Raw genomic sequence first — 143,524 nt, forward strand, 5'->3', positions numbered from 1 at the left:
ACAAACTAAACAACTACAAAATGACTTCACCTTTAAGTTCTATCTCCCCCTCATTAAGTTTGTTAATTGCCACAAATTTTAAGTATATTTGTTAAGCCATTTACACTAACACTACATCAATTAATTTCTTAAGCCATTTACACTAACACACTAAAAGTGCTTAATTCAATGTCGACGAGTGTTCTTGGCGAGTGCATGTGAGGTCTGAGCAAACAACCAATCAAGCATATATCTAGATACCGTTTTCTACATTTCGTAATTATTGTTTTTTGTTCAATTCATTAGTCTTTCTTCAAATTTTGAGAATAAAACATTTTATATAACTTTAGTTTCTTAGATTCATAATTCTATTCAACTTTCATTCAACAAAAGCATCCGTGCCGTAGGCATGGGTCATACCTAGTATATATATATATACACATATACATTCTACAAGCTAACAAATATAATAAAACTATCAATTGTGTCATAGTTTCGTCTGACTTTGCTCCATTATAGACCGATCGCATAAATCTTACCCTAAAACAACGTGACCTAAACCACGTTAAAATAGGAGTGCAAATATAAAATGCATAGATCATAAAGCATGGATGGAAAAACATAATATGACAAGCTAATATCAACAATATTCTGTTGAAAAACGGGACTTCACACGGTTACCTCGATAACATCAATGCCTATGAAAATAAGCATATTAAAAAGATAGGCGAAAAGTACATTCATGATGCATGTCTACAACTTTAGTTGTGACACCATGTAAATCATTTCACAAGTACCTTTGCTGGACATAAACCTTACAACTGATCTTAGTGAAATGCAATCCAAACTAGGTTTACTTCAATCATAAGGACCTCTGAGCCTCCTCGGTTTATCACAAAAAGCCAAGGAAGAAGAAACTTCTACCTTCCAACTTGAAATGACCTGGATGTGCATCACTTATTCACTTTCCTTATTACAGTTGATTAGCCAGGACAGACAAGACCTAAGACACTTGTGACTAAGGTGAACATAATTTCCACAAAGAACAACCTTGTCAAGAACTTCACTAATATATGCAGTTCAAGAATTAATTACCTCAATTGGTATAGAATTTAACCGTAGGACCAATTGCCATGAGGAGTGAGAGAGTCATGAACTTATCAAGAGAAAAGTAAAGGATGATTAGTGGGCATAACTAATAGAAAAATACATGATGGTTTCAAAGAGCTGTATATTTACTTTTTTTCGATGAGATATATTACGATAAAAACCAATATTTTTACAACAAAAACTAATTAAGAGCAGAAAAAAACGAAGGTGCTACATTCCAAACATTTTTCTGAATATTATTTCTACCCCATTTTGCGAGAGCGTCGGCTTTGGTGTTGCATTCCCTGGGGACGTGTGTGAAGATGATGTTTGTGAACTGATTCTTGAGATCTAGCACCTCCAAGATGATTTGTTTGGATTGCCAATGTATACCGTCACTCTGACCATTGATGAAATTGATTAAATTGAGATTGTCGCTTTCGATACGAACTTGATTGATTCGAAGTTGGATTGCCCATCTGATGTCGTAGTGTATCGCTAAACTTTCACATTCTTCTGCATTTTGTCCTCTGACTATGTCTGCTACCCCTACGATAAAATTTGATTCATCATCATGAATGATACATCCTATTCCAACTGGTTTTGTGAGTTGCGTAAAAGAGGCATCTATGTATAGCTTAAGGAATGGTGTCGATGGAGGTCTCCATTGTTGTTTCCGTGGTTTTTTCCTGTCTTTGTTTGTTTGTTTGGTCTCAATTTTGAGTGGTTTGGTAGACGTATTTTTGATCCGCTTAATCATCTGAATAGGGTTTTGTTTAGGAGAGTCGAAACAATTCTCGCACCTAGCTTTCCAAATAATCCATAGAATTTTAGCATATAAAATAGTAATGTCCTCATCCAATAGTTTCCATTGATGTATCCATTGTCTAACTGTGGTTAATTATTCAGATCTTACCTGAAAATGAAACCATATTGCTCTGGCATAGTTACAATGTAACATAACATGGTCTAAAGTTTCATTTTCATCGCAGTTTATAGAAGTGTAAAGGTTACCAATATACCTACCAATTTTGTCTCGAACTGGTAGACTAATCGTACAACATTTCCAAAGAAATAGTTTGATGCGAGGTATCATGTTCATATTCCAAACAAAAAACTAATCTGTGTCGTCGTGCGTTGGTCGATTACTACTAGTTCTCAAATAATTATACATTGATTTAATAGAGAAGTTTCCTGACTTGGTGAGTGCCCATTTTGCTGCATCTTCCTTATCAACCTGCAAATTAATACTTAAAATAGCGTTGCAAGTGTCAGTATCAAAGCAATTATTAATCAAATTAGTATTCCAATTGTTATTTATTATGAGTTGGGCAACCCATTGGAGATTAGAGTTACTCTGATTAGTGATCAGTGGGGGTGATTAAGAATCCAGAAGTCGTGCCAAATGTTGATTTGGGTGCCTTTGTTGATATCCCAAAAGACTAAGGCATGTACCTGATTGAACTGTTTACTGATAGCTTTCCATGGCCAAGAATGGTTAGCCTTAGGGGGAGTGGATTTCGGTGACTTAAGGAAATATTTGGCTTTGAGAACTTGGATCCAAATGGAGTGGGGATTATTGAGAAGACGCCAATTGAGTTTGTTGAGGAAAACTTGATTATCAAGGAGGGGAAGTCGAAAGCCTAGTCCACCGAGTTTGCGAGGCTTGCAAATGGCTGCCCAGTTTATGGTATGAAAGGTTTTGGATTTTCCCCACCAGAAAGTCTTTTGTAGGGACTCAATACTATGACATATGCCTTTTGGGATGGCAAAGCACTGCATTTGGTATCGGAGAACAATCACTGCAATAGTTGAAATAACTATTGAGCGACCAGCTTGCGAGAGAAGATTTGTTTGCCACTTGGAGAGTTTTTTTTTATTTGGTTAACCATCGATCTGAAAGCTTGATTTTTATTTCTATCAATGAAGAGGCTAGTGCCAAGGTATTTATCGCCTGTTGTCGATTGATGACCTTTGAGATTGGGAATGATTATCCTTTTGAATTTGGGGTGCATATTTTTTGAGAAGAAGATGTTGGATTTAACATAGTTTATCATTTGACCGGAGGCTGCGCTGAATTCTTTCAAGATTTGTTTGAGATTCTGCATATTTTCAAGAGTATTTTGGCCAAAAATGCAATCATCAGCGAATAGAAGATGCTTGATGGTGAAATTGGAGTTGGGGATAGGGAAACCGACGAAGGGTATCTGGTTGTTGTTGTGTTCTAGCATACGACTGAGACCTTCCATGGCTATAGCGAATAAAAAAGGGGATAGGGGGTCGCCCTTGTCTTATGCCTCGGCAGACCTCGAAGGCACATCCAGGTAGACCGTTTATGAGCACTGCCATGGTGCTGGAGTTAAGACATGCTCTGATCAAATTGATCCAGTGAGAAGAGAAACCCATGAGAGCCATAATTTTCTCCAAATAGCTCCATTCAATACGGTCAAAAGCTTTAGACATGTCAAGTTTGAGAGCGAAATCACTTTTAGACCCTTAGAGCTTCTTGAAGGAATGTATGAGTTCTTGGCTGATGAGATTGTTGTAAGTGATTTGTCTACCAGGGACATAAGCTGCCTGAAAAGGAGATATGAGATCTGGCAGGACATTTTTAAGTCGATTAGCCATAATTTTAGTAATAATTTTATAAGTAGTATTGAGCAAGCTAATCGGCCTAAAGTCCGCCGACGATTGGGGGGTTTTGGTTTTAGGGAGAAGACAGATGTGGGTATGGTTAGACTGGAGAGGGAAGGAAGCCGTACTGAAGAACTGAATGACCATATCATTGATGTCCGCCTTCACTGTTTCTCAGTTGGATTGGTATAAGAAAAGAGGGTAGCCATCCGGGTCAGGAGCTGCCTTGGGCTTGAGGGAGAAAGTAGCCTTCCTAATCTCCTCAATGAGAGGGGTAGAGATGAGGGTTTCATTTTGGAGCGAATTTATTTGGTGAGAGAAGCATTCAAGAAGATTGGTGGAGGAACTAGAACCAACTGAGGTAGATATGTTAAGAATATGATTGGAAAAGATGGTAGATGTTTCCGCTTCGTTGTTGGTCCAAGAGTTGTCGTCTTTTTTCATTGAATTAATTTGGTTTTTACGATTGTGAGTGATTGCTTTGGCATGGAAGTATTTTGTGTTTCTGTCACCCAATTTGATATTAGCAATCCTAGATTTTTCTTTCCAAAAACTCTCTTGTTGAAGGAGAAGAGTTTCGATTTGGGTGAAAGTTTCTTTAAAGATCACCGGGTCTAGAATGTTCTGAATTTTGTTGGTGAGCTGCTTTATGTTATTGTCAAGATGACCGAAGACCTCTTTGTTCCACTTGGACAGACGGATGGCCAAAGAGTTGAGTTTGGATTGGATTTGATTGGGGAGAGAATTCTAATTAGCTCTGATGAGTTGAGCACAGTTCGGATAGGCCATCCAGATTCGGATGAACTTAAACGGTTTACGACCCAAAGAGGTAGGAGGTTTGGTAGTCAGAATGATGGGGTTATGGCCAGAGCCTAGGGTAGGTAAATGGGTTAGTTTGGAATGAGGAAAGGTGGAGAGCCAATTATGATTGACCAGAGCTCGATCTAATCGCTCCTGAATGAGATGCCCGAAAATTGTTTGTTGGTCCACGTGAAGGGGTGGCCCGAGTATCCTATGTCATGGAGGCCTATGTTATTAATGGCATGCTTGTATTTAATCATGTTAGAGCATTGGGCCTCTTTCCCTCCTTACTTATCTGAGGGGTGCAGGATGCAGTTAAGGTCACCTATCACAATTCAGGGTGCCCCATTGTCCAGAATGTGGCTAGCTAAAGTCTCCCATGGTCTCATTTTGTTGTTGCTATAAGGGCACCCATAAAAGCCCGTAAGGTAAAAATGATTGTTGATATCCATTTGGGTGCCTTTAGCGTGTATCATGTTGTGGTATGTGTATAAGATATCAAGTGTGAAGCTAGGAGACCAATATATAGCCAACCTTCCGGCTTTGTTTATAGGGTTCACCGCGCGGTGCTTGTAAATGTTACCCAGATTTAGAATTTTGTCCAAATTGACGTTAATGCGTTTGGTTTCGGACAAAAAAAATGAAATCTGGATTATGCTCTTTCATGAGGTGCGACATATGTTTACGGTTCGTAAAGTTGCCACAACCCCTTACATTTCAGGCCAGAATGGCTAGGTCAGTAGGGTTAGGATTGTTTGTGGGGGCTTTTCTATCCATTGATCCACGAGAGAAAAAAAAAATAAAAGGCCGAAAGCAAGTAAACACGAAAAAAGAACTAACAGCACCTCCCGATAGAAGCCCAGCTGGCTGGATTGCACTTGCACAACACACTGACTAGGGCCCACCAAATTAGTGATATTGACAGCTAGTAACACAAGGCCCCAACCCAGAGCAATGATCTACAGTTGAAAAGTCTAGCTGTATATAGGCACACCCCAGCGGAGAGACGAGACAAAAAGCTAGCTGAGAGGACAATTGAGGAAACCAACCAAATAGTAATACACTAAGAAAACTAAAATTTACTAGTCAATTTAAACCCAAAATTAAAGCAGTACTAAGCAGATAACAGTAATTAAACAGTAAAGCAAATAAAACAGAGATTATCACGATAAAACTAAAAGTTAAGTGAACACATAGTAGAGACAATAAAACAGAGATGAGACTCTCCAGAAAAGCAATTAAAGCGGATATAACTATACAAGGAACCACACTTGCAAACCTAGAAGCCAATCAAAAATCTAGTCACCAATCCGTAATGAAAAACCATAAGATAAATATGCATCACGTAAAAAGGACAAGAAACCAACTAGAACGATAATACTAACATATCCCTAAGTTAAGACGAGGTCAAAGAAGTACGAAAGAGAAACAAAATAATAGATTACTACTAAAACCCAACAGGACTACTAAACCCCATTATTAATTCCTACGAACAACTGAAACAAAAGAACACACGCTATAGATGGTACTACAAACAAAGAGAAATCACAAAAACCAAAATAGCAAATCCAAGACAAACATGCATTAAATAAAAACCAGTAAACTAAAATCAAGCTACCAAAGTAGATGAACTACCTATCAAGAAGTAAATAGAATAAAACTAGGTAAACTATAAAAATATAGCTGGATGGAATAAAAGATAGGGCGGCTGAGAAAACTGCCCTGAAGCCTGATCTTCCTTTAGGTCTTCACTACTCAGAAAAGCTCCCCTTGTTTTGCTCTTTGTCGCCCATTAAAGTATTTCAGCCATCTTCTAAGAGTGGTGAAGCATTTGATTTGCAGTCCCTCCTCTCCATACCTAGGCTTCTCCTTCTAACGAGAATTGTGGGGTTTAGAAATGGGTACACGTAAAAATTAGTACATAATTGAATTAATGAGATGTAGATACAACAAGGCCATGATTGTTGATGTCAAAAATTGGCTTATGGTTAGATCAACATGAAAAAGGGAGTTGATGCATGACAACCTCCGTTATGATGGAATATTCTATTATGAGAGGAGAAATTCCTCTGTCCAGCTCTGCTTCTCTGTTCCAGCTCTTTGCTCCAACTCTTTGCTCCTTGCTCCTGTTCGCCTATTCCCTAGGGGGGAAACCTGCAAAGGGTTCGAAAACCGCTCAGACGGTCAAGACAGTCTGGGTGTTCTTTGCAGTAAAAGAATGAATATTAATCGATCCTTTTGGGGGGCGAGTTGTGAGAACTCTGAGTATGAGGTGATCTTTTCTCCGGTGAAGAGATCGTGTCCTGTGAAGGACGATGTGGAGGGCCTTTTATAGGCGAAGGTAGGACGACTGTGATTAATGGCGGTGGCCGTCAAACCGTAAGGGAAGTTACCTCTTTTACGTATCTAGGGTTTCTCTTTGAGTCTATCTCGGATCTTTGATAAGTGAAAGTTCCTAAGTTCAAGGATACTTTGTAGATATCGTGCCGGAGTGATAGACTTTAAAGGAGAAGTTTCCTCCATTAGATACATGGAGTTCAATCGGGCTTAAACACTTCAAGATGTGTGGCCGACTGAGACCTTTCTAGAAAGTTCGGGATTAAGTCATTAGGTCGCGCAGCGTTGATATCTCCCCAGTTCTTGGTGTAAGATATGGGCCGAACCTGTGGAGACCCCCTTATTCCTTTGGAGATCCTAGGGCTGATCTGTCCATGTCAAGGGCGTTTTGTGCAGAGCTGGTTTTCTTCTGGCCGACCTCCCTGTTAGGGGAACCTATGGTGGACCATCAAGTGTTTTAGCTGTCCTGCTACCTTAAGCCGAATTGATCCAAGAGACTTTGGGCCTGATCTTGACTCTTCAGACGTTAGTCAACGTCTGGACATTTTATGCACCATCATGAGTCCCGCCACTCCTTATTTGAAAGTAAAGAGACTAAGGAGTAGAAGTAACTCATGTGTTTTTACTTTATTTGAAGGTCTGAAGTCGAGAGTATTACATGTCTCAGAGCCGTCTCGTGAAACTCTTTGTGTCTTACCTGGACCGGGGCTGGTCTTGTGAAGTTCAGTCTTTCTGTTGATATTCCAGAGCTGGTTGGTATCTGCTAAACGGAGGTTTTTTTCTGACTAAGTGTTGTCTTCGCCAGAGCCAACCCAGCTGTGTTTTTATTTTGACGTGTGGTTTGTACTCCCGAGACACGTTTCGTCTTCTGCGTGAGTAGTTAATCTTTTCCGTGCGTGATTTTGTGAAGTCATAGATTTGATCCTCTGATCACGCGTTTTCGGCGCTGATCTTTTGGGCTACTGCCCACGATAACTTGCTTCATCATGCGCGCGTGGAGCGTTGCGAATGGTGGATGAAACACGTCTCCTCGAAACCCGCTGAGGTTTCATTGGTAACTGCTGCTCTTGAGCCGTTCACATCTCCCACTCATTATTCTGCTGAATGTTTTCGAGGTGTGTCTGGTCTTCGCCTTAATGACCCTTCAAGTCTTCTGGAATTCGAATGTCGATTATCGTCGTCTAGAGCACTGATCAGAAGATACTAAAAATGAAAGAGAGAAGAGTGTTCTGTAGTTTTCTAGTCGGTATCTGATGCCTTTCGGAGTTTGAGTCTCCTTCTATTTATAGACAAATGACAGACTCGTGGAGTGTATCAGATCCGAAATGTTTGGTGTCGAGGGTGACCCCGAACCCTATGGAAGACTCGTTCTTGGTCGTCGATCTGTCGCCTAGAGTAACTTGATCGTACGATTACGTCATCTCGACTGTAGACCCTTCGTAGTCAGAGATGACTTCGAGATATTTGAGGTGACATGGGGTCTTTGATTGACCTAGTCAAGTGGCACGTGGCGAGATCTTCTGAGTTGAGGTTGAATCGACAACTTGCAGGCTCGATTGAGGGCGACCAAGGGGTGCTTGGAGCATTATTACTTTTGATGGGTTATTGTTCTTCTAGATGGACGTTCACATGGGCTTGGAGCCTTCAGACTTCTAATGTGTCGAATTCCCAGTTGGAGAGTGTCCAACCAGTTGGTGAGTGGGCTGGGCCCGAGTGACATTTATTCGGAGTAGGCTAACTCTAGGCGACATTTAGGCGAATTAGGCCTAGTACGATTTTTGGCCACTACAGTTTGTCCCCCACTCTCTAAGTTAGCGAGTGGCTCACTTGGAGAGTAGATTTTTGTATTGTAGATGAGATGTCGGTGCTTAGCGTCGTACTGGAAGTATCTTGATACTCTGAACGTTCGTGAGGCTCTGATGGGTCATGAAAATGCCCCATCTGAGTCGTTTAATTTAGCCAAGTTAGTCGGTTTCGAGTCTTTATTATAATAAAATGGTTGGTTTTCCTGATTAAGTGTCTTTTGCAGAGTTAGGTGTGAAAAACGGTTAAAAACGAGGAAAAGATGCATGAAGGGTATTTTGGTCATTTTGAGTCAAGGACATTCTGGTAATTTGGTCAAGGTCAGTGCGTGGTTGAGAAGTAGAGGTCGAGACGAGTTCGTAGGAGAAAACGGAAGTCAAATCGGAGTCCGGATGGAGGAATAAATCAAGGTCAAAGTTGGGTCAAATACTGTTGACCAGGTGGGATAGATTCGGTGGAAATTCGGGCACGCGGGATACAAGAAGACACGTGGCGCAATATAGAGGTCGGCGTATCCAATTCCCGCGTTTCCGCTTAGCAACGAAATGGACCCTATGAGCATGATCCGGTATATCGCAAGGCAATTTAATCCGGTAGTCCCGTGGCCACGTTTTAATCTCGACCGTCTCCTTCCGCGTTTTCGAGATCTAACGGCTGCTGAGCGTTTGACCCATTTTCTCATGTTTGTTTGTAACCCGAGACATCTTATTAAGGTGCTCCCGGACACGTGGCCTCCTCTTAACCACCCAGATCCGTGCGCGTGAAAATCCAAGGGCTGCTGCTCTGTCTCACCCTATTAACTTATAACCGGCTTCACCTTAACACCCGAATTCCACCCACCAAACCCTAGCCGCCCAGACTTGTCCTTTCTTCATATTTAACCCATTAATTCCCAAAATGACCCTATCTTTTAAATCTTTTTACCATTTAACCCAACCAAAACCCTATATAAATAAGTCCCTTCCTCCATTAAAACCTAGACTTGCAAACCCTCTCAAGATCCCTCTTCTCTATTCCCCTATCCCTCTTCTTGATGTGACACGAAAATGTCACATTTGAGGCGCCTAACTTAGACTAACTAGTCATTTTCGAGTGTTATGAATAATATTTTATGTGTTTTTCTTGTTTAGGTACCATATTTGGAGCTAAACATGGAATTCGGAATAAAGGGAGCGAATTATCGCTATCATTTCATGTGCCCAAAATGAGAGAAAAGGACTTCAAGCAAATCATATGAGAAGAGGAGTCAAAGACGAGTCCAACGGTGAAAACGGAAGTCAATTCCGAGTTCGGACGGGGAAGTTGTGAAAGAAAGAAGTCGAGGTTCGGTCTTAAAACAAAGATTTTATGAAGGCACCCCCCTTGATTCCTATGTGAGAAGCAAAGCCCAAACCCAAGCCCAAAGTCAAGAATACTCAAAGATGAAGGAAGGTGTAGAGATTCTAGGAGCACTCACTTGGGCCCAAGTCAACAAAGTCTAAATGAATTGACTAAGTCAAGAGAAACCTAGGGTTTTTAGTAGTGTAAACTATTCATCATCTTCTCCATTAAGAAAATACACAAGTTGGGAGGAGGAGAGAGAAGGTGGCTAGGGTTTCTTCACCAAATCATCAACTTTTTAGGGTTCTTAGGGTTTGGTTTAGTAGTTGAGCTAGAGAGGGAAAAAGAGAGAAGAAGGAGGGGTCGGCCAAGCTTTGGCCGGCCATCACTAAGGCCGGCCAAAGCTTGGCCGACAAAGTCAATGGAGCAGCTCGGGTAGTGCACGGGACGGCTAGGGACATGGTGCTTTGGCCCGGATCTAAGTTTATTTGGCCGGATTTCATGGTTGGCCGGAATTTGTGTTTCTTTGACCGGATTTTTCATGGTGTTCCGGCAACTTTCTTGGTCTAAAACCATAGGGCTTTTACTCCCCATGTCTTGATCTATCTTTCCATGTAATTTGATTTGATTTTGGGTTAGAAATTTCTAGAGAGAGAAAGCTAGGGTTAGCTTTAATGGAGGTTGTGTTCTAAATGGAGAAGATGATGGTGGTCGCTATGGGGAACCCAGAAAATTGCTAAGGGGAGATCGGCTGCAACTAAAAACTCATATTTTCCGACGATCTTAGCCTCGAACCACATCGAAAAAGGGGGATTCTCTCATCATTTTCTTTCCATTTCTTATTCAATCACCATGTTTAGCTAACTTTAGTGTATCGATTATATGAGATGAAATGTGATGAATTCGTGATTATGTTTATTATGATTTGATGTTTTGATTATGAATTGATGTTCATTTAATTCGATTATCGTTTTGATCGTATTTTCATGTGTCTTGTCAAGCACTTCGCATAGTTAATAGACGAAACGAAGTATTCGATATCGATCGTAGTCTAAGTCATATTTTCATGTGTCTTGTCATGCACTTCACATAGTTAGGCGACTAGACGACACTTTCGATGACTCGGGATTAACCGATTTAGACGTTTGTTTGACTAAGTATGATCTCCGGATATACGTAGTACTTAGAGACATCTACTTTAGGAGTCGAATATCGATTGTACCTCGACACATTAAATCGGACTACACATAGTCGTAGGTTTATCATTATGGATTCCCGGACTTTGACACCTCTCTCACTTATTTGTTGCCCGAATCGAGTCTTACCGCCTCCCGACTCTTGTTCCTCCGACACTTCTCTCGAATCTCTCTCGCCCGTTTACTTTTATTGTTTAGTTTAGTTATTTTACTTGTTTGCTTAATTCTCTTATCACCTTATTCGATCAAACCCCCATTTGTCTTTGTTCCTTTTCCTTTTAGTCTAAGATAGTGAGTGACTCGTAGACCGTGGGCTAGACTCTCCCGATACCCGGACTACCTTCCTATCCTTGGATCGATCCCGGCTTTGTCGGATTACTACTTGATACCTCCGCTTGGGTGTGCAACCTTTTCGGGTGCATCAAGTTTTTGGCGCCGCTGCCGGGGATAGGTTTAGTAGTTAGGATAGCGTTTGTTGTTTTGTTCATTAGTCTTGTGTTAGTTGCTTTCTCAGACGTTTTCTCTTTATTTATTTTTGTAGTTTTTTATCTTCTTTTTAGGTACCGTTTTCGAGAAAAGAGCCAAAAGTGACATAAAGGCGAAGGAAAAGGAAGGAATCGAGAAGCCAAGGAAAAGGCGAACGAAAGGAGAGGAGCACTCGATAGTATCACATTCTATCTCTTTTTTTTTTTACTTGTGTGTGATTGTTTAGTTCTTTAAGTGTTAGCTCCCATTTTGTAATTGTGTGTTAGTATCCTTGAACATTGTGAGATCATGGCAAGTTGGTCATTTGATGAGAATGACCTTATGCGAACCCTTTCCAACACTAGTCGACCATCTACAAGTCATCAGGACTACTCAAATTTATATAGGAATGTTACGACTAGTGATAGGAATAGGCGAGTTGAGTCTGACCGACCTAGGATGACCATGGGTGAATATCGATGGATGTATGGAGTCGGTCAGACTCGTCATGAACATGGTTTTAGGGATTATGAGCATGAGGGTAATCAACCCCGTAAGAGTCTTCGAGACTATCGACAAGAATTTGGGATGACCACACCTTCATGTATGAATTCGTCATTTGTTGATAACCGTAGTTCCATTAGTATTGATCGACCGCGTCGAAGTCTTCGTGATTATCGACAAGCATATATGAACGGTTCATTTAGTGATGGCAATTCCCGACTCGATGATTCCACTCAAGGAGTCGAGTCTAGGTATCCACATGAAGGTAGTGGAGAAAGGACCATGGAGACCATTAGTTCGGTTTGTGCTATTTGTGCGAGCTTAGACCATTTGACCGACTATTGTCCCATGATCCGTGTTCCGCGAGAGTCTTCGTCTAGTTATACTCATGTGCCTTATTACGAGGAGATGTTTGAAGAGACTCTCCAATTAGTTTTAGAGTATCAAACTAGATTCAATCGAGAAATAAAAGAGATCACGGAATGGATTCTCAATATTGTTGATAGAATTGAGTCGGAGCCTATCATCGACGAGGAAGGGGTTTGCGCACCCCAAACTCAAGAAGAGACCATGAATGATGGTGAGGGTAATACACCTAACTCTAGTCTTAAGTTAAATGTCGATGAAGCTCCTGATAGACCATTTGAGATTGAACAGACCGATGACCCTTGTTGCTCACTCCCTCGACCATTGTCATCTCACCATGATCAGACTACATTAGATTTTAATGTTCAGGACGATAGCTCTACGAGCAAGTTTGGGGATCACACGATGTTGAACTTTCTAACTTTTACCACTTGTGATTATTTGGATGGGTTATGTAGAATGGAAGGTGTTATGCCTAACTTTGAGGCTCCCGATGCCTTTAAGGACGTCGATGACATAGTAGTTAGAGACACAATGGATAGTTTATCGGACCATTTACCTAAGGAAGTTACGGACCTTGACTTGGTCCCCGAGCCTATTGCCTTACCCTTAGAGTCTAGTTCGACCTTCCACATGATCTCAGACTCGGTTGTTGACCCCTTATGGGACACTTCGGACGTCTTTCCTAGTATGTCTAGGGACTTAGTGGATGTTCTATCCACTAAGCTTGAGTTTGACTTTTTGCCTTCGACTGACCTTCCCCCACTTCACTTATATGTCGATCCTTTTGACGACTTCTTAGTCGTCGCCCCTAGCATTCATGCTAACTTAGTGGACCGTGCATCCACTAAGTTTGGGGATGGCCTCTTTTCTGTTTTCGTCTCACTTGCACTTCATTCGTTTAATATTCTTGTGAGACTTTTACCATTTGTATATAGTTTTCTTTGGGTTGACCCTCAAATCTTCCGGCTTTTATTATATGATCGTTAGCCGATTAAGATGGGTCTTGATGTTTGTGGGTAGCATCTTTGGAAACCCTCCGCGAGACATAACTCGTGCTCTTGGGTGAAAACAAGAGAATCAAAGGCTAATTGCATAGCTTAATGCAATCGTGTATACCAGCGTTAGTGGTAGACTTTATATGGTCATGTTTTTATGTGCTTCACTCTCATGATATTTGGTGATATTTTAGGAGCATTTCTTATATGTTTTACTTCTAAGGCGTGGTTTGTTCCAAGTTTGGGGATGGCGCGAGCTTAGCATCAACTTGGAACCTCTTTATACATGAGCCTTGGTAGTATCATCTTTATCTCCTTCGATTATGGTAATATCTCTCCACTCTTCTCTTTAAATTGATGTGCCTCTTTATCTTTTGGTGAGTGTATGCTTAGAACATTGAGGACAATGTTAGTTTTAAGTTTGGGGATGCGGGATATGACCATAACCAATGCATGACCATGAGTTTCAAAGACAAAAGGGTTCAAATTAGCCAAAATTTGAAATTTTTTTAACATTTTGAGTAGATTTGCATGTGATTGTAGTGATAGTTTTAAGAATGTTGATGGATATGTGTCGAGTTGATGAGTTTTGTGATTGCTAATGGTCTTTGCATGAAAGTCGAGTCCTTGAGTGTTTGTGTTATGCTATGGGAGTAACATCTTAGTGATGAAGAAACATCTCTAAGAGACCTAGAGTAGTCATTAGTGGAGACTTAACCCATGTGAGAGCTCAAAGCCTAAATTGTCCTTCGAGTGTACTCTTCCGCGCTAACTCCGAGTAGAATGAAGAGCTACTCAACCTCGTAACTATCAAAAGAGCTCATTTGATCTCGTGTGCTCAACTTCCTTAGCCACTAGGAGTGACATTAGGATAGCGAATAAACCTTGCCCTTGTAGTCCATGAAACCCAATGAGATTGCCAATTAGAGGGAGGCGGATACTCCATCATCATCTATCATCTTATATCCCGAGAATGAAGACATGAGAAGAAAGAATGAAGAATGTCAAGAGCAAGTATGAAATGAAAAGTTGATTGCAAGAATAGAGTTATGCGAATTGTATTTTGTTTTGGTTGATTGTATTTGTGTTACGAAAAAGAAAAAAAAGAAAAAAAAGAAAAAAAAAAAGAATGAAAAAAAAAAGAAAAAAAAGAAAGAAAGACAAAAAGAAAAAAAAAAAAAAGAATGATTAATAAAGTTGTTTATGTTATGTTTGTGCATGTTAGCTCTTTTGTGTGAGTGATGTGATTGTATATATGTGTGTTTGTGTGTATGTTCATGAATAAGTATTCGAAGCAAGAAACGAATGTGGAAATGCTTAAGAGGTTCTATCATGAAGAGTTCGACATTCTCGGGAATCCACCATCATCATCCATTTCTAGTATCCGTTAACCTTTAGAAGGCATTCTTAGAGGGTAGAATGGGTGAGAAGGGCGAGTGAGCTTCCCCACTCTATTTAGTGGCTAATTTCTTTTCGAAGATCATTCGTTCCAAAATGTTGTCCTCACCCCTTTTTATGTGTTGAGTCCATGTTAGTGATCACACTCACACATACGAGCGAACCATTCTTGAGTGATTTCATATTTGGAGCGTATGCCCGTGAGGCCGAAGTCGAGGCGAAATGTACTAAACTAGAAATCAAGGCGTTGTGGCTTCGGAACATAGATGTTGCTCATTATGGTGTGACACTTGCATTTTAGGGTAAGATCATTAGTGAAGGGGCCCTTAGCTTTTACATGAACTTATTTACTTGATTCATTATGTGTTGACATGCTTAAACCCTTTACTATGTGAACTATGTTTATCTATGATTTGGATGTTGGACCCTTGTGTATTTGAAACCATGATGTTTGTGGGTGTCATCTATGGAAACCCTCACGAGAAAAAACTCGTCCTCTAGGGGTAACCTAGAGGTTTAAAGGCTTGTTGCATACGCTAAATGCAACCGGGATTCCTCCGAAAGTGAGTTAGGCTTTTATTTTATTTTGTTTTGTTTGCTCGAGGACTAGCAAAGTTTAAGTTTGGGGATATTTGATGTGACACGAAAATGTCACATTTGAGGCGCCTAACTTAGACTAACTAGTCATTTTCGAGTGTTATGAATAATATTTTATGTGTTTTTCTTGTTTAGGTACCATATTTGGAGCTAAACATGGAATTCGGAATAAAGGGAGCGAATTATCGCTATCATTTCATGTGCCCAAAATGAGAGAAAAGGACTTCAAGCAAATCATATGAGAAGAGGAGTCAAAGACGAGTCCAACGATGAAAACGGAAGTCAATTCCGAGTTCGGACGGGGAAGTTGTGAAAGAAAGAAGTCGAGGTTCGGTCTTAAAACAAAGATTTTATGAAGGCACCCCCCTTGATTCCTATGTGAGAAGCAAAGCCCAAACCCAAGCCCAAAGTCAAGAATACTCAAAGATGAAGGAAGGTGTAGAGATTCTAGGAGCACTCACTTGGGCCCAAGTCAACAAAGTCTAAATGAATTGACTAAGTCAAGAGAAACCTAGGGTTTTTAGTAGTGTAAACTATTCATCATCTTCTCCATTAAGAAAATACACAAGTTGGGAGGAGGAGAGAGAAGGTGGCTAGGGTTTCTTCACCAAATCATCAACTTTTTAGGGTTCTTAGGGTTTGGTTTAGTAGTTGAGCTAGAGAGGGAAAAAGAGAGAAGAAGGAGGGGTCGGCCAAGCTTTGGCCGGCCATCACTAAGGCCGACCAAAGCTTGGCCGACAAAGTCAATGGAGCAGCTCGGGTAGTGCACGGGACGGCTAGGGACATGGTGCTTTGGCCCGGATCTAAGTTTATTTGGCCAGATTTCATGGTTGGCCAGAATTTGTGTTTCTTTGACCGGATTTTTCATGGTGTTCCGGCAACTTTCTTGGTCTAAAACCATAGGGCTTTTACTCCCCATGTCTTGATCTATCTTTCCATGTAATTTGATTTGATTTTGGGTTAGAAATTTCTAGAGAGAGAAAGCTAGGGTTAGCTTTAATGGAGGTTGTGTTCTAAATGGAGAAGATGATGGTGGTCGCTATGGGGAACCCAGAAAATTGCTAAGGGGAGATCGGCTGCAACTAAAAACTCATATTTTCCGACGATCTTAGCCTCGAACCACATCGAAAAAGGGGGATTCTCTCATCATTTTCTTTCCATTTCTTATTCAATCACCATGTTTAGCTAACTTTAGTGTATCGATTATATGAGATGAAATGTGATGAATTCGTGATTATGTTTATTATGATTTGATGTTTTGATTATGAATTGATGTTCATTTAATTCGATTATCGTTTTGATCGTATTTTCATGTGTCTTGTCAAGCACTTCGCATAGTTAATAGACGAAACGAAGTATTCGATATCGATCGTAGTCTAAGTCATATTTTCATGTGTCTTGTCATGCACTTCACATAGTTAGGCGACTAGACGACACTTTCGATGACTCGGGATTAACCGATTTAGACGTTTGTTTGACTAAGTATGATCTCCGGATATACGTAGTACTTAGAGACATCTACTTTAGGAGTCGAATGTCGATTGTACCTCGACACATTAAATCGGACTACACATAGTCGTAGGTTTATCATTATGGATTCCCGGACTTTGACACCTCTCTCACTTATTTGTTGCCCGAATCGAGTCTTACCGCCTCCCGACTCTTGTTCCTCCGACACTTCTCTCGAATCTCTCTCGCCCGTTTACTTTTATTGTTTAGTTTAGTTATTTTACTTGTTTGCTTAATTCTCTTATCACCTTATTCGATCAAACCCCCATTTGTCTTTGTTCCTTTTCCTTTTAGTCTAAGATAGTGAGTGACTCGTAGACCGTGGGCTAGACTCTCCCGATACCCGGACTATCTTCCTATCCTTGGATCGATCCCGGCTTTGCCGGATTACTACTTGATACCTCCGCTTGGGTGTGCAACCTTTTCGGGTGCATCACTTCTCACCTATTTCTTTCTCTCTTTTCTACTACTAAATCTATCTTCCCCATTATTTTTCCATCTTTCTCTCCTACTACTTCTTCTATACCACTATTCTTTCTTCCATTAATAGTCTTCTCCTTCTTTCTTCCATATTCTTCTATCATCTTTATCCCCTTTCATCTCTTCTTTCCAACTTCTTTCTACATCTAATTTCTTCCTTTTCTTTCTTTTTCTTATTTGGGTTGCAATAAAATAGCTATTACTTGGATTTCTTGGAGTACAATTCTTGAACAAAAATGGAGCAAATCTTGGATAAATTGGAGATACATGGGGATATGGAATTTGAACATCCTTGGTGATTTCTTTCCATTAATTTCTTAGTATTTTCATTTATTTTACAATGTCAATGAATGTTACTTCTAGATTCCATGTATAGTTAATTTAGCAATCTAAGGTTGTGAATGAAACCCATTTTGGATCTTTATAATACTTGTTCTTGATTAATTAAATCCCTTGATGCGCTTTAATGTCTATTGATTGTTTATCTATATGGATTGGATTTTCTTTCCATTACTCATGCCTCATAATTAGATATTTCATACTTTCGTTAAGTTGTTAGATGGAGTATGCTTTTTAGATGATGAATAATAGTTAAGTGATCCGAATCTCTATAAGGAAGACAATTAGAATTAGTAATTATAAAATTATTTTATCTAGAACATCATCCGGAATCCAAATAGTTCATTATATTGGATCCCGAGTAAATACAAAAGAGATTTAAGTAATTAAGTGCTTGTTTATAAAGTGAAATTATGCGGTGGATTTTATAACCTTAGATATCCTCTTACCTCTCACTTAGATAATTTAGTTAGTTCTTTTCGCTTTCTTATTTCTTGCAAATCAAATCAAATTTATGAGTGGGGTGTGTGTGAGCTAGTCTAAGTTAGCTATTGACATTTTGATTATTGGGTTAAACCCGCATTCAATATCTGAAGTTACCTACCTATCTCTTGGGACGATACTCGATCTTATTTTCAATACTATAACTTGACCCCGTATACTTGCGGGAATAGACCTATTTTAGGCCTATCAGACTCCGTTCGAAAGATTAATTTTAGTAGTCTGGAGAATAGTGTTCGAACTTATATCGATGGCTCGAAGAGAAAAACCCAGAGTGTTGCTAAACGTCTTAAAAAAACACATTTGAACTTCCACGAGGATCTTTTCATAATTAATACGGAAAAATCCTGATTGGCTCCCTCCATATCGTCGTGTGTGGCAGTTTAGAGGGTCCTCCGAATTGCCCGTGGTAGTGTGGAGGTCCAAACTACCGTGAAGCAGTTTGGGAACCTCTAGACTGCCTCACGACAGTTTGGAGGGGATTTCCCTCCAAACTACCGTGAGCAATTTGGAGGGTCCCCTTTAGACTGCCTCACGGAAGTCTGAAGGGGATTATCCTCCAGACTACCGTGAGGTAGTTTGGACAGTTTGGGGAGCCTTTCCCTCCAAACTACTGTGAGGCAGTTTGGAGGGTATCCCTCTGAGCTACCGTGATGTGGTTCGGAGGGCACCACTAGTTTGCGTGAGGTAATTTCCGAGGGTGTGAAACCATATGACTTTTTATCGTCAGTCCTATATATCGGCAGACCAATCTTTATCTGTATTCAACTACTTACGACTCATGTGACTATTTATTTTCAAGTGTCAAACAGTTGTGCATGATACACATACCTTTTTTTTTTCGGGGTAGTACACTTGTCGAAATCCATGTTTTTGCAGTTGATAGGATTTTGGTCATGAATTTGCCCAAAATAGTCTTGGTTGACTAAGTGTCGGCTCGCTCCGTAGCTGTTACGATGGCATTAGTTGCCTAACTATTTTGAGTTTAGCGGGATTTCAGTTACCTTAAGAGACCAAACATTGTCTAGGTGAACTAAGTGTCTGCTTGCTCCATTCGAGTTGAATGGTGGCTATAGATGTCTAACCATTGTGAGTTTAGCGAGATTTAGTTACCTTAGAGAGACCAAACATAGTCTAGGTGGACTAAGTGTCTGCTCGCTCCATTCGAGTGGAATGGTGGCAATTCTAAATTTTTAGACTTCATATATGTCGACCAGACCTACCGGAGCTTATACGTGTCACACATGTAGCCTTAAAATGATCATGTCCTCCAAGTTATAACCTCAAATCTTTATGAAGTTCATAACAAAGTCTAGACAGAAATAGTGTCGGCTCGATCCATTTGAGTGAAGTGGAAATACTGTTAAAGCTTTTGACTTCACAAATGCTACCTCATGCGAGTGGTTGACATACCTCTTTGTTTGGTGTGGATTGTATCTAAAAATTTTCATTCTCAGAAGGTCCCCTCTGACTGTAAGGAGTAAATCGTTAGGTCGATGCCAAGCTACTCGACGAGTTGAAGGTCGCCTATGAATGGTTCAAGGCAGAGCATAACACATGTGAGGCAGACCTCGTTGAGATGGGGAACTTTGCTAGATTGTGTGTTTGAGTCAAGGTGATGGAGAATTACGAGAAAGGGCTTCGTACATAATGTGATGTAGAAAGAGAGTTGACACTCTAGAGAGTGTGGCAAAGGGCCCATGGGGCTTTTACGTTGTTTCATATTCTAGATAGGTATTGAACGCCTTTGAAGCATGTATGACTTTGGACACCCATGGGGATTTTAATAGAAGTGTAGTGTTAAACTTCTAAACATTTGAAAGGATGGTAAGGAAATTCATGCTTTATGTTACATAGTTTGAACATGTTGAGTAAGAAAATATTACAAGCAAGTAGTTTAGAGTTTAGGTTTGTCGTCTCGTGCCTAGTCGCCTAAATTTTGAGGGTGCACTTTTTTAAGTTGACCTTTGAAGCCCCTTTGTCGTTTACTTCGTTGGACCTGGAGATACTGTTCTTGAATAAGGCCATTTGGGATGGGAGACTTTCCGCACCATAGTTGACTTTAAGAGTCAAAAGCCTTGAGGCATCATTTTTTCACGTGAAGCTCGAGGTAGCATTCTTTCTGGAAGAGAGTGCGTTCCCAAAGTCGTTGTGTTGTTTTGATGACTTCGAGGTCTCGAGCTTTCCTTCTCTTAAGGTAACACCCGAGGTGTTTATATTCCCCAGGATGTGACTATCTCGAGCCTTCCTTAGATTGGGTGGAGTCTGGGAGACGTCTCGACCCGCGTAAACTACAATGTGTAGTACAAAATAGTAATAGAGGAAGGGAGATAAGTGGCGTCTTGTGTATTGTGTGGCTGAAACGGGGGTGCAAGAAGGTGTATAATGTGGTAGTACCCCCTGTCAGACCACTTAAAGCTCGAGTGTGAACCACACTGCTTCATTGAAGTGACAGTAAACTTCTAGAAATTGTTGTGTTTTCGTCGAAGTCTTATGTTCTTCGTTTGAAGTTTGGGGTTGATTGCTTTGGTCTTCTGTGTGCCTATGCAGGAAATTCAACTTGTATTTCGATGCATCGTTTGTCCCTGTTAGGCCAGCTGGAGTTTGAGCGTGAACCTTGCTGCTTCGTTGAAGCGACAGTAAACTTCTAGAAAATTTTGGTCTTTCGTCGAAGTCTTATGTTCTTCGTCTGAAGTTTGAGGTTATAACTCTAGTCTCCCTCTGGCTATTAGGGATTTCAAGCTTGCATTTTAGGCAGCATTTATCCCCCCAGCCTAAGTGTGGAAACATAGTTTTCTGGGCTTAGGCTGAAAATCGATCGGTTAGCTTCAGTGGATGGGTGAAGGTTATGCTTCTCCTGCTTGTCCATGAGCTTATGCCGACCTGCACACATAAAAATGATGGTCGATTGCAGCACCATCGACCCTCTGACGCCCAAGTCAGTAATGTCCTATCAATAAATGAGGGGTGAATACATTCAATACTTCATGTTGCGCGTATGGAAGATGAGACGAACGTTGCTTAACCTTTTATGGAGTCTATAATTGTGCAAGACTCGAGAATGGTTTGGTTTGTTCGTGCTTCCAGGGGGTCATTGGCAGTTCTTGTGCCCCTGACTGAAGGTGGAGAATGTTTCACGCCTTTTGGTCTAGAAGTTGAATCAACTTTTCCAGACTATTATCTTTCGAGTCGACTAAAGCTGGTAGATGATGGAGGTTTGTTTTCTAGCCATGCTTGTCCCCCGGTCGTGTGTAGCGCTTCACGATTGGGTAAGAGGGGAGGTTGATGGTGGAACCATCGACCCTCCAGTATAAAAGTTACTTAATAGAGTTTTTAAGACAGTGTAAGCTTTTGAGGTAGAATTTTAGAAGGTTAGAGATAAACCTCTGGCGAGACGTCTGCTTATCTGGGTAAGATGCTCTAACCTGCAAAAAATCGAGCTAGAGGGTTAGTCGGTGGCATAGCCACCGACTCTCCGATGCTTAAGTCAGTAAGTTTATTCAAGATGAAATGTAATAAAAAAAAGTTTAGAGTTTAGAAACGGTACAATTTTAGATATGCTACATTCCAACTCTTATTTATGTTGAGTCCATCTTCGGCTTGTAGTTTGTCCACCCTGCCCTACTACTCAGCTGGCTCGATGCTCAAGTTGTACTCAGAAACTCTGGTGTGACTGGTTCATTTGGCAGTTCGCCCTAGTGGACCAAGTGGTTTCATGTCGTCTCGGGCTTGAGGTCGCCTTGAGGTAGTGTAGGGCTCTAAGTGTCTGCCCTCTAATCTGCGATCTGTTCGCCTCAAATGACGCTCTCGAGATCGCTCATCCCTATGGTAGTGTCTGTTTTGATGGTACTTGTCTTCTTCCAGACAGATCACTATCCAAGCTCGAGCAAGGACATCCTCCATAGTGTTGCAGTTGAACTTGATGAGCTCTTTGTAGAGTTCGTTGTCTGAAAGTAGCTCTTTTCGAAATGCATCCACTGCCGTCTCTTGGTTGCAATAGGGGATCGAGACTTTCTCTCTGTTGAACCTCCCTACATACTATCTCAGTGGTTCACCTCGCCTCTGGCTAAGTCAGTAAATGTCTCCAGAGAGCTTCTCTAACTTCTTACTACTCGCGAACTGTTCAACGAATGTGTCTGTCAGCTGGGCAAATGAGGCGATGGAGTTGTTCGGCAGGTTGGTGTACCACTGGAGAGCTGGACCAATGAGGCTCGACCCGAAGCTTTTGCACATGCAAGCCTCTCTAAGGTCCCTGAGTATGGCTACAGTGAATATCCTTTGCTTGTAGGATGAAATATGGTCGTCTGGGTCTGAGGTGACATCATACATTCTCATACTTGAGAATGAAAATTTCTTCGGCATCTCCACTAAGGCGATGGCGTCGACGAAAGGGGAGTCTGCATAACTCTGTGGTAGACTCTTTCTAAGGGGGGTTGGGACTCCTGGAATGCGAGTGGTCAGAGCCTCCATCTCCGCCAATTTTTTAGCCATCGCCTGCTCCAAGGGGGTTCCTGTAAAGCCAAAGTTCAGACCATCAGTCAACAGACTAAAGGGTACACTAGTATGTAGTAAAGTAAGAGCAGTAAATGAGGATGAGAAAAAAGGGGCAGTCATCGACTGTGATTGCTGATGGGTTTGAGCCGAGCTTTGGAGAGACGATAATAACGTCGTTGTCGGAATCGTAATATTAGTCACTAGATTCGAAATCGAGACGCCAATGGTGCCAGACTGGACGGTTGGTTGGCTGGAGGAGTTTCCTGCTTCAGGAGTCACCAAAGATTGCATCGAGTTGACTAGAGTTCGAAACCTTGGTCCTATTGGATACACCATGGCGAGTTCGGTAACTTTTTCTTAGAGTAGTTGATTCTCTGCTCGAACCAGAATTCTCTTCCTCCAAGGCCTTAAATTTTTGGGCATTTTCTTGCATCTGAGCAGTGAGTTCAGCGATCTGGGTCGAGACATCGTTTGGTGAGGCTACCATTCCTTCTTCCATTGATGAGGTCGTTTGAGATGTTAGTTGAAGGGGCCCCACGGTGGACGACAAACTGTGGACGGTAAAAAATCACACAATTAATAGATCGTCTATTGGTGAGCCACCGACAACTTGGGCTCTAGACCTCGAGACGGGCGAGTTCCGGTTGGAGCTGTAGACAGACAAAAACGAGCAGAAACCGTGAAGTCTTGGGGACACCGGGATGGTGTCTTGCCAAGGGCACTCCGCCGGTCAAGTCAGCAAACTATAAGTGAAATAAATATAAGTCAGTTGAATGCTAAGGGTGTCACCGTGTTGTATCGTCGGAGGATGGCTAGACTCGTAGAGTGGCCGGAGCTTCGACTCTATGAGATAGTTGGTCGGATTGATCTCCTAGAGCAGGTCGAGAGGTTGTCTCGATCAGAGATTCTGGATAATGGAGAAGTGGGATGTAACAAGGACTTTAGAAGAACTTCGAGAGTGGTGGAGCTTGAAGATATAATATCGTCTAGAGTGATCCCCTAGAAGATTACCCTTCAAGTCTTCTGGAATTCAAATGCCGATTATCGTCGTCTAGAGCACTGATCAGAAGATATTAAAAATGAGAGAGAGAAGAGTGTTCTGTAGTTTTCAAGTGGGTATTTGATGCCTTTCGGAGTCTGAGTCTCCTTCTATTTATAGGCGAATGACAGACTCGTGGAGTGTATCAGACCCGAAATGCTTGGTGTCGAGGGTGACCCCGATCCCTAAGGAAGACTCGTTCTTGGTCGTCGATCTGTCGCCTAGAGTAACTTGATCGTACGATTACGCCGTCTCGACTGTAGACCGTTCGTAGTCAGAGATGACTTCGAGATATTTGAGGTGACGTGGGGTCTTTGACTGACCTAGTCAAGTGGCACGTGGCGAGATCTTCTGAGTTGAGGTTGAATCGACAATTTGCAGGCTCGGTTGAGGGCGACCAAGGGGTGCTTAGAGCATTATTACTTTTGATGGGTTATTGTTCTTCTAGATGGACGTTCACATGGGCTTGGAGCCTTCAGACTTCTAATGTGTCGAATTCCCAGTTGGAGAGTGTCCAACCAGTAGGTGAGTGGGCTGGGCCCGAGTAACATTTATTCGGAGTAGGTTAGCTCTAGGCGACATTTAGGCGAAGTAGGCCTAGTACGATTTTTGGCCACTACAGTTTGTCCCCCACTCTCTAAGTTAGTGATTTGCTCGCTTAGAGAGTAGATTTTGTATTCTCGAGGAGGCGTTTCGGCGTTTAATGAGAGAAGTTCCAGTATTCTTGAAAGTATTATGACGTGTCCGAAATATGTTCCCTCGTAAAATATATTGATTTCCCGACCACTTCGAGTAGTATACGACTCGGTGTTGAAATTCGTCTTCGTTCTCATAGTAATTTTAAAAATACGGCAACATTCACAGATCCAATAAAATAATAAAAAAAATACACGAAATTAGTCGGACGGATCCTCTAAAATTGCCCACGGTTAGTGGGTGGTGGAGGTTTCCTCCAAACTACTTAAGGTAGTTTGGGGGAGGATTTCCTCCAAACTACCTGATGGTAATTTGGAGATTTCCCCCAACCAGAACAACAACCACCCGTCTCTACCATGGATGAATCTTCAAAGTGAAAACTGAAACTGGCTTGGTGTTTTGAAGGGTTTTCTTCTATGGAAATTTTTTAGAGGAAGTTCTGAAAAAAATCAACTGCTAGAGTTTAAACCTGGAAGGCAAGACAACAAACGATTTTTTCAGTCATCTCTCTTTATGTCTAGGTAAAACTAAAACTACAAGAAGATTCTTCCCTAGGGTTTAGTGTTGAAAAAAGGAAGGAGAAATAATGGTTGGAAGAGGAAATGTCTAACTTGCTTGTTGTTCCTGATTTTTTTTTTTTTTGAGAATTCGACTACGATCTACGTTAGTCGTTACAAGGCACTGACCCATCATGGAGATGTAATAAGCACGATAACCGCCTAATTTAAAACGAGAATGAAAGGGGCCTAAACCCCGACAAGAAAGAGGCCTAAAACCCGACCAGAAAGAGGCCTAAAGCCCGACAAATTCTTACATTATTTATAGCCTAAATTACATAGGATAAATCTTGATGGCAACTGCTTCCACCGAGACTCGACCTCACGACCTCATGGGATTTGACCCATTTTTTTTATCATAAGACCCTCTTTGTAATTAAGGGGATGGATATGAAAATCGGTGAAATTCAACCCAACTCACTTTCCGCGTTAGATGCTATGCCCGGGTGGCGCGCCACATCAACATGGCGGGTTTCACCCGGGATTGGCACCGGGCAAAGCATAATTGTTGATATAATTCATGGTTTTACATTTCTCCATTTTGCTTGATTTTTCAAAAAATTATTTGAAGTTAGGATATCTTTATTTTTCCAATTTATATGAAAAGATGAAAAACTACCACAATCCAAAAATATGTCACTCAAGAAAATTAATTAAACGTGCAAACAATACTTGTTATGGGAAGGAGAAATCAATTTACACATAGATGAGGGCTACAACATGGATAAAATATATAGTCGATCAACCAGAGTTCGATTACCCTAGTTTTATGGACAACTATGGGGGTTTTACTAGACATGCATAACTTATACACATGGGAAGTATGGTCCAAGAAATCATATAAATGCTTAATAGGATACTTGATATAAGAGACAAATCTAGATTGAAGAGATCTTACGATCAAGACGAGTCCTAGAATTGAGATACGTCTGTACCACATGTATGTACGTGACGGATCGAGAAATCGACGATCAGAAATTGAACTCATCTTGATCGTCGGATCTCTTCATCTCGATCAGTATCTTATTATATCTTGTATCCTACTAATGCTAGAGCTGCCATAAAAAAACTGAAAGTATATACCACTGTAACATTCATGTGCCTCAAATATTAATGATGAAGCTTCTAAACACACAGCTTGGATGAAGTGAGAATACTAAGAGTCTCTCTTTAATACATCATGCATCTACTTTTAATACAAATGACCACTCTCACTGCCTCGGTGATACTAATGGATAGAGTTGTTAATTGGAGAGTCATGAAAGTATTTAAGAAATTAACTATTTGGCTCCCTGCTGCCTGCTCAAAGAATTAAACAAAAAGGGAAGCTGGAAGTGTTGAAAATTAATCATGTGATAATGTATCTGGTGGGAAAGGAATAAGATGTTAGTATATATTTGAAGGTCTAACAAACTTATTCTCAGTAACTCTTGGTGGTAAGAATCTGATTCTGGATTATTCAAAAGTAAAGGGAAACACAAGGGTGTAAAATGGGCTAGTTGATATTACAAGTCAAGTTTGGGATATCCAAGTTAATAATTAGCTTTGATTCTAGCCAAAGTTTTGCTCCTTTTCTTCTGAGCAATTTTTTCCTCATATATGATTCAATCTTTTACAGAAATGAAGAAGAGTAGAGGAAATCGAAGGGAGATATGGATAAAGCATTATAGTAGTGGTCATAAGATACTACTTGTTGGAGAAGGTGACTTTTCATTTTCAGCTTGTTTGGCTAGAGCATTTCAATCTGCCACAAACATTGTTGCTACCTCTCTTGATAGCAAAAGTACGTATATGATCTTTTATTCATTTAACCCAAATGACACCAAAATGACACCAAAATGATGTAGGAAGATTTTTTTAAAGTTTGACTGAATCTCGGTTGTTCTCTCTTTGTCTCTCTTGATAGGGGCTTACTCAGTTCAAACCAAAACCTTTGATTTTCATAGAAGAGACTAGAAAAGTAGACATACTCCGTATCTAAGTAGAAAATCAATTGTCCATCGAGAGTGAAAAAGTTCATTAAGAGAGAGTAAGAGTAGACTTAAGAATGAGGATCGTTTATTTTGTCACTTGTAGATTTTTCAAACATTGCTCTTTTCTTTTCTTGTTGTTGGTGATATTGTTGGCCCGATTTACTAAAAGACATAATTTTGGTATAAATTTTGATTTGTCTTCTCCATTCTAAACATTGGTTAATTTGGGAAATTTGCTTATGCATTGCATGCACACGCAGATACTCTGATTGGGAAGTACTCACATGCAAATGAGAATTTGGAATTGTTGAAAGGGTTAGGGTGCACTGTCTTGCATCAAGTAGATGCCCACACAATGAACCAACATCCTATCATAAGCCGTATCAAGTTCGATAGAATTGTGTTCAATTTTCCTCATGCCGGCCTACCTTATGCCCAAGAGTCTAGCTTGGCTCAAATACGGTAAGGAAAAAATAAAATGAGATGAAATGTATCATTTCTGAGTGCCATGCCTATCAATACGTACCCTCTTGACCACAGTGGATGTATGATTTTAGATATTTTAGCCAAAAAAGCATTTTGGAGAGTGAAAGTGGACTCTCAAATCTAGGCAACTCGTAACAATTTTTGCCATCGTCCACTTTGACCACTCTTTGGATCGGCATCATTCGGGGAATAATCATGCTAAAAGGCCCAAAAGAAGGGTCAATCAACCCTAAGCTAGCTCTCATTGGCTACACCATGAGAGAGAAAAATGAACTAACCAACAAAGGCCATAACATCTACTTCGCATTTGGAAGGATCTTTTTTTCTCTATCGTCTACGAGTGCTCTTTCAGGCAACATATAAATGTGGGCCCAGGCCTATAAACGGTAGCTTATCGGATATAGGCATATCCGTATCCGAATCTGATAAGTTATCCGAATATCCGAATCTGATAATTATCCGACGGATATTAGAAATCAATATCCGAATCCGAATCCGATAATATTAACGGATATCGGATAATATCCGATATCCGAAACTCTAAAAAAATTTCAAATTTTTTCCTTTAATTTTTAACCATTAGATCTAAATAATAAATCTCAACCATACATTTTATATATTATTATGAATAAATATGAATTTTTATTAATTTTTTATATTACTTATCGGATCGAATATGAGTGTATCCGAATCCGATATCCGATAAGCAGATATCCGATAAGGAATATCCGAATCCGTATCCGAATCCGAAATTTCGGATATTTTTTTTAAATTCGAATACGGATGCGGATCGAATGTCGAATATTCGGATATCCATTGACAGACTTACCCGTTTTTTATACGACAGATTACACCAGAACGTGGTAAAGGGATTCTTCAGAAGTGCACGTGAGATGTTGACAAAGAAAGGTGAAATTCATGTGACGCATAAGACAAGTCACCCTTTCAGTAATTGGGATGTGGTAGAGTTGGGTGAAGAAGTGGGTTTGTGTTTGGTTGAAGAAGTAGAATTCTACAAATGGGAATATCCTGGTTATTCCAACAAGAAGGGTTACGGCCCAAATACCAATCGTTCTTTCCCTGTTGGTTGCTGCAGTACTTTCAAATTTGTACGCACACAGGGGCGGATCCATGGGGGTGGGAAGGGGTGCGGCCGCACCCCCTCGATCCACCGGAAAAAAAATAATAGTGGTAATAATTTTTTTTTATACATGTAGGTATGTATATATATATATATAACGATGTGTGTAGATGACATGAAGAATACTCTGGCGTAATGGTTAAAGGATAGGATTCAAATCACCTTGACATGAAGGGCATGAGTTCGAAACCAAGCACTTGCATTTTAAAATTTATTTTAGTACTTGTGCCTTTATTTATATGTAAGTGACCGTGCATTATAATGACAAAGTTGGAGTGTGGCTTGATGGTAGAAATGACAACCTTCTGGGTGTTGGGAACCAGTGTTCAACGGGTTTGAACACAGCCCGCCCCCAATTTAGTTTTATTTTTTTATAATATAATCAATTCAACTACTAACCTATATAAAATCAATTCAAATATCTTAAACCCATACAAACTTCAATTCATCTACCAAACTTCGATTCATCTACCCTAAACCCCTACAAACTTCAATTTATCTACCCTAAACTATAAAATTTCAATTCATCTACCATAAACACCTACAAACTTCAATTCATCTACCATAAACACCTACAAACTTCAATTCATCTACCATAAAACTCTATAAACTTCAATTCATCTCGGTGATGCTCAAAGGGGCAAATGGCTATTGTGATTTTTTATGTGAACATCAGTGAACATCAAAGGGTGTGTTATTGAGAGGTTTTTAGGGGTTGAGCATGTGACAGATACTTCGCAGGCCCGACAAAAGCCTTGTGTGGCTTCTTTGATTTCTCGATAAAAAGAAATATGACCAACAGTGGTTCGAATGTATATACAAAGCATTTCTTTTTTGACACTTCTTTCTATTAGATAGTGTCCATAAATTTCATGATAGGTACCAAAAGAGTCATATTGAACTTCGATAGGAACTTCTCTTGATGCAATGACCCGTTGATCTAGTCGCCACTGGAGCCACAAAGGACTATCTAAATTGATTCGTTTCTGCCGATAAGCTCCAAGTGCCTCATAGGAACTAGAAAAATGGGGTTCTTTTTCTTTTGTATACTTATAGTTATTATCGTCAATTCTTTTAGTAGTCTTTATTGAAAAATAAATTTTTAGTGAAATTGACAATGAGTCGATTATGCGAAAATTTCAATATATGAACTCTCGTAGAGGTCAATTGCGTTTGTAATCGTTGATGTATCAATATAATTAATGAATATAAGTATTTTATTAATTATTGTGTTTGCAAAAAAAAAAATTTAGGTATATAAATCCGCACCCTCTGAGTAAAAATCCTGGATCCGTCCCTGTACCCACATACCAAATGTTGAAGAGGATTACCATTTCATGAACTATTTTACTTGGAAGAATTCTGAGTGCTTTTAGATTCTAAAAGACTTTTTATATGATTTAAGACTTTGTAACCAATGGCTGTTTTGAGAATTATATTACATGGTTAAAAGAAAGAAAAAAAGACTTCTATTTTTGCATGAAGTTATATAAACACTAGTGTAGTAATAGGGGTGGGAAATGGGCCCGGCTCGGGTACCCGTGGGTAGGGCTGGGAAAACGGTCCGGGAACCTGGGGTGCGGCCCGTTCGGCCCGGACCGTTTTGACCCGCAGCCCGAGTCCTACCCGAGCCGGGCATACCCGGCCCGATGGCTCGGGCTTATTGGGTCGGGACTCAGACATACCCTCAATTCCGAGTCCCGGCCCGTTAGGTCCGTCCGCCACCCGCTCGCGTCAACCCGCTCGCGTCAACCCGCCCGCGTCATCCCGCCCGCGTCAACCCGCCCGCCTCAACCCGCCCGCGCCAACCCGCCCGCGCCAACCCGCTCAAATCTATTATAAAAACCCTCCTCTCTTCAACAAAGAAACCCTAATATCAACCTAACTTTCTCTCTCTGCCTCTCTCTCTTAGCCGCCTCCTCTCTCTACTCTCTCTCTCCTTCTCATCTATTCAACACCATTTAGTGATGTTGGTTGATGAAGTTGATAAAATCCATGAAACCCTTGTTCTTGTTGATGAAGGTGAAGATGTGGGTGTTGATGAGTTAAATCTTCTTCTTCTTCGTTTTCTTCTTGATGGGGATGGGTCTGCTGATGATGATATTGAAGCTGATGATGATATTGATGGGGAATGACTTATTCATCACCTTTCCGAGTATCTTGAAATGTCCGATCTCTTTAGGCGTGATGATATCTTCTGTTTTTTTTTTTTGAACCTGATGATATCTTCTGTTAGTCTCTGTAATGGAGTTGCTTATGATCAATCTAGTATTCAAAAATGGCTTGATAGTGGTAATAATATAATACATTTTTCTAGGGGTGGGAATCTAGGGTTTCAGAAATAGTTAGGTTAATTAATAAAAAAATCTTCCCAAAAAAATAAGAAAGGAAAAAAACAAAAGAAATCTCAAAAACCCGAGCCCGTCCGACCCGAGCCCGTTGGAACCCGCTCGGGCAGCCGGGCTCGGACGGGCTACGGGCACTTCAATTCCATGATTCGCCCGACCCGATCCGCTCGGCTCACTACCTCGGGCTCGGCTTATCCGAGCCCGATCCGCCCGAGCCCGGCACTTTGTAGCCCGAGCCCGACCGCGCCCGCCCGATTCCCGCCCCTACCCGTGGGTACCCCTGTTTCGGGTTCGGGCGTTCCGGGTATCTATTTTTTTGGCCTACATGTCTTAGCGAGCGGGGTCGGGACGGATAGTTTTCAAAAATCTCTGCACAAGGCCCCCCATGGGTACTAGCCCGTTAGAATCTTAACAGGCTTCGGGCGGGCCGGGTTCGGGCACAATCACTTCAAAATTTCAAATTTACGAAATGAAATAAAAAGAAAAACAGTGAAAACAACAAATTTAAATAATAACCTTCATTCATATATATAATGATAAAGTTTCACATTTTCCCTTCTCTTTCATAAAAATTTACAAATACTTCTGCCATTACAATCTTTCACCACATCAACAACAATGATGAATACAAAAAACACAACACTTGCAATGTCATATGAATACTATGTCATATCAACACAAAATTCTGAAGCAAGCACCTTGATCATTCTTCAAAAAATACTGAAACTCCATCACCAAACTTCACAAAAAATGATGTTGCACATAGCATAGTGCAATATAAGTCGGTATTAACACTATAACAATCCCTCCAACCCTGCAAAATACAAACTAGAAGAATACAATTAGAAGAAAACAGAGATATGAGATAAAGAGAAACTTAGGTTTGAAAGAGACAAATCAGAGATATGAGAGAAGGAGAAAAAATAACTTCCTAGGGGACATTATACATTTTCCTGCACTGAGTTACCAACTTCCTCTTCAACATAATCACCATCATTTAAAGGATCAAAAGAGAGAAGTAAGGCTTTAAATTCAACTTTCCAAACATCTTTCAGAAATCCAGTTCTTTCTAACATTTCTGGGGTCAAACTGCTGCGATGATCCCCCAAGAACTCTCTTTCTAACAGAAAAAGTTGATTCTGAAGCTACTATAGATACGGGAACAACTAACAAATCTCTAGCAATTGTGGATAACACTGGAAACCTTTTCACATTCTCTTTCCACCACTCTAGAACATCAAGTTTCTTAAATTCTTTAACAATTGGGCCCGGTTCAGACATATAACGAGATAACTCGCCAAGAGATGTTGCACCAGGTACACGAGAAGCACAACCTAGATTCTCCCAAAATGACCGTCTACTCGAAGAAGGGGTTGATCCCTATCATCTTGACTTGGTTCTGCTTCCTCCTTAGATTTATTGATGGCCATCGAGGAGTCGTATGAGGTTGAAGTATTATCATGTACGGTTCTGGAATAGCGATGAACGCAGTGATGTTATCACAGACTATGATTATCTAACAGTTCAAGTACAGTTGATATGGTCGAGGCGCAGTCAAAATATGGTTTTTGGGGGTGGAATTTGTGGCGTCAACCGATATGGCTTACAGTTTTTCTAATTTCTTCCCTAGCAGAATGTGAGAGATTACCTTTTGATTAACCAGAAGCAGAAGAAGAATTAGTAGCAGGTTATCAAACTGAATATTCATGTATCAAATTTGGTTTATTTTACATTGCTTCCTATCTAATTAATCTAAATCTCCTAGTTTCTTCATTATTTGTAACAATTCTTTACTTTAGGTGGTTGGAATTTCTCTCTTCCGTACATATTTATTCCTAAGCTTTTCGGAATAAACGAAGTGGGTGGGGTTTTTGGAATGACAATTGATTATGAAGATTGCAAGTAGTACTTGGAGCATTCAAATAAGCAGAATATCTATTAAACAAATCCTCCATTTTCTTACTAGCAATAACATTTTGGGAGGTAGAGCAGTTTATAAGTTGAGCTGATGATTCAAAACATGACTCAAGTTCAGCAAGTACAAGATCAAGTTTAGACTTAATTCTAGGATCTAAAATACATGTCATGCTAAACAAGATCGGAGTTTCAACCCAATACTTACGCAAACAATGGATCATGCTTATATTCTTTAAAAACAAAACCAATTTCAATCAAGAACTCAAGCACATGATTTACAGTGACATAATCTACTCCAGGAAAAAAACACAGTGACATCATAAAATGGTTTAAGAAAGTTGCATAACAATTCAGCAAACAACCAGTCATACTTAGATATCACAAAAGGGCAGACTCTATTAGATAAGAAAATTGTGATCACATTCTTGTAAGGTAAGGCATCCCTCAACATAAGATAAGTATAGTTCCAACGATGCTTCACATCCAATTGAAGTTGCTTGGGTTTAATACCATTAGCTTTGCATAGAGTATGAAATTGGACATACCTTGTTCCAGAAACAAAAATGTATTCAAGATTACCTTTTATATGTTGAATCATATCCCTAAACTGAGGCACCTTGGCTTCAATCCATCTTGAAAAACTAAATTCAAAATGTGGCAACAACAACGAACATGAAATAATTCACCACTAAAAGGAAGGTTAGGAATCAAATCTTTTAACTTACCAATGGAGACAGTGTTGGGAATATGCTCACCAACGTGAGATTTGTCTAACAAAGAGTAAGCAAGCAATCTGCTCACCAACGTGAGATTTGTCTAACGAAGAGTAAGCAAGCAATCTCATATGCAAGTTCCAGTTTGAATCAATATAATGTGCAGTAAGAGATAAGTAACTCAAACTTTGATTTGATTGCCAAATATTAGAAGTGAATGATATTTTTCCAGGATTTTGAAGTAAAACATTTTTCAATGCAAGTTTTTCCTCATTAAAATATTTTAAAATATCATTTCTGACGGTTCCCCTTGAAAACTTTGAAAATGTTGGATGAAAATTATCATTAACAAAAAAATGAAAAAATGGATCTTCAACAAACTGAATGGTAACTCAAGCAAGATGATTAACTTAATAATATTTTTACGAGCCCTAATTTGACTGAACTTAAATGCAGCAATATTACCAGAAACAGATTGCAAAATTGAGGTATGTGAGAGATCAACCCTATGCTTCTTCGAACATGATTTCGTGTGACTGGTGAAATGGCTAGTCCCGCTAGTTGACTTAAGATCTTACAGTTCCCCACAAATCTTACACTTAGCAACATTCTTCAAAATTTGAGCATTTTCTGGATCAGGCACATCAACAAAATCATACATTACCCATGCACTTGAGGTTCTCTTTCGACCTTTAGTTTAAGGCCATTAACAAAAGCAGAACCTGGTGGTCCATTCTGATTAACAGTGGTTGCTTCAACAGGGTTACTAGGGGTTGCCAAATCAACAACTTCAGCATCATGATCTGAGTTGCAAAAAAGATAGTTAGAAAACCGAGAGTTATAAGGTAAAACATAGAGGTATAGAGTAAAAACAGAGAGATAAGGGTCCGTTTGTTACGTGGGAATTTGTGAGTAAGAAAATCCAACTTTTTCTAATGGGTAAGAAAATCAACTTTTCTGAGTAAGAAATGATGATTTAACTGTTTGATAGAGTTGTGAGAAATGTGAAGTGCCTTTATAAAACCATTCAAATAGCCTTGGTTTTTTGGGTCATCCAACCCATACTAGTATGGACTCTTATTTTATTAACAAAATAAATGGAGGTGCCTTTAAAATTCGTGGGCATCTTCTCCATAAAAAAATAATAAAATTTCTAGAGATATATGACTTACTTGAATGTAAGTACAGAGAGGGAAAGCCACAACTACCAGGGATTTTCAGAATCTGAGTAGAGAGAGGAGGTAAGAAGAGAGAGAGAATAGATCCAAAAAGGGAAAGAGGAAAGAGGGTGGAAAAGTAGTAGGTACTAACGTTGTGAACAGAAAGGAAGAAAGAACACTAAGGTTTGTCTGGACGGGAGTTGTTTTTCTTGCCTGGAAATCTCTTCTTCTTCTAGGGTATGTTTAGTTGCCAGAGAGAAATCGAATTTCTGGTTGGGAAACCCCATATTTTCCACTTTCCCTCTTGTTCTTCCATTTTTATTTGTTTTTCATCTTGTTCAAGTACTCCGATCTCATATTACTTTGTGTGAAGTTACTTTTGTCAACTCATTTGTGATTCTTGATGTTTCAAACCATAAAACCATGTATCTGATGTTTAATGTCATTTTGGATCTCAATACTTGTTTGACTATGAGTAGTTAATCAACTTGATGAGGTTTAAGGATGAAATTTGATGTGTTATTGTGTGTGTTTATCTTAGTATGACTCTGGAATTCGATGTTCTTATCATGTTTGATTAAATGTCTAAATTAATTTCATGTTGTATGTCTTGCATCCATCATAGTTATTCGCTAGGCATTATTTTCGATGAAGACTCGATGTCATTTGAATATGTCACCCTCTAACAAGGTAGCATCATGAAATATACGCTAGTATTTAGGTTTCCTACCTTAGGGTCGAGAATAACTCAAATCCAAATTCGAACCGAAGCTTATACACACATGATCACTTCATGATGGATTCCAGACATCCTCAACCCTTCTCACCTTTGAAAGACCTTAGATTCGTTATCCTTGTTTGCATCTTAGATAGTTTAGTTCGTTATTTTATCGGTTATTCGTTATGTTTGTCACCTCATTACATAATGATGCACCCGAAAAGGTTGCACACCCAAGCGGAGGTATCAAGTAGTAACCGGTAAAACCGGAGTCGATCCAAGGATAGGAAGGTGATTCGGATAACGAAGGAGTCTCGTTCGCCGGTCTATGTATCACTAGCTAACTTAGACTAAAAAAGGAAAAGAACAAAGATAAATGGGGGGTTTGAAATGAATAGGCAACGAAGAAAGATAACAAGTTAAGCTACTAAATAATATAAGTAAACGGGCGAGAGAGATTCGAGAGAAGAGTCGGAGGAACAAGAGTCGGGAGACGGTAAGACTCGATTCGGGCAATCATCGATCGAGAGGGATACTTCGATCCACAAGATTGAAAGTAACAAACACTAAGTATCTACTCGCATGAAAATGTAATTAACTTCACCCACATTGACAATCCTAAGCATCATGTGTCTAACTATGAATAATAGATCAAACGTCACTAAGCATCGACAATCAAACTTATACACACTATCTAATGAAGTGCAAATGAACAAGTATGACACTAATAAATATAATACGTCAAACTAAGTATAATCGATCAAAGGTTAGTAAGTATCGATTATCAAACTAAGTACGCATTATCAAACTTTGTGTCAATAGACGATTAAGATCAAGGCTTCTAGTTTATAAAACTAGACGAAGTCAATTAAACTCACATGTAAACAAATAATAAGTCATACATTTAAATCATGCTTCCAAAATATCCGAAAACGAGAGTTAATGTGTCGGAGTCCGGGAATCCATAATGATAAATCTACAACTATGTATTGTCCGATTTAACGTGTCGAGGTACAATCAATATTCGACTCCTAAGGTGATGTCTATAAGCACTACGTATATCCGGAGATCATACTTAGTCAAACAAACGTCATAATCGGTTTTATCCCGAGTCAACGAAAGTATTGTCTAGTCACCTAATTATGTGAAGTGCATGACAAGACACATGAAATTATGACTTAGACTACGATCGATATCGAATACTTCGTTTCGTCTATTAACTATGCGAAGTGCTTGACAAGACACATGAAAATACGATCGAAACGATAATCGAAATAAATGAACATCAATTTATAATCAAAACATCAAATCATATTAAACATAATCACGAATTCATCACATTTCATCTCATATAATTGGCACACTAAAGTTAGCTAAACATGGTGATTGAATAAGAAATGGAAAGAAAATGATGAGAGAATCCCCCTTTTTCGATGTGGTTCGAGGCTAAGATCGTCGGAAAATATGAGTAGTTAAGGTGCAACCGATCTCCCCTTAGTAAATTATGGGTTCCCCATAGCGACCACCATCATCTTCTCCATTTAGAACACAACCTCCATTAAAGCTAAACCCTAGCTTTCTCTCTCTAGCAATTTCTAACCTAAAATCAAATCAAACAACATGAGAAGCTAGCCAAGGACATGGGGAGTAAAAACCCTAAGGTTTCCGGCCAAAAAAGTGGTCGGAACACCATGAAAATCCGGCCAAAGGAAGACATGAAATCTGGCCAAAAGACATGGTATCCGGCCAAAATACTTAGATCCGGGCCAAAGGAGCTAAGATGCAGTTGTCCTTAGGTGTCCAGAGCAAGATGGTATGCAGCCCGAGCTCGGAACTCTGCCCAAGTGTCCAGAGCAAGATGGTATGCAGCCCGAGCTCGGAACTCTGCCCGAGTTGCTGTTGCAGCAGCTCCCCGAGTGTTGTTCCGGCCGTGTATGTACGTCCTGAAGGAGTTGAAGGAGATGTCCTTCGACCAAGGTGACAATGCGAACAATTTGTCGGATAGGACAATTGATGTGGAAGATTATCAAGTCCGATTGATTTAGGGATCGTAGAGTTGTAGCTAGAGACCAACTACGATCGTCGAATTACGAAGTAATTCGCGGCTAACTTCGATCGGATCCTACAACGGGTTACACATAAGAGTGTCAAATTGATCTAGGATATGACTAGTGGGAGTGAGATATAATCATGAGAGTGTCCCATAAACATATCTCATAGGCCTAAAAAGGAATTAGGCAAAGATAGTACAAAAAGGCCAAAAATAGGGTTTTTGGGCCTTAGCCGATTCGGGCACTTCTAGGGCTCGGATTGGGCTGATTTTTGGAGTGACGTTTCCTTATGTTATGAACATTAAATCTGCCAATTTTGGCTGGGTTTGGACGTCATATCCTTAGGGAATTGAGAAAATACCAATAGTTGCTATTTTCGACTATTTCCCTAAATCTTATTCTAAAGGGTGTTTTGGGAAACCTAAAAGGAGGTGGATTCTTATTAGCGTTCTATATAAACACTCTTAGGGCAGAGAATAAGGTGTGGAATTTCTCTCTAAGCTTTCTTACTCTACCACATCAAGTAGAGAGGAGAAAGTGAGTTAATTCCCATTAACTATCTATCTAGTCAAAGAAGAAGGTGTTCTTCTTTCCAACCACCATTGGTGTGCTAGCTATACAACAAGGTGGGAGATCAAATTGATTGCTCGTGTCCCAAGTAGAGGAGCTACACTTGAAGCTCTTGGTCTTCTTCAATCAATTCAACTAGTTCGAGGGAAAAGCGATTAAGGTAATCTACTATCTCCATTAGTTTAATTACTAGTTTTGCATGTGATCCTGGGGATACTAGTGTAGACATTAGATGTATTATTTCCGCTATAAACACTAGTATAAGGGTGTAAATCCCTACAGTGGCGTCAGAGCCTCTTGCAATGAACTAGTTTTTGCTAAGAATCGAACTATTTTATATTGGATATGATTGATAGTTTAATAAATTGAGTTTATAAAAGTATTTTAAAAGTGTTTTAAAATTATTTAAACTCACAATTTGATATTATTGAATGGGATTCAATGAATTTCAAATTGAGAATCAAATTGATGATTAAAAGTGTTTTAAAAGACTCAATTTGATTGAATTTCAAACTAATCTATGTTTGATTAAGTTGATAGTTATGTTTAAAAGGTTTTAAACATAAAATTTGATTAATTTTGAATTGGATTCAAAGATTTTTCAAATTGATTTCAAAATTGTTCTTTGAAAAAGTTTCAAAAACCTAGATTTTGATCCAAAATTGGTTTGATTAAGAGTTGTTTTTAAGTTTTGGAAACTTTTGAAAAACAAAAAATTTGGAATTTTAGAAGTGTTCTAAAAGGAGTTATTTTGAGTTTAGGAAACTCCCAAAACAAATTTGGAAAATTTTAAAAGTTTCTAAAAGTGTTGAAAAATTTTAGAAGTGTTCTAAAAAGAATTTCAAAATTTTAGAAAAGTTTTAAAATTGGAAAATAGCAACTTAGAGTTGCATAAGAAAAAAAAAAAAATTTTTTTTTTGGAAACTAGGGTTTTGAAAAACCCTAGTGTCCGGCCAGGAAGCTTCCTGGCCGGACCAGAAGCTCCTGGATGCGTCCTCTGGACGCGTCCAGAGCAGCTGCTGAGACGCGTCTAGGACGCGACCAGCAGCTGCGACAGAAGCTTCTGGACGCGTCTTGGAGACGCGTCCAGAGCAGCTACTGGGGATGCGTCTTGGAGACGCGTCTAGGACGCGACCAGCAGCTGCGAGGGAGCTTCCTGGACGCGTTTAGGACGCGTCCAGAGCACTCGACTAGACGCGTCTGGGAAGTTCTGGGTGTCTCGGACTAGTCCGAGACACCTAGTGCTGGTCCGGTCCAGCACCAGACACGTCTAGGACGCGTCTGGTACATGGACTAGCGTCCTGGCTCCGGCCAGGACGAGACCAGGCCTTGATAGGCCTCGGCCAGGACATGCCGGCCCTATGGGCCGTGCTATGTCCGGACCTTGTCCGAGCCCTTTTGTGGGCTTGGGCCGGGACTTGTCTAGGACTTGTCCCGGGCTTCTTCGAGGCTTTTCGGACCACGAAAATGGACCATCATTCGAGTGGGAGTTTTTGCCAAAATTTCTTCCGATTCCAACCAAATAATTCCAAAATCAATCCGGGCCATCCAGAAGGCCAAGACGGATTTCTCTTTAAATTGATTTATGAGATCATTAAGAATCGAACCAATATTTTTCCCGAAATTGACCCGGGCTTTCTCGAGCCCAAAACGGAGTTTTTCTTAAAGTTGATTTTAGAAATCATAAAAGATAAAACCGGAACGCACCATTAGTTGAATTCTTCGAATTTAGACTTAAGGTCCGTAATGTGACATGTGATGTCAACAAAAGTATCTCCCAAGATAATCATGCATATATAATTCTTAGCCTTGATATATTATATGATTGCATGTGATGTGAATGCGGGAAACTAGTATGGCCATAGATTTATATCTTTATTCTTGTTTTAAGCACGGATGGGTGCATGCTTTGTAATTAATTTTAATTTCAAGTTTATACGATCTGCGAATCGTTAGAGTCTTGTAATTAGAGTTTAGGGTCTATGAGTCCATTGAAGAAACTCGAGGATGAAATCCAAAGGCGAGTGGGAGAAATCAATGGAGGTTCAAAGATGGCGATCTAAGACGAACCGAAAGGCGAAACAAGAAGAAAACCAAAGGAGATTAGATCTTCTAGGTTAGGGGCCATATTAGGATCCATGTCTGCTTGATTTACTTTCTCGCGCGCATTTACTTACTTATTTACGCTTTATGTCATGGACGTTAGTTAGGCTAAATAGTTCACTATAACAAACGCCAGACTAGATTAAAAGTCCCCAAAACGTAATCTTGAGTAATCGCCTATCCAGATTAAGACACTCGTTGCGCCCTTGTTCGAGGAAGGTGGGTCGGCCTTCGCAGAGTACCTCCTCTACCTTGGGACAATGCGGGTAGGTCTATAGAAGAGGCCTACACGTCTAAATGGTTCTACTCAACGAGATCAGCAAGAGAGTCTTGGATACTCGAGGCAAAAGGATAGATTAGTCATTCATTAATGAAATCTATCAACCAAGAGTCATAAGGTATGATCAGTGAAGTAGTTCACTCACCCGGAACGACGGAGTCAAAGGGTAGGGCCTTCGTCCGCTTTACTCCGAAGAACTGGGGTCTTGGAATCACTTATTCAATCGGGGACGATTTTTATTGAATAATGTGGGAAAACTAAGTTTTTCAAAAAACGATAACGAGTTTTAAAACTTTGCCAATTCTTTATGTAGTTTTAAGATGACACATGAAAATGGTTTCAACATTGAATCACACCTAAGGGAGGTGCTGATCCACTTCCTAGAATGGAAGAATGAATCCGAGAATAGTTCTCAGATTCAAAAGGAAGGTCACTAGAATACCCAATCCCAATGTTGACTCATACAAGAGAAGGTCAAAAGCCATTTGCAAGCAATCGTATAACATTCTCTTTGGAAGAGTAATAAATGCTAGCATAACCATTAAGACAAACTAAGGAAGAAATTCCTACAGAAGTCATAAATGGAGAGGTACGAGACCTCCAAGGCAATCTGAAAGTCATCCTAAGGGAAGACAACAGAATACATCTATCACCCAATTCAATATCGATTGAACAAAGATTGATAAAGACCTTAGATGAGTCACTCAGGTTGTTACGAACAAACTGAGCAGAACATACGGGAATATCCAGTCTAAGAAAGGTTCTTGAGATTTGGTACAAAGAATCTAAGAAAGAGATCTTGAGATTCAAAAGGGCAAAAGGATCGGTCAAGTGAGACAAACATTTGATCAAAGAAAAGCAGTTGCCGAGTACATGATTAAGAGTATTCCTCATTACTGTGAATGTTTCTAAAACAATGGCTAGACCATTTAAAAGGAAACTACCTTTAGCACCTGGAGGACAAAAGGAATGGAATTATGAATTCCGGTTCCGTATCCTTGCTAACACAGTTAAAAACAAGTATCGTAAAATTTCTTCATCAGGTATTTAAGACCAGATGAGCGGCTCAGTGGGAGCTTAAGGGAATTACATACTTGACTAAAAGAAGTAAAGATCCAAGAGGGAGCAGAAGCAGTAATGCTAGGGATGCTGAAAGGGATCAAAGTCTTCTTTTAGACACTGATCTAGCTTAGAACTTAATAGTGATTATTTTGTTCTTCTAGAAACATATGATGTTTTAAACCAGTGGTAAAATTAACTGAAGGTTAACATTGATAATGGCTAAAATCAAGAGATTCAAACTCATTAAACTTCAGCATTGTCAATTAGGTCTTAAGGACTGAATTGACAAAGTCACCCTTTTCAAAAGGCATAGAGACTGGTAATCTATTAGGACTCATATAGTGTTATGCAGACCTATAAGTTTACTTGCAGAAGCTAACGAGAGAAACTTCAAATACGTACTCTGACAACTTCATGAAGTATGGAAACATACAAATCATAAAGTATAAGTCGGAATGTTTGAAAGGTTCAAACAAAGTACAAACCGAAGTAAAAGAATCATTTTGACAAGAGAGTTTAAGTCATCCGATTAGATTGGAGTGATAAAAACTTGAGTCAAATACTAAATAACCATCAAAGGAGTTGAGAAAACGTTTCCCAACTCGCTCCATGGAACACATCTGAGGGGTGGTGGATTCAGTGGGAGTAATCGAACATTGCTATGCATAATTCGATCAAAGATGGGTTTAAGCCAGTCTTCCAAATATTTTGGACATATTCTAGAAATGATTGTTTTCACACTTACCAAAGTCCGTCTAACAGCTAAGCTTGTAAAAGCATTACAAAAATTAGCTAAAGTCTGACGCAATTTCTTTAGAAGAAATTTGGGCTTCTTCCACAACCAATCAAGAGAACAAAGTGTTTGTTGCTCATGATAGTATTCTTCTAATAATTAGCAGTCTGGGAGAAAAGCACTAATTGTTACAAGAATAAGTGGGAGAAAAGTACAAGTCGATTTAATTCGATCATGAGAAAAATCATGAAGAGTCATGAAGAACAATCATGAAAACTTGTACAAGACGATTAAATTCGACCAAGAGCAACAAACTGCGGCTCCTCGGAAAAGGAAAGGTTAAAGATATGATCTTGAAAACCGACCGCACAAAAGCGAATGTCATTCGCAGGAGAACTCTCAAAGCGAGTGAAAGTGTCTCTAAAGGAATATCTCAAAGTAGTTGAGAAAATTCCAAATTGTTGTTCAAAAGCCCTAGAAAGGTCAAAATAAAATCTTAAAGACTCAGAAAATAAAGGTTATTTCTGAAGAGATAAAAGACCTGCGCAGAAATGGAAACTGACTCTAGATTTTGGCTAAGAAGCCAAAATCATCATGGAATCCATATCTCGTCAAGACATGAAGCTTGATAATTTAAGTCAACAGAAGACCTAAATTGGTTTTCCAAAATAGAAAACTGAGAAGGATGGAAACATTCATGTTTCCCGAAACTAGACAAGAAGAATAAGATTCTTCCAATCAAGTTATGTCCATAAGCATGCTTCAGAAATCTATCGACGGATTAAAAGCACGCAAGAGTTAGAATCTTCGATTCAAAAAGGCAATCAAAGAAGTTTGATTCCTGAGGAATGAAGAAAATCTTGAATCACGAGTTTCAAGAAGGTAAGTGGGAGAAACAAACCTTCCGGGTCCGTATGCTGAGTACATACAAAAGATTGAGTACGACATAAGATGTTGTATAACAGTAACGAACTGACTCAATAAAGGACCACACACAAAAGGATAAAATGCCATTTTGGGCATCTGAAGATCTATAAGCATAGATCAAAAGGATGATAGGATTAGAGAGACTCAGTACGCTGAGATGCTTGAGATCCGAAACAGAAAATCTAAGACTCGGAAAGTCTAAAAGAATTTCGACCCAAAACTCATGACTAAGAGCGTTGCTAAATCGGAGTTTGAAAAGACACCGACGTAGCAAACAAGCATGAGAGAGAGATTTATGTTCGAATACATAAAGTCAATCATATTAGATATGATTAGCATTTAAACATCCAAATTCGGATTTGAAAACCGAAACACTACTTAGAAACATCCTAGAAGGCTAAAGGATGAAGTAGTACAAAAGTTGAACATGTCATCGTAGCAAACTTCTAGACATGGAAGGAAAGTAGGCTAAAAGTGTTTTAAGCCAGGAACTGTTGCAAATACTACATAAAGAATTAAAAGCCTTAACTCTAGTAAAAGTTACTAGAAATTATCAAGGTTGAAGTAAGCAATCTTCAAATTAATTGATAATTAGCAAAGTTTAAAACGGACTACATACGTAGTCAAACTAAACTGTCACCTAAGACATAGTATGAGACTCATACACAGTCTAAGGCATGAGGTAAAATTGGAATAAACCTCGACGAGTAAAACTGAGTGGGTAAAAAGAGTTTTACGGAAGAGGCTCAGATTTACAACTCTCGTTATCAGAAATAATAGAGTTATTTCACAAGTCGTCTAAATTTGGTTTAGTATTTAAACGACAGTCCATCGATAATAAAACATTCCGAATAGGTTTGTCAGATACGTGATCTGATGAATGAAACCCTATTAAGTGAACTTGGAATATTTATTATCAAAAACCCTGGTCCAGGTCATTGCATGGACAACAATGACTCACGAAGACTAGCACGGGAGTCGATGGGATAGCGCAGTTTCATGGGCTATAGGAATAGTATATTCTACTCGACTACGTGGGTGTGTAAAAGGTTTATACACTGGATAACCCTCAAATGAGAAGTACATCACTCGTGATGAACGTCAATACTTCTCATAAAGACAATTGGAGAGATTCCTCAAAACATGAGTGCTCCACTCATCTTATGAAAGGAATGTCCGACTTTGGTTACGTCAAACGCCGCGCCGTAAAAAGAGGTTATAAAGACGGATACTGGGAAGGACAGGATAGACATGAAGTTAAGTGGGAGCGCAAGAATGGATTGTGTCATCCTAAATCACATTAGGTACAAAGTGTCTCAAGGCCACTTGATGAGTAGCAACTGAAAATGCGTGGCCACGCTTAAACGGATTAAAAGTTAATCGTTTGTCTTTTACAGTTGTACTCGGATATCAAGAAAGTCTGAATGACGTGACGTATCAGATGGGATACTAAATTGACACGGGAATCGAGGCATTGCACTTGTTCTAAGTCCAAGTGGGAGTCTGAAGGAGTTGAAGGAGATGTCCTTCGACCAAGGTGACAATGCGAACAATTTGTCGGATAGGACAATTGATGTGGAAGATCATCAAGTCCGATTGATTTAGGGATCGTAAAGTTGTAGCTAGAGACCAACTACGATCGTCGAATTACGAAGTAATTCGCGGCTAACTTCGATCGGATCCTACAACGGGTTACACATAAGAGTGTCAAATTGATCTAGGATATGACTAGTGGGAGTGAGATATAATCATGGGAGTGTCCCATAAACATATCTCATAGGCCTAAAAAGGAATTAGGCAAAGATAGTACAAAAAGGCCAAAATAGGGTTTTTGGGCCTTAGCCGATTCGGGCACTTCTAGGGCTCGGATTGGGCTGATTTTTGGAGTGACGTTTCCTTATGTTATGAACATTAAATCTGCAAATTTTGGCTGGGTTTGGACGTCATCTCCTTAGGGAATTGAGAAAATACCAATAGTTGCTATTTTCGACTATTTCCCTAAATCTTATTCTAAAGGGTGTTTTGGGAAACCTAAAAGGAGGTGGATTCTTATTAGGGTTCTATATAAACACTCTTAGGGCAGAGAATAAGGTGTGGAATTTCTCTCTAAGCTTTCTTACTCTACCACATCAAGTAGAGAGGAGAAAGTGAGTTAATTCCCATTAACTATCTATCTAGTCAAAGAAGAAGGTGTTCTTCTTTCCAACCACCATTGGTGTGCTAGCTATACAACAAGGTGGGAGATCAAATTGATTGCTCGTGTCCCAAGTAGAGGAGCTACACTTGAAGCTCTTGGTCTTCTTCAATCAATTCAACTAGTTCGAGGGAAAAGCGATTAAGGTAATCTACTATCTCCATTAGTTTAATTACTAGTTTTGCATGTGATCCTGGGGATACTAGTGTAGACATTAGATGTCTTATTTCCGCTATAAACACTAGTATAAGGGTGTAAATCCCTACACGTCCCGTGCTGTTGCGTGTGAGGTCCGAGCTGTCCCATGCGTCCCAGCCACATCCCGTGTCGGATCTGTCCATTCCGAGCAAAATCGCGGCTGCTCCCTTGCTGTCCCACGAGTGCTGCTGTCCGAGACTCTTGTTGTGCCGGCCAAGTTGGCTGGCACTCCTTCTCTCTTTCCCTCTTGCTCTCTCAAACTTTCAAACCCTAGAAACCTTTCTCTTGGTGAAGAACACTCCTCTTCTCTCTCCTCCCTTCTTGGTTTTTTGATTGATGAATGATGAAGATGATGAATAGTAGCCTAAACTACTAAAACACTAGAGTCCCTTGACCTAGTCAATTCATTTAGACTTTGTTGACTCTAACCCATAAAGAGATGATGCTCATATAATTCTTCCTTGTCATTCTTCTTTGGGATTGTGTGGGCTTTGGGCTTGGTTTAGAAACCAAGCAAGTGCCTTCATCTTGTCTCTACATTTAGAACCAAAGGGGGGTGCCTTCAAGAAAAGACCTTAGCTTCTATCTTTCACATCTTCCCCGTCCGAACTCCGAATTGAATTCCGTTTTCACCGTCGGACTCGTCATTAACTCCTTTTGCCATTTGATTTGCTTGAAGTTTTTTCTCTCGTTTTCGGCACATGAAATGATAGTGACAATTCGTTCTCTTTATTCCGATTTACATGTTTAACTCCAAAATAGGTACCTAACATAAAAAACACATAAAATATTATTTATATACTCAAAACGAACTAACTAGGCTTAGTTAGGGTCTCCAAATGTGACATTTGCGTGTCACATCACATAACCCCCACCCCCCCCCCCCACCCGTTACTTGTTTTTTAGCCTGTTTTACCCTTTTCAGTTCGTACCTTAGTTACATTTTCCGTCTCTATGGATCGACCCGGTTTTGCCCGAGACTACTCGATACCTCCACTTAGGTTTGCACCTTTTTGGGCGCATAAGTATGTATCTGAATGTTGTAAATTTGTGGCAGGTGTAACAGGACCTGATAATTGACTTAATTATTTTTAAGAATCTATTATATAAAACAGGTGGAAATGTGTTGACGGGGACAAACCAATAGATAAATCTAATCATCGTTTCCAATCTATCTCAAATCTTAACTTTTAGATCCCTCACGTCGCTGTAAAAAAATTAATTTGTTTATCTTTCTCTAATTAAATCTAGGATGAGTCATTTAAACCACATAAATCTGGTCGTTAAAATTCATTTCTCGTTTTCACATGTTTTGATCTCAATCATTTCTTCTAAGTGGCCTTTTGAACTGCCTACTACTTTCTCAGTAAGACTACAATGGTCATTACAAAGGCATTGATATATCGATAAGATGTGATACCTACATAAACTACTTTATTTGTACTCAGGCTGGATTTGCACTTCCATGGGATCGAACCTCAGACCTCCGCATTGCAGAGTAGGTTCAATAACCAATTGGACTATCAGTTGTTGGCTCCCTTATTAATTTTTGAAACTTCCTCTTAATTCTCTCTTAATTAGTACTCATAATTCTCGCTGTACCCAATTCTTTTTACATTCTCTCATTACTTATATTTTTTTAGTTTAATTTTCTTTTATTTGTTTTTTAATAATAAATAGTTATTGTTAGTACTGATTTACAACACAGCTTATGTTTAAGCATAAAATATTTATGGACATTCGTCTAGACAATGAGGGAGTATTGTCCTCGTCTTTTAATTGATATTTATAAATCCATTAGGTTAAAGCAGGTTGAATCCAATCGACTTGGTTGAAGAAGATGACAAACCGTCCGGTTGCACAGACTATAAAGATGTTGATGAATGAAATCTTAATTGGACAAATGACGGAAGATTTGTTGATGAATGATTTCCTAACTGCACCAAGGACTGGAGAGATTTTTATGAATGAAACCCTCATTAATTAGAAGGAATTGAGAGAGGTTGATTCGGTCAATTAGGGTTTATATCATTATCTGATGTTGGGAACTTCTTGAGTTAGGAGTTTAATTGATTTGTGTTTGAATAGATTTGATTTCTTAATGAATTAGAATTAGAACTGAATTGAGATGATGATCTGGAGATGTGTTCTTCTAGTGAAGCTGATGAATTTTAGAGAGAGAAAATTATGAAGATGAAGCTGGAGTCTGGTACTAAAGGAAACTTCTAAAGGCGCTCATCCTTGTTAAATCTGGCGCCCTCTTTTAAGTGTAAAGTAGGCGCCAACGGGAATATGGTCGGGTGCTTTTAGATGTTCCCATCTCATTTTTATCATAGTATACCATACACCAATTTGTGTAAGAAAATGTTGCATTTCTTTCCTATTAGAAAAAAAAATGCTTTTTCCATCGACCATTTTCACATGTAACAAATGGACTCTAAAAGACTTTTAATCATATTCATCTCAAAAAAGAAAACAAGAAGAAAATCTCAATCTTTCTCTTCATCTTCATTTTCTCCACCATCACCATCACCAACCAGAACAACAACCACCCTGTCTCTACCATGGATGAATCTTCAAAGTGAAAACTGAAACTGGCTTGAAGTTTTGATGGGTTTTCTTCTATGGAAATTTTTTGGAGGAAGTTCTGAAAAAAATCAACGGCTAGAGTTTAAACCTGGAAGGCAAGATCTAGAATCTAGAATCTTCTTCGAATACAAAATTATTTAAAGTTTAGAGTTTCCCATTTTTCTTCTTAACGTTTGTTTCCTTACATTGTTTTAGCTATTTCCGAACTACTAAATTTTACAAATCTTAACGTGTTAATAGGTGCAGGTTAGCAAAATCAACAGACACTTTTTGACTTAAACGTAGGGGCCTCAATTTCAAACTCGCTTTAGGCCTACCAAAATCTTGGGCCGGCCCTGTGAAAAACTACCACAATCCAAAAATATGTCACTCAAGAAAATTAATTAAACGTGCAAACAATACTTGTTATGGGAAGGAGAAATCAATTTACACATAGATGAGGGCTTCAACATGGATAAAATATATAGTCAACCAGAGTTCGATTACCCTAGTTTTATGGACAACAATGGGGGTTTTACTAGACATGCATAACTTATACACATGGAAAGTATGGTCCAAGAAATCATATAAATGCTTAATAGGCAGGGGCGGCCCATGTGTTCAGGGGGCCTAAAGCAAAGTGAAAAAATGTGGCCCTTTGTATTTTAACAAAAACCTATTTTGGAAAACAAACTATTTATCAAGGTGTTTTCTTTTTTTACGATTTTGTTAATTTCTCTACTTTCATTTTATTTTTCTGTTAGATGTTATGGTCCGTGAGTGATGCATGCACGCTTTATTTGAACACCAACTTTCAATAGAATAAATAAGTACAATACTAAAATTAAGCATACAATAAAAATTCAAATTTAAAAATTGTGTAATGTACAATTATATAAATTTAGGACTATATCGATATAAGAAAAAAATTAATTAATAAAATCTAGTGTAACAATGATATTCCATAACTCATTTGTGGCACAAAAGAAAATAATGTTGATAGACAAAATTTAAAATGGTAAAGAGTGACTTAGATTGTGGAGACGTAATTTTATAATTAAATGAAGAAACCAATCAAGTCAAGAGAAGCAAAAACTATTAAGAGAAAGAGAAAATGAGATGGGAAACACAAAGATTTTTTGTTTAAGAAATAGAAACTAAAAAAAGAAGAAAATAAGAGAGAGGGAGTTAGAGAAGATACGGGATAGTGAGAGAGAGGAATACGGGATGGAGAGAGAGGGAATACGGGATGGATTACCATGGGCCTGATTGTGTTTTGTCTTTTATTAATGAAGTGCCTATAAGCATTGTTTATTTGGGGCCCCTTGTTAACTTGGGGCCCAAAGCAGCTGCTTTGGCTGCTTTGGGCCCGGGCCGCCCCTGTTAATAGGATACTTGATATAAGAGACAAATCTAGATTGAAGAGATCTTACGATCAAGACGAGTCCTAGAATTGAGATACGTCTGTACCACATGTATGTACGTGACGGATCGAGAAATCGACGATCAGGAATTGAACTCATCTTGATCGTCGGATCTCTTCATCTGGATCAGTATCTTATATCTTGTATCCTACTAATGCTAGAGCTGCCATAAAAAAAAACTGAAAGTATATACCACTGTAACATTCATGTGCCTCAAATATTAATGATGAAGCTTCTAAACACACAGCTTGGATGAAGTGAGAATACTAAGAGTCTCTCTTTAATACATCATGCATCTACTTTTAATACAAATGACCACTCTCACTGCCTCGGTGATACTAATGGATAGAGTTGTTAATTGGAGAGTCATGAAAGTATTTAAGAAATTAACTATTTGGCTCCCTGCTGCCTGCTCAAAGAATTAAACAAAAAGGGAAGCTGGAAGTGTTGAAAATTAATCATGTGATAATGTATCTGGTGGGAAAGGAATAAGATGTTAGTATATATTTGAAGGTCTAACAAACTTATTCTCAGTAACTCTTGGTGGTAAGAATCTGATTCTGGATTTATTCAAAAGTAAAGGGAAACACAAGGGTGTAAAATGGGCTAGTTGATATTACAAGTCAAGTTTGGGATATCCAAGTTAATAATTAGCTTGATTCTAGCCAAAGTTTTGCTCCTTTTCTTCTGAGCAATTTTTTCCTCATATATGATTCAATCTTTTACAGAAATGAAGAAGAGTAGAGGAAATCAAAGGGAGATATGGATAAAGCATTATAGTAGTGGTCATAAGATACTACTTGTTGGAGAAGGTGACTTTTCATTTTCAGCTTGTTTGGCTAGAGCCTTTCAATCTGCCACAAACATTGTTGCTACCTCTCTTGATAGCAAAAGTACGTATTTGATCTTTATTCATTTAACCTAAATGACACCAAAGGCTTAAATTACTTACAGCTTACCTTAGACATAACACAGATTTAAGAGTACGTACTTTCTCATTTTTTTTTAATCCGGAGATAGATGCTAGGTTCATAAAAAAAATTGATAAAATTTTTGCCAAAATGATGTAGGAATATTTTTTTAAAGTTTGACTGAATCTCGGTTGTTCTCTCTTTGTCTCTCTTGATAGGGGCTTACTCAGTTCAAACCAATTAAGACCTTTGACTTTCATAGAAGAGGCTAGAAAAGTAGACATACTCCGTATCTAAGTAGAAATCAATTGTCCATCGAGAGAGTGAAAAAGTTCATTAAGAGAGAGTAAGAGTAGACTTAAGGATGAGGATCGTTTATTTCGTCACTTGTAGATTTTTCAAACATTGCTCTTTTCTTTTTCTTGTTGTTGGTGATCGTTGGCCCGATTTACTGAAAGACATAATTTTGGTATAAATTTTGATTTGTCTTCTCCATTCTAAACATTGGTTAATTTGGGAAATTTGCTTATGCATTGCGTGCACACGCAGATACTCTGATTAGGAAGTACTCACATGCAAATGAGAATTTGGACTTGTTGAAAGGGTTAGGGTGCACTGTCTTGCATCAAGTAGATGTCCACACAATGAACCAACATCCTATCATAAGCCGTATCAAGTTCGATAGAATTGTGTTCAATTTTCCTCATGCCGGCCTACCTTATGCCCGAGAGTCTAGCTTGGCTCAAATACGGTAAGGAAAAAATAAAATGAAATGAAATGTATCATTTCTCAGTGCCATGCCTATCAATACCCTCTTGACCACAGTGGATGTATGATTTTAGATCTTTTAGCCAAAAAAGCATTTTGGAGAGTGAAAGTGGACTCTCAAATCTAGGCAACTCGTAACAATTTTTGCCATCGTCCACTTTGACCACTCTTTGGATCGGCATCATTCGGGGAATAATCATGCTAAAAGGCCCAAATAAAGGGTCAATCAACCCTAAGCTAGGTCTCATTGGCTACACCATAAGAGAGAAATGAACTAACCAAGTAACCAACAAAGGCCATAACATCTACTTCGCATTTGGAAGGATTTTTTTTTCTCTATCGTCTACGAGTGCTCTTTCAGGCAACAACATATAAATGTGCCCCGTTTTTTATACGACAGATTACACCAGAACGTGGTAAAGGGATTCTTCAGAAGTGCACGTGAGATGGTGACGAAGAAAGGTGAAATTCATGTGACGCATAAGACAAGTCACCCTTTCAGTAATTGGGATGTGGTAGAGTTGGGTGAAGAAGTGGGTTTGTGTTTGGTTGAAGAAGTAGAATTCTACAAATGGGAATATCCTGGTTATTACAACAAGAAGGGTTACGGCCCAAATACCAATCGTTCTTTCCCTGTTGGTTGCTGCAGTACTTTCAAATTTGTACCCACATACCAAATGTTGAAGAGGATTACCATTTCATGAACAATTTTACTTGGAAGAATTCTGAATGCTTTTAGATTCTAAAAGACTTTTTATATGATTTAAGACTTTGTAACCAATGGCTGTTTTGAGAATTATACTACCTGGTTAAACGAAAAAGCAAAAAAAAAAACTTTTTTTTTCCATGAATTCATATAAACACTAATGTAGGTAGTAATAGGGGTAGGAAATGGGCCGGGCTCGGGTACCCATGTCATGGGTACACCTGTTTCGGGTTCGGGCGTTCCGGGTATCTATTCTTTTGGCCTACATGTCTTAGCGAGCGGGGTCGGGACGGATAGTTTTCAAAAATCTCTGCACAAGGCCCCCCATGGGTACTGGCCCGTTAGAATCCTAACAGGCTTCGGGCGGGCCGGGTTCGGGAACAATCACTTCAAATTTCAAATTTACGAAATGAAATAAAAAGAAAAACAGTGAAAACAACAAATTTAAAGGATCAAAAGAGAGAAGTAAGGCTTTAAATTCAACTTTCCAAACATCTTTCAAAAATACAGTATTTTCTCTAACATTTCTGGGGTCAAACTGCTGCGATGATCCCCCAAGAACTCTCTTTCCAACAGAAAAAGCTGATTCTGAAGCTACTGTAGACACAGGAACAGCTAACAAATCTCTAGCAATTGTGGATAATACTGGAAACCTTTTCTCATTCTCTTTCCACCACTCTAGAACATCAAATTTCTTAAATTCTTTAACAATTGGGTCCGACTCAGACATATAACGAGATAACTCGCCAAGATATGTTGCACCAGGTACACGAGAAGCACAACCTAGATTCTCCCAAAATGACCGTCTACTCGAAGAAGGGGTTGATCCCTATCATCTTGACTTGGTTCTGCTTCCTCCTTAGATTTATTGATGGCCATCGAGGAGCCGTATGAGGCTGAAGTATTATCATGTACGGTTCTGGAATAGCGATGAACGCAGTGATGTTATCACAGACTATGATTATCTAACAGTTCAAGTACAGTTGATATAGTCGAGGCGCAGTCAAAATATGGTTTTTGGGGGTGGAATTTGTAGCGTCAACCGATATGGCTTACAGTTTTTCTAATTTCTTCCCTAGCAGAATGTGAGAGATTACCTTTTGATTAACCAGAAGCAGAAGAAGAATTAGTAGCAGGTTATCAAACTGAATATTCATGTATCAAATTTGGTTTATTTTACATTGCTTCCTATCTAATTAATCTAAATCTCCTAGTTTCTTCATTATTTGTAACAATTCTTTATTTTAGGTGGTTGGAATTTCTCTCTTCCGTACATATTTATTCTTAAGCTTTTCGGAATAAACGAAGTGGGTGGGGTTTTTGGAATGACAATTGGATTATGAAGATTGCAAGTAGTACTTCTAGGAGCATTCAAATAAGCAGAATATTCATTAAACAAATCCTCCATTTTCCTACTAGCAATAACATTTTGGGAGGTAGAGCAGTTTATAGGTTGAGCTGATGATTCAAAACATGACTCAAGTTCTACAAGATCAAGTTTAGACTTAATTCTAGGATCTAAAATACATGTCATGTTAAACAACATCGGAGTTTCAGCCCAATACTTAAGCAAACAATGGATCATGCTTATATTCTTTAAAAACAGAACCAATTTCAATCAAGAACTCAAGCACATGATTTACAGTGACATAATCTACTCCAGGAAAAAAACACAGTGACATCACAAAATGGTTTAAGAAAGTTGCATAACAATTCAGCAAACAACTAGTCATACTTAGATATCACAAAAGGGCAGACTCTATTAGATAAGAAAATTGTGATCACATTCTTGTAAGGTAAGGCATCCCTCAACATAAGAAAAGTATAGTTCCAACGATGCTTCACATCCAATTGAATATTCTTAGGTTTAATACCATTAGCTTTGCATAGAGTATGAAATTGGACATACCTTGTTCCAAAAACAAAAATGTATTCAAGATTACCTTTTATATGTTGAATCATATCCCTAAACTGAGGCACCTTCAATCCATCTTGAAAAACTAAATTCAAAATGTGGCAACAACAACGAACATGAAATAATTCACTGTTAAAATCACGATTATATAATATTCGGAGATAGATGAACATAAATTAGACGACACATATTTAACGAGGTTCGGTCGGATATTCACGACCTACATCCTCGGATAAAGCCTGAATGGCTACATACTTTATTAACCACAACTGTGGTGATTCGTTACAATAATCGATTAGTAATCGAATGATTTAACTCCTAGAATCCTCTCTTATTTATAGAGAAGGTTTAGGGTTTCCTAGTTTCCCCTAACTGAACTAGGAAACAATATAAATATTATATAACAATAATATTTAGATATATTACAAGAAATATTCTAATATATGAAACTGAATATTTTGATCTTCACATATCTTCAAATATCTTGCAATAGTCTTGATCGTCGGATCCTCTCATCTCGATCCGCCTCTTATATCACGTGTTTACACACGTATCTCAATACCCTCCCGCAAGTCGGAACACAGAACTTTTGAAGTGTCCGAATTGGAGAAAAGAGTGAAATCACGTCCAAAATTTGCAACTTACTTGAATCGGTTAGGTTGGACGGAACAACTTACAAAATCGGCTCGGCTGAAAAAACTTTAACTCGTGCTGGTCCAGAGCTTCAATGACAGGGCTTGCGGTGAAATCGACTTCACATATTTAGAAAAAAAGATTCCCCTTGAGATAACCTTGTACCTCGTATAGACCAAAACCTTGTAATTCATATAGACCTTAACCAAATAATAAAAGATACTGCCCTTTTAATGTGATGAGGCTTGGTGGATGTTTTTACTTTGTGACTCTTAGGATAATTAATCAAGCAGAAAGAACCCTTTGAAATTCCATTCTCGGCTACAACACAGGGCACCTTTGATTTGAAGAAATTCACCGTTGGGGTTGGTGGAAGCATTAGTAGTGGTGGGTGATGATTCTTGATTAGGTTTCCAAACATAAAGAGTTATTAGGTCTCAAGAAACAAGTCAACTTCTTTGTGGTTGAACATCTTGAATATAGTCTCTCTACACAAATCTTGAAAATTCGTAAGAAGATGATGGAAAAACACAAGAATACCTTGGAAAAAAAATCGAACAAGTGGTTGATCGATACTGGAATCACAACGATTAAAAAAAATTGTCGGAAAATTGCGGAAGCTAAAAAATTTCGATGAAACAGGATTGATGAACCCGCTCATGATACCATGTTAAAATCACGATTATATAATAATCGGAGATAGATGAACATAAATTAGACGACACATATTTAACGAGGTTCGGTCGGATATTCACGACCTACATCCTCGGATAAAGCCTGAATGGCTACATACTTTATTAACCACAACTGTGGTGATTCGTTACAATAATCGAATAGTAATCGAATGATTTAACTCCTAGAATCCTCTCTTATTTATAGAGAAGGTTTGGGGTTTCCTAGTTTCCCCTAACTGAACTAGGAAACAATATAAATATTATCTAACAATAATATTTAGATATATTACAAGAAATATTCTAATATATGAAACTGAATATTTTGATCTTCACATATCTTCAAATATCTTGCAATAGTCTTGATCGTCGGATCCTCTCATCTCGATCCGCCTCTTATATCACGTGTTTACACACGTATCTCAATATTCACCACTAAGAGGAAGGTTAAGAATCAAACCTTTTAACTTACCAATGGAGATAGTGTTGCCAATATGCTCACCAACGTGAGATTTGTCTAACAAAGAGTAAGCAAGAAATCTGCTCACCAACGTGAGATTTGTCTAACAAAGAGTAAGCAAGCAATCTCTTATGCAAGTTCCAGTTTGAATCAATATAATGTGCAGTAAGAGATAAGTAACTCAAACTTTGATTTGATTGCCAAATATTAGATGTGAATGATATTTTTCCAGGATTTTGAAGTAAAACATTTTTCAATGCAAGTTTTTCCTCATTAAAAATATTTTAAAATATCATTTCTGACGGTTCCCCTTGAAAACTTTGAAAATGTTGGATGAAAATTATCATTAACAAAAAAAAAAATGAAAAAATGGATCTTCAACAAACTGAAATGGTAACTCACGCAAGATGATTAACTTAATAATATTTCGACGAGCCCTAATTTGACTGAACTTAAATGCAGCAATATTACCAGAAGTAGATTGCAAAATTGAGGTCTGTGAGAGATCAACCCTATGCTTCTTCGAACATGATTTCGTGTGGCTGGTGAAATGGCTAGTCCCGCCAGTTGACTTAAGATCTTACAGTTCCCCACAAATCTTACACTCAACAACATTCTTCAAAATTTGAGCATTTTCTGGATCAGGCACATCAACAAAATCATACATTACCCATGCACTTGAGGTTCTCTTCCGACCTTTAGTTCTGTTAAGCACATTAACAGAAGCAGAACCTGGTGATCCATTCTGATTAACAATGGTTGCTTCAACAGGGTTACTAGGGGTTGCCAAATCAACAACTTCAGCATCATGATCTGAGTTGCAAAAAAGATAGTTAGAAAACAGAGAGTTATAAGATAAAACATATAGGTATAGAGTAAGAAAAAACAGAGAGATAAGGGTCCGTTTGTTACGTGGGAATTTGTGAGTAAGAAAATCCAACTTTTTCTAATGGGTAAGAAAATCAACTTTTCTGAGTAAGAAATGATGTTTTAACTGTTTGATAGAGTTGTGAGAAATGTGAAGTGCCTTTAGAAAATCATTCAAATAGCCTTGGTTTTTGGGTCATCCAACCCATACTAGTATGAACTCTTATTTTATTAACAAAATAAATGGAGGTGCCTTTAAAATTCGTGGGCATCTTCTCCATGAACTCTAATGATCCTATCAGGAAATCAACACAAAACCATCTTCTCTCAAAACTTCTCCCAAAACCTTACAATCCATCAAGAAATTCGTGACTTCTTCTCCCAAAACCCTAAAATGTTAGAATCTTAATTACCCAAAATCATAAACAACAAGAATCACTAGCAAGCATTGATTTAAACAAATAAACAACATCCATTGACCTTCAAGTTTTACCAGCTCCAAGAACAAGATGAATTTCATCAATTCACAATGGCCTATTGTTATTTGCATTAACATGCCATTCAAAGAAACAAAATATAAGCAACATAAATAGAGTAGAGGAAATCTATGAATGATGTCGCTGACGGTACTCCTCCCACATAATTGTTGCTAACTGATCTCTTTTAAAAGACCACTTTGGTGTCGGGATTTGAGTTTTCAGGTAACATATCGTGCCCAAAACCTTTAGGGAAAAGGTAAAACGAGAACAATAAGCTCTAAATGACTAATAACCTAGAGTAAACTTCATGAATATGTTCTAACTAACCATTGATTAAGTAAAAGATAAGACCTTGAAAAAGAGATACAAGCTTGATAAGATTGAAAGACAAATGTAATTCACTGTGAGATTATAAAATGATAAATTTAGTATCGATATACCTGGCAATGTGCACTGCTTTTCTCAATATCCTTAATGATCCTCCAAGAGTCATCTTTAAAGCCATCCTGAAAATTAAAGTATTCAAAATGAGAGAACAAGGACAGAGAGTCAGATAAAAGAATCAAGTATTGGTGTGTATCATGCATTATGAACTACTCACAAAGAGTAAATGAGCTTGTAGATATTCACACAAAGCATCAAGGGTGCAAACATGACCATCATGCATAATGAAATACTAACAGACTGGTGTCTAAGATGTACTAAAAAATATATCTATGTTAACTTTGTTTAGTGAAGGAAGAAAACGAGGTATAAAATGTCCCTAACAAACCCCAGTAAAGTAAGGGTTAATTTTATTTTTTTCAAAAGCTAACTTATCGACTATCACCGTAAAGTAAGCAATTCAATAAAAATGATGTAAGTGGTGAAGGAGTTGAAGGAGATGTCCTTCGACCAAGATGGCAATGCGAGCAATATGTCGGCTAGGACAATTGATGAAGAAGATCATCAAGTCCGATTGATTTACGGGTCGTAGCGTTTAGCTAGAAACCAACTACGATCGTCGAATTACTTCGGCTAACTTCGATCGGATCCTACATCGGGTTACACATAAGAATGGGTATTTAATCGGATGATATGACTAGTGGGAGTGTGATATAACATTGGGAATGTCCCATAAACATATCTCACAGGCCTAAATAGAATTTGGGCAAAAGATAGCAAAAAGGCCCGAAATAAGGGTTTTGGGCCTAGGCCGATTCGGGCATTTTTGGGCTCGGATTGGACTGATTTTTGGAGGGACGTTTCCTTATGTTATGAACATTAAATAATCCAATTTTGGCTGGGTTTGGACGTCATCTCCTTAGGGAATTGAGCAAATATCAACTAGTTGCTATTTTCGACTATTTCCTTAAATCTTATTCTAAAGGGTGTTTTAGGAAACCTAAAAGGAGGTGGATTCTTATTAGGGTTCTATATAAACACTCTTAGGGCAGAGAATAAGGTGTGGAATTTCTCTCTAAGCTTTCTTACTCTACCACATCAAGTAGAGAGGAGAAAGTGAGCTAATTCCCAAGCTATCTTCTAGTCAAGCAAGAAGAAGGTCTTCTTATTATCAAACCACCATTGGAGTGCTAGCGAGCTTTCAAGGAGTGAGATTAAATACACTATTCGGTGTCCCAAGTAGAGGAGCTACGTTTGAAGCTCTTGGTCTTCTTTAATCAATTCAACTAGTTCGAGGGAAAAGCGATTAAGTTAATCTACTATCTCCATTAGTTTAATTACTAGTTTTGCATGATGATCTTGGGGATACTGATGTGACACGAAAATGTCACATTTGGAGAGCCTAACTTAGACTAATTAGTCATTTTCGAGTGTTATCAATAATATTTTATGTATTTTTCTTGTTTAGGTACCATATTTGGAGCTAAACATGGAATTCGGAATAAAGGGGGCGAATTGTCACTATCATTTCATGTGCTCAAAATGAGAGAAAAAGACTTCAAGCAAATCATATGAGAAGAGGAGTCAAAGACGAGCCCAACGGTGAAAACGGAAGTCAATTCCGAGTTCGGACGGGGAAGTTGTGAAAGAAAGAAGTCGAGGTTCGGTCTTAAAACAAGGATTCTATGAAGGCACCCTCCTTTGGTTATAATTCTAGAAGGCACCCTCTTGATTTCCAAGTGAAGTCTAAAACCCAAGCCCAAAGAAGATGAAAGAAGGAAGAGATTTTGGAGGCACCCAATGGACTCAAGTTTGAGTCAAAGTCAAGGTTGACTATGTCTAGGGTTTGAGTCAAATACACTATTCATCTTCTTCCTTCTTCATTCATCATTGAACTACACAACTTTGGAGGAGAGAGAGAGGCTAAAGGAGTTCTAGGGTTTGAAGGGTTCAAGAGTGTGAAAGAGAGGGAAAAAGAGAGAAGAAGGAGGAGGCCAGCCAAGCTAGGCCGGCCAACACTAGGGCCGGCCTAGTCTTGGCCGGAAGCAGCCGGAGGCAGCAAGCACGGGCAAGGAAGCAAGCTCGGGACAGCTGCTGTGCACGGGATGCGTCTGCTCCAGCACGGGACAGCACGCACGGGACGCAACAGCAGCCCGATGTCACGGAGTAAAGTTTCGGCCTATGCTTTAACACCGTGCGGCACTTGTCTTAGCACAAGTCTAAGCCTTCTTCACTAAAATGCCTAAGTAACCTTGACTTATTAGGCAAGATCTAGCACTATAACTCCAAGAAAAGGAAGCTATCAAAGTATGCACAAGTTTGAGAGAAGATGATCTTTGTTGATGAAACTTAAAGATTACAAGAAAGCTTTTGGGCACGTCTCCCAAGTCACTCAATCTCTCTCTAACACTTCTTGAATCCTTGCTTGGATGTCTTACAAATGAGGGGTGATCCCCTATTTATACTAGTTCCTATATACAATGGATGGCTAGGATTTACCCACATGTAACACATCTAAGGGTGATGGAAATCTCTAGATTACTTGGGCTCCAAGTATCTCTAGGAAATATCTCCTTGCCAATCTCTAGAAAACTCCTTGGGCTGGGCCAAAGAGTGCACAAAATGAGGTATCCAACTATGCACAAAGCAGCCTAGTGTATAGGTGCTGTTTGGGCTGCTGTTGAGCTCTCTGTCCGGCCCTCTTAGCTACTGTCCGGGCCTTCTTAACTGCTGTTTGGGTGCTCAAAATGGGTCAAAATGAGTAGGCTGTGACACCGAGCTCTCGTGGAGTTGCAGCAGCAGCTCGGTTTTTGAAGCTCTCATGGAGCTGCTGCTCGGGATTCCAAGGGGACGCACGGACGGCAGCTGCGCAAGCTCGGGACAGCAGCTTAGCACGCGCACCAACAGCTCGGGACGGCAGGAACATGCACGGGAGCTGCTGGCCGGACCTTCTTGGGTTTTGGCCGGATTTCCTCACCTTTTTTGGCCGGAATTTTCTAGGGTTTCCGGCCACTTTCTTGGCCGGAAACCTTGGGGCTTTTACTCCCCATGTCCTTGGCTAACTTCCCATGTGATTTGATTTGATTTTGGGTAAGAAATCTTTAGAGAGAGAAAGCTTGATGAAGCTTTAATGGAGTTTGTGTTCTAAATGGAGAAGATGATGGTGGGTGCTATGGGGAATCTGATTTTTACTCGGGGACACCCAAAGTTCACTATTAAAGGGAAATCCAGAAAATTGCTACGGGGAGATCGACTACACTTAGAGACTCATTTTTCTCGACGAACCTAGCCTCGAGCCACATCGAAAAAGGGGGATTTCTCATCATCTTCTTTTCATTTATCATTCATTCAACATGTTTAGCTAAATCAAGTGTGTCGAATATATGGGATGAAATGTGATGAATTCGTGATTATGTTTAATATGATTTCATGTTTCGATTATGAATTGATGTTCATTTGATTCGATTATCGTTTTGATCGTATTTCATGTGTCTTGTCAAGCACTTCGCATAGTTAGGCGACTAGACGACATTTTCGACGACTCGGGATTAACCGATTTAGGACGTTTGTTTGACTAAGTATGACCTCCGGATATACGTAGTCCTTATAGACACCACCTTAGGAGTCGAACATCGATTGTATTTGACACATTAAATCGGACAATACATAGTTGTAGATTATCATTATAGATTCCCGGACTTCGATACATGAACTCTCGTATTCGGATACTCTTGAAGCATGATTTGAATGTGATGATTGACTTATTATTTGTTTACATGTGAGTTTAATTGTCTTCGTCTAGTTTTATAAACTAGAAGCCTTGATCGTAATCGTCTATTGACACGAACTTTGATAATGCGTACTTAGTTTGATAATCGATGCTTAGTGACGTTTGATCGATTATACTTAGTTTGACGTATTATGCTTATTAGTGTCATACTTGTTCATTCTCAATTCATTAGATGGTGTGTGTAAGTTTGATAGTCGATGCTTAGTGACGTTTGATCGGTTATGCTTAGTTAGACACATGATGCTTAGGATTGTCAATGTGGGTGAAGTTAATTACACTTTCATGTGAATAGATACATAGTATTTGTCACTGTCGATCTTGTGGATCGAAGTAACCGTCTCAATTAACTTTTACCCGAATCAACTCTTACCGTCTCCCGACTCTTGTTCCTCCGAACTCTTCTCTCGAATCTCTCTCGCCCGTTTACTTTATTGTTTAGTTTTACTTGCTTTAATTGTTTCCTTTATTGCTTATTCAATCAAAACCCTCGTTTACCTTTGTTTTTCTCCTTTTAGTCTAAGTTAGCTTTTAATATCTAGACCGAGGGATAAGACCCTTCGATATCCAAATTGCCTTCCTATCCTTGGATCGATCCCGGCTTTGCCGGATTACTACTTGATACCTCTGCTTGGGTGTGTAACCTTTTCGGGTGCATCAGATACTAGTGTTAGACATTAGATGTCGTTATCCGCTATAAACACTAGTATAAGGGTATAATTCCCTACAGTGGCGTCAGAGCCTCTTGCAATTAACTAATTTTTGCTAAGAATCGAACTAATTCATATTTGATATACTTGATAGTTTGAAAATTGAGTTTATAAAAGTATTTTAAAAGTGTTTTAAAAGTATTTTAAACTCATAATTTGATATTATTGAATGGGATTCAATAAATTTTCAAATTGAGAATCAAATTGATGATTGAAAGTGTTTTAAAAACTCAATTTGATTGAATTTCGAACTAATCCATGCTTGATTAAGTTGATAGTTATGTTTAAAAGAGTTTTAAACATAAGAATTTGATTGATTTTGAATGGAATTCAAGAATTTTTCAAATAGATTTCAAAATTTGTTCTTGAAAGAGTTTCAAAAACCTAGATTTTGATCCAAAATTGGTTTGATTAAGAGTTGTTTTTAAGTTTTGGAAACTTTTGAAAAACAAAAAATTTGGAATTTTGGAAGTGTTCTAAAAGGAGTTGTTTTGAGTTTAGGAAACTCCCAAAACAAATTTGGAAAATTTTAAAAGTTTCTAAAAGTTTTAAAAGAATTTTAGAAGTGTTCTAAAAGGAATTTCAAAATTTGAGAAAAGTTTTAAAATTGGAAAATAGCAACTTAGAGTTGCATAAGAAAAAAAAAAATTTGGAAACTAGGGTTTTGAAAAACCCTAGTGTCCGGCCAGGAAGCTCCTGGACGCGTCTTCTGCAACCAGAAGCTCCTGGACGCGTCTTCTGCAACCAGAAGCTCCTGGACGCGTCTTCTGCAACCAGAAGCTCCTGGACGCGTCTTCTGGACGCGTCTAGAGCAGCTACTGGGGACGCGTCTTGGAGACGCGTCTAGGTCGCGTCCAGGACGCGATCAGCAGCTGCAAGGGAGCTTCCTGGACGCGCCTGAGACGCGTCCAGAGCTCTCAACCAGACGCGTCTTGGAGATGCGTCTGGGAGGTTCTGGGTGTCTCGGACTAGGTCCGAGACACCTAATGCTGGTCCGGTCCAGCACCAGACACGTCTAGGACGTGTCTGGTACATGGACTAGCGTCCTGGCTCTGGCCAGGACGAGACCAGGCCTTGATAGGCCTCGGCCAGGAAATGCCGGCCCTATGGGCCGAGCTATGTCCGGACCTGGTCCGAGCCCTTTTGTGGGCTTGGGCCAAGACTTGTCTAGGACTTGTCCCGGGCTTTTTCGAGGCTTTTCGGACCACGAAAAGGGACCATCATTCGAGTGGGAGTTTTTTGCCAAAATTTCTTCCGATTCCAACCAAATAATTCCAAAATCAATCCGAGCCATCCAGAAGGCCAAAACGGATTTCTCTTTAAATTGATTTATGAAATCATTAAGAATCGAACCAATATTTTTCCCGAAATTGACCCGGGCTTTCAGAACCCGAAACGGAGTTTTTCTTAAAGATGATTTTAGAAATCATAAAAGATAAAACCGGAACGCACCATTAGTTGAATTCTTCGAATTTAGACTTAAGGTTCGTAATGTGACATGTGATGTCAACAAAAGTATCTCCCAAGATAATCATGCATATATAATTCTTAGCCTTGATATATTATATGATTGCATGTGATGTGAATGTGGGAAACTAGTATGGCCATAGATTTATTTCTATATTCTTGTTTTAAGCACGGATGGGTGCATATTTGTAATTAATTTTAATTTCAAGTTTATACGATCTGCGAATCGTTAAAGTCTTGTCATTAGAGTTTAGGGTCTATGGGTCCATTGAGGAAACTCGAGGATGAAATCCAAAGGCGAGTGGGAGAAATCAATGGAGGTTCAAAGATGGAGATCTAGACGAACCAAAAGGCGAAACAAGAAGCAAACCAAAGGAGATTAGATCTTCTAGGTTAGGGGCCATACTAGGATCCATGTCTGCTTGATTTACATTCTCGCGCGCATTTACTTATTTATTTACGCTTTATGTCGTGGATGTTAGTTAGGCTAAATAGTTCACTATAACAAACGCCAGACTAGCGTAAAAGTCCCCAAAACGTAATCTTGAGTAATCGCCTATCCAGATTAAGACACTCGTTGCGCCCTTGTTCGAGGAAGGTGGGTCGGCCATCACAGAGTACCTCCTCTACCCTGGGACAATGCGGGTAGGTCTATAGAAGAGGCCTACACGTCTAAATGGTTCTACTCAACGAGATCAGCAAGAGAGTCTTGGATACTCGAGGCAAAAGGATAGATTAGTCATTCATTAATGAAATCTATCAACCAAGAGTCATAAGGTATGATCAGTGAAGTAGTTCACTCACCCGGAACGACGGAGTCAAAGGGTAGGGCCTTCGTCCGCTTTACTCCGAAGAACTGAGATCTTGGAATCACTTATTCAATCGGGGACGATTTCTATTGAATAATGTGGGAAAACTAAGTTTTTCAAAAACGATAACGAGTTTTAAGAACTTTGCCATTTCTTTATGTAGAATTAAGATGACACATGAAAACGGTTTCAACTTTAAAATCACACCTAAGGGAGGTGTTGATCCACTTCCTAGAATGGAAGAATGAATCCGAGAATAGTTCTCAGATTCAAAAAGAAAGCTTACTAGAATACCCAATCCCAATGTTGACTCATACCGAAGAAGGTCAAAAGCCATTTGCAAGCAATCTTATAACATTCTCTTTGGAAGAGTAATGGATGCTAGCATAACCATTAAGACGAACTGAGGAAGAATTTCTCACAGAAGTCATAAATGGAGAGGTACGAGACCTCCAAGGCAATCTGAAAGTTATCCTAACGGAAGACAACAGAATACATCTATCACCCAATTCAATATCGATTGAACAAAGATAGATAAAACCTTAGATGAGTCACTCAGGTTGTTACGAACAAACTGAGCAGAACATACGGGAATATCCAATCTAAGAAAGGTTCTTGAGATTTGGTACAAAAATCTAAGAAAGAGCTCTTAAGATTCAAAAGGGCAAAGGGTCAGTCAAGTGAGACAAACATTTGATCGAAGAAAAGGCAAACAGTTACCGAATACATGATCAAGAGTATTTCTCATTACTGTGAATGTTTCCAAACAATGGCTATACCATTTAAGAGGAAACTACCCTTAGCACCTGGAGGACATAAGGAATGGAATTACGAATTCCGATTCCAACATCCTTGTTAACAAAGTTAAAAACAAGTATCGTAAAATTTCTTCATCAGGTATTTTATACCGGATGTACGGCTCGGTAAAGCTCAAGGAAATCACATACTTGACTAAAAGAAGTAAAGATCCAAGAGGGAGCAGAAGCAGTAATGCTAAGGATGCTGAAAGGAATCAAAGTCTTCTTTTAGACACTGATCTAGCTTAGAACTTAATAGTGATTATTTTGTTCTTCTAGAAACGTCTGATGTTTTAAACCAGTGGTAAAATTAAATGAAGGTTAACATTGATAATGGCTAAAATCAAGAGATTCAAACTCATTAAACTTCAGCATTGTCAATTAGGTCTTAAGGACTAAATTGACAAAGTCACCCTTTTCAAAAGGCATAGAGACTAGTAATCTATTAGGACTCATACAGTGTTATGCAGACCTATAAGTTTACTTGGAGAAGCTAACGAGAGCTACTCCAATATGTACGCTGATAACTTCATGAAGTATGGAAACGTACAAATCATAAAGTATAAGTCAGAATGTTTGAAAGGTTCAAACAAAGTACAAACCGAAGTAAAGAATCATTTTGACAAGAGAGTTTAAGTCATCCGATTAGATTAGAGTGGTAAAAACTTGAGTCAAACATTTGATAACCATCAAAGGAGTTGAGAAGCCGATTCCCAACTCGCTCCATGAAACACATTTGTGGGATGGTGGATTCAGTGGGAGTAATCGAACATTGCTATGCATGATTCGATCAAAGATGGGTTTAAGCCAGTCTTCCGAATATTTTGGGATATAGTCTAGACACGATTGTTTTCACACTTAACCTATTCCGTCTAAAGCTAAAACTTGTAAAAACGTTACAAAACTAGCTAATATCTGACGCAATTTCTTTTAGAAGAAATTTGAGCTTCTTCCACAACCAATCAAGAGAACAAAGTGTTTGTTGCTCATGATAGTATTCTTCTAGTAATTAGCACACCTAGTAGTCTGGGAGAAAAGTACTAATTATTACAAGAATAAGTGGGAGAAAAGTACAAGTCGATTTAATTCGATCATGAGAAAAATCATGGAAGGTCATGAAGAACAATCATGAAACTTGTACAAGACGATTAAATTCGACCAAGAGCAACAAACTGCGGCTCCTCGGAAAAGGAAAGGTTAAAGATATGATCTTGTAAACCCACCGCACAAAAGCGAATGTCATTCGCAGGAGAACTCTCAAAGCGAGTGAAAGTGTCTCTAAAGGAATATCTCAAAGTAGTTGAGAAAATTCCAAGTTGTTGTTCAAAAGCCCTGAAAGGTCAAAATAAAATCTTAAAGACTCAGAAAATAAAGGTTATTTCTGAAGAGATAAAAGACCTGCGCAGAAACGGAAACTGACTCTAGATTTTGGCTAGAAGCCAAAATCATCGTGGAATCCATATCTCGTCAAGACATGAAGCTTGATAATTTAAGTCAACAGAAGACCTAAATTGGTTTTCCAAAGTAGAAAACTGAGAAGGATGGAAACATTCATGTTTCCCGAAACTAGACAAGAAGAATAAGATTCTTCCAATCAAGTTATGTCCATAGGCATGCTTCAGAAATCTATCGACGGATTAAAAGCACGCAAGAGTTAGAATCTTCGATTCAAAAGGCAATCAAAGAAGTTTGATTCCTGAGGAATGAAGATAATCTTGAATCACGAGTTTCAAGAAGGTAAGTGGGAGAAACAAACCTTCCGGGTCCGTATGCTGAGTACATACAAAAGATTGAGTACGACATAAGATGTTGTGTAACAGTGAACACACTGACTCAATAAAAGGACCACACACAAGGATGAAATGCCATTTTAGGCATCTGAAGATCTATAAGCATAGATCAAAAGGATGATAGGATTGGAGAGACTCAGTACGCTGAGATGCTTGAGATCCGAAACAGAAAATCTAAGACTCGGAAAGTCTAAAAGAATTTCGACCCAAAACTCATGACTAAGAGCGTTGCTAAATCGGAGTTTGAAAAGACACCGATGTAGCAAACAAGCATGAGAGGGAGATTTATGTTCGAATACATAAAGTCAATCATATTGGATATGATTGGCATTTGAATATCCAAATTCGGATTTGAAAACCGAAACACTACATAGAAACATCCTAGAAGGCTAAAGGATGAAGTAGTACAAAAGTTGAACATGTCATCGTAGCAAACTTCCAGACATGGAAGGAAAGTAGGCTAAAAGTGTTTTAAGCCGGGAACTGTTGCAAATACTACATAAAGAATTAAAAGCCTTAACTCTAGTAAAAGTTACTAGAAATTATCAAGGTTGAAGATAACGGTCTTCAAATTAATTGATAATTAGCAAAGTTTAAACGGATTACATCCGCAGTCAAACTAAACTGTCACCTAAGACAAAGTATGAGAGTCATACACGAGTCTAAAGCATGAGGTATAATTTTAAACCTCGACAAGTAAAACTGAGTGGGTAAAAAGAGTTTTACGAAAGAGGCTCAGATTTACAACTCTCATTATCAGAAATAATAGAGTTATTTCACAAGTCGTCTAAATTTGGTTTAGTGTTTAAACGACAGTCCATTGATGATAAAACATTCTGAATAGGTTTGTCAGATACGTGATCTGATGAATGAAACCCTATTAAGTGAACTTGGAATATTTATTATCGAATCCCTGGTCCAGGTCATTGCATGGACAACAATGACTCATGAAGACTTGCACGGGAGTCGATGGGATAGCGCAGTTTCATGGGCTATAGGAATAGTATATTCTATTCGACTACGTGGGTGTGTAAAAGGTTTATACACTGGATAACCCTCAAATGAGAAGTACATCACTCGTGATGAACGTCAATACTTCTCATAAAGACAATTGGAGAGATTCCTCAAAACATGAGTGCTCCACTCATCTTATGAAAGGAATGTCCGACTTTGGTTCCGTCAAACGCCGCGCCGTAAAAGGAGGTTATAAAGACGGATACTGGGAAGGACAGGATAGACATGAAGTTAAGTGGGAGCGGAAGAATGGATTGTGTCAACCTAATCACATTAGGTACAAAGTGTCTCAAGGCCACTGGATGAGTAGCAACTGAAAATGCGTGGCCACGCTCAAACGGATTAGGAGTTAATCGTTTGTATTTTACAGTTGTACTCGGATATCAAGAAAGTCTTAATGACGTGACGTATCAGATGGGATACTAAATTGACACGGGAATCGAGGCATTGCACTTGTTCTAAGTCCAAGTGGGAGTCTGAAGGAGTTGAAGGAGATGTCCTTCGACCAAGATGGCAATGCGAGCAATATGTCGGCTAGGATAATTGATGAAGAAGATCATCAAGTCCGATTGATTTAGGGGTCGTAGCGTTTAGCTAGAAACCAACTACGATCGTCGAATTACGAAGTAATTCGCGGCTAACTTCGATCGGATCCTACATCGGGTTACACATAAGAATGGGTATTTAATCGGATGATATGACTAGTGGGAGTGTGATATAACATTGGGAATGTCCCATAAATATATCTCACAGGCCTAAATAGAATTTGGGCAAAAGATAACAAAAAGGCCCGAAATAAGGGTTTTGGGCCTAGGCCGATTCGGGCACTTTTAGGGCTCGGATTGGACTGATTTTTGGAGGGACGTTTCCTTATGTTATGAACATTAAATATGCCAATTTTGGCTGGGTTTGGACGTCATCTCCTTAGGGAATTGAGAAAATATCAACTAGTTGCTATTTTCGACTATTTCCTTAAATCTTATTCTAAAGGGTGTTTTAGGAAACCTAAAAGGAGGTGGATTCTTATTAGGGTTCTATATAAACACTCTTAGGATAGAGAATAAGGTGTGGAATTTCTCTCTAAGCTTTCTTACTCTACCACATCAAGTAGAGAGGAGAAAGTGAGCTAATTCCCAAGCTATCTTCTAGTCAAGCAAGAAGAAGGTCTTCTTATTATCAAACCACCATTGGAGTGCTAGCGAGCTTTCAAGGAGGGAGATTAAATACACTATTCGGTGTCCCAAGTAGAGAAGCTACGTTTGAAGCTCTTGGTCTTCTTTAATCAATTCAACTAGTTCGAGGGAAAAGCGATTAAGGTAATCTACTATCTCCATTAGTTTAATTACTAGTTTTGCATGATGATCTTGGGGATACTAGTGTTAGACATTAGATGTTGTTATCCGCTATAAACACTAGTATAAGGGTATAATTTCCTACAAGTGGAACCCTAATTGTTAATACATGACAAACGGCCAGGATCCGATTTCAGTCTAATATGGCTTCTCAGTTTCTTCGGACTGCGGAGCTATAAGCCCCACCCTAGAGTTGCTCCAAAATTGGAATTTCCTATAATCGAAGATAACATTGATATATCCGATGCAACGGATTTTATTGTTTATATAAATATTATTTGACGATAACAAACATATGTCCATTGAACAACTATATTAAATTGAAACGCTAATTTCCATTATAGATGTATCATATAATGGAAATAAGAGAGATTAACAATAGTCCAAGGAATTCCAACAGAGCAATTGAAGAGAGATAAAACCATAAGTCATAGCTTGACATATTATTCCAAGTCAGGCATTTAATCAAACAGTTTTGCGTAAGATGGGCTTGTACATTTTAAGTGTGCTCTATGCAAAATAAAGCAAGTACAAGGCCCATACCTATATGTCCCATACAATCAAGGCCCATAAAGGAGTGGGCTTAAGAAAACTCAATCCAAGATAAATCTATAAGCTTAGGAGGACACTTGTCTTGTGTCTACACTTAATGGCTTGTTGTTTGACACATAAGAGGGCACTTGTCTTGTGTCTACATCTAATGGCTTGTTGTTTGACACATAAGGGGACACTTGTCTTGTGTCTACACCAAATGATTTGTTGTTTGACACATTAAAAGACACTTGCCACCCAGGTAGCTTCTTATACAAACTCTATGATGGATTAGAGACTTGTATAAATAAAGATGGAGTTTGGAGAAAGAAAGCTAGGGGCTCTTTCTCTAGAATGTCTAGTTCTTGTCCATCACTTAGAGAGCTAGAGAAGAGAAAGAGAAAAGAGTCTTCTTCATCTCTACTTACTTTACTCCATCTCATATAGAAGCAAGAAGGTTAAGGCTTTAAAGAAGAGAAGAAAGTTGAAGACAAAGACTAAACAAATCATCTTCTACAATGGAGAAAGGTACACATGTTTTCTTTTGATTTTCTTTATTTCCACTATTGAATCTTGTAATAAGCATGAGATTCAAAGATCAAGGGATTAGTGTTTTTTAGTTGGTGGGTTGATGAAACCTACATAAAAGAATCTAACATGTGGTATCAGAGCCCATGGTTGATGAATCTCATGATTATTCTTGAAACAAGAGTAGTTATTTATATAGATTTATAGTCTCATGCATGATTTAGATATGATCTTATTTAGAGAGATGTTAGTATACAAGCATGAGTTACTATTATATATAAGAAGTTCATGCATGTGTATATTATGGTTATTTATGGAAAATACATCTCTATTATTTTTTTCGGTGACCGGAGTGGTTTTCCGGTGATCGGCGAAAGGTTTTCCGGTAGACCCTTAATTGCTTGTAGAGATTTGCAATTAAGTGTTAATATGTGTATTCATGTATTATTTTCTTCATTGGAGAAAGGTGGAGGCAAGTTATGTCATAGTAGTTCATTATTTTATTACTTTGAAATTAAGTAATATGATAAAAATTTGTGAAGATATGAATAAGGTTAAAACAATGTTTGGTAATTATTGGTTGCATGGTGAGAACTAATTAATGGTCATAGTTCTTACATATTTGCTACTACTCCTATTCAAATGAATACATAATTAAAGAAACATGAGTATGTGTGATTAATTAAATACCTTAACGTTTGTATTTAGTGTGACTCATGATTTATTTAAATAAAATGAGATCCTAGTGAACAATCTATGGAGTAGAGAAACACATATGTTATAGTTCATTATAGTCTTATGCATGAAATGTTGTGACATCATTAATTAATTGGTCGATTATTATTATCTTATGATTTGTCCAAAGATGAATTACAATAATTAATCGATGTGTGGTATTGTACGACTTAACCAACTTGGTTTGTGTTGCCCAAAGGTGACAAACCCTTTTGTGGTTCGATGATACAATAAATGAATGATTAATGATGATCACTTGTGTTGTTTGCACGTATGTCTTAATTTAGTCCCAAAGGATAAATTATGATGGTGCCATTTTTGTTTATAGGATAATTTGCTATCGATCCTAATATTTGTATTAGTTGCTTATAATATAATGTGATGGTTGATGTTTTGCAGTTTCAACTCTTATATCACTTCATTCGCAAGCTGCATCTGTTCCCATGCTCACAGGCTCAAACTTTTCTGAATGGAGTGAACATGTCAGATTCACCTTAGGTGTTCTTGACTTGGATCGCTCATTATTGTATGATAGACCCACTGCTCTTACTGTCTCTAGTAGTGTGGATGAAAAGAACTTGTTTGAGGCCTGGGAGAGATCGAACAGATTAAGCCTAATGTTTATGCGAATGACAATTGCGAGCAACATAAAGTCTTCTCTTCCTCAAATTGATGATGCTAAGGAATTCATCAAGGCAATTGAGGAAAGATTTTGTGTTGCTGATAAGTCTTTGGCGGGCACATTAATGGCTCAACTAACTACCATGAAGTTTAATGGTACTAAGGGAATGCCAGAGCATATTATAGAAATGACAAGCATTGCAGCAAAGTTGAAAGGACTGGGTATGAACGTGGATGAACCTTTCATTGTTCGCTTTATTTTGAACTCCTTGCCTCCTCAGTATGGTACATTCCAAATGAATTATTATTCACTGGAAGAACAATGGAATGTAAATGAACTCTCAAGTATGTTAGTTCAAGAAAGTTTTTCAGTTCATATGGTCTCTCAAGAAGTAAAGAAAAATAAATGGAAGCCAAAGAAAGGAAAGAAAATTAATTCACCAAAGTATGATGAACCTGCTCAAGTATCTCAGGGCCATATTCAGAAGAAGGTTAAATGGAAATGTCATTTCTGTAGAAAGAAAGGACATTTTATAGCTGACTGTCCAAAACGTAAGGCTTGGTTTGAAAAGAAAGGTGAGCTTTTAGCTCTAACAAATTTCAAATCAAATCTTATTAAAGTTCCTTCTAATACTTGGTGGATTGATACTGGCGCTAATATTCATATTTCCAAAATAATGTAGGGATTCCTTACAAGCAGAACCCCAAGTCCGACTGAGCGTTTTATTTTAATGGGAAACGAGTCCCCTTCTGAAGTTTTAGCTATAGGAACTTATCGTTTGGTTTTAAATACTGGTTACATTTTGGACTTGATTGATACTCTTTTTGTTCCTTCGATGTCTCGAAATTTGATATCTATGTTTCAATTAGATCTTTTGGGGTAATTTTTTAATTTAGGTAACCAGCGTTTTGATCTTGTTAAAAACTCTTGGGTTGTGGGTTCTGGTATTTTAAGTGGTAAACTTTATAAACTCAGTCTTGATGATCAGTTTGCAAAAACTCTTTTAACCCTGCATTATAATGTTAATTTTGGAATTAAACGTAACATGATTAAAGAAAATTCTGCTAACTTGTGGCATAAAAGATTGGGACATGTCTCGAAAGAAAGAATTGTGAGATTAGTGAAGGATGGGATTCTTACGAACCTAGACTTCACTGATTTTGGGACATGTGTTGATTGTATAAAAGGAAAAACAACAACACACACCAAGAAAGGAGCCACAAGAAGCAGAAATCTTCTTGAGATCATTCATACCGATATTTGTGGACCTTTCTCCACTTCTTCTATTGGTGGAGAGAAATATTTTATCACCTTTATAGATGATTTTTCACGTTATGGATACATATATTTGTTGCATGATAAATCTCAAACGGTAAGTGTAGCTGAGGTATTTATTACTGAAGTTGAAAGGCAACTAGAAAGAAAAGTGAAAATCATTAGATCAGATAAGGGTGGTGAATATTATGACAGATACGATGAATTGGGTCAACACCCCAATCCATTTGTCAAACTCCTTGAAAAGCTTGGCATTTGTGCACAATATTCAATGCCTGGAACGCCGCAGCAGAATGGTGTTGCTGAAAGGCGTAATCGAACCTTAATGGATATGGTTAGGATTATGATATCTAGTTCCACTCTACCCGTTATGTTGTGGGGAGATGCTCTTAAGACGGCTGTATATGTCTTAAACTGAGTTCCTAGTAAGTCAATTCTGAAAACTCCATTTGAGTTGTGGACTGGAAGGAAACCCAGTTTGAGACATTTGCATGTTTGGGGTTGCGCAGCGGAAGCTAGGATTTATAACCCAAATGAAAAGAAATTGGATTCAAGAACAGTTAGTGGATCCTTTATTGGATACCCTGATAAATCCAAAGGGTATAGATTTTATTGTCCTAAACATACAACTCGAATTGTTGAAACTGGTAATGCTGGATTCCTGGAGGATTTTGAGACTAATAGGAGTCCTGAACCACGAAATGTGGTTATTGAATAAGTAAGGGTAGCAGTTCCTATTCCCTTACACTCTGAGAAGATTGTTGTTCCTATTGGGAGTCATCACACTGATGATGTTGAACAACAAATGACTGACCCACAACCTCATAATCCATTAGAGCTACACAGGTCTCAGAGAATAAGAAAGCCTGTTATCTCGCCTGATTATTTGGTGTACCTTCAGGAATCTGAATACGACATTGGAACGAGTAATGAAGACCCAGTTTCATTTTCACAAGCAATTGAAAGTGATGATTCTTCTAAGTGGATTGATGCAATAAATGAAGAGTTGAAATCGATGAAACAGAATATAGCTTGGGATCTAGTTCAATTACCTGAAGGGCGTAAGAAAATCGGGTGTAAATGGGTCTTTAAGACTAAACTCGGCTCTAAGGCAAAATTGAACGATATAAGGCCAGACTTGTTGCAAAGGGTTTCACTCAGAAAGAGAGCATCGATTATCATGATACATTTTCGCCTGTATCTAGAAAGGACTCACTTAGAATCATTATGGCTTTGGTGGCTCATTATGATCTAGAGCTTCATAAAATGGATGTGAAAACAACTTTTCTTAATGGGAGTTTAGATGAAGAGGTCTACATGGAGCAGCCAGAAGGCTACTCAGAAGCAGGGATGGAACATATGGTGTGTAAGCTTAATAAATCAATATATGGACTTAAGCAAGCCTCCCGACAATGGTTCCTTAAGTTTAATGATACCAGTACAGCTTTCGGATTTAAAGAAAACATTGTTGACCAATGTATATACCAGAAGGCTAGTGGGAGTAAGTTCATATATTTGGTTTTGTACGTGGATGATATTCTTCTTGCCACTAATGATCTCGGTTTATTATATGACACCAAGAAATTTCTCTTTATGAACTTTGAAATGAAAGACATGGATGAGGCAAACTTTGTTATCGGAATTGAAATTTTCCGAGATCGCAAACAAGGTTTATTAGGATTGTCTCCGAAGAAGTATATCGAAAGAGTTCTAAAGAGATTTGGCATGAAAGAGTGTTCACCAATCGAAACACCAATAATGAAAGGGGATAAGTTCAATCTCATGCAATGTCCACAAAATGATCTTGAAAAAAAAGGAATGGGAAATATTCCTAATGCCTCTGCTGTAGGGAGCCTTATGTATGCTCAGATTTGTACCCGTCCTGATATTAGCTTTATAGTGGGGTATGCTTGGACGTTACCAAAGTAACCCAGGAATGGCTCACTGAAAAGCTGTAAAGAGAGTGATGCGGTACTTGCAAGGAATCAAAGATTATAAGCTTATTTTCAGAAGAACTGATAATCTGGAAGTAAAGGGTTACTCAGACTCTGATTTTGCTGGATGTGCTGATAGCAGAAAGTCTACTTCAGGATATGTGTTTCTTTTAGCAGGTGGAGCCATATCTTGGAGAAGCATTAAGCAAAGCATATATGGGTCGTGCACTATGGAGGCTGAGTTTGTGGCATGTTATGAAGCCACGATTCATGCTTTATGACTGCGGAATTTTATCTCAGGGCTTGGAACCGTCGACTCTATAGCCAAGCCGTTGAGAATTTATTGTGATAACAACGCCGCAGTATACTTCTCTAAAAATGATAAGTATTCGAGCTCAAGGGGAAGCAAACACCTCGAACTCAAATATCTTATCGTTAAGTAGGAGGTTCGGAAACATACAGTGATTATAGAACATATTAGTACTATGCTTATGGTAGCCGATCCATTAACTAAGGGTTTGAACACTAAGACATTTAAGGAACATGTTGCAACAATGGGTCTTAGTAATCCTTGTAATGATATGGATTGGATAAGCATGAAGTTTCTATAAACACTTTTGAGATCTCATGATATTATGTTTCTATATTCTTGTTTACTCATATATGCACATAATTGAAAATGAGTTGAAAAGCAATAAGAATAGTCTTAGCAAGATAGAAATTGTCTTGGTAAGATTTCTAGCTGAATTGAAGCAAATCTAGTTATGTATATAGATTTGTAACTGTACTCCTAATGATGATCATGATAGGTGGGTTGTTGTGTTGTGGTACATGGAAGGAAACGTGTCGTTTTAAGACGTGTAACCGCTATGACTCGCATTTTTCTTATTGATGATATTATGATGTACTAGATAATGATTGGGGCGTTTTGTTACAAAAGCGCGCATGTCTGTTTTCTTAGTCTTAAGCCCTTAATCGAGTCTTTCGAAAATCCAATTTTATTAAAAATAAATCTATTTTGTTTTGCCTTAGATTGTATGGGCCAAGTGGGAGAATGTAAGATGGGCTTGTACATTTTAAGTGTGCTCTATGCAAAATAGAGCAAGTACAAGGCCCATACCTATATGTCCCATACAATCAAGGCCCATAAAGGAGTGGGCTTAAGAAAACTCAATCCAAGATAAATCTATAAGCTTAAGAGGACACTTGTCTTGTGTCTACACCTAATAGCTTGTTGTTTGACACATAAGAGGACACTTGTCTTGTGTCTACACCTAATGGCTTGTTGTTTGACACATAAGGGGACATTTGTCTTGTGTCTACACCAAATGACTTGTTGTTTGAGACATTAAGGGACACTTGCCACCCATGTAGCTTCTTATACAAACTCTATGATAGATCAGAGACTTGTATAAATAAAGATGGAGTTTGGAGAAAGAAAGCTAGGGGCTCTTGCTCTAGAATGTCCAGTTCTTGTCCATCACTTAGAGAGCTAGAGAAGAGAAAGAGAAAAGAGTCTTATTCATCTCTACTTACTTTACTCCATCTCATATAGAAGCAAGAAGGTTAAGGCTTTAAAGAAGAGAAGAAAGTTGAAGACAAAGACTAAACAAACCATCTTCTACAATGGAGAAAGGTACACATGTTTTCTTTTGATTTTCTTTATTTCTACTCATGAATCTTGTAATAAGCATGAGATTCAAAGATCAAGGGATTAGTGTTTTTTAGTTGGTGGGTTGATGAAACCTACATAAAAGAATCTAACATTTTGGGCATATCTTAGATGTCTAGAGCTTACAAACCCAGACACTATTATATTCCAAGAAGATAAATTTGAAACTGAAATTTCCTGAAAAACCCCAACAGCAGACTAATAAATTCGATAAACACAAGAACCGAAGATCCATAATAGATTCGATAAACCCTAATAACTGAAATTTTCTTCAACATCTTCACTGCTGAAATAAAACTTTGAAAACGAAGATCCATAAACAATTATGCGATTAGATAAATTGAATCCAGAAACACAAATACCCAAATCCATATATAGAAGAAAATTACATCCAAACTATATATTATCCAACAACTATGCTTCATTAGTGTTTGACTATCCAATATGAAACAGAAAAATACCTTATTTTTGTAGGATTGGGAAGGTGTTAGGCAAGGATTGTGTGTGGTGAATCAAGAGAGAGAGAGAGAAAGAGTTTTCGGATGAGAAAGAACTGAACAAGACACAAACAAACGGAAAAGGTGAAAGATGGAAAATTATAGATTTACCCTTATGGGAAGAGAGAGAGAGCGCGTCCGGCTAGAGTGGGTAAGAAACGGTTTTCCCGTCTTAAAGGTGGGAAAAAGTTTTAGCCAATTTTCAGACTTATTTTTCTTATAAGAAACCCATTTTCTTACTCAGTGTACCAATCAAACGGTAGAAAACTGATTTTCTTACGAAAATCAGTTTTCTTACTCACTTTTTCCACGTATCAAACAGACCCTAAAGATACATGTATGAAGTTAGAAAACAATGTAAAAAAAGAGTGAGATGGAGATATGTTGTTGTATTATCATCAACAAATCTCTATTGTTTACATCATATGATATTAGATCCAAGTCACCAGTTTGCAGCATAATATACTACAAAGGCATCTTGAATCTAAAAAGGGACAAAATCAGACCATGAAAAACTATCATCTATTTCATAAAGAAATATCAAGTATTTTTCTGATGTGAAGCTCACCAACAGAGATTAGTCGTGGAAGACAACCCATAAGGGAAAACTCGGCAAATTAGACATCAACGATCAAATCCATCATTCAAACTAAGTTCCTCTTTAAAAGAGCCAACCTCACAAAATAGAGGAAAAATTTTCGAAGATCAGACTCGAAATAGACCAAAGGGAAAACCATGTATTAATATTGATTTATGAAAAAACAGAGAGATATAAGAGAGATTTTGAAACTAGATTTAGAAATAGTGATCTAGAAAATGATTTAGAAACATAGCCATTGGAAGATTTTAAGAAAATCGGTTTAAAATAAATTAAAAAAGAAGAAGTTCAAACATAGATTAAAGGTCGGGTACTCAAGTCCATCATTCAAAGTTTAAACAAGCTAAGTTCCTCTTTGAAAGAGTTAACCTCATAAAATAGAGGAAAAACTTTCGAAGATCAAACTCGAAATAGACCAAAAGGAAAACCATGTATTCATATAGATCTATGAAAAAAATGGAGAGATATAAGAGAGATTTTGAAACTAGATTTAGCAATAGTGATCTAGAAAATGATTTAGAAACATAACCATTGGAAAGATTTTAAGAAAATCGGTTTAGAAATAAATTAAAAACAAAATCAAACAGAGATTAAAGGTGAAGTACTCAAGTCCATCATTCAAAGTTTAAACAAGCTAAGTTCCTCTTTAAAAGAATTAACCTCATAAAATAGAGGAAAAACTTTTGAAGATCAGACTTGAAATATAACTTACTTTGAATCTGAGACGTATCTTTAGGCTGGGATAGAAGGGTAAGACCTAAGGTCGTTCTAGGTTGTGGAGGGATGAAGAAGATGGTGGAAGGTGGTGGAACTTGGAAGATGCTCTACTGGAGTAGGTAGTGGATTAGAAGTAGATGAGGGATAAGGTTTTATTTATCGGGTTGGAAGTTTGTGACCCTTAGATCTAGGGATTTAAAATGGATATTTTCCCACTTAGTACTAGAATGTGGGCCATGCTCACGGGCGCCAAACGGATTTGATGTGCGTGACTATTAAACACGCTAAATGAACGGGCTTTACAATTGGTCTTTAGGTGCGGGTTTATAGTTCGGGTGGATGTTCTTTTGGACATAGCCCAATCCCGCCCATTATCTAGAGGCGGGTTGGGCCGGTACTACCCATGTCGGGCTTCGGGCGGGCTTTTCCCCCATCGAACTCGGGCTTTCCGGGTCGGGTTTCGGGCTCTCGAGCTTAATTCCCAGCCTTATGTAGTAACTTGTTTTTTTTTTCAAATAAAGATACTTCATTAATAGGCCAAAAGCAATAAGCACATTACATGGAGTACCACAAACTGATCGACTCATTCCTCATCTACAGGTGGGGTCTGATCGACAGGCACATTACAAGGAGGGACTAAAACCAAATTTGATTGGGAGTGCGTTAGGGCATTCTGACTTCTGGGACTAAATTTCTTCACTCTTGCAGTTTCGGCTTTATATTTATTGTGTAGTGTGTTCCACAATTCTTTTGCATTATCAATCACATAATACACATTATAAAGGCCATCATCCAACGAATTCAAAATATAATTTTTACATAAAAAATTACTATGCTTTCAGGCCTCTACAGTCGAAGTATGTTGGATATCTCCGTCTTCTCGAAGGACCGGTTGGTCTTCAGTCAGATATTTTACTAACCCTAGAGTGGTTAGATAAAACATCATCTTCTGCGGCCATCGCTTGAAATCGATGCCCTTAAACTTCTCTGGTTTTTCGGCATGGGCATGACCAACACTTTTCATTGTGGCTTCACCAGTTGTTGCCATCTCTATTTCTATCTCACAAAGAAAATTAGTTCAGTATACCGAAGTAAATAAAATTGTCTTGAGATTGTTGGTTTCGGTGTACCGATTCAACGAGTTGACTCAGCGAGTCTATAATCGAATCACTGGTAAAACTGGTTACTACTTTGATTTTATTTGTGAATCAATCAAAAACACTTTCTCTCCAAATTAATGGAGAAAAACTAAGGAATAGAACAACTCAATATCTTTCGTATTTCTAACCGATAATGTCTGTTATCCAGAACAGATGATTCGCAGTCGAATCTCACTATCGATTTAAGATCGAAAAGAGGAATTGTATTCCTTATGTGTTTACTGATTTATTACTTAAAAATCAACACACTTCTAATTTTAAAAAATCAGAATGTCTTTGATTAAGAAATTAGATACACTAAAAAGAAAGAAAAATCGGAGGATAAGAAAAAGAAGATTTTTAATCGAGGCGAGGTATTCCTCTTTTCTTAAGACAATTGACGCCCTGTATAATACCAAACAGTTACCGGCGTTTGTCTCCCAGGATACAATGATTACCTTTCGATTCAATGGTACTTCGAATCAGAAAGCAGTCGAACTTGAAAGTATACTAACCTCTGACTTAATGCAAATGGACCAAACTTCTTGCTTATGAAACTCCTTGAAACCTTTGCTAAATCTTTCTCTTAGACACTCTAATATGATCTTCTAAAATGCTCAATACTCAGGAAAAAACGGATTAAAATTTGGAGTTGACTTGGGTCCTATAAATAGGTTTCGAATAGACACATGCATTTGGGACGTTTCTGTTGGTTAAGGGACGCATCTGTTGAGAACTAAAAGTGACGCCTCACTTAATTCCTTACAGATCACGTCGACTGCAATGAGGGATCTTGCTAAAAAGCTCGAGAGGAACGCCCTCCGTTAGATCCATCGCTTCATGCCCGAAAGTAGCCCACTAGAAGTCCAGATGACCGTTAGATGAGGAAAGGGAGATGTCCCACTCCGTGCCCGACACGGCCATAACGCCATCAATTGGATCTGGCCTTTAGCGCGGAGAGAACGCCAACCGTCAGATCTGGACGTGTTCCCCTTGCGCGAATGGCTCCCAGACAAACTTTTCCGTATTGCCTTTTGGTCCCTAACCTAACCATTTTCCGTCTAAACTTCAGAATTGAATATCTCATTCATCCGGAATCGGATATGAGTGATTCTTGACTCTAAACTTAAGATCTCGATGAGAGGAACGCAATAGAGTCCTTTGTTTCTGAGTTTGACGATTTGAACCGATCCGAAATCGTCTCCGATTCCAACATAATGTTGCCAAGACATTTTGTCTACAAACTCAATATCTATAAAGATACCTTGTATATAGATAAATTTCTTAAAATATCTTGAAATGTCTACGACACATTTTGTCTTGAAAGTCTTTCTAAATCCATATCTACTACCCCCTAAATTTCTACCCCAACCAAACGGGCCGTGTTGGAAAAATTTCCCGCGAGAAGTCATTTGCGCCATCAGCTCGAAGAAAACTTCTGCAAAGTTATCTATACCCACATTCTCAGAGAAGGCAACCATAAAGCGGACCAAATAGCCAAATGGAGTAGATTGCATGCGGGATCCTGGTTGTGGTTGTCGCTATCCGATCTTCCAGAGTCTTTGTACCTTTGTTGCTCTTAGGTTCTCCTGTTAGACTGCTTTTATTTCAACAAAAAAAAAAAAAAACTCGAAGGACACGCGAGAAATCAAAGACACGTTCCCTCTCTTGTGTAGTGGTAAAAAACGGCTTCCCTTTCCAAAATGAAGTCGGCTCTCCGAAACGGCTTCTTCAATCTTTTTCACAGTCTAAACCCTAACCCCATTTCCTGTGCAAGTTTAGGTTCGATCCATCTTCAGAAATTTACCTCCATTAGATCTCCTTCTTCATTACTTTCTCCTTCCTCTACGTCTTTCAGTGTGAATAAATCTCGTTTGTTCTCTACATTATCATCTGATTCTTCAATGGCAGAAAGCGGGAATTCCGAGAGTTCTTCTTTTCCGGTGGAGAAACAGTTCGAAGAGTTTCGTTCTCAACTTGAAGAATCTGGAAGCTTGAAGGAAAGAATTCGAGCGGTTGCCATGGAAATGGAATCGGCGACTAGGTTGATGCATTCGGGTCTCCTCCTTGTTCATCAGTCTCGTCCTATTCCAGGTAGTAAGATCAATCAATCAATCTATTAATCTCTCTCTAATTAAAGTTGGTTTCTGATTATTTTCTTCTTATTTGTGGGTTTACAGAGGTTTTAGAGAAGGCTAAAGTTCAGATTGATGTTTTAAAGGACCTTTACCATCGGCTTGCTGAAATTCTTAAAGAATGCCCTGGGCAGTATTATAGGTAGATCTTTGTAATTAATAAACTAGGGTTTATGTTTTTCTTGTTCTTTTGGTTGATTAGTGATTTTCTTGATATTGGTAGGTTTCATGGAGATTGGAGGAGTGAGACACAAACTGCAGTTTCATTAATTGTGCTTCTACATTGGTTAGAAACAGGAAATCTTCTCATGCACAAAGAAACTGAGGAAAAACTTGGATGTAGGTTAACTCTTTGGTACATTATGAACATTTAGATTGTAGATGATGACTATTTGAATTGACCAAGTTAGAGTGTTATCATCTGAACGAAAAAAAGTTGAGTGTTATCAATATTTGGTTATTTTCTGATGGAATATGGAATCATTTTAAGTGTTGTCAAGTTGAGTGTTCACTTATATGGAATCATAGACTAAGATCTCGACTTAACCTGACAAATCAGCGTGCCTCGAACCCTTGACCTCTAAGGTGGAAGACCCTACCTCTTACCACTCCAACCAAGGGTTGTTGCTGATATCATCAGCTTTTGATCGACATTTTGTTTTTTTGAGTAGTTCGCTTTTGTTTTGGTCCGGTGTTTCTCATTTGGATAATTTGTATTAGCTCTTTCATCTGAATATACTCATCCGAAATTTTAAAAAGAAATGTCACTGGATTTCATAAATGTTGAATTGATCAAAGAAAAATCACTAGAGTTGACTTTCTACCGAAATTCTTGTATAATTCTTATGCCCATTGTATATTTTTTCTTTGGCGGGCAGGCTAGATCTGTAATTGCAAGTTTCGATATGCTTCTGCTTTTATGCATTCTTTCTCTTGTTTCAGTAGTTGATTATCAAAGGTACAATCCATTCTTATATTAACTATTTTGATCTGTGAATGCAGTGGACTCTTCAGAGTTTGGTCTTGACATCGAGGATTATCTTGTAGGTGAGTTCACAAGATTGTCTCAAATCTTATTTTACTTCATTGGATCAGAATACCATGATTTAGTGCTTGTACAAGAAAAACACTTCCTTTGCTTGACATGGTTTTCATTTTGGGTGCTCTATTTTGGGATTGCATTTCACTTGAGTGTCTCTTGTTCTCTTTTTTGGATAGTAAGCAGCAATTCTGCTTGTGAATTCAGTACCTAATAACTTAAAGAAGAAGAGATTTGAGAGTTGAGACCTAGTACAGTTATCGATCAATGCAGAATTTGATGGATAAATGACTAGGTTTGTCAACAAAAATGAATAGATGATGCTTACTAATTAAGTTCTTCCAATGTAGTGTTCAAACTGTTGTATACTTGTGTGAACTTTACTGGGGTTGACCTGTAAACTGCCTGTAGCTGTCAATTGACTCAATTCATCAACGCCCCCATGCAAGTCGTGGTTAAAGTTTGTTCGTCAGAAGAACTGCAATATAGTTTATCACTTTTGAGATCTCTAAAAGAATTTGTAGTTCTAACTTCTAACGGAGCCTTTCCTTCTATATTGCAGGTGTGTGCTTCATGTCCAATGAATTGGTAAAAAACCACTTTCCTCAAAAACCCATTTTTTTCCTTTATTTGTTTACGCCTATATGTAAGTTTTCTTAAGACATTTATTTTCAGTCGCCCAACCTTGTTCATTATTGTTTGTGGTATGCCAGCAGTCTAGCACTAGCTTTAACTTTTTCTAGATTTAGAAATGTAGGTCTCTTGTCAATGTCACTGCATTATTTCCGTAGAATTTTTTTTATTTTACTAAAGGTGAAGTGCATGAATATTTCTTTCAAAATCAACAAGAAAGAACTATGCAGTGAAGTTGGAGGATACATTCTTATTTACTTTAGTTTGTACAGACCTCTTCCATATAATTGTTATTTTACCGAACACAATATGTGTCTACTAGACATCTTTATTCCCTTGTCCCTTGTCATATGCATCAAACTTTATTCTATTGACCATGTAATTTTACGAATCATGCAATTGAATGACTTCATTTTCTTAAAAGAGAAAATCCTGAAATGTGCTATTTCCAAAACTACAATTGGAAATTCAAAAGTTGGAATCAAAAGAGGCGGTATGATGGAAAAATATTTCGGACAATAAATGTATCATCCAGTCTTGAGATGCTATTAGGTGTGAAATTTATGCCTTCTACCTATCATTTCAGTTCCACTGTCAATCGTCGCTTTCAAGAAAGAATAGAAGAAAATTTATGCCCAAAGTCATATCTTTGTGCTAGACTTTGTCATACTAAGTTATGGTCTTCTTTGCAGCCCCGTTATGTAGTTAACCAAGTGACTGCTGGAGACTACGACTGCCCAAGGAAGGTGTTGAAGTTCTTGACCGAATTACATGCCGCTTTCCGAATGCTTAATCTCCGTAATGACTTTCTGCGTAAAAAGTTCGACGGTAAGAGATCTTTACACCCCCTCATCTTCATCTTCTAATCCAAGAAGATTTTACATAATTGAATTTCATTCAGTTTATGATTTACTGATTTGATTTTGGTTTCGGTCATTCAAATTAAATCATTTTGGTTTTGTTTTTCTTCTTAGGAATGAAGTATGACTTGAGAAGAGTTGAAGAAGTTTACTACGATGTTAAGATCCGGGGCTTGAATTCCAATGGAGATACAGTGGATAATCAAGAAACCAAAGCTTGATTAAAGTGATTTAAGTAAATCAGTTGCTTTTTCTGGGCGGAAGCTTAAAATTTTGGAAAAGCTGAATTTTAATCATGATATCTGATCATTTGGTGGGTTGGTTATCGTGTGTACTTTGTATGAATATCTGAATTCAGAGAATCTGAACAGTTTTGTCAGTTGAAACTAAGCTGTTCTCTCTTATGAAGATTGTAGTTGAAAAAATGTAGGAGAATCGGAATTAGCTCCTTTATCCCTTTTATTAAAATTGCAAGTTTGCAACTTTTATTTACTTAAAAATGTTTTTATGATGCTCATTAACATTAAGTATATATTTAGGCATTCCTGTCTTTATCCAAATTCCGTTGTTCGATTCTACTTACTATAGTATTTTAATTCGTAATTTAGTAATATTTTATCGAGTATAAACACATAAACTAAGCGAGATTAATTGCAAATCACAAATTTTTTACGTTTATTTTGTCCACCACTCTTTAGTGCAGCGGTTGGACACTCCTCTTAAACCGATGAAGTCGTGGGATCGAGTCTCGGTAGAAGCAGTTTGCCTTCAAGATCTACAGAATACGATTTAGGCAATATATAAAGTAAATAGAGTTAATTCCAATATGGCCCCCTACTTTGTGATCAGCTTCCTTTATGGCCCCATTTTTTTCGTAAATTCAAATATGACTCCCTATTTCTGGTAAATGTCATTAACACCCTTCTTAATTCTAAATTTAAAACATTTAAAAAAAAATTATTTCCACCTCACCTCTCTCTCTCTCCACCTCATCTCTCCCTACACCTCATCCCCTTTCTCTCTCTCCAATTCACCTCTCTCTCTCTCCAACTCACCTCTCTCTCTCCAACTCACCTCTCTCTCTCCAACTCATCCCTTTCTTCTCCGACAAGGTGGTCGCCCGGAAAATTTTCCGGCCGGCCACCTTCAAACCTAAAATAAAATAAAAATTCTCTCTCCTCTCTCTCTCTAAATTTTTTTTTTTTAAACCTCTCCACTCTCTCTCTCTCTCTCTAAAACTCTGGCGAAGGGGGGTTTCCCTTCGCCGGAGGATCTGTTCACGAACAGAGATCTGTTCGTGAACCGCTCTGTTTTAGAGAGATCTGTTTGTGAACAGATCCTCCGGCGAAGGGAAACCCCCTTCGCCGGAGTTTTAGAGAGAGAGAGTAGAGAGATTTTAAAAAAAAAATTTAGAGAGAGAGGAGAGAGAATTTTTTTTTTTTTTCAGGTTTGAAGGTGGCCGGCCGGAAAATTTTTCGGCCGACCACCTTGCCGGAGAAGAAAGGGATGAGTTGGAGAGAGAGAGGTGAGTTGGAGAGAGAGAGAGAGGTGAATTGGAGAGAGAGAAAGAGGGGTGAGGTGTAGGGAGAGATGAGGTGGAGAGAGAGAGAGGTGAGGTGGAAATAATTTTTTTTAAATTTTTTAAATTTAGAATTAAGAAGGGTATTAATGACATTTACCTGAAAATAGGGGGCCATATTTGAATTTACGAAAAAAATGGGGCCATAAAGGAAGCTGGTCACAAAGTAGGGGGTCATATAGGAATTAACAGTCAAGTAAATAAGATAACAAATTTGACATATTTTAAGCTTAAATTAGACGGTGGCTCATGATATATCGATGTGCCTTCTAAACGAAAATATATACTAGTGTGGTTAGGCACAATGAGTAACTTTCGGTGCCGTCTCCAAGATGGAAAATATTCTAACTTCCGTCAAACTTAACAAACGTACTAGCGGATTCCAGATATCGAATTTGATAACATTTTATAATTATTTGGAGTCCGTCCCTAGGAAAGATAAAAAAGCGCCATCCCTTTTATTTTCCCTCGCTTTTTCTCTTTCCGTCTCTCACTCTTCACTCGTCCGGTTACCTAATTTGCCTTCCATTTTAGCTGTTTGTAGTTCGAAATTTCGCCGGAGATCAATCGATACCTAGGTTTGATTTCTCTTTATCTTCTTCAAATCGCTATAAACTATACCGAAATCTCTCTCTTTTTCTAAAATTTTGGCTACATGTTCTTATAATCGTTAACATTTTAGTAGTTCGAAAGATTTGTTTGTGCTCGTTTAGTTTCTTTTGCCGAATTAGGTTAGGTTTTGCTGTTGTTTTCGTTTTTCACCTCTTTATCTTCTTTATATTTGTGTGTTCTGAGTGTTTTCCGAACAAAGCTAAGATTTTTCAGTATTTCGTATACGTTTTATGAATTTGATGAAGTTAGGCATTGTAATAAATCTGAATCATTAAGTTTCTGATCTTCAAATTAGAACCTTAGGTGAGATGATGATGGTTATTATGAATTATGATCGTTTAGTCGTATACATGTAGATAGATCTCTATGAAAGTCTCACAGAACAGTGCCTTTGATGAGGAATTGGAAAATATAGATCAGTTTTTGGTAGTCATGAGTTGAAATTTTGGATCAAGGATGTTGTCTGTTACATTTATACGCTTTTCACGTCTAATTAGGTTGAGAAAGTGTCTGAATCAAGTTCACAAGCTTAAATTTGAAGAGTACCAGTCAACTAGTCAATCTAACAGTCCTTCGCTTCGGAAAAAAGGAGTAACATTTTTGGCATTAGGGATGACAATTGAAAGGGTTGCACTTTGTCTGATCATTTTTCTTCCCAAGAGGCGGATCATTTTCTCGAGCTAATTTGTGGAAAGAATTTCAAGAAAATCTAAGTTGAATAATATATTGTGATTTGATAGTTCAGCTAAGTAGAATTTTTTTCATGTATTTCTTATTTAATAGTTGGTGAGGTAGAAATTCCGAGTGGAATAACACCGTATATGAACTTTAAGTAGATACACGCGAACAGCTTTTTGGAGAGAATGGAAGCTTGTAATCATCCGAAAAATAATTAATTATCCTGTAGTTGACGTATTAAAACTAAAAGAACATATTATCAATGTATTGGAGGATTAGCTGCATACGATATTTGCTTTTGGAAATAAATGGAGTTAGGGATAGATGAGTTGGGATAATTATATCCTGAGAAGATCACCTGACATGGCTAATCCTTTGGGTTGGTATGGCAGAATTGGTATCATTCTCATCGATTTTTTCTTTTCCCGAGATGTCGAAATGTTAATTAGGGTTTTGTTTTTAGAATTAAAATTTTCTAGTTAAGAAAAATGGTGCTAATATTTCGATCCGTCTCACACCACTGCTATCCACAGAGGCACAGACACTTCATAACAACAAAAACCAATTTAGAAACCATGTACGTGACATGTGCAAAAGCCTAGAAATAATAACTTACAATACCTCTTTGCTGCCGTATCTAGAATGATTAGCTAAAAGGAAGCGTAAGTTACCAGCTTTTTACTTCTTTTATGTGAAAGAAGGAAGAGTGGACATTAAGAGAATCCATCCATCTGACATGTTGAATACCTTATTCATCTTTCTGGGTTTCCTTTATGTACTGTTGAATTGATTCTTAAGCTTTTCTTTGCTAAAGTGCTTCTTGTAGGTTCTAATTTTGAGTTGCGATGCTTCTTTAGGTTACTCTTTTCTTTCTAATGTTCTGATATGGTAGTTGTCTTTTTTCTTCTCATTATATAACCAGTAATGTAACTAGAACTCACAGAAATGCTTAACAAGTGGAGCGGAGCGTGCATGACTGAGCGCATGATATATACATCTGAGAACAAGTCTATGATTTCCAACGACACAGTCAGCAGATTGAACAAGGAGCATGCTGCGGTAAGTAGTTCTGTTTTTGCAAATACTAAAAATGGATAACGTGCCTTCTCGAGCATGAGATTCTGCAGATCTCTCTCTCTCTCTCTCTACACACACATGACACATGTATGTATATATACCTGTAAAAGCCTCCTAAAAGAATTTAATACCATCTCACTTGACGGCTTGAAGCATGGTGGTTATGGGGGCATGTGCTGTATATCTATTACCAATTCTGGATATTTGGGAGTCATAGTACTCTTTATAATGTTTCTGAAACAATCTAATGTGGTAACTACTATTGAGGTGAAAATACGCTTAATGATTGTCGCTTATTGGATGAACTTGCATTCTAAATATTTAGCTACTGTGCAGGTTGAAGGAGATGGAACTTTTTTTCCTGCTTCAGAAGACCAAATGATAAGGGTTGAGAACTTAATAGCAGAACCAATAAGTGATGAAGTCCAACTAGATGCTGTCTTGTGTTTCGGCAAGGAAAATCCAGGGGAATGCTTAGGAATTGAAGATTTTCCAGGGGCCGATGATCACAACAATCAACTAAAAGCTGATAACGGTAATCATTTTTTCGTTATGCTTATGATTTTTGATTTATTGTCTAGTTGTTGTTGGCTTTCCTCTCCATGATGCATTTTAAATGATCTCCCCGGAGATATGTTGGAAATGATCAAATGAAAGTTGAACATAGATTTTAGCAGGCCTTAATGTTTGTTCATTTATCTACCTTCTCATACCCTTGCACAATTTTCCTGCCACTAATTACACTTATGCTTGTATTATTTCATTTAAAGGTCGCACGTTTGTCTAATGAAGTTAGTTCTCTTTGCTGTGGAATTTTTAACTGGAGGGTGTGAGTACTTACTAGTATAGTATATATAGTTGTTGCATGTTGGGGTTGTAGCTATAGCTATCTTCTTTTGAAGGGATCTAATACATTGCCCTATGATGCCATAAGCTTCTCCAAATGGAAATTTTTAAAATTAGAAATTGGTCTTAGTCACATGGAAAGTTGATTAAAATACAAAATGGTAAACTTATGTTCAATGTTATTTTTATTAAATTTAAGAATTCAACAGGATTAGGATCATATTTTTCATTGATAGTACTTTATAGGGAAACTGATTATGATCTTTTGTTCAATGTTATTTTATTAGATGGTAAACTTATGTTCAATGTTGTTTTATTAAATTTAAGTTGATAGTACTTTCTTTTCCTGTAATCATCAATAAGGCGGGGAAAGACCAATATCTGCCTCCAACACAGTTTTTGATAATATACTGTATGGTGTTTGTCTGTATACTCAATTTTTTGCTTGAAATCTACATAAGGGGAAAAAAATTATTATTTACGTTTCCAACAAGTAACAAGCAAATATGAAAACAATCCATCTTATTAAAAGACTAAAATATCTCCGGGGGACCAGTTCGTGAAACACACTTTTAGAAAAAAACAGTTTTTGATACACTAGTAGCTTTGCACCCACCCAGTGAAGTAATTGGTTTGTCCACCTCGTTTCGATACAAGATCGGCAATTTTCCAGATCAAGTTCATTATTCTTCTCGCAGTATCAGTTCCATAACTTATTATTTTCTTTCTAACTCTATCTTTTGGACATTTGACTGAACACTGAAGCTGTATACAGTTGACATTATCTTTGTTTTGTGGCATTTGGATTTCTCCATTTATGCAGTATATCATTCTAATTTCATATATATTTATATATAATTTTTTTCAGGAGCCATGCTGTCCCATATTGCTTGCGAATGGAGTGATGTCCCAAATTTTGGAGTACGTATATGTGTTTATGTATCAGCACTGTAATAATTCTGGACCATTATAAGCTTCCCTATGTTTTCTTTTTGTTTGTGGTAATGTCAATGGTTATTTAGTAAATTTGAAGCTTCATTTACAGAAATACTTAAGAGTTTGTTCTCCTGTTACTACATCTAAATATTCTATTTTTTTGGCCTCCTCGGACTGTTCGCTCATTTCTCACGAGTAGATCAAATTGTCCCACAGTTTTCTGACCAGTAACACAGATCCTAGACCACTTTAGTAGATTATTCTACAAACAAGCAACTGAATTTTCAGTACTAATATGTAGTGATTGAGAATGCTGGTCTTCCTTAAAATGGTTCAAAGACTGAAGGAAATTTTACATTGTTTTTTTAGCTTTAGCAGCTGATAGTGTTAACATTCTACCTTCATGGCTCATTGAGGTTTCCAGTGGAATCTCACTTGTTTCTGTCTCTGAAAATAGTCCAATCCTGTATCTGGCCCTTCCATAACACAAGGACATAATATTTCATGCTTGGTGAATTCCGTCGCCTAAATTTTATTCACATTCTTGCAGTTTCTCGATGGAATGTTGCAAGGAGGTTACGATGCTGATTTTCATGTAAAGAATGATCTATCTAGTGAATATGGTGATTTCCTTTCAGGTAAGCGACCTCACAACTATTTTTGCTAAGTCCAATATAATTATGTGAGTGTGCTATTCAATATTTATAATAGCTCTACATATCCTACAGTTTTACTTGTATACAGGTACTCAATATGTTGCAAAAGCTTCCGAAGTAGATTATGACACATATGAAAGGCCTCATTCAGGAAACGTAGGTTTTGAAAGTTGCTCTCCAGGCTTCAGAGATTGTAATATTGGTGGTGCTGACAGATTAAACATATCAACTAGTACAATTGCAGTGCCTATATCGGATCCGAATGTTCATCTGCTTAACAAAATGACAATTCGTGAACTACAGAAGGCTTTTAGTAGCATATTTGGACGTGAAACAACCGTTAAGAACAAGCAGTGGCTTATCCGCCGTATTTCATTCGGTTTGCAGAATCTTGTTAACTCAGAAAAGGGTTTGGTTCCATTGGGAAGTGAAATATTTTGTAAAAAACTTGACCAAACTATGGCTTTGGCATCTCATGGTTCTAAAATTTACTCTTCCTCGATCGATAGCAACAGTAAACCAGTAGATATAAGTACATCGAGGAGTAGATTTCCTGGCATGGATGTCCATGAAATCAGTTGTTCTGGTTCCAAAAGTACTGAATTAGGCATACTGGGTTTGAGAGAGAGAAATGATATAATTGGAACACGAAAGAGATTGCGTAAACCTACACGAAGGTACATTGAGGAAATGCCAAATTTGAAATCAAGATGTTCTATTGGAAAGTTAGATGCTCATCTTACAAGCTACAACCAGCATTATACTAAAGGATATGGATCAATGTCACCAGATCGTAATGAGGATTCTGTTGTGATATATGACCACAAGGTACCATTTGGTCTATCTCGTTTTGTACCTTGAGTACTTATTGTTGCTGCCTTTAATAATCTGAGTCTCTGAGAAGGCGAAATATGAATATGCAGCTCCTTTCTATTTACTTCTTAAATGTGTTAACTTGTTTTTCAACTGCTAGAATTTCACTTGATTTGTTATTATGTCTAATACAATTGATATGAAATTTTTATTCAACAATGTTCCAGGAGCATGACAATGGGGAGAACAAGAATGACAGGTTGGTACTGGAACCCAACCACAGTACTACCGACGTTGGGCCATCTCTGGCTGAGTCACAGGATGACATGTCAGATGACCATATCTCAAGAGTAAGAACTACAAGAGGTCGAAGCCGAAGAAAGAATCATAGGTTATGGACTCTTTCTGAAGTGATGAAACTAGTCGACGGTGTTTCTCGATATGGAGTTGGAAGATGGACTGAGATAAAGAGGCTCTTATTTGCATCATCTGCTCATCGCACGTCTGTTGATCTCAAGGTAGATAGATCCGTTATAACTTCGTAAGGAGAACCCTTATTTCTTGAATTGAAAAGCCAGTTGATGACTATTTGTACAGGACAAATGGCGTAATCTACTCAGAGCTAGTGAAGCACATTTAAAGAACAAGAGAAAGGTAAAATTTTGTTCATATTTCCATCGCAAGTATCTCTTGTCCTTCGGTTATACTCAAAGTTTAGATATCTTGAATTCGCGCGACATTTTCTTGTCCTCTTTTTTGTTCACTTAATTGAGAGGCTGTTGCTTTTACAGCTCCATATGAAAAAAAGGCTTTAAATTCTACTTGATCAGTTCGATAAGGTGTGATGATTGTGAAGTGTCTCGCAAGATTATTACTGCTAGGTCGAATTTCAAACTTAGAACTATTTGACGAAACGTTGTGCAGGTTGAGCAAGGACGGAAGAACGCTTCCCAACCGATACCCCAGTCTGTTCTATGGCGTGTTGGCGAGTTGTCCATCATCCATCCATACCCTCGAGAACGCAAGACCAAGCTCCCAGGCATGTCTACTGTTGCTATCCCCAGCCCCTGCTGCCGCCAGTTGTGATGTGTCTGTGGGCAGCAGTAGGAAGATTTTACCCGAGAAGAATTTTGTGTGATTATAGGTTAAAAAATTAGGCAGGTATATCGGTGGGTAAATCAGATGGAACGAACATTTACTGGAAAAACACGAGATTTACAGAAAACCCATTACTGATTTGGCTCAAGATATATAGTTTTTTCGAGTATTTGTCTTGTGATTAATCATCAATTGCAGGTCAATAAAGCCGGTGAATCATTCTTGTTGCAGCTGCAGTTTAGTTACTTTATGGATCATATAGCTTGTGCCGATCGACTTGAAACTCGGTAATTCTTCTCATATTTTTTAGTTTCTTTCTCCTAATGAGCAAATAGTACTAACTTATGATTTTTATCATCCCTCTTGCTACCGGTAGAGGTTATTACTGACTGTTCGTGTCTGCCCAGAACCGGCCTATCCTCTTGGTTTAGGTTTACTTGAGGAGAGAAATGAAATATTGATGATTGTGGTCAAAATGGATATTGATAGCTAAGCATAGTTAATTTAGATTTGTGATTTTAGTGGATGGAGTCTTGGAATAGAGATGGATGGAACCCAAAAATTCTTAATGGTTTGGACAATTAATTACAGGAATGGACGAAGTCATTAGTAAAGGTTCATCTCACATCTTCAACAACGTCCTTATGACAACCACTGATTTCTCTCTCTCTCCAGCATTAAATGAAATTTTTTCCCCTTTTAGTGGAAGTTGAATAATTGGAGAATTAGGGCGGGGGAGGATCTAGTCCTCATGGGAGTAATCAAATGAGACTTAAAATTGTGGTTGACTTGGATCATCACAACTCAAACTGAAAAATTCCAAGTGCCAAATTTTTTATTTACAAAAAGCTTTTTCAAATGCAAAATTTATTTTGGGTATTAATAATAGCATCATTTAATTATAAGGTGTCCCTGTAAAATAGGACTCTTTCTTATTTTCTGGAGAATGAAAAACGATGGCTTATATAAGCCTTACACAAACAGAATTCTTACAAAAGCTGCAGAGAGATAGAACCGCTAAAGACTTCCACTACACTGGATTTTATTACTTGAAATTGGCTAGAAAACTACTTAAAACTCTTTCAACTAAGATCTCTTTAATTATAGGCTGGATTTGCTCTAACATACCCTCCCTAAACTAAGCTTGATGTAATAAGCTTGGCTTATCTGCAGCAGAGCAAATACCAAGTCTGTTTCTCATATTCTCGAACATTTCACGCTTCAATGGTTTAGTAAAAATATCAGCTACTTGTTCTTGCGATCCACAATGCTCTAGTCGTATTATTCCATCAATTCCATGCTCTTGTGAGTAACCTTTTGCATGCTCATCCCATCAGGTAAGTCTGAGAGTTTTCAAGTCGTATTCTTCACAATTGATTTCATTTCTTCATCCATGGCGTGCCTCCACTTCAAGCTATTTTCTGCTTCTTCAAAGGTTGAAGGGTCGCTGGAATTGATCTCAACCATATTCACTTCATCTTCTTCATTAGTAACTTCATTACCAGTGACATAATCATTAAGGTAACGAGGAGGTCTTCTTGTTCGTCCCTCTCTGGCTTCCACAACCTGTTCCTCCTCATTGCTTGATTCATCACTAGAATCTTCTTTGTCACTATCTTCATTTCTGCTGGCACCACATGTGATATCTTCATCATCATTCCAAGTCAATTCAAAGTTGATATGTTCATTGTTATCTTCTTCCCAATTCCAGCCTTTTGTTTCCTCAAACACCACGTCTTTGCTAGTCACAATCTTTTTGGTCTCGGGATTATATAACCTGCATCCTTTGGATTCTTCTGAAAAACCAAGTAATATGCAATTAACGCTTTTATCATCAAGTTTACCTCGCTTCTCATTTGGGATGTGCACATGAGCAAGACATCCCCACACTCTAAAGTGTTCCACACTTCGTTTTACCCCATACCATGCTTCTTGTGGTGTGATGTTCTTCACAACAATTGTTGGGCATCTATTAAGAATATGAAAAGTCCAATTCACTGCCTACGAGCAAAAGATTTGGGTACTTTTCTTGCTGAAAGCAACCTAACCATGTTCATGACCGTGCAATTCTTTCTCTCTGCAATGCCGTTCTGTTGCGATGTGAACGCAGTGGTAAGCTGTCTTCGAATCCCTTGTTCTTTACAGTAGTCTGAGAATTTATGAGAAGTGTACTCCCCTCCTCGATCTGTTTGCAAACATTTGATTGTTGTCCCTGTTTTAGTTTCCACTTTCTTTTTGAAAAGTTTGAAATGATTGAAAGCCTCTAATTCCTCTTTCAGAAAATACACCCATGTTTTTCTGCTGTGATCATCTATATCTATTTCCACTACTGGATATAGGACTTGTGGGTCATTAATATCTGAATGCACCACTTCAAGAACTTCTTTGGCTCTCCATGTGCTCTTCTTAGGAATGGGGGTTCCTAGGTTGTTTTTCTACCAAACAGTCTGTGCATGTGAACTCTTGTGCGTCAAAATCAGGAAGACCACGTACCATGTTCTTACTTTTCAATGTCTTCATGCCATTGTAACTAAGATGCCCATAACGTTCATGCCAGAGTCTTGGCATGTCTTCTAATGTAATTTGCAAGCATTGTTGCTTTGCCCTCGCTTCATCGCTGGTTTGGTCGAACAATATGAATATCCTGTTCATACTCATCTTGCTCTCTGCTATGAGACCTCTCTCTTTATGGTAGATCTTGCAAGTTCCTTCGTATATGATGATTTTCAGCCTCTTTTCTTGGAGTTGACCAAGACTCAAAAGATTGTTTTTGAGTTCAGGTACATAATAGACCTCGCTTATTACGTATGATACATCATTCAAAATCAGCTTCACATTTCCTTTCCCCTTGACTTTCATTCTCTTGTTGTTCCCAACCTTGACAAAGTGTTTGAAATTAGTGTTTATTGTTGAAAACAAGTTTCTGTCCCCACTTATATGGTTTGAACAACCCAGTCGAGAAACCAGACTTTTCTCCTCATATTTTCTTGTTTTCCAGTGTATGTCATCACCAGTAGCTCTGTAACTTCTTCCATGCTAACATTAGACTCCATATCTTCTTCATTGTTATCTTGCTCTTCAATGTACGCCATCAATAATATCTCTTCATTTTCTTCAAAATCAGCATAATTTACTTCTTCTTCCCACTTCGGGCACTCATTCTGGAAGTGTCCAAGTCGATGACACTTGTAACATTCCACAGTGTTCTTATTATAAAACGTTCTGCCTCGACTGCGTCCTCTTCCTCTCCAATTCAACCTCCTTCCTCTGGTTGTCGTCCCTTCTCTACGTGTTATCTTCAACACTTGATCATCCCTGTTGTCTCATTTCTTAAACTTTTGTTCAAAAACCACTAGGGTACTTTGCAATTCATCAATTGAAATGGATTCAATATCTTTTGACTCTTCTATGGATACCACCACATACATGAATTTCTCAGTCAGAGTTCTAAGGATCTTCTCCACCACTTTCGGCTCAACCATCATTTCTCCATGACTCTTTCATCTCTAGCACCTCAAAGTCTCTTCTTAGCTTCTGCAACAATGATTTCTTCACTCGAGCATTTCCTCCAAACTTCCTTTTCATCGATTCCTAGATGATTTTGGATGTGTTTTTGTTCAAGATCTGTTCAAACGTTATTCTATCAATGGATTGATAGAGATAATGGTTGACTTTATGATTATTGATTTTAGCGTTCTCGATCTGCTGTCTCTGATGTGTTGTTAGGACCGTTGTGGTTATTGGCTCCTTAAAACCAATCTCAATCCGGCTCCACAATCCTCTAGCTCGGAAAAAATTCTCCATGATTTCACTCCAGTGATCCCAATGGCCATCAAACTGAGGTAGCTTTATCTTTTCCTCTTCCATCTTCTCTCTCTTGTTTCTGAAGCCGCGACTTCTCTATTTTCAAAAATTCAGTAATAGCTCTGGTACCAATTTGTAAAAAAGCAAGACTCTTTCTTATTTTATAGAGAATGAAAAACGATGACTTATATAAGGCTTACACAAACAGAATTCCTACAAAAGCTGCAGAGAAATAGAATCACTAAAGACTTCCACTAAACTAGATTTTATTAACTGAAATAGACTAGAAAACTACTTAAATCTCTTTCAACTAAGATCTCCTTAATTATAAGGTTGGATTTGCTCTAACAATCCCAAGAGAAAATTCAATATTTAAGATTTTTATTGAAAATCTCAATTGGGGACTCGATATTAAAGAAATAACTATCTATCTAAGAAATAACATGTAATTTTTAAGCTTTTAAAGTAAAGCATTGAGACGTCTTTTGAGGATTTCAATAATAACATAGGATTTTTTTTTTTTTTTTGAAATTAGTAACATAGGATTTCAATAGTAACGTATCGAAAAGAGAACCTCAGTTGAAAATTAATCCTGAAGACGTTTTGAGATTTTGCATAGGATAGGAGATGCTCTCATACGCTTTAGTGGATCCTATTTTTCTCCCATGCCTCTAAGTATATATTAATTTCAACAAAAAAAAAAATAATATTAATTAATAGCAATATCCAACTAGAGTTATTCTTCACTATCTATTTTAGTATGCCCATGGGGTGAATTTTGTCTATTCCTTAATGATTTTTCACTCCAACAATTTGGTTGTCAAGAAGTCGCTTGGTAATTGGTATTATATTTCATAAAAAAAATTTGGTATTATATGCATTTAATCAAGACTAATAGAAATTCCACTTGGTCACTATGCCAATATGATATCCCTCCTTAGGTATTTCTTATTGTGCCACACTAACTTTTCTACTGATCAACTTTGTTTAATAATAATCTTTCCAACAAAAAAAGATACTGTTTAATAATCTTACTCATTACATGAACATGGTCTCGCCCAAATTTGAATTTTTCTTTGGTTGACTGGTTCCAGTCTAACTTGTTTTGTTCAGAGGAGTTAGAGCTAAACTTAAAAAAGAACCACAGGCCAAGTAACACTACTTTTTTTTTTTTTTTTTTTGTTGAGAGAGCCAAGTAACACTACTTGTGATTATTTTCTTTTTACGATAGTTAAATCTCTGAGCTATATTACTATTTTACTTTACCTGTAGTTTCTACTTAAAAATATTAAGAGCTAATTCCAATATTGGATTGGTTGGAAAATTTGCTGCTAGAGATCTAGTTCGGACTTTAAGATTGTGATTCTGTAAACCAAACTTAATACTATCTTTTTTTACCTATGATTTAAAAAGGTTTTCTTCTCTTCTCGTCAGAAGAGTTGTCAATAACAGCCATCAATCGGTGATATCTAACTTAATTCTTTTTTTTTTCAATTTCGCTCACTATCTTTACCTATCTTTGCTCGTGAAAGAAAAAAGAGAGTTTCTTCTTCTCGCACCACCTTCACTATCTTCGCCTCTTTTTTCTTTTCTCATTGTACTTGTGAAACAAAATCCGTGGGCTCTTACATTTTGACTTTGGAGGGGTAAAGAGAGATAGATGAAGATGGCATCTTCGTGGGAAGGAGCTAGGGGGAGAGAGGAAAAAGCGACAAAGGGAGATCAATTTTTTCCCGTTTAGGTTGGATTGATTGTCACTAAAAAAATGAAAAGAAGAGAGAAGGCCATAAATTTTTTTGAAATGAAGCAAAAATACTAAGCTCGATGTTTGTGAAAATAAGAAAATTTTCGTGGTGCAAAATTTTTGTCAAAATTAAGTCAATTTTAGTTGACTAATTTTTTTCTAATTGTTAGAGGGAAACACGTTTGAATGAAATATTTTGTTTTTTTTGTTCTCCACAACTCCACCCCATTTGTTATCAACTCATGTAGTGGTGGCCAGTAAATGACCATTACCGGCAACTTTCAATTTTTTTGAGAATCTTTGTTCTCTTCCCGTCACAACCACCATCGTTTTCCGGTGAAGAGATATTCCCATTCGTTAGATTAGGTAAAGAGATAGATATAGAGAGAAGAAAGAGGTGAGGTGGAGAGACATGTGTGGTGCAGAGGGATGTGAGGTGGAGAGAGATATTTACTAATTAAATTTATTTTAAAAATATATTAACGGGAGGGTGGGGGGTAGTTATGTCATTTACATGAAAATAGGGGACCAAATGTGAATTTACAAAAAATAAAAGATCATAAAGAAAACTGATCAGAAAGTAGGAAGCTAAATAGAAATTAACTCAAAAATATAAGTTATCTTTTTAACTAAAACAAAATTTAAAGTCGAGTCTTCTTTTTTTTTGTTGAATTATTTCATAAGGTGAGAGACCACATTTTTTTTTTGTTAAGAGTAAGAGACCACATTAAAATCTTGTAGAAATAATAACGATTATAGTTTTCGGTTGATTTCAAATTGGAAGCTAATTTAAAACTTCATGTATAAACAACGTTGTATAATGAACATCAAAAAGTTCAAAATCCTTTTGGAGTTCATCAAACTGACAAAAATGCAAAACATGAAATATGTTTGTACATGTTTGAGTTAGGTCGCATTCAACTAGCAAAAATCGAAACAATTCAAACCCTATTAAAGTATAATCAAGAACCTCAAACCACAAAAAGTAGGGGTATCAAAAAAAAAAAAACTTTGTAAAAAGGAAAAGAAATTAAATAATCCGCCGCCATGATCAAAATTCACAAACAATCAACGTGGGCCATAAGAAACAGTAAGATCAATCTGATGTCTCATCTGATCCGTCCATTTTTTAGATTGTAAATAAAGTTTAGACATCTTTCCAGCCACACGTTTCATATCTGGTCTTTTATCGGGATTCACATCAACACATTCCAATGCCAAACGTGTAATTTTCTCAGCAATATCAACTGGAAATGAATCTTTCAATCTTCTATCTATCCATCTTCTTATTCTTTCAAAATCTTTTGATTCAATTGCTTCTTTACCTGTTTCAATTATTGATATACTCTTATATTCTCCTCCTTTCTCAATTTTGAATCTTATTGGTTCTTCACCTGTTAATAACTCTAATATCACTACTCCAAAAGCATAAACATCTGATTTCTGTGTTGCTATTCCTGTTGATCCATATTCTGGTGATATATATCCTCTTGTTCCTGAAAATTTCACATTTCTCGAGTTTGATCTTCTCAATTTCGATTCTGATACTGAAATTTTCAATTTACCTTCTTGAATTTCTTGAATTTCTTCAATATCTCCAATTTGATGATGATCTTCTTTTATCTTTTGGTTTTGATTTTGATGATGATTTTCGTGATTGATTTCTCCACAAAGTTCAGAAGTTCCAAAATGACAAAGCTTAGCATTAAAAGAAGGTTCAGTAACGATTACTGTTGAAGATTTGATATGATTATGAACCGGAGAAAGATTTAACCCTGTATAATGATGAATGTATTCAATTCCTTGAGCTAGATCTGTAGCGATTTGCATTCTTGAGATCCATGTGTTTAGAACTGTAAAATCTGGATTTCTAGGGTTTCTAAGACAATCATGAAGATTTCCACCATTAATATATTCATAAACAAGATAAATATAATCACCAGAGATTGAAGCACCTAAAAGTTTAATCAAACTAATATGATGACTTCTACAAATAATTGATAATCTTTGTTGTAATTCTGATGTTTCAATCGAACGGCTGAATTTTCTTTGAAATAAGATAACATCTTTACCACGGATTAAACATCTCCAAGCTGAAGAAGATGAAGTTGAGAAACGTTTAGCAAGAAAATTGTTAGTAGCTGACCTAATTTCAGAGAAATCATAGATATGTGCGTTTTCAGGTAATGAATCTCTGAAACTTTTGAGTGAATTTCTACTTGAAATTGAAGTGGTTGATGAATTTTTATTGCTTGATGAACTTGTAGTGGTATTGTAATTACCACTAGTATTAACAAAACTACTAGTACTTGGAAGTTCTGTGGTTGTTGATTGAGATGTCTCATAAGAAGAAGATCTTCTTGTTCTTGTGCTTCTTCGTGATGGGATTGGAGTTGGTTCTTTAACATTCGTGTTCATTTTAGACTTACACATACAGAATCAAGTTCTAGAGAGAGAGAGAGAGAAAGTTAGAAATTAGGGTTTTGGTTTGAAGAGATAAGTGAGAGAAGGTAAGGTAAGGTGGAAAATTAGTATTACCTGCTAGTACTAAAATTTGGATCATAGTCTCTCGAGATGATACGATTTTGAGAGAAGAATTGGAAAAAGAAGAGGGTGAAGATGGGACGTTATTTTGGCTTTATAAGGGAAAAGTCGGTAAATGTTAAAACTGTAACAAAAGAAGAAAACGGAAACGGTGGACGCGTGATTTTGAAAGCAAGTAGTAGGAGACTAGGAGGAGAAAACGAAGATGCATGGGAACGTGTTCCCACTAAGGCCGGTATTACTTTACGTGTCCTGTTTTGTTTGTTTCTCTTCATTTCACCTACTGAGAAAAGGGAAGGTGGTGTTTTATTTTTCCCTTTTTCACTAAACAAAAATCTATATTCAATCCCCCTCTGGAGACTCACATTTCAACCACGTGTGAGAGATATAAGTCTCTGACTGAACATGTGAGAGGTGAGAGAAATCTTTATTTCTCTTACAGGCTGTTCAAGTAGGAGTCTCAAGAGGCGGGTCATGTAGACTTGTCGTTCACTGAAAGAAAAAATTCCAAGTTTGATTACGATTTAGACCGTTCTTTTACTTGGGTGAGTCATTAAGTCACAAAAATTTGCCAACAACCCTTGGCTCAAGTGGTAAGAGGTAAGTCTTCCAACTTAAAGGTCAAGGGTTCGAGGCAGACGCTTACCAATTCAAAAAAAACATTTATATCCTAAAACTTGATTCAAATTAATCTGAAACCAAACAGGATTTCAAATGTGAGAGGGCGAGCTTTTAGGGCAAACGCACTTGGGGCGTGTGTGGCCCTACAAACCAAAAGTGGGATTCCTTTAACTAGTTTTAGTCTCTCTCAAACAATCACCTAAAGTCTAAAAGTACCTACTTGGCCCGCCCACACATGAGTTCAATTCGAAACCCATTTTGACCACCTTAAATCCAGCACAATACATGACATGTAAGATGAATTATTCCTAATAGGCGCTATGACCTGTTTGTTGATCAAATACATTGGATATACTTGTTCATAATTATTCCCTTTTTCATGTGGATAAAACCAAGTCTTATCATAAAAGTCAAGGTATCATAATAGTGAGATCAGTTGAAGAGATGAGTAGTTCAAAAAAAGGTTGAAAAGATTGGGAGTCCACAGAACAGTGAGAGAGAAATAGGAGAGAGAGAGAGAGAGAAAGAAAAGGGAGAGAAATAAATATCTTTTAAGGTCACATGTCTGTTCACAACTATGTGACCGTGAAGAAGAAGTGGAGTGAGGAGAGGAGAGGAGTGTTTCATCATGTGGAACAAGGAGGTGATGTAGAGGAGAGAGAACAAGCGTGGTGGATAAATGTTGAGAAAAAAAAAAATCAAAATTACAAAAATTCTCTCCGAAGAATGAGAACTTGAGAGCCAAGACTATATTTTAATCACAGATTAGGGCCAAAAGATTAAAGGAGTCGTTCTTGAAAGGGTACCACTACATGCCCTACTGAGACAATCAGTGGTGAAGGGGGCCATAAACCTCAGCCATCCCAACAGGACCACAAGATGGCCGCCCACCGAGATTTCTATATATTTCCAGTTTCTCTACAGAGAAGAAATGCAATTGACAGGTAGAGAGCTTTAATACTTGATTTGTCTTTCTTTGGAATATATACCTATAAAATAGAATCATGAAGCTCCCAAAAACACTACTAGTTTCAATAGTCCGGTGAGACAAATTAAGCCCAAAACTTAAAATGATGAACACATGAGCCCGAATCCCAAACCCAACTCATTTTATTTGACCCATCGTAAATCCAGCAGAATAGATGGCATGTAAGATGAATCTTTCGTAACAGGCATTATGACCTGTTTGTTGATAAAAAAAAATACATTGAATATGTTGATAATTATTTCAATTTTCATGTGGATAAAATGAAGTCTTATCATCAAAGTAAAGGAATCATAATACTATAATAGTGAGATCAGTTGAAGAGACGAGGATCCACATGAGCAGTAGAGAGTACTCATTGGGTATATGATAGCAGGAGAAAGTTGCTGGTCAGGATCCTCCTGCCGCCAACCCCGAAGAAGAAGATGCCAGGTCGGAGTGTTTGCTGATGTGGAATGTGGTGTGACGTGGAATGAAAGAAAAATTAAGGTGGATAAATGAGGGAATGCCCAATCACACCACCAAGACCCATAGCATAGAGAATCAAATTTTGGCTTACTATATAATTACTCTTCTTAGCCATCATCTTCCAATCACCAACTAACTTGTAAACGAGGCAAGAAATAAGTACACTTCACATATAAAAACATGATCGCAGAGATAGCTTCGACAAACAAACACCAATAATACCATCAAGAGAGGACACAAACCGTAACAGGTGGATTACCGGAGACTTGACCCTGTGACCTTTGGTGGATTACCGGGGAGACTTGATCCTAAAGTGATAAATGGTCGGTCCCACACTACCACTAAGGACACCATATTTTTCTGTTTTTCTAACCCACAAAGGTATGTAGGAAGGTGTGTGGAGCACAACAATGAACAAAAATGTCCGCATAGATTATGGTTCTTGGTTCATGAAGGGTTTGTTTGTCCAGAAATAAATGTAGTTACTCTTTACAACAGAAAGATGGTTTTTTGCAACTTTACCTCGATTCTGTCAGCTTGTTCATTTCGGGTTGTTCTTTGAGCTCTTAGAGAAGAGGTGTGTCAGCTTGGCCAGCTACATAGAGAAGAGGTGTGTCAGCTTGGCCAGCTACATCAATATGATCAGGCTTCAAGGTCAAGGCTTTACCACACTGAAGATGGCATCTCAGAATCCTAGAGCTTTTGCTGTTTGCTGCTTCAGTTGATGCACACTTTCCTCAATGAAATTGATCTCCTGTGATGTCTTCCAAATAGAAGAAGCAAGTTTCTTTTTTCCGCATTAAATCCCCATTACAATTATTTTGCATTAACCTTCCTTCAATTTTCTTATTAGAAACAATCTCAAATTCACACATAAGCTACCATCAACTACTGATCTTCTAATATAACACGAAGAAGATAAGACAGAAAGGAAAGACAACATCGTTGGAAATTGACATGGTTAGAGTTTAAAATATCAAGCAATAAACAATACCACCACATCTCGTAAGCAAACCATTAGTTTTGAAAAGCAAAACAGTTTGCAAATTCTAATGGATCCGACAAGATTAGCAAGACAAATACTCCTATCACGGCGACCATAATTCTGCCTGAGAAAGCTTCGACAGTGTGCTTCGACACTAATTCCCAAATCAACTTCCCACCCACTCCCCCGATATGGAGATTCTGTTCAGGGTTGTTACAATATCAACTACATAATGTAGCACTCTATTAAAAGAAAAAAAATTGCAACATAGATTTCTTTGACACAACCACGGAAATATCTTATAACACTAAAATCATAAGATGCGGTGTGCGGAGAAGGCAAACTAGGTTTACAACCAACCATTGACCATAACACCATACTAAGCCGAATACTCAGGCTTTAGTGAAGCAAAGATTATGTGAGACCAGTTCTTCAAATCACTATCAACAAAAACTTATTCATTGCATAAAATTAAGAACCATGAGCACAAACAATTTACACAAGGAAGCATTCTCGTGGACATATATACGTGTTTCCATGACAGCTAAAGTACACACAACAATAGAGAGGTATGGTTCCCTCATCAATAACAATGACGGTTTAATTCCATGGAGGTGCAAAAATACGAACACTAAAGCAAGCATCAAAACTTTACCAGTGTATTAGTGTTATTCTTGAAGCCCCATTGTGCACTTCAACCAAAGACAAGTCTGGTTTTCGTCTCTTACGAGCACTTTGAGAAATATATCATCTTAGACCATCGATGTAGTCTTCCAAATCTCTTCGCCCAAATCTCCTTCCGTCTGAATCTGTATCCTTGCATCTTGTGGCAAAGTAGTATATCAACCAAACAATCATGAAGTACACTTCCACAATTGATTGAAACATTGAAGCTAATGTGTTTCCACATATTTGAACTAAGACCCATCTCACAAATGACCCACAAAGAATAGCTTCGAAGCATTTTAATTGAATTGCTTGATTCAACATATTCGAAATCAAATAACACCCTTCTTTCACAATTTCCTTGCCACTCATTCTTATGTCCATGATTGCAACCCATGAATCAACTGCAAAAACAAGAGCGACAACAGTGTCTAACAAAAACCATGTGAATAGAAACCCTGATATCTCCGACTCGTATCCTCGAATCCAAGGAGAAGTAATAGAGAAAGGCATTAATTTTAACCTAACAAATAGTTTGAAGAATGAGTGTTGATCTTCAACTTCACTAAAGAACCATAAACCAAGAAGTTGAGTCATTGCATCTCTAACAGCCCATCTCATGAGTATAAACCCTGAAAGTCTCCGAATTCCTAATCGAGAACCACCCCAAATTTTTCTGAAGAAAGAATCATACTTCCCCAAGTGATTTTTAACCACAACAAAGAAAACTATGCCAAGAATGCAAGAATTGGTGACTAAAAACCCTAGAATTACCCAACCATATGCAACAGATAAAAAACTGACTAGGAAAAACAAAGCAGCAGCATCACGACGACCTAACTCTAATCCCCTAATAAAGAAATGGAATTCCAAAGCACGATCCCCTTCTTCTCTCTCCTCTAGAATTTCTGCTCGATTTCTATCTCTATTATCATTAGTATCTTCCTCATCATCATCATCAGATAAAGATAAACCCTCAGCCTTGAATTGAAATCCAGAAGCAACAATTTCCGAAAACCTAATTCCATCATTCTTTTCGGAATCAGAAAATCCTAATTTCCCTTCACGACGAAATAAATGGTTGAGATTAACAGAACTGACATTAACAGAAGTTTTCTTACCAAAACCGAAAAGAGTTCGATCATCGTTATGATCAGTTGAGAAGAAATCATCATCTAGGGCACCAACACGACTCAAATGAAGAAAAGGACGGCGACGTCGATTACCATGAGGAGAGACATGAGATCTGAAACTATCAGGTGATGAATCAACGTTTTTACCGGCTAAATCAAGACGAGATAGTAAAGCATTAAGAGAAGGATCACGATCGATGAAAGTAGTAACGAAACGAGTACCGTCTTCAACTATTGTTCGAAAGGAGAAGAGAAGTAGAGAGAGAAAGAGAAATGTATAAAAGCTAGAAAAGAAAGAGGTAGAAGATTGCCTTAAAATTTGACCAGTAGTACGTAGGTCAAGACGAGGAGAAGCGTTCATGGCGTTTCTTCTTCTCTCTCTCTCTATCTCTAGTGTTTAAGGGGGGGGGGGGGGGGGGTTTCTTCTGCAACTTTTAGTTTCTCTCTCCTCTTTTAGTTTCTCTCTCTATTTTATTGGAAGGAGCGGAACACGTAGAGAGGGTCATTCTGTATTGGCCGTATATCATGTTCCCTCATAAAAGTCTATATGTGTGGAATAAAAAATTGGGGGCTGTGGAATCATATAATAAAAGCTCGGAAATCACCCAAAAAAAACAAATTACTTAAAACTTTATTTTACCGCCAAACACTAGTAGTCTTGATGGTAGTGTATTTACTGCTGTAATACGAAGGTCTAGGTTTGTTTAAATGAAAGTACAAATCTTGAATTATTAAACTTGGGTATAAATAATGTAGTATGATGGATTTTAAGCCTCTAATTTAGATGCATTTTGAGCCCCGTAATTAGAATGTTTAAATTCAGACGATTATCGTGTTTATCAGATCTTAATAATGTTTCAATGTCTTTGTAATGACCAACAAGAGATTACCAACTCACTAGTGTAAAACGTTGGGCGAGAGACAAAATGTGGGTCCCATATAAGAGTTTAAACACTCCCACAACATCTTAAAACCACAAAGTTCATAACAGTTTCTAAAGACTGATTTATACAGTCCTCGAACACATTATCAACACAATAGTATCTGTTGTAATTTGGTTTCCAAAGGTGTGTTGTAAAACCATCACACATGGATGGGAGACAAAGTGTAGTGCCCTTTATACGAATTGAAATACTCATTTCTAATGAAGCGTTTACAAGTTGTGCGCCCTTGAAGTGTCAAAGAGAATAATATTACTGGCAACCTTAAGACAGGTATGTATAACTCTATAACATTCTCTAGATCCTAACATGTTTAACTTGTTCTAAGATCGACATACAATTTGGTTGTGAATATAATAATTTTGAGGATATCTTTCATATAAATGAATCTCTTTAGTTATTTTGCCTCTCTTTGTTTTCATAAAACTGCGAGAATTAGATTAAAGACGAGACATGATTTTGTTCGAGTTCAAACATTAAAATATGATCTCCGAACAAGTACGCAATGAAATTGAATAGAAAGATTTGCGACCATTAGCTTGGGCCGCCTTGGGGTTCTAACCATCCTAATTAGACCTCAAGCTTATAAAGCCAGTTTTTTTTCTCCTACTTCAAACCTTTTGATCTTGGAGAGATATACACCAGTGCTCGAGGAACTCGTTAAGTACTAAATTTTCCTGTTTGAACCTTTTGAAGTGTGACAATATCTCCTTGTGGCCGTGTTGTTACTGGGCGGCACAATAGAATATTAGCTTCAGTGGTGGAGTTGCTCCATTTACTAGTAAATTTATATTGAGCTTCGTTCTTTTCAGACGTATCTAAATAGAAAGGACTGTACAATTAGCGGAGTCATAATTTACTCTGCAATGATTTTGCATCCATAGAAAGAAGCTTTTGAATACTAAACACGAGAGATTTAATCTCAATAGTATTGAATTAATAACAAACACTAACTCCATTACTAATAACCAGGTTCAGAAACAATACAAACAACATCTCTTATAGGAACAACCATTTTCTCAATAAATCGAAAAATTGTCTCCGAATAAATTAAAACTTTAAGGAAGATAGAGAAGCCAGAGTTGGTGGACATATCGAATAATGCCTACTCAAATTCGGGCTTCTCTGGGTACGTGCAACCAGACCTTTGGATGATGACATATGCTGCGTAGTTCCCAGCCTTAACACAGTCTTCGATCGGTCGTTCTTTAACCAACTGAGACAGAAATCCACCAACAAAGGCATCTCCTGCAAACATAGAAAATTTCACAGTTTTTAGGATGAAGATGTGAAGAAAGAGGGTAATTTAAATTGAACTTAGTCCCACATTGTTTAGGAAGACCTTCTACACCTAGGTTATACGCTAGAATATTTTCTGGCGTAGTTAGGTCTGGGGTCGGTTTCGCGTTCTAGCTTGGTCAGGCAGAGAATATCTTGGGGTGGTTTAGGGCAAGTCTATGCCGAGAAAAACCATGCCCAAGTGGAACTGGGATAAATAAGGCAGGAGGGCAGTGCCTAAATCAGAGGTAATGTAGCTGGTATTGCGACATGCCCCTCCTATGCTATTTGTTCAAAGGAAGGAGTTATGTTACCTGCTCCATTGGTATCGACAAGATTCTCGCTTGATAACGAGATAACAGGAAATAGTTTTATCTTTCCTTCCTCAGCAACAATAACTGGATCGGCACCTTGACTTATAACTGTAATCCTCTTTCGTGCTCCCGATGCCTTGGGCAATTGTGAGATCTTCAGTGCAATCTCCTCAACATTATCTGTCTGATAAATTCCATCGGAAAAGTAATCTCAAAAAACTTGCTTAAACAAACACAGAAGATGTTGTTTATATAATCAAATTATGCAAGTAATATTGTAATCTTTACCTCCCATCCATGTACTTTCGAGAATATTCGTGCTTCTGACTCATTTCCAAAAACATAATCAGCATACCTGAAATATCCAAAAAACGATTAATATGTCTATATATACTAGTTTTGACTACAAAACCATAAACGAGGAGACGACAATGAAAATAAACTCTTACTGGAGAACTTTCTCCTGAACATCTTTGAAGAATTCACAGAGAAAAGGAGCAGAAAGGTTATGGCAGAAAACCTGTGATTGGGTTAAAGGGCAAGCACCGAATCAGTTGTTAGGAAATGGGAAATATGTATAACCACAAAAATTGAAGATTATAAGTATTCATAGCAACCTTGTTGTGCGCAGCTGCATGTGCAGCTACAAGGAGAATGGACTCCGGGGAGACCGTGAGGAAAAATCCAGCAATATAGTAGTATTTGGCTTTCTCAACTGTTCATTTAATAGTTCGAAATTTAGAAAGAAAATTTTATCGGTACTGAAATAAAACGTAAGAATGAGGACCAAAAGAGAGAAATGGTACCCAATTCCCAGTTCTCTGGTCTCTTGAGATGTTCAGTTTTGTAACAATTTGCTGCTGATAAGTTGGCAATGAGCGACCTGTTTGTGATTCTTCATTGTTCAGAATAACATTCTAAAACCAAATTGAAACTTAAAGAGGGACAACAGTTTCAAAAAAGATATGGAGGATTTAACATGATCTTTGCCAATAACAAATATAAGGTTTTTTTACACGCAGAATTGTGGTTCCAATGTGAATATCGATATGTCGACCACTTAAATCAGCTAATGGAATTATGATAATTTCATGTTATAAAGCCAAACTGAAGAAAAAGCTGTGAGAATAGTCCTCACATAGATAAAAGGTACTCTAGTGAGTAGTGACCAAGAATATAATATCTTTGCCTCTTTCTTCTGATTTTAAGTTGGAATTCCACAAACTTAACGTGGTACCAGACTATGAGAACTAGACCCACATGTGCCAGATGTACTCCACGTCACCCAACAAAAAGACAGTTGTAGGGCTCAAAGAACGCCAATACGATAAAACATGTGTGAATAGTCCCACATGGACAATGGGTATATAATATCTAAGGCTACTCATAACCAAAAATGTAACTGAAGCATTTAGCAGGACTAACCTCTCGCCTCCCAAGACACAAACAGCACAAGTACCAGTTGGTGTACTCTCGTCCTCGTAATAGTGAACCTGATCGATTACCAAGTGTATATTAGATATCATTCAAGAAATTACTCTATCGAATTTGGAGCTGAATTACGAAAATATACAAAAGAAACGAAAAAGTTTACATTAACACCAGCAACTTCTGCATGCTTCTTCATTTCTTCCCCAAATTTATCCTTTCCAATACAACCCATGAAACTAGTTGCACCAGGAATTTGAAGCATCCACTATAAATACAGATATAAACCCACTTAAGCAAGAACATTGATAACTTTATTATAACTAGAACATTAAGTAGCAACCAAAAAGTTTGTCAGCATGTACCTGAGCAACCCTAATAGAATTTTGAGTTGCACCTGTTTATATCAGAATAACACGAAAATTATCCAACAAAGTTCCGAAATATCCATACAAATAAAAAATTAAAGCTAGTTCTTTATTACGGTAGTCGTGAAACCCGCTTTTGGCTGGGTAGGGGAGACTAGCTTTCGATTCTTACGGTTTCCAAAATTTCACTAACCAAAAAAAAGATCCTGTTATGTTTGTGGTCATCCAACTCAAAACCAATTCTCACACGGAAAAAGAGAGGGAGACCGAAATTATGGGCGTGAAAGTGGCGTTAATTGCCACCAACCCTTGGATTCACGCCACTTTCTCTCTCTTGATGAAATCAGCGTGAATCCAACCCGTTGGATTCGATTCACGCCACTTTCACGCCCAGAAGTGTCGGTCTCTCTATCACTGTTGTTCTCACACGCCCCCTTCTCCCATGTGTGACTATTCTCACACGCCCCCTCACGTGTGGCGTGGTTAGCCTAACACGTGATTTTTTTTTTGTTTCGGGTGAATGGAGCACGTGTGGTTTTTAAGCCTATCACGTGTTGGCCTAGCTCTGATACCATGTTATGTTTGTGGTCATCCAACTCAAAACTAATTGACAACATTATATGGTTGCTAGTTACCCCTTCTCCCATGTGGGACTATTCTCACATATCCATAAAAAAACAAAACCTAATATCAATGCAATTCACACATTACCTCCAGCGATATACTCGACTTTTTCATTAGCAGCTAACTCATCGTACCTAATATAGGACCAAAAGAATCTCAAACAATCTACTAATAAAAAACATAAATTTGAATATACAAGATAGAAAGATTTTTAGATCAAATTCTCTTACATGGGTAGGTGTTTGTCTTCTGCAAGAATAGCATTGTTCAATTTGATGTCATATCTGTTAATGGGTAAAGTAAAGTTCAAATCATAAACCTAATATACCTCAAACTAATTATTTTCCATGAATCATTTAAGATACAACATTGAGAACTGTTTTGGATTTAACCCAACCAGGAACTCTGATTAAGAACACAAGGATGGGTGAAATTCCAAAAGTTAAGATCAATATTACAAGAGAGAGAGGGAGAGATATACTTGTCTAGGAAGGATTGATCGACGACGACAGAGACGTCCAAAAGGGGATTACCCATTCCCAAGAGAATACCCTCGTACGCCATTGATTGAGTTATAGAGAGAGTTAGGGATTCAGGTAAATGAGAAGGGAGAAAAGAAGGTCTTTTGGTTTTTTGATAGATATATCAAACTTCAGTCCTTAACTAACTTCCCACTCTTTTCAGCCGGGAAATCTGGTTATACCATTCAACTATTTTACCCTTAATCGCTTATTATACTTAGGTCCGTTATTATCTGCTGTTATAACGGACCGTCATTCATTTCAAAATCAACTTTTAAAAATGTTATAGGGGAAAAAATTGCAAAAAAGATGGACCATTTTTGGATTTTTGTGTGTAAATCATGTTGCAACTGCAAGGGTCATGTTAATCTTCTCTGTATCATTCCAATTTTGATAGATTTCTCCCAAAAGAAACAATCTTAGTGAGATTTGTTCATTATTAGCAAGTTCGGCACTATTCTTTTGAAATTTGAATAGAGAAAATGAATAGGCCCATTGACTATTGAAAACGAAGGTCCATTGACGGAGGAAGCACCTAACTTTTGAGATCTTTGAAGATCCGGAACGTAAAAAAAAGTATAAACCGTTATGTCCTTAAACTTCAATATAAATTGCAAATACTATTAATTTAAACTCTTTTTTTAAACTTTCAAATATAACTTTGTTCGATAATTGTTCATAAGTATCAACGAAAAGGCCCAACATGTGAACAAAAAAAAAAAAAAACAACGAAAAGCCCCAACAAAACATAGAAATGATCAACCACTGATAGGGAGAGGAATACCGTTCCATTCCTTAAGACATTCAAGCAACGGATCGATCATTTTCCCTTCGGATATCGCTTTAAAAACCTTATCAAACTCTTCTCCTGGCGATCGAATATTCTCGCCACTTAGAAAACTAGTACCCAATTCTTCTCTCACAAACTTGTAAATTGGATAAGACCTGCATTCTTTGATCCTATTTGGTATGGGTAAAGTTGGGTCCTCAGTCTCATACAAACTCCTCAATTTCTCGACTTCCTTCACTAAAACTTCTTTAAGTTCGCTCTCGAACGAACTTATCTTCTGAAAGATCGAAATCTTCAAATCTGTGTCCGTAGTATTCAATGCATATTCGACGATTACTTCCCTAAGTTTTTGCATCAATGGGTAGGTGAAGTTGCAAGGATCATCAATGTAAGTGAAAACATATTCACCACCAATGGATTTGAGTATGTCTTTTTCGGAAAATCTTGAACTTCGCTCAAGTATTTCACCATTAAAAGTTGGAACAATTAGAGTTCTTTTAGCTACTTCTTCTACTGTTTTCATAACAATACGCTTCAAATTCTCCTCCAAATGTCTTAAATCAATGGCTTGACATAGTGCAACCAAGTAGGTTGCACTCATAAGTTTCAGAATTTCGATAGCTTCCGCAGTTTTTCTCGAAGAAATTAAGCCCAAGGAGTTCACATCTTGGTTGTGTTGTTCTGCACTTTGAACATGATTAGTAACAGGATTTGCCAAGAACTGTAATTCAGAACAGTAAGCTGCCATTGCTATTTCAGCACCTTTAAACCCATAATCCAAGCTAGGGTTTCTTCCACCTGATAAATTTGATGGTAACCCATTGTTGTAAAAATCATTAACAAGTTCAGAAAATTGAGCAAACATCAATTTACCAATCGAAGAAATCGCTAAACGAGTATTGTCCATTGAAACTCCAATGGGCGTTCCTTGAAAGTTGCCACCGTGAATAGCTTTGTTTCTCATAACATCGATAATGGGGTTATCATTGACTGAATTGATTTCCCTCTCGATCGATTTGGTCGATGATCTAATAACTTCAATTTGAGGACCTAACCATTGTGGAGAAGTTCGAAGAGCGTAACGGTCTTGTTTAGGCTTTTGTAACGGTTCGATTTCATGTAGAAGTTTAGCTTCGGTTACATATGAACTACCATCTAATACATGTTCCATAATAGCTGCAGCTTCGATTTGACCAGGATGATGCTTCAATTTATGAGTCAAATGATCTGTAAACTCTGGTTTTCCCTGCATTATTTCGGCGAAAATCGCCGAAATCACTTCAGATAGAAGAGCTAAAATGTTAGCTTCAAATAAGACCATGGAAGCTAAACCAGACCCAACTGCTGTGCCATTGACTAAAGCTAGACCTTCTTTGGGTTGTAACTCAAAGAACCCACCATTGATTTGAGCCAAAGAGAAGGCCTTTTCGGGCTCGAGTAATTCTCCATTTGGCCCAATAGCTTTTGAATTGGGCCGACCCGTTAAGAAGCCCGCGATATACGACAAGGGTACAAGGTCACCAGAGGCAGTGATGGTTCCTCTTAGAGGTAAAACAGGAGTGATGTTTTCATTGAGGAATTTGGTGAGTGCCTCTAAAATTTCAAACCGGATTCCAGAATATCCTTGGAGGAGAGTGTTGATTCTCACAAGCATAGCTGCCCTTGTTGTAGATTGGGGCAATGTGTGATTAGTAGATTCTTTTTCATTCCCAAAGATTCCAGCATTCAAGAATCTGATTCAAAAATTAAGATTCCATTAATTGACGGTTAGATTATCAACATTTGATTCAGATTGACCAATGGATTGTAGTTCGGTTAAAGACTCGGGTATCTCTTGGGTAGATTTGTTGGGTGGGGAATAGCTTGAAGAAATGATATATCACCCACTTTTTTTTTTGTTGAGAAATATATCACCCACTTGGTTGATGGGTAAACAGCATCCATCTTAACGGCCCAAATGTTAAAGTCTCATCAACTTTAAAATAGTTTTGATTTAAATTTTTATTTTTGATTAGGAAAACAATCTATTTTCCAAAAGAATCTTTTGAATTACACTGTTTTTTTAAAGAAATAAACTAAAAATAAATAAATTAAATTGACTTATAATTATCTTAATATGGTCATTATCAATTAATGTTTCGATAGCGTGTATCACAGTCTGTAATGATTCATCTCTATTTGTTACACTAATAGTAGAAATAACAGTAGAAAAGGAAAATCAAAATGAAATATTTTCTTTCAACAGATTTTGTTTTCTTCTAGAAAAGAATAAAATTTATCTAATGTATATAACACAAGTACCACAATTGTCTTCATAATCTCAAAAGTCACGTTATAAACACAAGATCTTTGTGATATGATAACATCGAGAAACTATTAAGAGAAGTTGTTATTTTTGCTAACGATATTATTGTTCGGTATAAGAGAAGTCATGTTATAAACACAAGATCTTTGTGATATGATAACAACGAGAAACCGTTAAGAAAAGTCGTTATTTTTGCCAGCGATAATCGTTTGGCATAATAGAAAAGTATCTCAAAAAGTCATATTATAAACACAAGATCTTTGTAATACGATAACAACGAGAAACCGTTAAGAGGAGTCGTTATTTTTGCTAACGATAATTGAGAGAGACTGATATTATGATATAAAAACTAGTCGTTATTTCTGTAAAAAAACACGTACTTAAACGAATGAATTTGGCCGATATAAATAAAATATACGTAAAAATTACCTAATAAGTTCTTTTTGAAGGGCAACTCCTTGGTTGGTTCGTCTATGAGAGGTAGCCCCAAATCCAGTAGTAACTCCATAACTATCTGTCCCATTTTTCAAACTCTCAATTACCCATTCACTACTTGCCTTTACTCCTTCCTTGGCCGATTCATTTAACTCAACTCTCACTCCTAGTCCTACGGCGATTGCGGCGACTTGACCGATTGATAGTGACTCCCCACCGAGTTGAACAACCGATTTACGAAACTCATTTACCATTTTCTTAACTTCATCAAGATGACTACCTTTTAATGACTCAGCTGCCAATCCCCAATTCAATGGGTCATCGTCGTTCATTTGGGTAGCAGCCATATCTATCTAGAGAGAGAGAAAGTTAGAGAGAGAAAGTTAGTAAGTGTTGGTTTTGCTGAGTGGTAAGTTTCGTCTGGTGTTTGGCTTCTAGTTATATAGGGTGACAATTTGAGGGGTTGGTGGAAAATATAGAGAGGAGGGAGGGGATAAAGACGCCCATAATATTTGCTGTAGGCGCTCGATTTACACCCAAGATGGCAGATGCCTTCAAAATTTGATTGTGAAAGAGCGCCTACAGCAATTATTCTGGGCGTCTTTAGACCTTCCCGACAGAGACAAAGAGAGAGGTTGGGTGAATATAATTACTAGCCGTTTGATGAAACGATTCTTTTTTTTTTTTTGGACGGACAATTGTAATCTATGCAAAGGCTTGGACAGGTAGTGGGCCTATTTATCTACCCTTACTAGAAACATACCCTCCAACAATATTTGTACACTTGTTCCTCCCAATTGTCTTTTGAAACGGTAAGATTCAAACTCTAACATATCCAATTAGGAGAGATTTACATGTTAGCACCCAATTGTTAAATTTTATTTTTTCATGTAGTTCGGATGCTTGAAACTCAAAACATAATGCTCCTGTTTCAATGGACAAACAGACCGCACAAAACACGTGACGAGAAGCACGCACACAATCGACCGTTTGCTGATGGGCAGGATTGGACTTCATCTAAAGAACTCTTACCCCATCACATAACTCGCATATCTCAACTCGTTAATACTACTTGTCTATAGGCACCGCCACCCAATCTTAATACCACCGCCCGAGATTAGAGAGATGATGAGGGATTTACTGTTGGGAAAAACGAGTCGAGTCGACGCAGCGGAAATATAAGTTTTCTCCCTTTGTGTTAGTTACGAGGATAATATAGAAGAATAGTGGGAGTAATAAACAAAGAACTGAAAGTAAATAAGACAGCGATTTTAACGTGGAAAACCTCCTCAATATGAGTAGTTAAAACCACGGGACACGTAGTCCAACCAAATCAACTATAATAAGCAAAGTAGTTACAGACTACGTCCACCCGAGACTCAGACTCCAAAAGGAATCAATCTCAAACACGAAGAAACACGGAGAAACCCTCACAAGAAAGAACAAAAACAACCCAGAAATTTGCAGTCCAAAACGACCCTCAATTCACTAGGATTTCAGTCACCAATCAACGATCCCACCGTGCAAATACTAGATGAACAAGTTAAGAATATTTCTGCCAAAAGTCAGCTAAATCGGAAAGGAACTCACTGTCGGATTTTCCGAATAACGAAGATTGCGCATGCTGAAAAAGTTCTCCCCCGCTCTTCTCGACTACCTCCTTCTCTCCTCTTCTCTTGTGCGTTTCTAATTGTGCTCTCAACTTATAATTGAGATTATGGAAGTATTTATAGACTTCCTCTTAACCCTAATTCCACCGTCAGAAGTAACCGACCTAAAGAACCTCGACTTGGCCCGAGTTTGTTTCTTAAACCAAACCCAACTAGGTTTCCCCACTAGGAGGAAAACCCAACAAACTCCCCCTCCGACTAGGTGGGAGAAACAACCAGCCATGTTGTCCCCTTGACAGCCCTGGAAACAGCCAGCTCTGCTATTCCTCGAACAACCCTAAACAACCAGCCCCGCTATCCATCGGCAGACCTCCAGCTTCCCCTTCAACAGAGCCTTCGTCAGCATATCAGCATCGTTTTCGTCTATATGAACTTTAACCAGCTCTAACTCCTTGGAAGCAACCACATCACGTATCCAATGATACCTCACGTCGATGTGCTTCGAACGTGAATGAAATGTCGAATTCTTGCCGAGATGTATTGCACTTTACTGTCACAAAGCAATACATACTTATCTTGATTGAATCCGATCTGCTCAAGATAATTCTTCATCCACAACCACTCCTTATAAGCTTCATTTGCGGCAACAAACTCAGCTTCAGTGGTAGAAAGTGGAACGCACTTTTGCAGCCTTGACTGTCATGCTACAACTCCCCCTGCAAATGTTACCAAGTAACCCGAAGTAGACTTCCTTGAATCAACGTCCCCAACCATATCAGCGTCAGTATAACTGACCAGTAGTCACTGATTGTAGGGTTTTGTGTGTATCTAATACGACTACAATCATGTGACCACCTAACATGTCTCCTAATGTAGTATGCGGATAACCAGACATTAGTTTCGCTCTAATGTCGAAACACTAGGTTTGTCCAGGATCGATATACAAGAACTAATCAATGAACTAGAATGGAAAGATGATTACCTTTAATCGCTTTCTCACGAACTAAATCTCGACCAGTATTCGGAAGATAAGAGCTCGATCCAATTGTAGCTCCTCTACTTGAGACACCGAGTGTATGACTTGAACTCCCTTCTTTGAGTCAGCTAGGACCTTCTTGAAGGTTGAGATGAAGAACTCCTTCGTCTTGACTAGATAATTGAGAAAACTCATTTTTTCTCTCAGACAGCTCTCCCTCTCTTTGAGAAAATACACTAAACTGCTTTTCAGTTGGCTAGGTTTTTTCTATATCCTTAAGGTTGTCGAATTAGGTCCTTATATAGGAATCCCTAGAAATAGGTGTCTGACCCAACCTAGGATTCCTAAAACCTAATTACAAGGTATTTTCCCAAAACACCCTTTTACAGTCCCTTCAGTGTGGCCGGCCAACATACTCCTTTTATGGGCTTCCTTGGCCGGTCCACTTAGGGCCTAATCGGCCATAAGATGGTCGTCCTCTTGCTTAGGTCGGTCATCATATGGCACCTTTAGCCTTTCAGGGCCTCCCTTTCGGGCCCGGATGTGTGTATAAGTGTTCGGAGGACTTATTTGGCCTTACCAATAATGGATCCAATCCACTTACTTGCCAATTCCCCACTAGTCAATTCTTTCCGTTCGAACCATCTCTCTTATGTGTAACCCTTGTAGGATCCGGTCTATGTTAGTCGCGGATTACCAAAGTTATCTGACGATCGTAAGTGGCTTCTAGCTAAGCATTACGACCCCTAATTCTACCTGACTAATGATCTTCCGGCTAAGCTCATCATGATCCTATACGCCAAATCGTATGTATTGACATCTTGGTTGAGGGACATTCCTTTGGAAAGATACCATTCCTTCAGACCGAGGGAATATATCCTCCAGTTTCTCACTTGTACTTAAAACAAGTGCAATGCTCGATTCCCATGTCTTTTCATATCTCATCTGATATGTCATACTTATCAGACTCTCTCGATCCCGAGAACAAACTGTCAAGTCAAATGATTAACCCATTTGAGCACGGCCATGAATTTTTCAATTGTTTCTCATTAAGTGGCCTAGAGATACTTTATTCTGATTCTACTAAGGAAGACATATTCCATTCTTGTACTCCCACTCAATTTCATGTCTATCTTGTCTCCCCCAGTAATCCGCCTTTATAGCCTCTTTTTACGGCTGACGTTTAACGGTACCAAAGTTCGACATTCCTTACATAAACTGAGTGAGTACTCATGTTTTGAGGAATCTTTCCAATTTGCTTAAATGAGAGTTATGACAATTCATGACTTCAACTTTTGAAGTACTCTCACTTTGGCGGGTTTCCAGTGTATCATCTATACACCCATGAAGTTGACTTTGAATACTCCTATTCACATAGCCCAAGAAACAACGCTATCTCGTCAATCACTCATGCTAGTCTTCTTAAGTCATTGTTGTCCAACCAATGACCTGGATAAGGGATAGTATAATGGTGTGCTTCCACGTTCACTTAGTAGGGGCTCTTTCATTAGATCACGCATCTAATAAACCTACCTGGAACACTCCATTATTTTGGACTGTCGTCTAAATTCTAAACCAAAATTAAGATGACGACATAAACTGAGTTTATTTCGGATAACAAGAGTTTGTAAAATTTGAGCACCCGCGTAAACTCCTTTACGTTCTCAATTTTACAAGTCTCTTACGACTCTCTACCATGATCCTAATTCCTTAGATCTGTTGACCTCTAATCTTCTTCTTTTTTGCATTAGACCTCTAATCTTCTTTGCTCCTTTTTTTATCTTCTTACTAATTTTTTCTCCTCTGAAAATATGAAGTAATGGAATTAGGGTAATTTTGGGATCTATAAGCCTACTTGTAATTATTCAATTAATCTAAAAGGAGGAGAGAGAAATGAGATAAATGAAGGAGTAAATTATGGGAGTATTTTTGTTAAGCAAGAGGTGGCGCTTCCTAGTTTTCAGATCTCCGGTAGCAGTTATGAACAGTTAAGCAGGAATAATTTTCAAATTTAATTGGTTTTCGGGGGGTTAAAAACGGTTATTCGCTTTGACTTCTTCCTTTTTCTCTTGATTTATCTTTTATTCAGTGAGATTCAGTCTCTTTTCATTATTTCTTCTTCCTCCTTTCTCTCTAAGCGATTATGGAATCTGTTAACAATCAATTCATCCAGCCATTCAAGGCTTTGACGATAGAAGATCATCCTATTCATACGGTTGAAGTTGAAGTTGATGTTAATGAGGTTACGGAATCAGGAATCAATAAAACGGGTGTGTTAAAGTTTCTGTCACCTAAAAGAATCGAAATTGGAGTGGCTATGAACAGGTTGTCAAGGGTCATTTATGATCCTAACAAATTCGGTCTAACAGAAATTGGGGAGAATATATTTGTCATCCGATTTGTAACTTCAACCGAATTGGATATGGCTTTTAGATAAATCCCTTTGCGTGGTAGTGGACAAACTCATCATTCTTCAAGAATGTGATGTTAACAAGGCCCCATCAGATCATAAGTTCGATTTCGCTTGGTTCTGGATTCAATTTCACGGCATACCACTTAGTCATCTTAATGCTACTATTGTGAATCGTTTGGCCATCAAGTTGGGTAATTACAAACCGGTTACCAAGGAAGAGGCTTCAAAATGGTCTTTATTCGACGTGTTAGGGTTGAATTTAACATCTTAGAAAAATTCCCACATAGGGTCAATTTAAAGACGTCCAACACTCAACTTCTCTCAATTGAAATCAGGGCGAAAAGGCTACCGAGATTCTGTACTTCATGTGGTCGTATTGGTCATTCAATAAATTTCTGCCTAATAATTGTTCAATTTGGTGACCTTTTGAAATTGCCTGTTTCAGAGGAGAAAACACTCTAGTTTCTTTGGCCATAGAACCGAAATATCCTCCCCAATATAAAATACCCTTCCAAATTCGAAATTATGGGAAGGAGATAAGTTCCTTTTCGGGACTTGAAATCTCCCCTTACCCTGGTATTTTGGGTGATAATCCTTATGATCATGAAAGTAATGGTAATATGGACTCTAATCAGTCCAACTAAAATGTTAACTTTGGTACTATGTTGGATGATTTAATACAGGTTAAGCGCTGTCGTATGTCAACGCCTATTGGACAAACTTACAACATTCCTATCTCTAATCCAGTATATGTGAATCATTCTAAAGTCCATGGTACTAATTTGGACACTGCATCAGATCCAGTGATAAATTACAATTTGGAGATACAGGAAAGTTCAACAATGGGCCAAGAACGAATGCGTCGTCAATTAAAGGGTTCGATGAGACAGATATCATGTACTACAAAGACTTCAACGGTTCCGGCTACTGAATAGCCGATGGAGGAATGAGTATCCTCTCATGGAATTGTCGTGGACTTGGGAACGACACGACAAAAATTCTCTTTATCAGTTCCTTAAGGCCACTAGGCCCAATATTGTATTTTTGTCTGAAACTAAGTTAAATAATATGAATAATTTTCCTTCGTACTGTAATGTAGGTTTAAATAAAACATTCCAAGTTCCTTCTCATGGTAGGGGAGGAGGTTTACTATTGCTAATGAATGATGTTGTTAATTTATCTATTAATTTTTCCTCTCCTAATCTAATACATATTACTGTGATAGGTTCGTCCCTTGAGAAGAATCGGGACATTTTCTGTGTGTATGGTCCTCCTCGCCTACAGGACAGATCTTCGTTTTGGGATAATTTGTTGGCCATAATATCAATTATAAACAACCCTCTTTGTTGTATAGGCGACATGAACGCCTTGAGTTCACATTTGGAAAAATTGGGTGGTTCCTCGAATATCCCTTTTCTTACACAATTCCAATAGTTCATTCATAAAGGAGGTCTAGTGGACTTGGGTTTTCATGGTCCGGCATTTACTTGGACTAATAATAAGTCGAGACATCATCTCACCCGTGAAAGACTTGATAGAGCGTTATGCAACACCGAATGGTTGATAAATTTTCTAGACTCTGGCTTATTTCATTTACCTCGATACTCAAGTGATCATGCTCCTATATTGTTAAAACAGACGGTTGAAACTTCGATCGTTAACAAAATTGAAAGATTTGAATGGTTTTGGACTAAACATGCGGATTATAGTAACTGTTTCAAGAATAACTGGGATAATACTACTAGTCCTTTTTATGATAGGATTATGCAAAAGAAAAAACATACAAAAAAATGGAGTAAACATGCGTTCAATTTGATCAAGGATCGTTTGACTCTTCTAAAACAAAGACTTCTCCACATTCAATCTTGTACTCCAACAGATAGTATATTGGATATTGAGAGTAATTATCAAGAAGAGATATTATATCTCGAAGAAGTAGAGAGATCAAAATTAGAACAGCGGGCAAACTCTAAATGGGTCCAGAATGGTGATAGAAATACTAAGGCCTTTCACGTATCGATTTCCCATCGAAGACAGAGAAATCAAATTTCTAGATCAAAACTACAGTCGGGAATCATATCTACTAATACCAATGAAATTTCAGGGGATATAACAACTTATTTCCGAATTTGTTCACGGAGGAACCTGTTCAAGAGCCTCCTATAGAGATTTTAAATGCTTTTAAAGTACTATCGGACGAGAATTTGGGCTACATCTCTAGGATTCCGACAACAAAGGAGATAAAGGCAGTCGTAATGGAGATGGGGGCTCTGAAAAGCCCAGGACCAGACGGGCTACCATGTATCTTTTTTCAGCATAATTGGAACGTTATAGGAGATGATCTCGTTAAATACATACAGGTAGTCTTCCGTTCAGGTTCTATTAATCCTACTCTTAAATCCACTACTATTGCCTTAATTCCTAAGGTCAGAAATCCGAGTCTGGCCTCGGATTTTCGCCCAATATCTTTATGCAACTCTATCTACAAATTCATCACTCAATTAGTTTCTAATCGTATTAAATCTTTCTTAGAAGATAATATTATGTGGACCCATAACGCGTTTGTCCCTAGTCGACAAATTTTTGATAATGTAGTAGTTACTCATGAAATCATTCATTCTATGAATTTGTCTAAAGCAAAAAAAGGAGGCTTTTCTCTTAAAATGGACATGGCCAAGGCCTATGATAGGGTCAACTGGCCCTTCTTGATTAAGGTCCTTAAAGCGACGGGACTATTGGGACCTATACTTAGTCTCATCATTTCTTGTGTCTCTACTGCCCAATTTAATGTTCAAATAAATGGTGTGTATGGGGCTTTTTCCGCTTCTAGAGGTCTTAGGCAAGGGTGTCCCTTATCACCCTACCTTTTTATTCTACCCTCCCAATCCCTATCTCTGCTTATTCACCACTATGAGACCCATTGTATCTTTACAGATTACAAATTGAATGATTATTGTCCCTTCATAACTCATCTACTCTTTGCAGATGATCTTATTGAAGGATATATTCCCTCGGTAATAAGGAATGCGTACGATTTGGCGAATAGGATCTTAATGACCTTACTCGAAAGATCATTAGTCCAGTCCAATTAGGGGTCGTAATGCTTAGCTAGAAGCCAACTACGATCGTCGGATAACTTCGGTAATCCGCGGCTAACATAGACCGGATCCTACAAGGGTTACACATAATAGTGATGGTTTAAACGGAGAGAATTGACTAGTAACAGACTGACATATAAGTGGATTGGATCCATTATAAGTAAGACCAATTAGTTTGGAGGAGTCCGAATAAGAGATAAACAAATCCGGGCCTTAAAGAAGGACCCGGAAAGGCTTTAGGTGGGCCGGCCATGTGATGGCCGACCTTAGCAAGGGGCCGACCATTACATGGCCGGTTAGGCCCTAAGTGGGCCGGCCAAGGAAGCCCATAAAGGGCTATGTTGTTCGGCCACACTAAGGAACCCTAAAAGGGTGTTTTGGGAAACATCTTATAATTAGGCTTTAATAATCCTAGTTTGGGTCAAATAACTTTTCTAGGGATTTCTATATAAGGACCTAATTAGACAACCTAAAGAGAGACAACAAATAGACAACTGAAAGAGTTCAGAATATACATCTCAGAGAGAGAGAGAGAGAAAAAAAATGAGTTTTCTTAATTATCTAGTATAGAAGAAGGAGTTCTTCATCTCAACCTTCAAGAAGGTCCAAGCTGACTGAAAGGAGGGAGTTCAAGTTATACACTCAGTGTCTCAAGTAGAGGAGCAACAATTGGGGCTCTTATCTTCCGAATACTGGTCGGAATTTAGTTCATGGGAAAGCGGTTAAAGGTAATCTTCTTTCTATTATAGTTCATTGATATGTTCATGTATAGATCCTGGTAGTCTAATGTTAAACATATAGATATTTGTGATTCCGCTTACAACACTAGTTAGATGATTAGTATGTATTAGATACCTACATAACCCTACAGTGGAATCACGAGCCGTTTGCATGAACTATCTTTGACTAGACGAATTAGATTCAAACTTGAACAACTAGATAAAAGTCTTAATGGTGTTTGAATGGAGATTTAAGCATGTTATGATTAGATCAATTAGGGTTTTTGGATACGATTCAATGACCTAAAACACTAAAAACTTGGTTTGTTGAAAAGAGTTTTCATAAACTAGCTTTAGGGTTTAAGTTTTTTGATAAAAATCATCAAAAACATGAAGTTTGGATGATGAATTTGTCAAAAACAGTACCTAACAGCAGCTGGAACAGTGAAAAACAGAAAAGAAACAAGTTGGAACAATAGGGTTTGTCAAAAACAGTACCTATGATTAGGCTGATCCGAGACAAAGTCTAGGGTTGACCCGAGACCAGTCAAGGGACTTTGACCAGGGCTGACTTAAGTCTTTTTGAGTTTGACTCGAGGGCTTTTGGGCCTGACCTAAGTGGGAGTTTTTCAAACGTTTTTCTCCCGGTTCCAAGCATATCTTTCCGACATTGACCCGGGCCATTGGAGAGCCCGAACGGAGTTTTTCCTTGAATCGATTTTGGAAATCATTAAGGAAGAAACATAATGAGCTTTTAGTCCGAATTTTACGAAAATAAACTTTAAAGCCCATTAGACATAGATATGTCACTTTTTATCCCACGATTAGCTATACGAAACATAGCAAACCTAGAAACGAATCTAGGATACATACTTTGTTTATATTATGAATGGCATATTATTGAATGTATGTTTATGTGATTGCGTAGAATAGTATACCTTTAGATAAGTAATCGTTTCTTGTTCCTAAGCACAAGTGTATGTGCCCGAATAATACTTAGAGTATAGGGTCTTAAGAAACCATTGACGAATCGAATGATGGGATCATGACTCGAGTGGGAGTACTCAATGGTGGTTCAAGGATATGAATCCGAACGAACCATAGGCGAACAAGAAATAACCTAAAAGATGAGATGTTTTAGGGGTAATACTAAAAAGATCTAACAAATCATTACGCACATAAACTTTTACGTAATAAATCATAAATGGTTATGCTAGAGTTCACAGTAACGCAACTTGACAAATTACGTAATAAGTCCCAAAAAGTATTTTGAGTAAAGCCTACCCAGATTAAGACACCTGTTGAGCCCTTGTTCATCGATGGTGGGTCATGCCAAAGCAGGGTGCCATCTTTTACCTCGGGACAATACGGGTAGATCCATGAAGAGGTCTACATGTCTAAATGGTTATTCTTAACGAGTCAGCAAAAGAGTTTTGGATTTCGGGGCTAAATGACAATTTGACACTTAAGTGTGAAATTCGTCAACCAATTGTCATAAGAGTATGATCAGTAAAGTGTTACTCACCCAGGACGACGAGTTAAGGGCAGTGCCAAAGTACGCTTAATTTCGAAGGAATGAGATCTTGGAATTATATTATTCTTAGGGGACAATAAATATAGAATAATATAGGCAAATTAAGAATTATGTCAGGATAACAAGTTTAAGTCACTTTCGCATTTCTTACATGTAGTTTAATTATGGCATCAAAAGACTCCACCAACATACGTTGGCTTCTAGAGAAAGAGAAGTTGAATGGAGACAACTTCATTGTTTGGGATTGGAATCTGGGACTCGTCCTCAGATCCGAACACAAGGCAAACGTCTTAGACACACCTATTCCGATTATCACCGAAGAATCGACTGATCAAGAGAAGGAGCAGGAGAGAAATATTCGGAAAAAGTCTGAACCCGTAACATGCCTCATGTTAGCAACCATGGAACCTAACCTTCAGGATAGAATCATTGAAATGGATGCTTATACCATGATACGACAACTTAGGAATTTGTTCCAAAAGAAGTCAAGAATGGAGAGGTATGAGACTTCAAGGGAAATATTGGATATACGCCTTGAAAAGGGAAAGCCTGTAGGGCCGCATGTTTTCAAAATGATTAGTCTTTTTCAGAAACTGAATAGACTTGGAGTCGACAATGGCCGGGACTTCGCCACTGATATTATCCTGCATTCGCTTCATAATGGGTTCAATCAATTTAGAATGCACTACAATATGAATGAATGGGATAAATCTTTGGAGGAACTGCATGCTATGCTCCAGACAACTAAAGAGAATATCGCAGTAGTTGAACCTAAGAAAGAAGTTCTAATGGTTCATAAGGACAAGGGATTTAAAAGGGATGGAAAGCAGAAATTCAAAAAGAAGAAAATGGGCAAAGGGAAAGGCAAGCAAGTTGCCAGGAACAAAGGTGCCCAATCTGATTCCAAGTGTTTCTATTGCAATGGCACATGCCATTGAAAGAGAAACTGTCCCAAATTCCTGGAAGACAAAAAGAACGGAACCGTGGTTTTCGCTCAAGGTAAAAGTTATTAAAAGGTTATTCAATCAAATACTATTTCCTTTTAAGGTATAGGATACCTAAAAAGCTCTTTTCATTATGAATGATAGGAGCCAGTGGGAGCTGAGTATTTATTGAAGAGGAGATGAACCTGTCAAATAGCTAAGGAAGCAAGAGTTGCCAAAAAAGCTAAAGAAGGATCATAGACTCCATAGGCATTACTTTAATCAGTTTTAGTTTTCTTTTTCCTTTTTCGAACATTGACTCTGTAATGAGATTATGGAAGTAAATAAAGTATTTAGTATTTTATGATGTTCTTAAAAGAGCCTATTTAACTTTTGAATAATTACACCTAACGATTCAACTTAGTTATTCTAATCTAGTCAAATAAACTTGAAAGAACATGGATGGAACTAAAAGTTGTTTGATTGCGAATCTCTCAACGATAGTTAAGCATGATCTAGGCAAATAGATTTGACAAGATCTCTTATGACAAAACAGAGGGCAATTAATCATAAAACTCATGTTAGACATGAAATTATGATTGATGTGACTAGAATAGGCTAAGGACTGGATTATAGGAATAGTTTTGGAAACTAAACCTAAATCAAGTAAAGAATCAATTGACTAAAGAATACGATGAGATCATATGTCTAAAAGTCATTAATCTTCCAAAAGAATAAAGGTCTCCGAACCACTAAAACCTAGAAAAGCTATAGTGAATAAATGATTCCATACAAATATGGGTTTTAGAAAGAGTTCTAAAACCAGTCTTTTATTCAAAGTCTAAAACATGTTAGACATAGGTTCTTCGAAAGAAGAATAACAGGGGTTTCTCACAAAATCATCGACACACAATTAGATTGTTGCTCTCGATGGTGTCTTACTTGAAAGAAAGAGTCTTTCAAAAAAGACAAGTGGGAGGAAATAAATATTCGAATGGTATCGAATAAGAGCAACAAATAGGAGTAAAGAAGTTACTTGCTACATTGGGAGTAAGGAATTACTCGTCGTGAAATTCCTTAAGGAGTTAAGGAGATTTCTCGAAAATTGCTCAAAAACCCCAGATGAGTCTTAGGAAGATTCAAACATACTATGCAGAACCACTCCGAAATTGGACTGTAAGTTCAAAGAGATAAGAGTAAAAATGGTCAAGTCTTGTTCGACAAGAAGGTAAGTGGGAGTGAAACAAGTTCGTTTCAAGTCCTGTATGTAGGAAACATACTGGGGTTGAGAAGACAATTGGAAATAATGTCAAAATAGTTAGAGAACTGACTCAATAGGACAATAGACGAGGGTAAATAAAATTGGGCGTCGAAATCTATAACGATAGATCAAAGAGATGATAAGACTCGTTCAAAAGAGTTTTGAAGAGATCTGAATAGAAAAATCTTAGAGAGAGATTCTACCCATCTCACATGAAAAGTGCCAAGCAAAATTTGGAATTTGGAAATTCTGATGAGCAAAAGCAAACATGAGAGAAATACTTATGGTTAAGAACATAAGATCAATCATGAAGACGATTGATGTTTACCCGCTACATCTGAGAAATACTTAGAGTATAAAAGATGTCAGAGAACAACCTAGAATGCTTGGAGCATCCAGGATTAAGTCTCTGAAATCATAGATTGGAGAAAGCCATAAAAGAAATCTTCCGAAAATAAAGATAAGAATCTTTTAGGGAGGACAAACAGATGAAAAGGTGTTTTCATGCCGGGAGTCGTTGCTAACTCTACTAGATAAGAAAGTAAAATTAGAAATTAGGAAGTGCTGATTCCAGTTTAAGAAACTGATATTATCATAAAGGCTTACGAAAGAGTTCTTAAGCACGATAATATTAAGCAAAGTTAAAACGTAACTAAACTGTCACCTTAGAACGAACATGGAGGATGTACGGATCTAAAGGAATTAGGATCAAGGTAGAAGAACTTAAAAGACTTGTAAAATTGAGAACGTAAAGGAGTTTACGCGAGTACTCAAACTTTACAAACTCTTGTTATCCGAAATAAACTCAGTTTATTTCGTCATCTAAATTGTGGTTTAGAATTTAGATGACAGTCCAAAATAATGGAGTGTTCCAGGTAGGTTTATTAGATACGTGATTTAATAAAAGAGACCCTACTAAGTGAACATGGAAGCACGCCATTATACCGTCCCTAGTATAGGTCATTGGTTGGACAACAATGACTTATGAAGACTAGCATGAGTGATTGACAAGATAGCGATGTTTCTTGGGCTATAGGAATAGGAGTATTCAAAGTCAACTTCATGGGTGTATAGATGATACACTGGAAACCCGCCAAGTGAGAGTACTTCAAAAGGTTGAAGTCATGAATTGTCATAACTCCCATTTAAGCAAATTGGAGATATTCCTCAAAACATGAGTACTCACTCAGTTTATGTAAGGGAATGTCGAACTTTGGTACTGTTAAACGCCAGCCGTAAAAAGTGGTTATAAAGGCAGATTACTGGGGGAGACAGGATAGACATAAGATTGAGTGGGAGTACAAGAATGGAATATGTCTTCTTGATTAAAATCAAGAAAAGTATCTCCGGGCCACTTGATGAGAAACAACTGGAAAAATGCATGGTCGTGCTCAAATGGATTAAAAGTTAATCATTTGATTCGACAGGTTGTTCTCGGGATCAAGAGAATCTTATGAATATGACACATCAGATGAGATTCGAAAAGACATGGGAATCGAGCATTGAACTTGTTCTAAGTACAAGTGGGAGACTGAAGGATATATTCCCTCGGTCAGAAGGAATGGTATCCTTCCGAAGGAGTGTCCTTCGACCAAGGTGTCAATGCGTACAATTTGGCAAATAGGATCTTAATGACCTTACTCGGAAGATCATTAGTCTGGTCCAATTAGGGGTCGTAATGCTTAGCTAAAAGCCAACTACGATCGTCGGATAACTACGGTAATCCGCGGTTAACATAGGCCGGATCCTACAACGGTTACACATAAGAGTGATGGGTTGAACGGAGAGAATTGACTAATAACAAACTGGCATATAAGTGGATTGGATCCATTATAAGTAAGACCAATTAGTTCGGAGGAGTCCGAATAAGAGATAAACACATCCGGGCCTTAAAGAAGGACCCGAAAAGGCTTTAGGTGGGCCAACCATGTGATGGCCGACCTTAGCAAGGGGCCGGCCATTACATGGCCGGTTAGGCCTTATGTTGGCCGGCCACACTAAGGAACCCTAAAAGGGTGTTTTGGAAAACATCTTATAATTAGGCTTTAATAATCCTAGTTTGGGTCAAATACCTTTTCTAGGGATTTCTATATAAGGACCTAATTAGACAACCTAAAGAGAGACAACAAGTAAACAACTGCAAGAGTTCAGAATATACATCTCAGAGAGAGAGAGAGGGAGAGAAAATGAGTTTTCTCAATTATCTAGTCAAGAAGAAGGAGTTCTTCATCTCAACCTTCAAGAAGGTCCTAGCTGACTGAAAGGAGGGAGGTCAAGTTATACACTCGGTGTCTCAAGTAGAGGAGCAACAATTGGGGCTCTTATCTTCCGAATACTGGTCGGGATTTAGTTCGTGGGAAAGCGGTTAAAGGTAATCTTCTTTCTATTCTAGTTCATTGATATGTTCATGAATAGATCCTGGTAGTCTAGTGTTAAACATATAGATGTTTGAGATTCTGCTTACAATGCTAGTTAGATGATTAATATGTATTAGATACCTATATAACCCTACACTTATATTGTTTGGAGAGGCAAATCTTAATAATTTAAATGTTATATTACGCCTCATGTCTGATTATGCAGAGTTTTCCGATCAAGCTGTAAGCTTCGACAAATCTTCTATATTTTTTGGATTAGGAGTACCATCTTTGATACAATCACAATATATGTCCCTGTTACAAGCACCAAAAATGACATCTCAGGCTAAGTATTTGGGCTCTTTAATTCTAAAGAAAGGTAACAGAATAGAGTCTTATACCTGGCTATCGGATAAGTTTCGGAAGTCATTGGCTGGTTAGAAGCAAGGTCTAATCTCTTAGGCTGGAAAAACAGTCCTTCTGAAATCAGTATTGGGATTGTATTGCACTTACCCTTTTAGCTATCAAAAGGTACCAAAAACTGTAATCAGTCGATTAGAAAGGGAAGAGAGAAGTTTCTGGTGGTGGCATGAATTAGAGGACCAAAAATTACATTTTATCAAATGGAGTATTATTTGTAGTCCCAAAAAACAGGGTGGTTTGGGTATGCGATCATTAATTGAGGTTAATGATTCCCTCTTGGCTAAAATGGTGTGGAGATTCATCACAAATCAAGATGCAATACTGGTAAAAACTTTAAAAGCAGAATATATCAGAAATGAGGATTTTTGGACCACAACCAGTAAACCGAGACAATCTCCATTTTGGAGATCTATTTTACAAGTAAGGGATGTCTTAAAGGAACATATTATATGGCAAATTGGTAGTGGAACAGAAGTCCCAATATTAGATCCATGGTTACCTGAAATTGATACTAATAAACCATTACTTATTCAACCTCTCTCAGATACAATTAAAAGAGTATCTGATCTAATTGATCCAAATTCAAACCAATGGAACCAGGATACGCTTCAACAATATTTCAATCAGGATACTATTCAGGCAATCAACAACTTATTCATCACTCAGTATCAGCAGAAGGATAACTTATTATGGAAGAGAACTGAGAATGGAAAATTTTCTTCGAAATCATATTACTCCATGATTAAAGAGGGCCCGATCCTTCCTGACAACCTAATTAATTTTCCATGGACAAAATTATGGAATAAAAAACATATGGATCCTAAAATTCAATTATTTATATGGAAGTTAATGCATGAAGGTCTAGCCACATTATCTAAAATAGGGAGAAGAATATCGTATATTAATCAGGAGTGTAAAATGTGCAATTCTCAGGAAGCAGAAACCCATACACATCTTTTTGGTATGTGTACTTGCCTAACTTCTTCAATTTCTTTAACTAACAATCATGATTTGATGCTCTTAGATACAGATCCAGTGGAGAACATTAAAAATCTACTTAATAGAGGAGAAGAAGCTAATGAAATATGGTTTTTCTATACTTATCTGCTTTGGCAATGGTGGAAACACCGGAATGAGGTCCATTTTAGCAACAAAAGAATAGATCTAACACGTACTTGGTGGTTGACGAAACTGGAGCTTCAAAGAAACCATAACATCATTTCCTTTTTTCCAAATGATTTGAATATGCAGGTTCATCAATGGAAACCACCACCGCAGGGATCTATTAAGATTAATGTAGATGGTGCGTTTCGAGCAGAAGGAGGAGCTGCAGCGCTGTGATGAAAAATATTTATGGAGAAGTTATCGCCACTAGAAAAATTAGGTTTCCCCTATTTCGGCTCTTTATAGTGAGATGAGGGCATTCAGATTAGGGTTGGAAATGGCTAAAGATGAGAAATATATATGGTAGTCAAATCGAAGGAGATTCAAGGGTCATGGTGACCCTATTATCCGACGGTGATGCGGTGATCCCGTGGAGACTTGACAATGACGTCACTCAACTACGTGTCTTGAAGAGATAAATTCATGCGGAAGTATCCTATTGCCACCGAAATTGTAATTCGGCCCCTCATTTGCTTGCTTATGAGGAATTGGTACCTCAGTAGTACCCGTTTGTATGTTGTTATTTGCTCTTTTATCCTTTACGACTCTTTGTATTGGATGATTGTTATTTTGATTTATAGAATCGCAGTTCAAAAAAAAAATTCCTTAGATTTGTTCATCTTCAATGCTCGTTCTAAGGTGACAGTTTACTTACGTTTTCACTTCGCCTATTATTATCGTGCTCAAGAACGCCTTCATAAGCTTTTGTGATAATATCAGTTTCTTAAACTGAAACCAGTACTTCCTAAGTTCTAATTTTACTTTCTTATCCAGTAGAGTTAGCAATGACTCCCAGCATGAATACTCCTTTTCACCTGTTTGTCCTTCCTAAAAGATTCTTATCTTTATTTTCGGAAAATTGCTTTTATGACTTTCTTCAATCTTTGTTTTCATAGGCTTAATTCTGGATGTTCCCAGCATTTTAGGATGTTCTCTGATATTTATGGGTGACGACATCTTTTATACTCCAAGTATTTCTCAGATGTGCGGGTAAACATCAATCATCTTCATGATCGATCTTATGTTTTTCGACATAAGTCTTTCTCTCATGTTTTGCTTTCGCTCATCAGAATTTCTAAATTCTGAATTTTTCTTGGCAGTTATCATGCGAGATGGGTAGAATCTCTATCTAAGAGTTCTTCTATTTTGATCCCTTCAAAAACTGCTTTTGAACGATGCTCTAATTAATTTACCCTCGTCTATTGTCCTATTGCTATAGACTTCGATGCCCTAATTAATTTACCCTCGTCTATTGTCCTATTGAGTCAGTTCTTTAACTGTTTTGACATTCCTAATGTTTTCTCAACCCCAGTATGTTTCTACATACAAGACTTGAAACAACCTTATTTCACTCCCACTTACCTTCTTGTCGATCAAGACTGACCATTCTCACTCTTATCTCTTTGGGTTCTCAGTCCAATTTCAGAGTGGCACTGTTATAGTATGTGTGAATCTTCCTAGGACTCATCCGGGGTTTTGAGCAAATATCGAGAAACCTCCTTAACTCTTTAAGAAGTTTCACGGCGAGTAATTCCTTACTCCCAATATAGCGAGTAACTTCTTTGCTCCCATTGGTAGCTCTCTTCGAAGCATTCGAATCTTTTTCTCCCACTTGTCTTCTTTAAAAGACCCTTCTTTCAAATAAAACACCATCGAGGGCAACGATCTAATTGTGTTTCGATGATTTGTGGGGAAACCCCGTTATTGTTCTTCCGAAGAACCTATGTCTAAAAGGTTTTAGACTTTGAATGAAAGATTAGTTTTATAACTCTTTCTAAAATCCATACTTGTATGGATTCATTTATTCACTATAGCTTTTCTAGGTTTTAGTGGGTCGGTAGATGTGTATTAGACTTTTGTTTTGGAAGATTATATGACTTTTAGACTTATGATCTCCATCATAATCTTTAGTCAAATTGATCCTTTACTTTATTTAGGTTTAGTTTCTAAAACTTTTCTTACAATCTAGTATTTAGTCTATTCTAGTCACATTAATCATAGACTAATGTCTAACATGAGTTTCAATGATTAATTGACCTCTGTTTTGTCATAAGAGATCTTGTCAAATTTCTTTTTCTGAACCATGATTCATTATCGTTGAGAGATACGTGATCAAGCAACTTTAGCTGCATCCATGTTCTTTCAAATTTATTTGACCAAATTAGAATAACTAAATCGAATCGTTTGGTATAATTGTTTAAAAGTTAAATAGGCATCTTTTAAGAACATCATAAAATACTAAATATTTTATTTACTTCCATAATCTCATTACAAAGTCGATGTTCGGAAAAAGAAAACTAAAACTAATTAAAGTAATGCCTATGGAGTCTATGATCCTTCTTGAGCTTTTCTAGCAACTCTTGCTTCCTTAAATTTTGGCAGGTTCATCTCCTCTTCATTAAATACTCAACTCCCACTTGCTCTTGCCTTTCATAATGAAAAGAGTTTTTAGGTATCCAATACCTTAAAAGAAAAAAGTACTTAATTGAATGAACTTTTAATATTTTTACCTAAGCCGGAACTTCCAACTTCGTTGTTCAATTCTTCCAAGTATCGTGGACAATCTCTTATCCGGATATGAGATGTGCTCCCACAAAATAGACAACTATTGTTAGGAAGGATAGTTCAGGGTCTTGGCACTTTCATGCCTGTCCTGGCACCAGATCGTCTCCTTCTCCTAACGTCTTCCGTTCCCGGATTAATACCTTCTTGAATACTAAGAATTTCTTAAGTAATTTCAAGTACACTGAATCTACTTTAAGTTAAAGCAGACCTTCTAGCGATACTAGTCCAAATTTCTGTTCAAAATTATTTCTTACTTCTCTAAAGCTCTCATTTAGGGATAATAAGATCGTGTCAACGGCCACATGAATATCCATAGGGGATCCCAACCATTTTAAGTCATTTATATGATCCATTATTTCTAAAACATGGAGTCGGACTGGTTTCCTCTCTTTTTGACGTTTGTCAAGCATGGATGTAAAGATCTTATATCTTTCCATTCGACATTGTGTTTTAAACACTTCTCTGAGTTGTCGAATGATAGTGTATGCTTCCATGTCAATGAACCTATCTTGATATTTCCTTTCCATGAACATTAACACTAATCCAGTTACTGGCGCTGACTCCCTTCGGATTAAGTTTGCTTGCTTACGTTCCTCTTCTGAAGAGGTTTTTGTAAGTACCGGGATAGGTGTGTCTAATACTTCTGCTCTTACTCTGAGAACCTTTCTCAGATCTCTTTCCCATTGTACATAGTTGGTGTCATCCAACTTCACAAGCACCATGTGGAGGTTAAAGATATTGTTGTTTGTCATAATTAAACTATATGTAAGAAACGCGAAAGTGACTTTAACTTGTTATCCTGGCATAATTCTTAATTTTCCTATATTATTCAATGTTTATTTTCCCCTAAGAATAATATAATTCCAAGATCCCATTCCTTCCAAATTAAACGTACTTTGGCACTGCCCTTAACTCGTTGTTCTAGGTGAGTAACATTTTACTGATCATACTCTTATGATTCTTGGTTGACTAATATCACACTTGAGTGTCAAATTGTCCTTTAGCCCCGAAATCCAAAATCCTTTTGATGACTTGTTGAGAATAACCATTTAGACATGTAGACCTCTTCATAGATCTATCTGTATTGTCCCGAGGTAAAAGATGGCACCCTGCTTTGGCAGACCTGCCATCGATGAACAAGGGCTCAACAGGTGTCTTAATCTGGGTAGGCTCTACTTAAAATTCTTTTTGGGACTTATTACGTAATTTATCAAGTTGTGTTACTGTGAACTCTAGCATAACTATTCATGATTTATTACGTAACAGTTTATGTGGGTTTGCGTAATGGTTTATTAAATCTTAGTATAGCCCCTAAAAGATCTCAGCTTTTAGGTTATTTCTTGTTCGCCTATGGTTCTTTTGGATTCATATCCCTGAATGATTACTCCCACTTGAACCATGATTTCATCCTTCGGTTCGTCAATGGATTCTAAGACCCTATACTCTAAGTATTATTCGGGCACATTCACTTGTGCTTAGAAACAAAAAACGATTACTTATCTAAAGGTATACTAATCTACGCAATCACATACATTCCTACATATAACAATATGACATTCATAATTAAGACAAAGTATGTATCCTAGATTCGTTTCTAGGTTTGCTACGTTTCGTATAGCTAATTGTGGGAAATTGTGACATATCTATGTCTAATGGGCTCTAAAGTTTATTTTCGTAAAATTCAGACTAAAGGCACATTATGTTTCTTCCTTAATGATTTCCAAAATCGTTTCAAGGAAAAACTCTGTTTGGGCTCTCCGATGGCCCGGGTCAATGTCGGAAAAATATGCTTGGAACCGGGAGAAAAAGGTTTGAAAAACTCCCACTCGGGTCAAGGCCGAAAAGCCCTCGAGTCAAGCTCGAAAAGTCCCAAGTCAACCATGGTCAAAATCCCTTGACTAGTCTCTGGTCAACCCTAGACTTGTCTTGGATCAGCCTAGTCATAGGTCGGACCTAGGGATAACACGTTCCTATCGTGCTCTGTCCCTTGGTCAGACGCGTCCTGGTCGGGTCAGATGCATCCTAGACGCTTCTGACCTAGGACAAACCATAGGCATCTCGGTCATAATGCCTAGGTTGCGTCCTGGATGCATCCTAGACGCGTCCAGACCACCGGGTCTTTGTTGTACCCTCTCGGATGCTAGGTCCGAGAAGCGTTGGAATAGCGAGACGCGTCCTTGACGCGTCTCGGGTTGGGACAGCACATGGGCCATCTCGGATTCAAGGTCCGAGATGCCTTGGTGCATCACAGTCGCGTCCTAGACGCTTCTGTGCACAGACGGCATAGGCCTCTCGGTTGAGGTGCCTCTGGACGCGTCCAGATGCGTCCCAGACACTTCTGGTTGCTCCAGACGCGTCCTAGGCGCATTTGGATGCTCCAGTCGCATCCTAGGTATCTGACAAACCTAGTCGTGTCCGAGGTTGCGTTTGAAAGCTTCCGGTAGCTCCAGATCACGTATCTGACAAACCTATTTGGAATGTTTTATTATCCATAAACTGTCGTTTAAATACTAAACCAAATTTAGACGACAATGAAATAACTAATTTATTTTCGACAATGAGAGTTTGTAAATTTCAGTCTCTCCCGTAAACTCCTTTACTCACTCAATTTACCAGTCAAGGTTATTCCCAGAATATACCTTATGGCTTAGACTCATATAGTTCACTTTTGATCTTCTCATAAGAGTGTGATCAGTGAAGTAGTTCACTCACCCAAGACATCAGGGTTGAGGGCAGGGCTCTAGTCCACTTAACTCCGAAGAACTGGGATTTTGGAATCACGTTATTCAATCAGGGACGATTTTATGTTGAATAATGTAGGAAAATTGGATTTTTTCAAAAACGATAACAAGTTTAAAACTTTGGAATTCTTTCTTGTAGTGTTAATGACATATTAGAAAATTACTTTTCTAACCTTCAGTCAATCCTTAAGAAGGAGTTGAAAAAAGCAACTTTCTTGAAAGGAAAGAATCCGAGAATGGTTCTCAGATTTAAAAATAAAGAAAGCGTCCTAGAATACCCAATCCCAATTTTGACTCATACCGGATAAGGTGAAAAGCCTTTTGCAAGCAATCGTAGAAAGTTCTCTCTGGAAGAGTAATGGATGCTAGCATGACCGTTAAGACAAACTGAGGAAGAAGTTCCTACAGAGACCATTAAATGGAGAGGTACGAGACCTCTAAGGCAATCTGAAAATCATCTTAAGTAAGAAAATACCGAAAGGTCTTCATATTTTCGATATGACTTGTCTGTTTGAAAACTTGAAACAACTCGGATTTCCCTTGTTAAGATATGACAACAGAATTTATCTGAACCGAGATAGATAACAACTTAGATGAGCCACTCAGATTGTTATGAACAACTGAACAAAACACACGGGAACATTGAATCTAAGAAAAGTTCTTGAGATTCATAGCAAGGAATCTAAGAAAAGTTCTTGACATTCTAAAGGGTAAAGAGTCAGTCAAGAGTGACAAATGATCAAGGTGGGCAAATCAGTTGTCGAGTCCATGATCAAGATTGTTCCTCATTACTGCAAATGTTTCTAAATACAATGGCTAGACCATTTAAAAGGAAACTACCCTTAGCACCAGGAGGACAAAAAGGAATGGAATTATGAATTCCAGTTCCAGTATCCTTGTTATCAAAGTTAAGCAAGTATCATAGAATCCCTTCATCAGGTATTTAAGACCAGATGTGCGGCTTAGTGGGAGCTCAAAGAATTACATACTTGACTAAAGGAGAAAAGCTCCAAGAAGGAGCAGAAGCAATATTGCAAAGGATGCTGAAAGGGGTCGAAGTCTTCTTTTAGACACTGATCTAGCTTAGAACTTAATAGTAATTATTATATTCTCCTAGAAACATCGAATGTTTTAAATTAAAGGTAAATTAACAGAAGGTTCTTGAAGAACCGGAATGGTTAACATTGAAAATGGCTAAAATCAAAAGATTCAAACTTGTTAACTCTAGCATTGTCACTTTTGTCTTAAAAGATCAAACGACAAATTCGCCCCTTTCAGAAAGGCATAGAGACTAGTAAACTATTGAGACTCATACTCGGTTATGCATACATATAAGTTTACTTTCAGAAACTAACGAAAACTACTTCAATACGTACTCTGACAACTTCATGAAGTACGACAACGTACAAGTCATAAAGTGTAAGTCGGAATGTTTGAAAAGTTCAAACAAAGTACAGACCGAAGTAAAGAATCACCTTGACAAGAAAATATAAGTCATCCTATTTGAATGGTAAAAATTAGAGTTAAGAATTTGATAACCATCAAAGAGTTGAGAAATGGTTTCCTAACTCAATCCATGGAAGACATCTGATGGATGGTGGGTCTAGTGGGAGTAATCAAACATTGCTATGCATGATTCGATCAATGATGGGTTTAGGTCAGTCTTCCGAGTATTTTGGAATATATTCTAGAAATGGTCGTTTTCTCACTTTGCCAAATCTGTCTAAAAGTTAAGCATGTGTAAAAACGTTTTACAAGGATACAAAATTAGCTAAGTCTGATGCAATTTCTTTGGAAGAAATTTGAGTTTTTTCACAACCGACCAGAAAACAAAGTGTTTATTGCTCGTGATGGTATTCTTCTAGTAATTAGCTTAACGAAGTACTAATTCTTACAAGAATAAGTGAGAGGAAAGTACTAGTCAAATAAGTTCGACCAATAGCAACAAAACTTTTAAGAACGGTTAATTGCGGTTCCTTGAGAAAATGAATAAAAGGTAAAGATAGATTAACTCTAATTACCTACCGCACAAAACGAATGTGATTCGTAGAATAACTCTCAAGAAGTTGAAAGTTGCTCAAAACGTGAATATCTCAAAAGTTGAGAGTATTCCAAATTGTTGTTCTTAAGCCCTTAAGGTCAAAATAGTTTATCTTATAAGCTCAGAAGAGCAAACTCTTACTGACACAAGATAAAAGACCTGCGCAGAGACAGAAACCAACTCTAGATTTTGGCTTGAAGCCAAAATATCATGGAATCCAATATCATCAAATTTTAGAACTTGATAATTTGGTCAATGGAGTAAAACCCATTCGACAGAAAATTGGTTTCCCAGAGAAGAAAACGGAGAAGGATGGAAATATTGGAGTTTTCCGAAACTAGACTGTGACGTCCCGTGTCCCAAAATAGACACGACCACGCCCCGACAATTCACAGACGAGACAAAAACTTGACAGAGTCTCCTCTGTAAATCGAATCGGCCGCACCTGTAAAAACTTGACATAAACTATTGAGCGGAAGCTAAACAAACTCAACTCAGTTTCGGGTCGAAACTCGAACCACAAAAATACAAACGCCTCATAAAATGCCGATACAACTTATAAACAACTCTAAGTGTTACGTATATACATATTAGAGTTTGGTTTCTGCAATAAATACATAACTTTAAAATAACGAAAAGCCAATAAAGGAACGCAAAGAAAATAACGCCACACCATTAGCCTCGTCAGACAAGATCACCGGCTAGAATACACACTCCGCCTCGAGGCTACAGAAAGCACCTGCACACTAACAACTGGTAGGGGGCCAGAATACTCACCGACACGAGTTATTATGTTAGAAGATCAATCCAAAACCCATCACGTTTTAAAAGTTCATTTAATAAGTTCTAAACATCATGACAAAACGATTTATCAAACCAGTTACTATATATACTATATACAAAACCATTTTCCTTAATTTAGCAAGCAATAGCATTGATTAGCTGCCCACCCATGGTGCACTCCCAATTAAGAGGAGAGTTCCTCAGGATAGCCTAGAGTGAGTTAGATAGTACCAGCCCATTTAGGCACTAGCTAAAGCACTAACGTCTCCTCGAGAAAGAGACTTACCCCTAACCGGTAAGCCCCTCTCCCACTAAGAAACTCTGCAATCATTGAAGAGTTTACCTCATGATACACATATACCTTAAGTATCTAAATACGTTTTAGATCACCGAGTTCGAATATGAGAGTCGTCCCCCAATACCCATGGAAGGACCTGAACCTCAATATCTTCGGTACCCTGTTATGCATCTAATGTAATCTTTCAAAATCAGTTACGTTCATATCTCAAAACCAATATTCTCATTCAATCTCAAAACCCATTTTCTCATTCATATCATTATCTTATCAAACACCAAAGTGGAACAACCAATAGCCATATCACACACAAAGCAGAGGGATTCCCAATCAATGTCACCTCCCAAGCGAGCGGTCAGGTGTACGTCCCTGAGCCTCGAACTAGAGGCACGAACACCAATGGCCAGCAAGTGAAGCACTCTACTCCCACGTTCATGACTAGTGTCGCCCACCTCACAGGTCACACACAGGTCACACACGGGTCACACCCGTGTCCACATGTCATCTGACCCTCAATGGCTACATGCCAATAGGTTGACATAATCCGCAGTCGGGTACATACAAGAAAATCCCAAGTAGTTTGCAATCACAGTAAAAACAGTTCGAAAGCATTTCTCATATTGCAGTAAAACCATTCAACCATATTTCAGTTCATCACATAAATCGAGTTTCATGCTACCTAAACTCTAGTTATAATGACGCATATATAACTATAGAATCTAGCATATTCATTATCTATAAAACCATGGTGGATAAAGGATTCAGAACCCCTACCTCAGTCCTTGCATCACCAAAGACCTTCCGCCTACCAGACAACCTAATTGCTCCTCATTCGCATAATCTGGGATAAGGAATAATAACCAAAACCGAAAAGAAACATCAGGTTCTTATACTAAGAACCTTCATAAATAAAAAGAATCATTAAAATAAAACAATGAAAACTTAAAAGCAATTTCGCTAACTTCGAAAGACTTCAAGTATCTATCGAATCGATCTCTAACTTTCTAGCCATGTCCACTGAATACCCGAAATACCAACCAACCGAATTCCCATAAACTCTATTTTGCATTTCAGAGTCTTCATAAGCTGATAAATCATATAATGAACCTCATAATATAAATCTATAACTGAAATTGTCCATTCATATGAAATACGACAAAAATCGGGTAACCATATATATTCCAATTCATTCCCAAAACTAGGCGAAATCTGAAATTGAAGCAGTAAAATAATTCGACAACATTTCGTCTACATATGGATACCCTAAAATAGTTCATATCATCCTAAACATGATCCTGAACATTAATCATTCGAAGAAATTAAATAATTACTGCTCCAAATCATGAACCCAAGAGAAATTAGAACCAACTATACAGTTACCGACATAACCATCCAATAACCATCAAATTTGGACGAAATTGAAAATTCTAAACGGATAAATATGTAAAACAAGTCGAATGGGATTCAAGATCAAATGAATGTTCTTTCTCTTTTTCCGAACGAAGATATATGTCTAGCCTCTCCGTGACTAATGATCAAGTGAAACATAAATTGTTTAGTTCGGAGTCTTCTGGTAAAAGTGGGGGGAGGGTCCTTGATTATTCAGGGCCTGGTCGAGTCATATGCAATGGTCATTGTAATTTTATATATCCTGCCATTCTCCATGAGAATTCGAATTCTGATTTATTGGCAAAGAGGCGAAGAAATAGATTCATCATCCCATTCCAATCTAATCAAGAACGAGATAAATAACTAATACCCCGTTCAGGTATCTCGATTGAAATACCCATAAATGGTATTTTCCGTAGAAATAGTATTATTGCTTATTTCGACGATCCCCGATACAGAAGAAACAATTCGGGAATTACTAAATATGAGACTATAAAGATGCATTCTATTATCAAAAAAGAGGATTTGATTGAGTATCGAAGAGCAAAAGAATTTAGACAAAATTACCAAAAGAAAGTAGATCGATTTTTTTTCATTCCCTAAGAGTGCATATCTTATCCGGATCTTCTTCCATAATGGTACGGAACAATAGTATTATTGGAGTAGATACACAAATCACTTTAAATATAAGAAGCCGAGTAGGTTGATTGGTCCGGGTGTAGAGAACAAAGTAAAAAGGATTGAACTGAAAATCTTTTCTGGAGATATCCATTTTCCTGGAGAGACAGATAAGATATCCTGGCACAACGTCATCTTAATACCACCAGGAACGGGAAATATAAATGCCAAGGAATCCAAAAAATTGAAAAATTGGATCTATGTCCAACGGATTACGCCTATAAAAAAAAGTATTTTGTTTTGGTTCGACCCGTAGTCACATATGAAATAACGGATGGGATAAATTTAGCAACGCTTTTTCCCCACGATCTGTTACAGGAAAAGGATAATGTGCAACTTCGAGTTGTCAATTATATCCTTTATGGAAATGGAAAACCAATTCGAGGAGTTTCTCACACAAGTATTCAATTAGTTCGAACTTGTTTAGTATTGAATTGGGACCAAGACAAAAGGGGTTCGTCCGTAGAGGAGGTTCATGCCTCCTTTGTTGAAGTAAGGGTAAATAATCTGATTCGAGATTTCATAAGAATGGACTTAGTGGAGTCCCTTATTTCGTATACCTGAAAAAGGAATGATCTGGGAGGGTCAGGATTTATATTGATCCCTAATAATGTATCAGATCGTACCAATCTCAATCCGTTTTATCCCAAGGCAGGGATTCAACATCAACAATCATTTCCCCAGCATCAAGGAACTATTCGTACGTTGTTGAACCGAAATAAAAAATCCCAATCTTTGATCATTTTGTCATCATCTAATTGTTCTCGAATGGGACCATTCAACGGTGTTAAATATAACAACAATGTTACAAAAGAATCAATTAAAAGGGGCCCCCTAATTATAATTAAAATTTGTTGGGTCCTTTAGGGATTGTGCCTAAAATTGCGGACTTTTCTTCATCTTATCATTTAATAACTCATAATCAAATCTTGCACTACAAAAAAATAGGTCAGTAGGGACACACATTCTCATGTCTGTCCCTAATATATTCAAAGTAGGGACAGTTTTGTGCTATTCGTCCCCAATAAAATCATAATAGGGACTAATAAAGGCGTCTTTGGGATAGTTTTACGGAAGATACTGAAAATAAAAAGAGGCGCTCAACTTTGGCGCAAATGCGTCCTAAAATGTTGGCCCAAATTTTGGAGTCAAATTTCTAAAACTATTTCTCCTCTTTCTTTCTCTCAGCCGTTTTCCCTTTTACTTGCAATTTTTCATCGTCTTCTTCTAGGGTTTTTCTGGATCACTAAATCTTCATCAACCAGGTTGGATTTTGATCATCTTTTTCTTCTTCTACTACTACTAGAAGAAACTGGGTAGGAGAAATCACTGAAATCGGTTTTCTTCATTGTGCGATTAGTTTTTTTTATTGATGTTGTTATTGTTTATTTGTTTTCAGTTATTTCTACAACTTCAATCCAAAAAGACCCTGGAAATGAGAATTTATGTGTGTGGCACGCAACTGTTTTCTCTAATGGAGAGCTTAAGGATGAAAGATTTTGCATCCGTTTTCTATCAATTGAAGGTAAGTAATTTTTTCTCCTATTTTCCTCTTAGAGTTTAGCATTGTTATCTGTTTTCATATTCGTTCATGTTGATGTATAAATTGAATTAGACAAATGAAACCTAATTTCCTGTGAATAGAGTTTGTGATATAATTTTGTTTGTGGGTATAAGGATACTTTGCTCACTTCACTTGTTATTAGGACTTCGGTCAAAAACTAGGGCGTACCTTTTTGGTAATCACAGTCCTATATATTGATTGACGATTGAATGAATATTCTCTATGGGTAGGAAAAGAAGCCATTAACAAGACACTCAAGAAGGTGATACTTACTACAGTAGACATTTGAAGAAAAGGACAGTACTTAATTTGCTAGTTTTTTTTTTCAAGTTTCTTTAAGAAGATGTATTTTTGGGGGTTGGGTTTTGATGAATGTTGATTTGAGGATTGGGTTCTGGAATTACTGTCACAAGTTAAAGGTTTGAGGTTTGGGACTTTTAAAGTAAAAGAAGAAGAGATTGAAAGTACGGAGACGAGAGAGTATTTGTTGAAGAGAATGTTAGGTTAGTTCAAGTAGAGTCAAAACTGGTAGATGGAAGTGAAGCAGATTCAGAGTCTCCTCCATGGTTATTAATGGGAGATGAAAATCATAGAGACGCACAAGGGTCTATTAGAAGGAAACTTGTGAAGAAACCTAA

The 143,524-nt window shown here is 37.9% G+C and overlaps 10 protein-coding genes, 2 long non-coding RNA genes and 1 pseudogene across 15 annotated transcripts; 6 read left to right on the forward strand and 7 right to left on the reverse strand.

The window, feature by feature from the left end:
- The first annotated feature begins 26,687 nt into the window (after positions 1-26,687).
- LOC147568179 (uncharacterized protein At4g26485-like) lies at positions 26,688-28,997 on the forward strand. Its single transcript, XM_086670700.1, has 3 exons — positions 26,688-26,885; positions 27,336-27,537; positions 28,409-28,997. The coding sequence occupies exons 1-3, from the start codon at positions 26,702-26,704 to the stop codon at positions 28,776-28,778; spliced, it is 756 nt and encodes a 251-aa protein (XP_086526826.1). The 5' UTR covers positions 26,688-26,701; the 3' UTR covers positions 28,779-28,997.
- A 2,756-nt stretch (positions 28,998-31,753) lies between these two features.
- LOC147568180 (zinc finger BED domain-containing protein DAYSLEEPER-like) lies at positions 31,754-34,341 on the reverse strand. Its single transcript, XM_086659171.1, has 5 exons — positions 34,259-34,341; positions 33,513-33,608; positions 32,960-33,138; positions 32,125-32,384; positions 31,754-31,864 (listed from the first exon to the last, which is right to left on the reverse strand). The coding sequence occupies exons 1-5, from the start codon at positions 34,339-34,341 to the stop codon at positions 31,754-31,756; spliced, it is 729 nt and encodes a 242-aa protein (XP_086515297.1).
- A 16,057-nt stretch (positions 34,342-50,398) lies between these two features.
- Positions 50,399-52,175, forward strand: LOC147568181 (uncharacterized protein At4g26485-like). Its single transcript, XM_086659177.1, has 3 exons — positions 50,399-50,561; positions 51,129-51,330; positions 51,748-52,175. Exons 1-3 carry the CDS (start codon positions 50,399-50,401, stop codon positions 52,049-52,051), a joined length of 669 nt encoding a protein of 222 aa, XP_086515303.1. The 3' UTR covers positions 52,052-52,175.
- A 321-nt stretch (positions 52,176-52,496) lies between these two features.
- LOC147568182 (uncharacterized) lies at positions 52,497-77,162 on the reverse strand. The gene is made up of 4 exons (XR_015230981.1): positions 76,947-77,162; positions 57,519-57,584; positions 55,706-56,545; positions 52,497-54,097 (listed from the first exon to the last, which is right to left on the reverse strand). It is a non-coding gene; the product is annotated as an uncharacterized LOC147568182 (long non-coding RNA).
- On the forward strand, positions 59,345-60,927 carry LOC147568183 (uncharacterized). The gene is made up of 2 exons (XR_015230982.1): positions 59,345-59,620; positions 60,242-60,927. It is a non-coding gene; the product is annotated as an uncharacterized LOC147568183 (long non-coding RNA).
- LOC147568184 (uncharacterized) lies at positions 70,112-72,591 on the forward strand. The gene is made up of 3 exons (XM_086654605.1): positions 70,112-70,247; positions 71,382-72,179; positions 72,287-72,591. The coding sequence occupies exons 1-3, from the start codon at positions 70,238-70,240 to the stop codon at positions 72,319-72,321; spliced, it is 843 nt and encodes a 280-aa protein (XP_086510731.1). The 5' UTR covers positions 70,112-70,237; the 3' UTR covers positions 72,322-72,591.
- Positions 77,163-81,030: 3,868 nt separating the features above from the next.
- Positions 81,031-84,775, forward strand: LOC147568185 (Translin family protein). 3 transcript variants are annotated; one of them, XR_015230983.1, is made up of 8 exons: positions 81,031-81,530; positions 81,617-81,713; positions 81,795-81,910; positions 82,574-82,618; positions 83,173-83,198; positions 83,936-84,071; positions 84,218-84,529; positions 84,692-84,775. XR_015230983.1 is itself a non-coding variant. In XM_086654606.1 (7 exons), exons 1-7 carry the CDS (start codon positions 81,140-81,142, stop codon positions 84,322-84,324), a joined length of 918 nt encoding a protein of 305 aa, XP_086510732.1. In that variant the 5' UTR covers positions 81,031-81,139; the 3' UTR covers positions 84,325-84,663. The 3 variants fall into 3 exon arrangements, 1 of the variants encoding a protein (XP_086510732.1); XM_086654606.1 differs by lacking the exon at positions 84,692-84,775 and having other exon boundaries at positions 84,218-84,663; XR_015230984.1 differs by lacking the exons at positions 84,218-84,529; positions 84,692-84,775 and having other exon boundaries at positions 81,068-81,530; positions 83,173-83,797; positions 83,865-84,048.
- Positions 84,776-86,073: 1,298 nt separating this feature from the next.
- Positions 86,074-92,628, forward strand: TRFL8 (TRF-like 8). Of its 2 annotated transcripts, none has more exons than XM_086654608.1 (9): positions 86,074-86,260; positions 87,895-88,031; positions 88,386-88,584; positions 89,764-89,816; positions 90,382-90,469; positions 90,576-91,315; positions 91,528-91,818; positions 91,898-91,954; positions 92,225-92,628. In XM_086654608.1, the coding sequence occupies exons 2-9, from the start codon at positions 87,918-87,920 to the stop codon at positions 92,384-92,386; spliced, it is 1,704 nt and encodes a 567-aa protein (XP_086510734.1). In that variant the 5' UTR covers positions 86,074-86,260; positions 87,895-87,917; the 3' UTR covers positions 92,387-92,628. The 2 variants fall into 2 exon arrangements, with proteins under 2 accessions (XP_086510734.1, XP_086510733.1); XM_086654607.1 differs by having other exon boundaries at positions 86,143-86,260; positions 87,916-88,031.
- Positions 92,629-98,746: 6,118 nt separating this feature from the next.
- Positions 98,747-103,871, reverse strand: LOC147568187 (lysM domain receptor-like kinase 3). The gene has a single exon (XM_086654613.1). It carries the CDS (start codon positions 100,377-100,379, stop codon positions 99,015-99,017), a length of 1,365 nt encoding a protein of 454 aa, XP_086510739.1. The 5' UTR covers positions 100,380-103,871; the 3' UTR covers positions 98,747-99,014.
- A 109-nt stretch (positions 103,872-103,980) lies between these two features.
- LOC147568188 (uncharacterized) lies at positions 103,981-105,900 on the reverse strand. Its single transcript, XM_086654612.1, has one exon. It carries the CDS (start codon positions 105,707-105,709, stop codon positions 104,297-104,299), a length of 1,413 nt encoding a protein of 470 aa, XP_086510738.1. The 5' UTR covers positions 105,710-105,900; the 3' UTR covers positions 103,981-104,296.
- Positions 105,901-107,204: 1,304 nt separating this feature from the next.
- LOC147568189 (adenosine kinase 2-like) lies at positions 107,205-111,091 on the reverse strand. Its single transcript, XM_086654609.1, has 12 exons — positions 110,783-111,091; positions 110,532-110,585; positions 110,389-110,435; positions 109,675-109,706; positions 109,476-109,577; positions 109,307-109,374; positions 108,688-108,764; positions 108,499-108,596; positions 108,331-108,401; positions 108,170-108,236; positions 107,882-108,065; positions 107,205-107,537 (listed from the first exon to the last, which is right to left on the reverse strand). Exons 1-12 carry the CDS (start codon positions 110,863-110,865, stop codon positions 107,395-107,397), a joined length of 1,026 nt encoding a protein of 341 aa, XP_086510735.1. The 5' UTR covers positions 110,866-111,091; the 3' UTR covers positions 107,205-107,394.
- A 34-nt stretch (positions 111,092-111,125) lies between these two features.
- Positions 111,126-111,235, reverse strand: LOC147568190 (U6 spliceosomal RNA; annotated as a pseudogene).
- Positions 111,236-111,482: 247 nt separating this feature from the next.
- PAL1 (PHE ammonia lyase 1) lies at positions 111,483-115,063 on the reverse strand. The gene is made up of 2 exons (XM_086654610.1): positions 114,347-115,063; positions 111,483-113,345 (listed from the first exon to the last, which is right to left on the reverse strand). The coding sequence occupies exons 1-2, from the start codon at positions 114,697-114,699 to the stop codon at positions 111,581-111,583; spliced, it is 2,118 nt and encodes a 705-aa protein (XP_086510736.1). The 5' UTR covers positions 114,700-115,063; the 3' UTR covers positions 111,483-111,580.
- Between the last annotated feature and the right edge of the window lie 28,461 nt (positions 115,064-143,524).

This window comes from Eschscholzia californica, unplaced genomic scaffold (genome assembly GCF_041429995.1).
Source record: "Eschscholzia californica isolate CP2 unplaced genomic scaffold, dmEscCali1.0.p SCAF_1, whole genome shotgun sequence".
Classification (NCBI taxonomy): Eukaryota; Viridiplantae; Streptophyta; class Magnoliopsida; order Ranunculales; family Papaveraceae; genus Eschscholzia; species Eschscholzia californica.

Excerpts from the sequence above, each read along its gene's own strand:
- LOC147568179 (XM_086670700.1), top strand. The coding sequence starts at position 26,702 with ATGATTCAATCTTTTACAGAAATGAAGAAGAGTAGAGGAAATCGAAGG. Across the intron at positions 26,886-27,335 it reads TACCTCTCTTGATAGCAAAA|ATACTCTGATTGGGAAGTAC; the intron begins GTACGTATATGA and ends ATGCACACGCAG. Across the intron at positions 27,538-28,408 it reads TCTAGCTTGGCTCAAATACG|ATTACACCAGAACGTGGTAA; the intron begins GTAAGGAAAAAA and ends TTTATACGACAG.
- LOC147568180 (XM_086659171.1), bottom strand. The coding sequence starts at position 34,341 with ATGTATGATTTTGTTGATGTGCCTGATCCAGAAAATGCTCAAATTTTG. Across the intron at positions 33,609-34,258 it reads TGTAAGATTTGTGGGGAACT|TTTTTCAAGATGGATTGAAG; the intron begins GTAAGATCTTAA and ends TTTTGAATTTAG. Across the intron at positions 32,385-32,959 it reads TGCTTATTTGAATGCTCCAA|GTTGTGCTTCTCGTGTACCT; the intron begins GTACTACTTGCA and ends GGGAGAATCTAG.
- LOC147568181 (XM_086659177.1), top strand. The coding sequence starts at position 50,399 with ATGAAGAAGAGTAGAGGAAATCAAAGGGAGATATGGATAAAGCATTAT. Across the intron at positions 50,562-51,128 it reads TACCTCTCTTGATAGCAAAA|ATACTCTGATTAGGAAGTAC; the intron begins GTACGTATTTGA and ends GTGCACACGCAG. Across the intron at positions 51,331-51,747 it reads TCTAGCTTGGCTCAAATACG|ATTACACCAGAACGTGGTAA; the intron begins GTAAGGAAAAAA and ends TTTATACGACAG.
- LOC147568184 (XM_086654605.1), top strand. Across the intron at positions 72,180-72,286 it reads GGCTTGGTTTGAAAAGAAAG|GGATTCCTTACAAGCAGAAC; the intron begins GTGAGCTTTTAG and ends AAAATAATGTAG.
- LOC147568185 (XM_086654606.1), top strand. The coding sequence starts at position 81,140 with ATGAAGTCGGCTCTCCGAAACGGCTTCTTCAATCTTTTTCACAGTCTA. Across the intron at positions 81,531-81,616 it reads TCAGTCTCGTCCTATTCCAG|AGGTTTTAGAGAAGGCTAAA; the intron begins GTAGTAAGATCA and ends GTGGGTTTACAG. Across the intron at positions 83,199-83,935 it reads GCTTCATGTCCAATGAATTG|CCCCGTTATGTAGTTAACCA; the intron begins GTAAAAAACCAC and ends TCTTCTTTGCAG.
- TRFL8 (XM_086654608.1), top strand. The coding sequence starts at position 87,918 with ATGCTTAACAAGTGGAGCGGAGCGTGCATGACTGAGCGCATGATATAT. Across the intron at positions 91,316-91,527 it reads TTGTGATATATGACCACAAG|GAGCATGACAATGGGGAGAA; the intron begins GTACCATTTGGT and ends ACAATGTTCCAG. Across the intron at positions 91,819-91,897 it reads GCACGTCTGTTGATCTCAAG|GACAAATGGCGTAATCTACT; the intron begins GTAGATAGATCC and ends CTATTTGTACAG.
- LOC147568187 (XM_086654613.1), bottom strand. The coding sequence starts at position 100,379 with ATGTGTAAGTCTAAAATGAACACGAATGTTAAAGAACCAACTCCAATC.
- LOC147568188 (XM_086654612.1), bottom strand. The coding sequence starts at position 105,709 with ATGAACGCTTCTCCTCGTCTTGACCTACGTACTACTGGTCAAATTTTA.
- LOC147568189 (XM_086654609.1), bottom strand. The coding sequence starts at position 110,865 with ATGGCGTACGAGGGTATTCTCTTGGGAATGGGTAATCCCCTTTTGGAC. Across the intron at positions 109,707-110,388 it reads AGTCGAGTATATCGCTGGAG|GTGCAACTCAAAATTCTATT; the intron begins GTAATGTGTGAA and ends TGATATAAACAG. Across the intron at positions 108,597-108,687 it reads ACCAGAGAACTGGGAATTGG|TTGAGAAAGCCAAATACTAC; the intron begins GTACCATTTCTC and ends TTAAATGAACAG.
- PAL1 (XM_086654610.1), bottom strand. The coding sequence starts at position 114,699 with ATGGCTGCTACCCAAATGAACGACGATGACCCATTGAATTGGGGATTG. Across the intron at positions 113,346-114,346 it reads CTTCAAAAAGAACTTATTAG|ATTCTTGAATGCTGGAATCT; the intron begins GTAATTTTTACG and ends TTTTTGAATCAG.